The 144179-nt window shown below is 38.7% G+C and overlaps 2 protein-coding genes and 1 pseudogene across 2 annotated transcripts; 2 read left to right on the forward strand and 1 right to left on the reverse strand.

The window, feature by feature from the left end:
* Nucleotides 1-43002: 43002 nt before the first annotated feature.
* LOC101117065 (small ribosomal subunit protein uS17-like) lies at nucleotides 43003-43472 on the forward strand (annotated as a pseudogene).
* A 10084-nt stretch (nucleotides 43473-53556) lies between these two features.
* Nucleotides 53557-84251, forward strand: METAP2 (methionyl aminopeptidase 2). The gene is made up of 11 exons (XM_004006265.6): nucleotides 53557-53732; nucleotides 55564-55668; nucleotides 64299-64364; nucleotides 67816-67918; nucleotides 74414-74575; nucleotides 75307-75488; nucleotides 76245-76339; nucleotides 76589-76685; nucleotides 80763-80866; nucleotides 81366-81481; nucleotides 82153-84251. The coding sequence occupies exons 1-11, from the start codon at nucleotides 53582-53584 to the stop codon at nucleotides 82403-82405; spliced, it is 1434 nt and encodes a 477-aa protein (XP_004006314.1). The 5' UTR covers nucleotides 53557-53581; the 3' UTR covers nucleotides 82406-84251.
* Nucleotides 84252-84612: 361 nt separating this feature from the next.
* On the reverse strand, nucleotides 84613-110086 carry USP44 (ubiquitin specific peptidase 44). Its single transcript, XM_027967213.3, has 6 exons — nucleotides 110026-110086; nucleotides 95913-97401; nucleotides 93111-93306; nucleotides 90259-90367; nucleotides 87117-87322; nucleotides 84613-86314 (listed from the first exon to the last, which is right to left on the reverse strand). Exons 2-6 carry the CDS (start codon nucleotides 97329-97331, stop codon nucleotides 86115-86117), a joined length of 2130 nt encoding a protein of 709 aa, XP_027823014.1. The 5' UTR covers nucleotides 97332-97401; nucleotides 110026-110086; the 3' UTR covers nucleotides 84613-86114.
* Between the last annotated feature and the right edge of the window lie 34093 nt (nucleotides 110087-144179).

Here is a 144179-nt window from a genome sequence, read left to right on the forward strand (position 1 = left end):
CAGATCTACACAGGCAGAAGGTTTATTAATGGTTCCTAGGGTTGGAAGGAAGGGTAGGGAATGATGAGTGGCTGCTAAGATTTCTTTCTCATGTGATGAAAACATTCTAACATTAGATTATGGTGTTGGTTGAAAAACTCTGTAAATATACTAAAACCCACTGCATTGTACATTTTAAATAGGTAAATTTATGGAATGTAGTTTTTCTCAATAAAGCTATTTAAAACAAAAGAAACAGTCTCTCCTAGGAGTGACATTTAAATGGAGACCTGAGAGATAAGAGTAAACTAGTCAAGCAAAGAGCTAGGACAAGAAATTTCAGTCACAGAGAACAACAGTGTACAAATGCCGTGAAAAAGAGTCAATGTTTTCCTCTATCATGTGGACTTGGGAAAGATATCCATCTTCTTTGAACTTCAGTTTGGAATTATATCTAGTCACAGGGTTAGATAGCATCACCAACTCAGGCAACGCACACAAATCTGAGCAAACTCCGGGAGATGGTGAAGAACAAGGAAGCCTGGCATGCTGCAGTCCACAGGGTCACAAAGAGTCAGACACAACTTAGAGGCTGAACAACAACAGGGTTCCCAGGAAAATTAAACAACATGAGAAAGTGCTCTCGCAACTTAAAGTGATACATGTTTGCAATTAGTAGGGGGGAGATGTTTTAATCAAGTTTACCAGCAACAATTTCCAGACTCTAACTTGTACAATCCCTGGAAAATCTAACTGATTAAAATAGTTTCTTCTTCATGAAAGCAGTTTTAGTTTTCCACCCAGTCTGTAGTGTCACAGAATACGAAGTCCAATCAGAAGGCCATAAAATTACATGGTGTTTCCTAACTTTTCTTTTGAAACTGTGGAACTACTAGGGTTGGGAGAGGAAAGGACTTTTTGAAGGTATGTGCTTTCTCAGCCTTTGAAATGCTTCCAGATTCTGTCATCTTCTTTTCATCTCAACATCAAAGTTGGGAAAGGCTCTTCCACACTGAAGGCAGGTGTGTACATGCCACTCAGTAAGGTACTTTGCTGCCTCATTCATCTCTCTCTTTCTCTATTTGCATCTTGAGAATCAAACATTAGTCTTTTATTTCTTTTAGCTTTTAGCTGACCTGTACTTTATTTGCTGGCAAGCTGCTGACATATTTTGACAGGTGATTTGACTCATAAAAACAGCCAGGGAAGGGGAACAAGGAGAAGAGGCTTCACCAGAAGCTAATCAGCACATACGAAATGCTGAACATGGCAGGAACACACAAAAGCATATTTATGAAATGGCTTAAAAAAAGCAACCGTCAACTTCCATTGTCTTGAAATCAAGGGAACACAGGAAGCTCAGGTTGGTGCTCTGTGATGACCTAGAGGGGTGGGATGAGGGAAGTGGGAGGGAGGCTCAAGAGGGAAGGGATGTTCGTCACTCAATCATGTCCGACTCTGTGACTCCATGGACTGTAGCCTATCCTACTCTGTCCACAGAATTCTCCAGCCAAGAATACTGGAGTGGGTTGCATTTCCTTCTCCAGGGGATCCTCTTGACGCAGGGATTGAACCCAGGTCACCTGTGTTGCAGACAGATTCTTTACTGTCTGAGCCACCAGGGAAGCACATATAGCTGATTCATGTTGTACAGCAGAAACTAATACAACACCGTAAAGCAATTGCCCTCCAATTAAGACTTTTAAAAATATGGAGGCAGGAAAATATGGGATTGAGGATCATTCAAAAAATTGAAATTCAGCAAATATGAAAGCAATATGATATCTTAGTTCACTGAAAGGCTGCAGATCAACAAGCTACAATGTCAATCTATTTCTAAAGCTCCAGGGGCCAAAAAATGTTTTTCTCAGCCCACACTTCATGTTTTTTTTTTTTAATTTGCTGTATTTGTATATTTACCTTTGTGCAACATTTTCAACAAGATGCTTTAAAGTGGGTCACCAACTAAATTGAAATTGAGCACGTGGAAGAGGTGCAGGCAGAGGTGTGGGGTAAGTAATAAACCAAAGAACATCACATACAGGGGAAGAGTCATTACAGTGAGTTGCATAGTGTCTCCCCAAGTTTCACGTGCACCCTGTACCTCAGAATGTGACATTATTTACAAATAAACCAGGTAACATCAGGAATTGCCAGCAACCAACAGAAGCTGAGAGAGGCATGGAACAGAATCTGGAGAAGAAAATATGATATACTGGGCAACACTTAGGATGGATGAATCACTTTTCAGCACACATAGGTACATTTTACATTTCATATAAGTTATTTGTATCACTGTGCTATAAAGACCCAAAGCACCTGGCTACCCTTACAGAGGTGGGCCACAGCCCATCAGGTAGGAAAGAGTCAGGCACAACTGAGAGACTGAGCTTACACGCATGCACAGAGAGCACAGAGTCCTCAGGTGAGTGGTTTTTACGTGTGAAAATCAAGGAAAGGAGCAAATTCCCCAGTTAGCTCAAATCAGAGTCAAAATAAGATCATAGATGCAAGACACAGCGTGGAGAATACGATTCAGAGGAGGCAGGGTGTCAAAGCCAGAGGAGACCATGAGAACTCTGCAGAACTCTTGAGGAGGATGTGAGACTTTGCATGGGCATGGGATGGTAGTGCTGCCAGTGTTGTCTAGTCTATAAGAGGGTAGGGAGGCCCCGCTGATACCTGGCTTACCAAATAACCCAGTTTTGCTTCCCAGCCCGTGTTCCTGGGGCGTTGGCTTCATATAAGTCCCTATATGAAAAGGGGCTATAGTGTCTTCACATGGATGGCGGAGTTGGGTTCTCTGAGACCTACAGTCTTTTGGTCTGTTCTGATATGCAAGTCTGTACATGGAACAGCCATGAACACATGTATAGGTTTCATTTTCCTTATCTGCTTTCCCAAACTAGATTGCTGATTTCAAAGATTGTTTTCCTATCCTTTCCATTTCTGGGATTTAGCGCTTCCTCCATCTCTTACCTTACCCACACGTTCTAGTTTGTTTGGAATTTCATGTACCTCTTAGGAGAAGAAATGCTACCACATCCAAAAGGCGTGAAGGTTCCAAGGATAACTTGATTTGGCAAGTCACTAAATATGTTGGTATACATGCCACCCCAAGGGAGGGCAGAATAGCTTTGGCAGACAGCTAGGCGGCCAGAAGGATAGATAAGATCCAGGTTAAGGAACTGCTATTGATAAAAACAATAATAATGCTGATAACAACTCTCAGATAGAATTTGCTCTTTAGTAGAACCTATTCTTATAATAATTCTTAAGTAGAACTTTTCCTACCTAATTTTTAAAATCAGCTTATGTAGGCAACGAAGTCCAGAGAGTGTGACTTGCTTTCCCCTAGACACTGAGCGCAATAACGAGTCACAGGCCAGCACATCTGACTGTGACTTCCACTTGCATGATCTTTCCACGTGTGCACATTGCCTGAACCTCCACTTCAGCTGCAAATTCCTTAAAACCAATCTTGTGACTAGTAACAGGAAGGTCTGGTCAGACAGGTTCTGTTAATGAAAGAGTCACTGGAAGCCAAAGTTGCCCACTGCTACCCAGCATGGCCTCCTGAGGTCATTCCAGCACACAGCAAAATGATTGGGTGTCCCCAAAAATGTCGATGGACAGACCAGGCAAAGGAGGACTGAGGGACAATTATGAGTATGCAAACAATTTCACAAAACCTAGCTGTACGAAACTTTACAAAGCCATGATGAACCCTTGAAGTCTTTTTCATCTTGGATTTGTAAGAATTTATTACAAAAATCCCTATTCTCTCTAAGCTAAATCCCCAAATATCTCTCTAATCAGGAAAATGAACAACAATTCATTTTCTCAGGATCATGTGACACCTTAGGTGCTTCACAAAGTGTTGACTAAAACCAGAGACCCCATTAAGTAGAAGAAAGCTTTATAAACTGGAGAACTTGCCCTGACCTCTTTCTTGGATTGACTTCTCCCACCCCCAGAGTGAGGGAGTGTAGACCCTTGGGAGAAAGGGACTGAACAAATACAGGGGTCAGACCTCTTTTTTTAATGCTTCTGGGATTTTCTGCTGAAACAGAAACACTCCACCTGCTGCCCCTTTATCACTCCTGACCCATCCCATCCTTCTTCAACCATTGGCGTTTCACAAGGATATTAGGTCAGAGAGGAACCATCTGTCAGAGCATAATGGAACTTTTTCAAATTCTGGTCAGGCTTCTTGATTGTCGGCATATTAGTCCTCCTCCTCAGCAACTCTAGCCAGAAACACTGGGAATCTTCAGGGATGGTGTTCACCTCTTCCTCGTTATAGTGGCTCAGGATAAGCTGTTTGTTGAATCCTTCTTTCCTTAGCTTAGCTTCTTCCGTTTTTCTGTTCAAAAGAAAACAATTCAAGATCCAGCTAATTTCTTGTTCTTATTAAGGGCCGGGGGATGGCCAATGGGTGTTTAGGCCTCTGTGACCTCACCTTTGTTGTTGCTGCTGCTGTGTAGTTACTAAGTCATGTCAGACTCTTTTGGAATGCCCTGGCCTAAAGCTCACCAGGCTCCTTTGTCCATGGGACTTCCCAGGTAAGAATACTGGAGTGGGCTGCCATTTCCTTCTCCAGGGGATGATCATCCGGACCCAGGGATCAAACCCACATCTTCTGCATTGGCAGGCAGGTTCTCTACTGAGCCACCAGGGACGCCCGGCCTCACCTTTACCACCTATCTAATGGATTTCCTTTCAATCAGGAAAACTAGGCTTTGAAATCCTTAGCCAAGCATTTATTGAGTGCCTACTATTTTAAAAACAGTCACAGAGTGTCTACTGTGTCTGAAGCACAGAGGCTCAGCAAATGCAGGACTAGGCAGTAGCCCCCATGCCCACAGGGGCAGCACTACACAGCACAGGATTTGGATGAGAACTGAGGTGAACCTGGCACTGCCACTTGAGACTACAGAGAGTAGGCAAACTATTAACCTCCTCTGCACTTTGATTTCTTCGCCTATAAATGGAGACAACAATACCTCCTGGAAGTGCGGGAATCTCTGATTATAATGCACATAGACCTCTGGGCCAGACCCTAATGATTAGCATGTCATCTGTTAAAATGAATAATTGTTTTTGTTACAATTTAGTGGGGAACATATATATACATATTCATTAATAATATGATGATCAAGGAAAAGGGCAGGTGAATAGGAAACTACCTGGCTTCTAGGTTTCAGACAGAAACCTTCAAATTAACGTAGCCTGTTAGAACATTCATTTAACCATTCACAAATATTCACTAGGTGTCTTCTGCAGTCAAAACTCATACATTCTTATGAGAAATGTGCTATCTGTCCCCATTCTTATGAGAGTGACTGAGTTTTGCAGCTATATGGTAAAGCCTGGATGCAATGCCAAGGACTTCCCTGGCAGTCCAGTGGAAGGCCCCCTTCCAGCGTAGGGGGCATGGATTCAATCACTGGTTGGGGAATTAAGATCTCATGTGCTGTGTAGAACAACCGAAAACAAACAAACATAAAAAACAACCCCCCCCCCAAAAAAAAAGGCTGGATGCAATGCCATCCACATCAACTCCATACTCTGCTCTGTTCTCTTCGCTTCACAACACTGCCCTCTGCATTCCTAGTGTTGGGAGCTACAAGAGCTATGGGCATAGTATAAGTGTATTTTAAAAATGCAGATTAACCAAGGCTCTTTTTTTGAAAGTCAGCCGGTGAGGCAGACCTTCTTGCCACTAACACATGCAAAGGTATACACACATGAACACACACACATGCACATACACGCATACACACTCATGCACTCAAGTGTGCCAAGTAGGAGCTGCTGGCAACATGCCATAGACGAAGCCTCCAGAGTCAGGCTGGCAAAACAGAGTCATTAAAGAGATGTTCTAGCTGCCTTGGAGACCAACAGGACCTGTTTAATATCTCCATGGCCTGGCTGGCATGACTGACTTAGTCATGATCTGAGCTACCAAAGATGGGCTGCTGAGCTTTTGGGTTATTAAGACATAATACGAAGATGGAATTGGGCAGACTCATGATCAACATTTGAGAATAATCAGAAATGTCCAGATTCTAATTAGGGGAGGTAGGAGCTACTTTCTTAGAGAAAGAGTTAGCAGTTTGGGAGTTTCCAAGCACAGGGAAAGATTCAAAACAAACAAACCTCAGCAACAGCGTGAAAGAAGGTCTAAGACTGCCCTCAGCAAATCCCTTCAGATACACAGCAGTTTCAAACAGGAATCCTCAGTGTTTTTCATTTTAAGGTGCACTTGAAAACTCCTAAAACTGAGCTGGCATATCTCAAGGATACCCTTGGAATATTGGGAAGAATTGGTCCGTGTGTGTTTGAGTGTACACACCTATGCATTTGTTGGCTGAGGGAGGGAATTGGAATGTGGAAAGAGCTATGCTGAGAGGACTTTTAAAGGATAAAAATAACTAACTGGAAATAACACAGCTGATTAATGAAAGGAGAAGTATAATAGCCACCCTATTGCCAGTGTTGGTGGCAATCAGCAAAGGTCTCTGACCCCTCTCGGAGAAGCTGGAGGAGGTGCTCCTCAGAAGTCCTGTGAGCAAAGAATCAGATCCAGGAGGGTGGGCAAGAGCCAAATCTGCTAGAAAATGGAAATGCTTGATTAAAACAATTACTTTCTCTCCCCTACTTTTATCTCGTCTCTCACTTTCCTTCTCCTGCTGCTCCTTTTCTTTCTTGTGTTCTCATGAAAATGTGTCCCACTGCCAGAAATGAGGTGAGTGGGCAAAGTTTTGCACGGTGTGACAAAAGCGAAGCACTTCTAGATCTCTACTCTTCCCCACACCAGAACACACACATGCCACTCCATTCATAAGCATCAGAGGCTGGCAGGATTTCAGCTTAACACCACCCGTGTATAAGCCAACTGGAAACCCAAGTTTAATCATCATTCTCCAAGCCCATACCTCTGCCCTTTCAATCAACGCCTAGATGTGATTCTATTTTTCCGTGACTTTCCACAATGGACCATTTTGGATTATTCTTGAAAGAAAGGTAAGTATGCCTCTGAAGTGTAAACCCTATGCTACTACTGCTAAGCCACTTCAGTAGTGCCCCACTCTTTGCAACCCCTGGACCATAACCCACCAGTCTCCTCTGTGCATGGGATTCTCCAAGCAAGAATACTGGAATGGGTTGCCATTCTCTCCTCCAGGTAAACCCTATAAATCATTGGAAAAAAAAACACATAGTCTTCCTCCTTACCAATATGGCCAAAAATTAAGATACAAAAGCTATAGGGCAAAAAAACTCCAGTGCCAAGACTCCTATATTTATATAAATCCCACATTACTCAAGATAGGCAGCTAAAATTCAGTAAAGTTCTTCATTACAATTTTTAAAGCAGCACTTCCTTTTGTAATCCCTTTAACAGACTCCTAGATAAAGAGTCTTTTAGTCATTGTGTGACATCTAGTCAGCCTCCCATGCCAGTAAAGACTACTTCATCTCTGCCTTTTCTCAAATATTGCTAGTGATCTGCTCTCCTCTTGCCCAAGGCCCAGAAGTTGACCTCTGGATTCTCCAGCAGGCGATAATTATCACCAAATTGGTAAGTTCAACAAAAGTGTCTTTGGATTTCCCCGGTGGTCCAGTGGTTGAGAATCTACCTTGCCATGCAGAGGAGGACGCGGGTGGGATCCCTGATAGGGGAACTAAAATCCCAAGTGCCACAGAGCAACCGAGCCCACACGCCACAACTAGAGAGTCTGTGCTCCACAAAAGACCCTGTATGATGCAACGAAGATCCTGAGGGCTGCAAATAAGACCTGAAGCAACCAAACAAATAAATATTTTTTAAAAACAGAAAAGCCCTGATACTTACACAAAATGGTTTATTAGAATTTCAGGTGGCTGGTTATTCCCAGGAAAAGTTATTGTCAGGACTTAAGGAACAGTCATTGTCTAAGTCAGAAGCTACCCAATTATCTCAGACTTTTATTATCTAGACTACTCAAAGACAGAGGCTGAAATAGAAAGGGAACTACATGTCAAATCATCTTAAATCAAATTGGTCTATAAATCTAACAGTAAGTTAAATTCCACATGGTGGGGGCATTCATTGATTGTAAGAACTGAAGGATATCTGGAGAATATCTAATCTTGTTTTACAGATGAAGGAACCAAAGCATAGAAAAGGGATCCAAAATTGCTAAATAAGAGTTACTGTTCTACAGATTGTGCTTTTAGCTACATTATTCCATTTAATGCTTTGAACAACTCTATAAGGTAGATTCTAGTAGGATTTCCATTTCTTATGAGGAAAGTAAGGTCCGTCTAGTCAAGGCTATGGTTTTTCCTGTGGTGATGTATAGATGTGAGAGTTGGACTGTGAAGAAAGCTGAGCGCTGAAGAATTGATGCTTTTGAACTGTGGTGTTGGAGAAGACTCTTGAGAGTCCCTTAAGGAGATCCAACCAATCCATTCTAAAGGAGATCAGCCCTGGGTGTTCTTTGGAAGGAATGATGCTAAAGCTGAAACTCCAGTACTTTGGCCACCTCATGCAAAGAGTTGACTCATTGGAAAAGACCCTGATGCTGGGAGGGAATGGGGGCAGGAGGAGAAGGGGACGACAGAGGATGAGATGGCTGGATGGCATCACTGACTCGATGGACATGAGTTTGAGTGAACTCTGGGAGTTGGTGATGGACAGGGAGGCCTGGCGTGCTGCGATTCATGGGGTCACAAAGAGTCAGACATGACTGAGCGACTGAACTGAACTGAACTGAAGGCTTGAGAAACTAAGTGTCCCAAGTCCCATGGTTGGCAAATGGGAGCACGAAAGTTGTGTGGATTCCAAAGTTGGGCTCTAAACCTTAACAGATATTAGCCCCTGTACTCCAGGTCACACAGCAAATGAATGGGTAGAAGCAAGTCTGAAATTGGCAGACTAGTGTTTTTGCATCACCATACTCTAACAGTGAATAAGAGAGCTTCATTATTTATATCCCAGATTCAGGCCCAGAGAACAGCTCTAGGTAGACCTGGTCTAGAGAATGTGCTCTGCTGTGCGGAGTGTCCTGGGACCTGTCTGCTCTGGGACGAAAAGATTCAGACTATGTTTGTCAGACTAGACTTCCTGTGTAAATCCATAGTGTATCCTAGTGTGGATCTGCCAATGAAGTTAGAGACTTTTTTCTTTCTGCCTTCAATTTCTCTGGGCCTGACTTGATATTAAACTTCTATAATGTTAAGCAAGTGTGGTAGAAACTTGGTAGGGTAAAATGGCTGATATTTCTGATTTTCGTAAAATTGTACTTTGTTCAGCAAGCATTTATTTAATCTCCATGCTATTAATATCTCTCATCCTGGTAATCAGGGGATGTTAATATTTGGTCGCTTTTCTTACAGAAATGTTTTGTAATGCATAAACTGTAAAATTACATGTGCTTTTTAAAAAACTTGGATCCTGTATATGACAGATCCCTTAAGAAGGGATTCTACCAGTTCTACCAAGACAATTAGCAAGTCTCATCACTTTTGTCACTGATGTACTCATCAGTTACAAAATCACTCCCTTGATGCAGTTTATTACTGTGGGTCATGTATAAAAGCATCTTACTCATCCCTGTTGCTATGTTCCAGTAAAATTTGCCTGTTCCATCTACTCTGCCAAGCTATGCTGTCTTAGTTCTAAACCTATTTGTTACAAGCAACCACTTCTGATGGTATTGGGTTATTATTAAAGAGTGCTTTTTACTTGCTTAGTGCTTTAGTGTCTATAAAGAATGTTTATATATATTGTGTCACAACACGTTATGGTAAGCAGCAGAAGACATATTATTATCTCTAAATAGTTAAAGAAACAGAGGTTCAAGGAGTTCAGGGAATGACTTGCCCCAGATCTCATGCCCACTGATTAAAGAACCTGGGTGTTCTGACTCCAAGTTCTTTTTCTTTCAATTTTTAAAAAGATATTATTTTTTAGAGAGTTTTAGTTTCCACAGCAGAACTGAGTGGAAAGTACATAGAGTACAAAATGCCCCCTGCAAAGTTTAGTTTCCTTTTCATTAAAATATGCTACCTGCTCCATATCCTCTGAGGCCTTTTTAAACTTGAAAAACTAATTCTATAATTCACTGGGAAGAATGAGTTGGTGAAACTGATTAAGATGCTTTGAAGTAGAAAGAGTAGCCAGAGGATATTTGTTGTACCAGATACTAAGATAGTAATAATTAATATTTATTGAATGCCTATTTGTGCTAGGAATCTTTACAACAACTATAAAAGGCAGCTACTAAGACTATCCCTATTTTACAGATGAGGGAAATGAGGCAAAGGGCAATTAAGTGACTTTCCCAAGGTCACATGAATTGATGGAGCTGGGATTTTAACCCTATCAATTTGGCTTCAAGGATTTTTTCCTACCATCACAGCTGCCTGTCTCATACTTTATAATCTAACTAATTAAAATAGTTGACATAAACCCACATACCCATGGTCAATTAATCTTCAAAAAAGGAGGGAAGAATATAAAATGATGAAAAGACAGTCTCTTCAGCAAGTGGTGCTAGGTAAGTGGGACAGATGAATGTAAATCAGTGAAGTTAGAACACACCCTCACATCTTTCAAAAAAATAAACTCAAAGTGACTTAAAGACTTAAACATAAGACATTACACCACAAAGCTGCTAGAAGAGAGCACAGGCAAAACATTCTCTGACATAAATCATATCAATGTTTTCTCAGGTCAGTCAACTAAGGCAATAGAAAAACAAAAATAAACAAATGGGTCCTAATAAAACTTATAAGATTTTGCACAGCAAAAAGAAACCAGAAAAAAAAAAACCTGGGAAAAAAATCTATAGCATGGGAGAAAATATTTGCAAATGATGTGACAGACAAGGGCTTAATCTCCAAACTATACAAACAGCTCATTTAACTCAATGACAACAACAAAAAAACAAACCAAGAAATGAGCAGAAGACTTTAATGGACATTTCGCCAAAGAAGACAAACAGCTGGCCAGAAGGCGTATGAAAAGATGCTCTACATCACTAATTATTAGAGAAATGCAGATCAAAACTACAATGAGGTATTATCTTACACTGGTCAAAATGGCCATCATTAAAATGTCTACAAATAACAAATGCTAGAGAGGGTGTGGAGAAAAGGGAAGCCTCCTATACTGTTGGTGGGAATGCAAACTGGTCCAGCCACTATAGAGAGCAGTGTGGAGGTTCCTCAGAAAACTAAGAATTACCATATGATCCAGCAATCCCATTCCTGGGCACATTTGTTGTTCAGTTGCTAAGCTGTGTCTGATTCTGCAGCCTCATGGACTGCAGGACACCAGGCTCCTCTGTCCTCCACTATCTCCTAGAGTTTACTCCAATTGGTGTCTATTGAGTCAGTGATGCTATCTGACCATCTCATCTTTTACTGCCCCCTTCTCCTTTTGCCTTCAAAATTCCCAGCATGAGGGTCTTTTCCAAACAGTCGGTTCTTCCCATCAGCTGGCCAAAGTATTAGAGCTTCAGCATCAGTCCTTCCAATGAATATTCAGGACTCATTTCCTTTAGGATTGACTGGTTTGATCTTGCAGTTCAAGGGACACTCAAGGGTCTTCTCCAGCACTACAATTTGAAAGCATCAGTTTTTTGCTTCGTTATGGTCCTACTCTCACACCCATGCATGACTACTGGAAAAACCATAGCTTTGAATATACGGACCTTTGTCAGCAAAGTGATGGCTCTGCTTTCTATTAATAATATGTTGTCTAGGTTCATCATAGCTTTCCTTCCTGGGAGCAAGCATCTTTTAATTTCATGGCTGCAGTCACCATCCACAGTGATTTTGGAGCCTAAGAAAATAATATTTGTCACTGCTTCCACTTTTTCCCCTTCTACTTGCCATGAAGTGATGGGACCGGATGCCTGGGCACATACAAAACTATAATTTGAAAAGATTCATGAACCCCTATGTTCACAGCAGCACTATTCGCAATAGCTAAGACAAGGAAACAACCTAATGTCCACTGATAGATGAATGGCTAAAGATGTGGTACAGATACACAGTGGAATACTACTCAGCCATAAAAAAGAATGAAGCAATGCCATTTTCAACAACATGGATGGGGCGAGAGATTAACATACTAAGTAAAGTAAATCAGAAACAGAAAGATAAATAATATCATATGATGTCATTTATACGTGGAATCTAAAATCAAAAGTGGGCTTCCCATTGCCTCAGTGATAAAGAATCGACCTGCCATGCAGGGACCACAGGAGATGTGGGTTCACCCCTGGGGAGTGAAGATCCCCTGAAGAAGGGCATGGCAACCCACTCCAGTATTCTTGTCTGGAGAATCTCATGGACAGAGGAGCCTGGCAGGCTATAGTACACAGGATTGCAAAGAGTCGAACATAGCTGAAGTGACTTCGCATGCATGCACAAAATATAACATAAATGAACCTATCTACAAAACAGAAAAAGACTCACAGACACCAGAGAAGACTTGTGGTTGCCAAAGGGGAGAGGCATGGTGGAGGAAAGAACTGGCAGTTGGGGATTAGTGGATGTAAACTACTGTATAAAGGATGGATAAACAACAAAGTCCTACTGTATAGCACAGGGAACTATATTCAGTATCCTGTGATAAACCATAATGGAAAAGAATATTTTTTAAAAAATGTCTAAGTGTATATAACTGAGTCACTTTTTGTGCTCAATTGCTCAGTCGTGTCTGACTCTTCTGCAGTGCCATGGACTGTAGCCTGCCAGACTCCTCTCTCCATGGGATTTCCCAGGAAAGAATACTGGAGAGGGTTGCCATTTCCTTCTCCAGGGCATCTTCCCAACCTGGAGATCGAACGAGTCTTCTACCTCTCCTGCAGGCAGATTCTTTACCCACTAAGCCATCAGGGAAGCCCAAGTCACTTTACCGTACAGCAGAGATTGACACAACATTGTAAATCAACTATACTTCAATTAAGTTTACAAAATAGCTGAAATCTCAATAGGCAGGTCAATGAAATAGAATAGACAGCTCAAAAGCATACTAATGTATATGAAACGGAAGCTATGATTAGGTTGAGAACTCAAATTAGTGGATAATAAGAGGATGTCTTCAAGAAAAGGCTGCAAAGAGGTAATACAGTGTTATGGTTAACTGCACAGGTTTTGGTATCAGATAAACCTAAGCTTATATAGAAGCTTACCCATTTATTGGCTCTCTGACCTTGGTGTAAAAACAATGACTTACGAAGGCAGCGATCAATAAATTGCTTGATGTAGTACCCTATACAAAATGACCACTCAATATACCCTAACTATCATTATCAGCACTCAATAAATACTAGCTATCATTATCATTGGCGTGGGAGGAATAAAACTTGAATCTCATTACCTCACACCATACACAACAAAATTTCCAGCTAAACGTAGAAAAAAGAAATAAAAAAATAGGATCTATCTAACTAACTTGAAAGCAAGGAAAGGTTTTTCCCAGTTATAAAAACAATGGGAAAATTCTTAAAACAAAACATTGATAACTGAACAATAATAAGAGTTAAATACCATGTGTAGGTTTTTTAATGTAGTGTAAGTTTAAATACTAAATTTACCAATTTAAATTACATTAAAAATTTTAACCCTCATTTCAAGCTTTAGAAAATTTTACTGGAACTTACTCTTTATCAATTAAATCACCAGGAACTTTCAGAACAATATTTTTAATATCTTATTGCTTGCCAAGACCTAGACTCTGGTGCTTGCTCTGGCTCTCCTGTTCCTTAAAGGAGTCTGGTGGGAGAGACATCATTAACAGAGACCAGGTCAGATGGATGTAGGTCTTTCTTTCCCAGTTGTGCCGCACAAACTGCTCGATTCTTGTCCAGAGTAGGAAAGAGCCAGGATTTCAGAAAAATTAAAAAAACAAAAACAAAAACAAAAAAAAACCAATTTGACATTGTTGGGACTTCCCTGATGGCCCAGCAGTTAAAACTCGGTGCTTACACCCCAGAGGGTATGAGTTCAATTCCTGGTCAGGGAACTAAGATCCTGCATGCTGTGTGGTGTATGGCCAAAAAAATTTTTTAATTAAAAAAAGAAAAAAAAGAACTTGACATTGTATTATAAGATCTCTCTTAATTTAGATTTATCAAATGTCAAAACTTATTTGCTTCTCATCTAAACACTTTTCATTTTGCGACTTTTTTTTTACACGTACATAACTTTAAATACTTTAAATACTAAGCATAAATTGGGCTTCCCTGATAGCTCAGTTGGTAAAGAATCCACCTGCAATGCAGGACACCCCGGTTCCATTCCTGGGTGGGGAAGATCTGCTGGAGAAGGGATAGGCTACCCACTCCAGTATTCTTGGACTTCCCTTGTAGCTCAGCTGGTAAAGAATCCACCTGCAATGCAGAAGACCTCAGTTGGATCCCTGGGTTGGGAAGATCTCTTGGAGAAGGGATAACGCTACCCACTCCAGAGCTGGCCTAGAGAATTCTGTTTTAGTTCATGGGGTCTCAAAGAGTTGGACATGACTGTGCAACTTTCACTTTCAAGCATATATTATATTTAAAATACAATCCCCAAAGCGATAAGTGATGAGTTTCACACCAGCAGCCAGGTGAGGAGCTAGAGAAGAATGGCAGAGAGTGAGTGGACTTTGGAGTCAGATAGGGCTGGGTCTTACCCCTGCTCTGCCTTTTTCCAGCTATATGACTCAATGAATTGCTACATTTCCTGGCACATTAGTTTTCTCATCTATAACCTGGAAGTGATCATCAGACCTATTCTGCTGGGTCCTTGTAAGGAGTCTAGATAACACCTGTAAAGTGGCAGGTCCACTGTCCATCACAAAGTAGATGCTTTCCAGTGCTTGCTATTGTTATAACCTCCTCCCATTTGTTTCATTTGTCATTTATTGATCGTTAATTTGCTGAGATGTCTAGTTTCCCATTAGTTCCTTGAACACAGGGGCTGATTTTATGTTTCCTTAGAACAATGCTTTGCTTACAGCTGGCTTTTCTTTCCCTGATTTCTTCCCCTCTTCCTCCCCATCATCTTCACATGTGATCTTTTACAGCCTACCTAACAAGGTTGATTGACTGGTAAGTCTTGTACCACAGAGCGACTTTTCCATGAGTTACCAGGAAGAGAAGGGTTTGTGAGTATGTATATTTTTTTATAGTACAGATACAATAGGCAAAGTGATAAGGTAACTTGTCCAGAGTCCCATAGGCTCTCATCTGTTCTTGCCTACACCCTGGTGGCTCAGATGGTAAAGACTTTGCCTGCAATGCAGGAGACCTGGGTTCGATCCCTGAGTGAGAAAGATCCACTGGAGAAGGAAATGGCAACCCAAGCCAGTATTCTTGTCTGGAGAATTCCATGGACAGAGGTGCCTGGCAGGTTATAGTCCATGGGGCCGCAAACAGTCTGACACGACTGAGCAACTAACACCCACACATTGTATCAGCTACCTAATAAAAGTATAGAATTCTAAAGACTGCAAAGGGCTCCTACATTTGCATTATGGCTACTTGTAGTTTCTTCACAGCAGTATCAAGAATTGTCTTCAATTTTAGAATTTCCAATTTTGAGGAAGGATGCTGTAGGATCCAACCTTAAAAAAAAAAAGACACACATATTAACACAAAAGGGATTTCAAAATATATATTGAGTCAGTACTCACTGGGGAGACCCTATCCAGTCATCAGTCTATCAAAGTCTGCCTGGTTTAAAAAAAAAAAAAAAAACAAATCCATTTATATTAAAGCACAAATAATTATCAGCTTAAGAATTATTTTTCCTATAGGAGGATTTACACTGAAGGGATCATATCTTTAACCCCCTTGATGACATCTAAAGTATTAGAGGCCTTTCAGGAATGCCTTCACATCCTGTGATTTTAGCATCCTCAGGATAGAATCCCATCTATCAGAGAGAACATTTTATAGGCAGTCAATAGACTTGGGTTCAGTTCTTGATTCTCCTACTGACTAGTTTGGGTACTCACCACCTCTGGGCTTGAGTTTTTTCATCAGTAAAATGAGGGAGCTGAATGAGATGATTTCGAAGGCCTCTTAGCTCTATAGTTCTTCCTTTATAAAAACTCTACCCTGGTAATAAACATATGGAAGGATCCACCAACAGCTTCAAGGAACTTAAGGGAAGAGGAAAACCTGCTATTTCTTTATTCCAAGTCTAATGCATTAAATAAGCCAGTAAATTACATATAGAAGAAAACTGGGAAAATAAAGAGTGGCATGGGGAAGGACATGGTTATCTTACTCCACAAGCACTGTTACCATTTTGGTGTGGCTCCTTCCAGATTTTTTCCCCTATGCATTATTCCCCTATGCAAAATTATTAAAGCATTATTTTGTAATGAGAATGTCTACTGTTTACTCTGTCTCCAGATCTTTTGCCTTAGTCATGAGCTCTTCATTTTAGCCATAACTCCAGGTGAAACTTTGAATCAGGGCATTCTGGCTCCTTCCCACTTTGTTCACCTCTAATCCCCAGCTTAACAGGAGATTAAGGACAGGCTTAACCTTCTCTTCCCAAATTATGGAACTACTTGACTTCCCTTTCTTTGAGGCATCATGCCACCCCCATCCCATGCAGCTCAAGCTGGGCTGACAATTACAGCTCCTTAACACACATGAGCCAAAGACCCAGGTTTGATCAACAGTATTACTCCAATTCCGAGGCAACCATCATTGAGCCATAAGGTGGGTACCTAACTGAAGTAGAGCTCATCAGAGTCACTACTTTGACAAATTAGAGTCAATCCCAATATCTTGAGATTATGCGGACACTGGAGGAGAAGAAGCACTTTCTTCCTAGGCAGGGAACATGTGAATTTAGGGCTGGGGGTGACATCATCTTTACTGTATGAAATGAGTCTAACTGTAGAATTCAGCCAGAGTTGGAAGAAGAATCCCTGAAGCATGGAGTCCAACACCTTTGTTACCCAAGCTGATTTCTCAGAACCCTGAAGAAAAAGTTCCCAGGGTACTAGAGTAGAGAAACCAGAGGTGGCTGGATTAGAGGGGGATGCCTTTGAAAAGTTTGACTTGGAATCCATAAACTTAAATGTCTGACTCTTATTGGGGTTATACCAAGAGGATGGCTGGGAGAAAGTTTCCAAATTCAGGGAATGGAAGTGATTCTCGCTCTGGTTGCTCACTGGGTGGATAAAGGGATCTTACCATTTTCTAAACAAATCTTGGATGTCAGTGAGAAGTGGGTGACAACAGGTAGACTGCTATCCTGGGAGATCTGGGAACACTGCTTTTGGTCGAGAAGAGCTAGGAAAGAAGGAAGGAGGAATGTGAGCAGGGAGAGGGGAAGGAAGAGAAAAAGAAAGCATTTTGCCAGATCATCATCAACAGAAAATCCAGTTGTCAATATTTTAATATTCTTACCAGGGAATTAAAATTTTCCATAAGCACCCACAATTACCCATAAAATATTTTCATTAGTTCTGGAGTCAGTCTTTCAGACTGAAAATTCCAGACTTCCCTGGTGGTCCAGTGGTTAAGATTTGCCTGCCAATGAAGGGGACATGGGTTTGATCCCTGGCTGGGGAAGATCCCACATGCTGCAAAGCAACTAAGTCCATGCACCACAACTACCAAGTCCCTGCTACAACAAGAGAACCCCCTAACCACGGCAACTAGTGAAAGCCCACATGCAGCAACAAAGACCTCGCAGAGCCAAAACTAAATAAATAATCAATTAAACAATTTTAAATGAGTGTAGATTTAGTCTCAAAAAACAAAAATAGAAAATTCCTCTGCATAATTTCTCAATTTATTAGGGGACTGTGTTTATGCTTTCAAGAATTGCCTTTTCACATGAGTACTACTGAAAAAAGGTTCATGTTTTATTTTAATTTCTTCTTCTAGTAACTGGATAACGGCAGCCTGTTGTTGGCTTAAAAAAAAAAAAAAGGCATGCTCAACAATGGTAATTACTAGAGAAATGCAATCAAATCTAGTGAGGTACCACCTCACACTGGTCAGAATGACCATCATTAAAAAGTCCACAAACAGATGCTTAGAGAAGGTGTGGAGAAAAGGGAACTCTCCTACACTCTTGGTAGAAAAGTAAATTGGTGCACCCAATATGAAAGTTCCTTAAAAAAAAAAAAAGCCAAACCCTGAAAATAGAGTTGCCATATGAGACAGCAATTCCACTCCCAGGCATACATCCAGAGAAAACTCTAATTTGAAAAGATACATGCACCCCTATGTTCATAGTAGCAGTATTACGATAGCCAAACATTGATAAAACCTAAATGTCCATTGATAGATGAATGGATAAAGTAGATGTGTATACATACACAATGAAATACTACTCAGCCATAAAAAGAATGAAATGATGTCATCTACAGCAACATAGACGGACTGAGATTATCATACTAGGTGAAGTAAGTCAGAAACAGAAAGACAAATACCAAATGATATCACCTATATGTGGAATCTAAAATAGGACACAAATGAACTTATTATGAAACAGACTCACAGACACAGAAAACAAACTTATGGTTACTAAAAGGGGAAAGCGGGTGGCTGCTGCTGCTGCTGCTAAGTCACTTTAGTCGTGTCTAACTTTGTGCGACCCCGTAGACGGCAGTTTGGGATTAGCAGGTTCAAACTACTATATAAGTGATAGACCAATAAAAAGTACTGTCATACAGAATGGCACTTGGAACTATACTTAATATCCTGTAATAAACAATATTGGTGTGTATAACTGAATCATTCTGCCGTATACCAGAAACTAACACAACACTGTAAATCAACTAGACTTCAATTAAAAAAAAAAAAAGGCTACCAGGAAACAAAGCCTTTCAGTATCATTAAGTTTGAGGCTAAAATATAAATCTAAGACAATAAATTTATTAATCTATGAAGTGGAATGAATTCATCCCACAGAGAAAACATACACATTTTAAAAGCTGTCTAAATACAAAGTGCAGAAGAATTGATGCTTTTGAACTGTGGTGTCAGAGAAGACTCTTGAGAGTCTCTTGGACTGCAAGGAGATCCAACCAGTCCATCCTAAAGGAGATCAGTCCTGAATATTCATTGGAAGGACTGATGCTGAAACTGAAACTCCAATACTTTGACCACCTGATGCGAAGAGCTGACTCATTGGAAAAGACCCTGATGCTGGGAAAGATTGAAGGTGGGAGGAGAAGGGGATGACAGAGGATGAGATGGTTGGATGGCATCACTGACTCAATGGACATGAATTTGAGTAAAGTCTGGGAGTTGGTGATGGACAAGGAGACCTGGTGTGCTGCAGTCCATGGGGTTGCAAAGAGTCAGACACGACTGAGCAACTGAACTGAACTGAACTAAATACAAATTTTAGATATATTTTGAAAAGAAAGCAAAACTCATGGGAGCTTCTTAAATTTTATATGTAAATTTAGGAGGTCTGTATGTCCAGGATCCCATAACAAATAGGCTGTATCAGATGCAGAAATAAATAAGATGAGAAAATCACAATGATTTAAAAAAAAAAAAGCAAAAGAAATAAGGCTATAGGTAAGAAATTGCACAGTAACCATGAGTTACATCTGTTGAGAACTATGCTAAGTATATTAAAAGCATTATATTATTTAATTCTCTCAACAAAGTTATACCATTAATTCCTCTCCCTCTCTCATTTTATAATGAGGAAATCAAATAAGTCTAGGATAAGGCCTGAAACTTGGCTCTTCTAACAAGTCCCCAGTGACGTTGATGCTCTGGTGTAGGGACCGCACTTTGATAACCACTACTACAGGGCATCTCAACCCCTTTATTAAGAGCAATCACTTTTTCTTAAAAAGTAAAAATCCTATTGCTGGAATTATCTTGCCAAAGCAAATATATTGAGCCTCATGAATCATCAGGAATCAACAATAATACCTATATACTAAAGGTTATCATTAGGGTCATATAAAAGAAGGAGGATAATAATAATAAAATAGCAAAAAACAATATGTAGTGTCTGCTACATTTAGGTTCTTTTCCAAGTGTTTTAGTGATTATTTATTTAACATTCCCAACAACACTGGAAGGAGGTATAATTTGTAGTATCATGTTATAAATAACGAAGCTGAGGCAAAGAGAGGTTACAAAATGTGTTCAAGTTACGTACCTATGGAGTGAAAAGCCAGAAGTTGGACCCAGAAGCCTTTGACCATGTGGATTACAACAAACTGTATAAAATCCTTAAGAAGATGGGAGTGCCAGACCACCTACCTGTCTCCTGAGAAACTTGTATGTGGGTCAAGAAACAACAGTGAGAACTAGACATGGAACACTGATTGATTCCAAATTGAGAAAGGAGTATGACAAAGTTGTATATCGTCACCCTGATTATTTAATTTCTGTGCAGAGTACATCATGCAAAATGCCAGGCTGGATGAATCACAAGCTGGAATCAAGACTGCTGGGAGAAATATCAACAACTCAGATATGCAGATGATACCAGTCAAATGGCAGAAAGTAAAAAGGAACTAAAGATGAGGGTGAAAGAGGAGAGTGAAAAAGCTGGCTTCAAACTCAGCATTCAAAAACTAAGATCATGGCATCTGGTGCCATCACTTCATGGCAAATAGAGGAGGAAGAAGTGGAAGCCGTGACAGAAGTGATCTTGGGGAAAACCACTGCCGATGGTGACTGTAGGCACGAAATTAAAAGACACTTACTCCTTGGAAGGAAAGCTGAAACAAAACTAGACAGCAGATTCAAAAGCAGAGACACCACTTTGGCGACAAAGGCCCATACAGTCAAAGCTATGGTTTTTCCAGTAGTCATGTATAGATGTGAGAGTTGGACCATAAAGGAGACTGGGTGCTGAGGAACTGATCCTTTCAAATTGTGGTGCTGGAGAAGACTCTTGAGAGTCCTTTGGACTGCAAGGAGATCCAACCAGTCAATCTTAAAAGAAATCAACCCTGAATATTCATTGGAAGGACTATTGCTGAAGCTCCAATACTTTGAATACCTGATGGGAAAGAGCTGACTTACTGGAAAAGACCTTGATCCTGGAAAAGATTGAAGGCAAAAAGAGAAGAGGGTGGCAGAGGAAGAGATGGTTAGATAGCATCACTGACTCAACGGACATGAATTTGAGCAAACTCTGAGAAATAGTGGAGGACAGAGGAACCTCTGTCCATGTCCAGAGAAACTATGGCATGCTGAAGTCCATGAAGTTGCAAAGTCAGACATGACTTAGCAGCTGAACAATAATCCTAAGAGCAAATGTGTAACCTCTATAACTAGGTTACTTCTCTGTCTCAAAGGGGTTGTTGTAGGGAGAGCTACAACTACTATTTATTCTTATTGTCAAATCATTATCATTATTATGATAGTAGAATGGGAGTTAGGGCTAAAGCAGTATAAAGAACAATATACTGGGAGTCAGAAGACCAGGGTTGGGGGTCACAGATCTATCAGAAATTGTGTCACTCTGGGCAAGTTACTCAGCCCTTAGTGAAACAGAAACCCTATCAGCTATCCCACAGGAATATCAGGACAACTAAATTAGACAATGGTTAGAAAGTTCCCTATGATCTGTTGTTGTTGAGTCACTAAGTCATGTCTGGCTCTTTGCCATCCCATGGATTGCAGCATGCCAGGCTTCCCTGTCCTTCACTATCTCCTGGAGTTTGCTTAAACTCATATCCATTGAGTCAATGATGCCATCCAATCATCTCATCCTCTGTAGTCTCCTTCTTCTGCCCTCAATCTTTCCCGGCATCAGGGTCTTTTCCAATGAATCAGCTAGTCGCATCAGGGAGCTAAAGTATTGGAGCTTCAGCATCAGTCCTTCCAATGAATATTCAGGGTTGATTTTCTTTAGGATTAACTGGTTGGATCTCCTTGCAGTTCAAAGGACGCTCAAGAGTCTTCTCCAGCACTGCAATTTGAAAGCAGCAATTCTTTGGTGCACAGCCTTCTTTATGGTCCAACTTTTACATCTGTATGTGACTACTGGAAAAACCATAGCTTTGACTGTACAGACCTGTGTCAGCAAAGTAATGTCTTTGCTTTTTAATACGCTTTCTAGGTTCATCATAGCTTTTCTTCCAAGGAGCTAGCATCTTTTAATTTCATGGCTGCAGTCATCGTCCACTGTGATTTTGGAGCCCAAAATAGTAAAGTCTGTCACTGTTTCCTTTTCTTCCCCCATCTATTTGCCCTGAAGTGATGGGACTGGATGCCATGGTCTTCATTTTTCCAATGTTGAGTTTTAAGCCACCTTTTTCACTCTCCTCTTTCACCTTCATCAAGAGGCTCTTTAGTTCTTCTTCATTGGTGGTATCATCTGCGTATCTGAAGTTATTGATATTTTTTCTGGCAATTTTGATTCCAGCTTGAGCTTCATCTAGCCTGGCATTTCGCATGATGTAGTCTGCATATAAGTTAAATAAGCAGGGTGACACTATACAGCCTTGACATACTCCTTTCCCAATCTTGAATGAGTCTGTTGCTCCATGTCCAGTACTAATTGTTGCTTCTTGACCTGCATACAGGTTTCTCAAGAGGCAGGTAAGGTGGTCTGGTATTTCCATCTCTTTAAGAATTTTCCACAGTTTGTGGTGATCCACATGGTCAAAGGCTTTAGCATAGCCAATGAAGCAGAAGTAGATGTTTTTCTGGAATTCCCTTGCTTTTTCTATGATCCAACAGATATTGGCAATTTCTATGATCTGTAAAATGCTATAAACTAATATGATTTTTATTTTTTAAAAATAGCTCTTTTGCTACATCTGCTGCTGCTGCTGCTGCTGCTGCTGCTGCTGCTGCTGCTAAGTCGCTTCAGTGTCATGTCCGACTCTGTGTGACCCGAGAGACGGCAGCCCACCAGGCTCTGCCGTCCCTGGGATTCTCCAGGCAAGAACACTGGAGTGGGTTGCCATTTCCTTCTCCAATGCATGAAAGTGAAAAGTGCAAGTGAAGTCGCTCAGTCGTGTCCGACTCTTAGCGACCCCATGGACTGCAGTTTGCTACATCTAAATCCATTTATATATATTCAACACAATAGACAGTGAAATGGGAAACATTAAGGTTCTGAACATAAAGTTTCACTCTAGTAGGAGTCAGAACAGGGTCTACCAATACTCTTCTTCACTGTGCAGTGCTAATCTCTGATAAAGATGTTCATCCTTTTTGAATCGCATGACTATGCTAGTTACTCATATTTCCCTATCAAGTTTTCTGAAATTATTATCAGCAATGACTTCAGATCCCTAAGCTTCTTTTAAAAAACATTTCTAGGCTTGCAAATTTTCAGCATCTGAGAATAGCATCAATTTCTTGGAAATAAAATAGTAAACCTCATTTTAGCTGTGAAAACCATGGAGACTAAGAGTAAGTGATGGGATGAAGCAACGTTCTGAGAGAGGAGAGTGGTACCTCAGAAGTGAAGGAAGAAGGCAGCAGGACTGATCTCTCTGTTAGGCACACAACCCTTCCAGGAACCTAGAAAATGTGTTAATTTTAATTTCTTCTCAAACAGAAAGAACCCGAATATGACAACAATGGATATACAAGTCTAACTAAATTATATTTGTCTTCATAACAATACAGTCATAAGAAGTTACTTTTAGTAACTTTATGGAGGTAGGGACTCACGAAGGCAAAAGTGCCCAGAACCCACAAAAGTCATAATGTAGTCCAGGGAGTGAGGGAACACAAGCAGTTCTTCTTCAGTGGTGGGGAGAAATGTGCTGTGGAAGCAGCAATGATCCAAGTGCCTTTAAAATGGGCCAGTTTGCACTATTTCACATACAAATCACATTATCACAGGTTCCTAATTCTAGGCTTACAGACTCAAGTTTTTACTCCCCTCTCTGAAATTAATTAAATGCTCTTTATGACCTTGGATACACTCGTCCTTCCACTCAATTCCTTTTATCTACCCCCTTATAAAAAGTAAAGCTTAATTTTTCACATTGATTTGGTTATCCCTTTTTTCCATTGTGATAAAATATACATAACGAAATTACCATTTTTAACCAGTAAAATATTTTATTGTGGTTGAATATGCGTAACTTAAAATTGATCACTTTACCAGTTTTTAAGTGTACAGTTCTGTACTTAGACTACTCTAAGTACCTCATATTATGTTTGTTGTTTATAGAGTATACTATATTTGCTGTTTTGTTTCTAGATTAAAATGCCTTCAAGGTTCATCCATGCTGTACCATGTATCAGAATTTCACCCTTTTTCAAGGTTAAATGATATCCCACTGTATATACATACCACATTTTGTTTATCTTTTCATCTGTTGATGGACATTTGGGCTGTTTCCACATTTTGGTTATTATGAATAGTGCTGCTCTGAGCATTGGTTGTACAAAAATCTGTTTGAGTTCCCACTTACGATCACCTCCAGTTAAAGATAACCTTATCCTAGGCCTCAAATATTTTTAAAAACAATTTTTCAAATTACAATATCTGGCACAAAAAATAATCATATTCACAGGGAGTCAAGAAAACATGAATGAGAATCAGCAGAAACAAAAGCAGAACCCAGAAATAGATTTAAATACCTATGCCCATCCGACTTTTGACAAAGATGCAAAGGCAACTCAAAGGAGGAAAGACAGTATTTTCAACAAATAAGCTGAAGCAACGGGAGATCCATAACCCAAAAAATGAACCTCAAGTTAGTCTCAGATGTATGCAAAAGTTAACCTAAAATGGGTAATGGCTTTAAATATAAAATGTAAAGTTATAAAACTTTTAGGAAAAAAAAGAGAAAAACTTTAGGATCTAGGGCAAGGCAAAGAGTTCACAATCTTGATACCAAAGGCACTACTTATTTAAAAACTGATAAACTTTATTTCTTCAACATGTAAAACTTTTTCTCTGCAAAAAACCCAAGTAAAAGAATGAGGAGACACTGGGAAAAATATTTGTATAGCACATATATAACAAAGGACCAATATCTAGAATATATAAAGAATTTGCAAAACTCAACAGTAAAAAAAATATATTATCCAATTAGAAAATGAGTAAAGACATGAAAGACATTTCACTGAAGAAGACATACAGACGGCAAACATTCAGCATCATCAGCCGTGAGAGAAACGCAAATGAAAACCACAATGAGATGTCACTACACATCTCCAAGAATGGCTAAGATAAAACACAGTTACAACATCCAAATACTAGCGAGAATGTGGAGGAAGGAGACCACTCAACATTGCTGGTAGAAATGTATTATAAAATGGCACAGCCATCCTAGAAAACAATCTGGCAGTTCCATATAGAAGGAAACATGCAAATACCTCATAGTCCAGCAATTGTACTTCTGGGCACTTATCAAAGAGAAATCAAAACTTATATTTACACAAAAATCTGTACATAAATGTTTGAACAGCTTTCATAATATTCAAAAACTGGGGGAAAAAACCCCCACCTACTGAAAGAGGGAATGGTTAAACTGCGGGACATCATACCATGGAACGCACACTGCCGAGCAATAAAAAGGGACAAACTACTACATACAACATAGGTGAATCTCTAGAGAATTAAGTTGACTCAAGAAAGACAATCACCAAAAATTAAACATTGTAGGATTTCATTTATACAACATTCTTAAGATGACAAAAATACATAGGACTTCTCTGGTGGTACAGTGGAAAAGAATTCGCCTGCCGATGCAGAGGACGCGGGTTTGATCCATGGAGCTGGGAGATTCCATGTACCATGGAGCAACTAATTCTATGCACCTCAACTACTGAAGCCCACGTGCTTAGAGCCTGTGTTCAGCAGTGAGAGAAGCCACCGCAATGAGAAGCCTGCCTACCTAACCAGAGAGTAGTCCCACTCGCCACTAGAGAAAGCCTGCACGTAGTGACGAAGACCGGTGCAACAAATAAAAAAATTAACCAAAATACAGAAATGTAGAACACATTGGTGGTTGCCAGGGTTAAAGAGGGTGTGGGGACAGGAGGGATGTGGGTGGGATTATAGAAGGACAACATAAGTGATCCTTGCTGTGGTGGAATGTTTTGAAGTTTGACTGTGTTAATGTCCATATTCTGGTTGCAATGTTTTCCAAGATATTGTCATATGGAGAAAATAAGTAAACAGTATATGGGATCCCTTTATATTAATTCTTACACATGTGGGTCTATAATTTTCGTAAAACAAAAAGTATAATTTTAAAGATTACATATGTGGCTAGCATCCTATTTTTGCTGGACCAAGCTCCTGTACGAGAATCTGTAGGATCCCCTGAGGTGGAGACTTAATATCACATGAATATGAAGCATAATAGATGCTTTATTTAACTGAAAGCAATTTAAAATTTTGTATCTTATTCCTGATCTTCACTAATAATGTATTTAAATGGTTAATGCAAACCAAGTATCATTAATGTGTTTTCAATATCTTACTTGCCATTTTCATTTTTACTTTTAAAACTGGAGGATTATTTATAAATCTAACTAGTAACTTCTACTTACATGTTTTTACCATAGGTTTACTTGCTGCATCATGATGGTCTTCTTTTACTTTTACCAGGCAGTTCCTCTTATGATATTCTTCTCTTGAGCAGCTGTTGATTTCGTATCCCTTTAAGTCGATCATAGTCATGATACTGGTATCATCTTGGAAGGCACGATGTTTCTTCAACATAGGATTTTTGGTTGCATACTTATAAGCATCTGCAGTAAGATCATGCCAACTGTAATCCACAAGATTTACAATTCCCACAGGGAAAGTAATGTTATACACAGCATATTTCTGCAATATCTCCTCAAGTTCGTACAGTATTTCAGCAGCAGTGAGTTTGTATTCTTCAAATAGAGACTTTTGCATTTGTAGTTTGGAAAATTTAAAATTAGTAGATAACATAGAAACACTAGAAGTTTGTGAGACACTAGATGAGATGAACTCATCTTTCTCCCCAGATTCAGCTACTGTAGAAAATCTTGCTTTCTCTACTTCTTTAAATATACTCCTTGTAGGACTGTAAAAAACACATATGAACTTTAAAGATATTTTATAATTTTTAACCTAGTAATTTGACTTCTAGAAACCCATCTTAAGGTATAATAAAAAACGATAAAATCTATGCATAAAATTGCTAACTACAGCATTATTTTTGATATAGAAAAAAATGGAAAAGAATCGAAGGCCTTATAGAGATATAGTTAAGTAAATAATGCCATACTCATACAATAGGTCGGAGAAGGCAATAGCACCCCACTCCAGTAGTCTTGCCTGGAAAATCCCATGGCGGAGGAGCCTGGTAGGCTGTAGTCCATGGGGTCGCTAAGAGTCGGACATGACTGAGCGACTTCACTTTCACTTTTCACTTTCATGCATTGGAGAAGGAAATGGCAACCCACTCCAGTGTTCTTGCCTGGAGAATCCCAGGGACTGGGGAGCCTGGTGGGCTGCCGTCTATGGGATCACAGAGTCGGACACGACTGAAGCAACTTAGCAGTAGCAGCAGCATACAATAGGTAGCCATAAAAAATTGTTTGGAAAATTGCTCTTAATAACTTGGGGAAATTTTTATGTTATAATATATAAAAGTATACATAATTGCATGTGTAGAAAGATCTCAAATGTATTTTATATACATATATATATAAAACATATCTGGCATTAAAAGAACTAAGCAAATGCCGACCCAAAAGCAAACATTGTGAGATTATAGAAGTCAATTTTTATTTTCTCTTTTTATACTTTTCTACATGAACATTTATTATGTTTATACACAGAAGATAAAAACCAATATCTTTTCTATATGTGTTTATTCAATTGTTTAATTATAAGATGTCTTCCCTGGTGGCTCAGAGGTTAAAGCATCTGCCTCCAATGCAGGAGACCTGGGTTCGATCCCTGGGTCAGGAAGATCCCCTGGAGAAGGAAATGGTAACCCACTCCAGTATTCTTGCCTGGAGAATCCCATGGATGGAGAAACCTGGTAGGCTACAGTCCACGGGGTCAAAAAGAGTCGGACACGACTGAGTGACTTCACTCACTTACTCACTTACTTAATTATAAGATAAGACACAGATCACTTCTTCTAGAAACCCTTCCCTGAATTTCTTAGCGTACATTTTCTGTGTTCCTGTAGCCCACTCTACACACTCCTATTAGATGTTACTATCATGGAACAACAGAGTGGTTCCCAATAGGAAAAGGAGTACGCCAAGGCTGTATATTGTCACCCTGCTTATTTAACTTATATGCAGAGTACATCATGAGAAACGCTGGACTGGAAGAAGCACAAGCTGGAATCAAGATTGCCAGGAGAAATACCAATAACCTCAGATATGCAGATGACACCACCCTTACGGCAGAAAGTGAGGAGGAACTAAAAAGCTTCTTGATGAAAGTGACAAAGGAGAGTGAAAAAACTGGCTTAAAGCTCAACATTCAGAAAACGAAGATCATGGCATATGGTCCCATCACTTCATAGGAAATAGATGGGGAAACAGTGGAAACAGTGGCTGACTTTATTTTTTTTGGACTCCAAAATCACTGCAGATGGTGATTGCAGCCATGAAATTAAAAGACGCTTATTCCTTGGAAGAAAAGTTATGACCAAGCTAGATAGCATATTCAAAAGCAGAGACATTACTTTGCTAACTAAGGTCCGTCTAGTCAAGGCTATGGTTTTTCCAGTAGTCATGTATGGATGTGAGAGTTGGACTGTGAAGAAGGCTGAGTGCCGAAGAACTGATGCTTTTGAACTGTGGTGTTGGAATAGACTCTTGAGAGTCCCCTGGACTGCAAGGAGATCCAACCAGTCCATTCTGAAGGAGATCAGCCCTGGGATTTCTTTGGAAGGAATGATGCTAAAGCTGAAACTCCAGTACTTTGGCCACCTCATGCGAAGAGTTGACTCATTGGAAAATACTCTGATGCTGGGAGGGATTGGGGGTAGGAGGAGAAGGGGACGACAGAGGATGAGATGGCCGGATGGCATCACTGACTCAATGGACGTGAGTCTGAGTAAACTTCGGGAGTTGGTGATGGATAGGGAGGCTTGGCATGCTGCGATTCATGGGGTCGCAAAGAATCGGACACGACTGAGCGACTGAACTAAACTGATAGTAACGCTAAAATTCTAAAGCGGACAAGAAAAACAGACTCACAGAAGACTAGGTGTTTCAGATATTGGAATTTTATAAGCCACAGTTTATAAAACAGCTAGGCATACAATGTTTAAAACTTTCAAGTGGTCTTCCCCTTTTGGTAATAGCATCGGGGTAATCCAAAGTACCCCACCCTGACTTTGGAAGACAACTAGAGAAGCTGAACAGAATATTAAAAAAATTTCTCATTAAAGGCAACAGAGAACTAACAAGATAGTGAAGGGCTACTCTCAATACCCTAGAGAGATGGAAATCCAAAGAGGAATTTGAGAGGCTTAGAGACTGATCAGGGCTTTTTATAGTTTTGTGGAGGCTAAGGGTTTTGGAGTCCAGGCTTTCCAATGGGAGGCTGCATCCTAGGAGTCAGAGTTGTCCCAAAAGTAGACCTAGACCAGCACATTCAAAGACAGCTTCAAATCACTGCATTCTCTGAAACTGAATTAAGGTGACCCCTGGCTGTTTCCTCAAGCCTCTGACACAAACAAATGTTAAATTGCCTTCAGAACAAGATAACTTCATCTTGGTCCTCAAATTATTTTTACAAACAATTTTTTTTTTAAGAGAGCTGAGGTATTTATTTATTTGTTAAAAAACCTTTTTATTTTGTAATGGGGTATAACCAATTAACTATGTTGTGATAGTTTCAGGTGAACAGAAAGAGACTCAGTCATACACATGTATTTATCTATTCTTTCCCAAATTCCCTTCTCATCCAGGTTGCCACATAACATTGAGCAAAGTTCCATGTGCTATATTGTAGGTCCTCATTGGTTTCCATTTCAAATATAGTAGTGTGATATTTTGGTGACTCTTGCAATATTCAAAACTTTTTCATTATTATTATGTTTGTTATAGTGGTCTATGATCTTTAATGTTACTTTTGCAAAAAGATTAAAACTTGCTGAAGGCTCAGATGATGGTTAACATTTTTCAGCAATAAAGTATTTTTTAATTAAAGTGTGATGTGAACATTGGTTTTTAGACATGATGCCACTGTACACTTAAATAGACTACAATTTAGTTTGATACAACTTTTATATGTACAGAGAAACCAAAAAAAATTGTGTGACTCATTTTATTGTGATATTTGCTTTATTACTGTGGTTTGGAACCATGTAGTTTGGAATACCTGATGGAGTTTCACTTGAACACTGTCTTTATAAAATGGTCCGCAGTGCAAAGGAGCCAGTTGCATTTTCCTTCTTAATCGTGGTTCCATTAGCATAGTTTGAAAAAAATGACATAGGTTTTCTAGCTAAGTGTTTAACATGAGATCAAAGGGAACACTGTTTTAAGATCAAAGGTATTTGAGGTGGAAAAGAATTCTAAATGTGGGGAATTCCCTGGTGGTCCAGCGGTTAGGTCTTGGCACGTTCACTGTGGGAGCCTGGTTTAATCCCTGATTGGGGAACTAAGATCCCTCAAGCTGCATGGTATGGCCAAGAAAACAAACAATAAAAGAATTCTAAATGTGGATCTTAAATTTTTATCTCTGAGCACTGGTTATATTATTACATTGATATTTAAAAGCTGGAAAGCCCATTTTTGAAAACAGTAAATATATTTTCATAGTAATGATTCATTAAATTTCTATATTTTTAGAGCTTAAAAATCACTCTCATAAATATTATCTTAGCAATTTCTAATACTCACCCTATGAGTCAGCTAGTGTGTTATCTCTATTTTATGTTATTTTCTTTGTAAACCCTATATATAATGCATTAGTGGTAAATTTATCTATCGCTCAAATAAAATCATAGAGATTGGATAAAGACAAATGTCATATGATACTAGTTATATGGGGAATCTAAAAAATGATACAAACTAACTTATTTACAAAACAGAAATAGACTCACAGACTTAGAAAGCAAATTTATGGTTACCAAAGGGGAAGTGGGGTAGGAATAAACTAGGAGTTTGGGATTAAAATATATACACTACTATATACAAAATAAACAACAAAGACTCTACTATATAGCACAGGGAACTATATTCAACATCTTGTAACACTTTGCAATGGGAAAAAATCTGACAAAGGAAATACATATAACTGAATCACTTTGCTGTTTACCCTGAAACACTGTAAATCAAGTATACTCCAATTTAAAATAAATAAATAAAATGATAGAGACTGTACTTATTACAGTAATTATAGTAACACCTATCATTTATTAATTCCCTGGTGGTCCAGTAGCTAAGACTGTGCTCCCAATGCAGGGGGCCCAGGTTAATAATTTTATCACATGTAAAATGATGTCAATAATTATAGCTCCTTCATAGGGTTGTTAAGAAATTTAATGTACATTTGAAAAAAATAATCTTTATATGTTTGGTTTCCTTTTCAGACAACAGCTCAAATAATGGACTGTTGAGTTCAAAACCAGGTTAAACAATCCTTTGTTTTTCCTTTGATGTGGACTTCTTCAAAGTCTCCACTGAATTCACCACAATATCACCTCTGCTCCACGCCCTGGCCCCTAGGCCATGAGGCACGTGGGATCCCAGCTCCCTGACCAGGGATTTTTTTTTTTTTTTTCCTGACCAGGGATTGAACCCACACCCTCTGCACTGGAAGGCAAAGTCTCAACCACTGGACCACCAGGGAGGCCCCTGGATTTAATAATCTTGACAAGAGATAATCAACAATAAAGGGGTTGGGACCTGGCCCAATCTTAAAGTAGCCCCACTTCTCCAGGTACAGCACATGTGAAGAAACCATTCAGCAAAATTCAACAGGCGCAGTTCTAGGTGCTGAAAAGACATGGTGAAGAGGACTGACCTCTGACCTAATGGACCTTACATTCTAGTTGGAGAAGGAGAGGAAGGAAAGAATGAAGGAGGAAGAGAGGAAAGAGAAAGGAAATGACAGGTAGTGGTAACTAATGATAAAATTAAAACAGAGCAGTATAAAAGAGTGACGATGGGGTATGTGTGTTTGGCTCCTTTGAATTGGGAGGTCAGGGATATCTTTTCAGAGGAGGTGACATTCAGGTTGAGATTCAGACGATGATGAGGAAGAGTCAACCATAAAATTATATGGAAGAAAAACATCTGAAGCAGAGTGCATAGCAAATGTAGAGAACGTAAAGTAAGGGTGGCTTGATTGTCAAATGAATTCATAGCACATAACAGCTGGGGCATAGTAGGTGTCATGGAGTGGTCAGAGGACAAGTGTGAAAGGAAATCACAGAAAGGCCTGCAGTTCATGATAAGGAGTGTGGATTTCATTCTTGGTGCAATGGCTGCAGTAGGAAAGCCAATGGAAGAAAGAGGGTGTTACCAATCAGAGTTGACAGAAACAAAACTTGAGCCATGCCCTGAGGAAGACATCAAATGAGAAAGCTGGGCAGCCAATAAACCTCTGAAGCTTTATATAAATAGACGTACTTAATGCTCACATGACAATCTGGTTTCATCCACTGAGTGCCAATTATAAGACCAATTGCGGACGCAAACTGACCAAGTTATGCTGAATTCATTTAGGCAGAAAGAGTTGAAAATGAAGAGACAATGGACTTCTGAAAAGAGCAGCAACTTGCTGGGATCTTGAGAGAAGTTATAGCAGCCTCAAAAAACACCAGAGCAGATTAATATTTACTGGGGCTTTTCAACCCTGGCATTATTGACATCTTTGACCAGATGATTCTCTGTTGTTGGCTGTTTTGCGCATTGTAGGATATTTAGCAGCATCTAGTGGCACCCCACTCCAGTACTCTTGCCTGGAAAATCCCATGGACGGAGGAGCCTGGTAGGCTGCAGTCCATGGGGTCGCGAAGAGTTGGATACAACTGAGCGACTTCACCTTCACTTTTCACTTTCATGCATTGGAGAAGGAAATGGCAACCCACTCCAGTGTTCTTGCCTGGGGTCATGCAGAGTCGGACACGACTGAAGTGACTTAGCAGCAGCAGCAGCAGCAGCTACACGCCAGATTGACAATAGTGACACAGCTGCCTAGTTGTTAACAATCAAATACGTCTTTGAAAAGTGAAAGTGAAGGGAAAGTGAAAGTCAACTCTTTGCAACCCCATGGACTGTGTATAGTCCATGGAATTCTCCAGGCCAGAATACTGGAGTGGGTAGCCTTTCCCTTCTGCAGGGGATCTTCCCAAGCCAGGGATTGAACCCAGGTCTCCCACATTACAGGCAGATTCTTTACCAGCTGAGCCACAAGGGAGGTCCTTAGACATTGCCAAACATCCCTGGTTTGGAATGGGCTGGGGGAGCTCTGCCTGCTTAAGAACTCATAGGTTGGCAACTTCTAAGCTTTGTGATGTATGTTCTAAGACAGGTTGAGGTATTTTAATTTCCGCTTCGCAAATTAAGAAATTATCGTAATTAGAGGGTAAAAAGTGCTGTGGAATGACTAGTTTCATTATTTCATTCATCTTTGTAGGCTTGACACAATTTCATGGTTGTTAATCACAAATCTCTTATTAAGTACTTTCTATATGTCAAGCATTATCTTTGGGACTGGGGATAGAGAAGTGATAGAGAAGTGATTAAGTAAGTAAACTATCTTAACCTCTATAGACTTCATACTTTCATGAGGAGAGAGAGGGCAAACAAATAAATAGAAATATCATTTATAAAGTTAGAAAGTATTAAGAGTAGCAGAAATGTTAGGAAGGGGACTAAAGAATACCAAAATGTGCATAGGGTGGAAATTTGAAATAAGGCAAATAAGAAAAGCCTTACCACAAAGGTGATACTTAAATAAAGACTTAAAGGGAATAGAGTATACAATGCAGAAAGCTGAGAAGCAAACATCTAGAACAAAACGCCTAAGGCAAAAGTGGAGCTGGGTTTGTTGTGAAATAGCAAGGAAATCCGGATGACTGGTTGATTTGACCACTTTTGCTTAAGTCAACCAAGAATTTGGCCAAAATAAAGTTCTCCATTGACTTCATAATCAGCTTTGAAATGGCAATTCCTTGATGTGGTTTCTTGGGGGATGAGGAATAGGGGAGGACTGGTCCTGACCACCTTATAACCTTTTGAGAATGTAAAGTGACCCTATCAAATAGAGAATAAATTCCATATCTTTTACTTATAGTTAGCTCCTTCAGTGCATTCCAAAAGGGGGAAGTGGTCTTCACATTTTCTCTTTTCCCATATTTTCCTTTTTGGTTTTATCTAAAAGAAAAGAAAATTTTCTGATTAAAAAAGACAAAAAAATATCAGTCAAAAGTAAGTTACTTTTTAAAAAAGTAAACTATTATAATTTGTCAAAACTGAGCTATATTATTACCTGATCAAAAAAATAGATGGGTCCAGTGTCCAAAAATTTAATTTCAGTAAGGTCTTCCATTCTACCAGGAGACCTAAGAGGGAAAAGGGGAATTCTGAAGTTAGGTTATCATGTCTGTAGGTAATATTTCAAAGCACTTGATGGTTTTAAAGTTTAAACATTTTATTTTCAATGAAGTGTAAAAATTAAGGGGGGGCACAACCCTCCCTTTACCTCTACATTCATTTCATAGGCTATTGACTTGACATTGATGTAATCAGGATTTCATGCTCATGTCAATACTGAGTTTCTCAACCTTGATATTACTGACATTTTAGGCCAGATAATTCTTTGCTGTAAAGTGTTGCCTTGTGCTTTGTAGAATGTTTAGCAGCATCTCTGGCCTCTACCTACCAGACACCAGTAGCATAACTTCTTACTCGGACAACAAAAAAGTGTCTCCTGACACTGCCAAATGTCTCCTGGGAATTAAAATTGCCTCTTATTGGGAATGACTATGCTAGTGTAATAGCCAGGAGACAAAAATTTTGATAGGGAATGATCTGGTGCTTACGAAGATGAGTGATACTACTGATGGCAGGGTCATCAGAACAGTGCAACTCAAAATGTGGTCCCTGCACCCCTATGGGCACCCTATCTTTGACAAAGGAGGCAAGTATATACAATGGAGAAAAGATAGCCTGTTCGCTAAGTGGTGCTGGGAAAACTGGACAGCTATGTGTAAAAGAATGACAGAACACTTCCTAAAACCACACACAAAAATAAGCTCAAAATGGATTAAAGACTTAAATATAAGGCCAGAAACTATAAAGCTCTTAGAGGAAAACATAGGCAGTACAATCTTTGACAAATTGCAGTAAGATTCTCTCTGACCCACCTTCCAGCTTGACGGAAATAAAAACAAAAATAAGCAAATGGGACCTAATAAAACTTAAAAGCTTTTGCACAGCAAAGTAAACTATACAAGATGAAAAGACAACCCTCAGAATGGGAGAAAATAACTGCAAATGAAGCAACTGACAAAGGGTTAATCTCCAAAATATATAAGCAACTCATACAGCTCAATATCAGAAAAGCAAAAAACCCAATCAAAAAATGGGCAGAAGACCTAAAAGACATTTCTCCAAAGAAGATGTACAGATGACCAATAGACATATGAAAAGATGCTCAGCATTGCTCATTATTAGAGAAATGCAAATCAAAACTACAATGAGGTATCACCTCACACCAGTGAGAATGGCCATCATCAAAAAACCCACAAATAATAAATGCTGGAGAGGATATGGAGAAAAGGGAACCCTCCTGCACTGTTAGTGGGAATGTAAACTGATATAGCCATTACGGAAAACAGTATGAGATTCCTTAAAAAACTAGGATGAATCTACCATATGATCCAGCAATCCCATTACTGGGCATAAACCTTGAGAAAAACCACAATTCGAAAAGACACATGTACCCTAATGTTCACTGCAGCAATATTTACAACATCCAGGACATGGAAGCAACCCAGTTGTCCATCGACAGATGAATGGACAAAGAAGTTGTGGTACATATATACAATGGAATATACAGTCATAAAAGGGATGAATTTGAGTCAGTTGTAGTGATGTGGATGAACCTAGAGCCTCTTATATAGCATGAAGTAGGTCAGAAAGAGAAAAACAAGTATCCCATGTTAATGCATACATACGGACACTACAAAAATGGTCCTGATGAATTTAGCAGAGAACGGACTTGCGGACACAGCAGGGGACAAATTGAGATAGGAGCACTGACCTATATACACTATTACATGGGAAGTTGCTAAATAACACAGGGAGTCCAGCCTGGCACTCTGTGATGACGTAGAGGGGTGGGTTGGGAAAGGGGAGGCAGGCTCAGGAGGGAAGGGATATATAATTATACAGATATATGTATAATTATGACTGATTCATATTCTTGTAAAGCAGAAACCAACACAAAATTGAAACTCTATTTTCCACCAAATAAAAAATAAATAAAATTTTTAAAAAATGTGGTCCCTGGGCCAGCAACGTCAGCATCACCTGGGACCTTGTTAAATCGCCCTCATGGGTTTGCAATGAAGAAGATGAGTACACGATGGAAGACTGGGCAGCAGCAACAGCATCAAAGAACTGGGACATGCAGTAGACTGAGGATTGTTAGCTATTATTATTCATAAGAAAATTTTTCCGAGGCTCAGGCTTGACTCTTTCCAAGGCTGAGAATCTGTTTAAAACAAGACTTGAAGTACACTAAAAGCTCCTGTTTAATTAAACATCTCTAGCTCATTGTCTTGCCACTATGGCTAAACTTTCCATTTCGAATAAATTGTATCTCCAAAATCCCTGGTTAAAGTGTAAATACAGATATTTATGCTCTGATATATACATTTGTGAAAAACATCATGTTCTGTAAAATTATGCACTAAAAATAATTTGGTTTATGAGAAAAATAAGATTAGGATGCACTAGTTAAAATGTATGCCACTTTGGAACCAGAGCACAAAAGAAAAACAGTAATTGGCACCACACAAACAGCTTAAATAGTCTAAGCAGGCAGCTGAGGCCAGAAGATGCCTCAGGGGATATTTAAAATAAACAGAGTAGAAATGCAAATTTATGAGTACTGAAATAATGTGGATGAAGTAGACCTTGCCAATGGGATTGACTTTAAGTTGGGTACAGAAAGAAATTAAACCTGCCAGAATCTAAAAGCCCTAACTCTGGGGGTGTGCCCTTTTGGAAAATGATTCCTGAGTACTAGTACTCATTTTTAGCTTTTTTTATTTTTAAGGAGTTGAAAGAGCTCTTGCCTATGCAGCAGCTGAACCGAAGACTTTTCCCTGTCCAGTTGTTACTTCTGTGACCCCCACTTTACTAGAAAAATCAGGTATGGAAAATTAAGAATGACAATTTCTACTTACACTGAAATCATTCACTTATTTAACAATAATTGGCTAATTTGCATTATAGAAACAGAAATTGTGGTAAAGAGACAAAATGTTTTATTGGGAAGAGAGAAGAAATAGCTTACGCTAAAAATAAATATAGAGTGTTTCACATTAGGTCATTATCAGCTTGAAACAGAGAGCAGGCCTTGAAGAAATCAAGGAGGTAAGTATAGCAAAAAGAAGGCAGTAAAAGGATGATTCTGAGAACATCAAACATTAAAGAACTTCAAACAATTCTAGCACAGACACACAGCAAAAGGAAAGTTGGAGCTATCAAAAACTCAAGCACTAAGAATATCCTACATTCATCAAAAAAATAGAAAAAGAAAACCTTCCCTACTCAATCTACAAAGCAAACATTACCCTGATACAAAAACCAGGCATCACCAAAATAAAGCCACAGTTCAAAATGGTTGCACTATGGTTACATTTGGGGCTTTCTGCAACTATAAAGCAGTGGTTATGGAAACCATGGTCCTCAGTATCAATATTTAAAATGCAGCCATCACCTATTCCACATGTCTTCTCTTTAAGGATTTTTTCTTAATTTTTCTTAATCAATCTTGCTGTTATTGCTATTTCTTAGAAAAATTAGAAAAAACAAAACTGCAAACATTGAACATAGCATTTTAGAAATTAAGATATTTAAAACCTTCAATCTATAGGAAAGGGAAAACCACAATAGGAAAGGCAAATATATAGTAAGGATTTTAGGCCACTTAAATAAAACAGAATGTGGATTAAAAACAATTAAACTATAAAACAATTATAACTACAATTAACAGTAAAAGGATAAGCAGGAAGATGTAAAACAAGTCATCAAAATTGAAAAATGTGGGGAAGGGGAGTATAAAAATGTAGAATGTTCACATTTTAGCATGTGTGTGAACTTGTATATCTATTAGTTTAAAGCAAATTGTATAGTTATGGGTCAACATACTTGAACTACATATGAAGCACATGTCAAAAACATAACAATAGATTAAAAAAAAATAAAAAGAAAGGAACTCAAGCATACTACAAAAGAAAATCATCAAACCGTAAAAGGAGAAACAAAAAGTAGAAATAAACAAAAAAAGAACTATAGAAACAACTGGAAAGTAAGGATTAACATGGCAATAAGTACATATCTATCAATAATTACTTTAAGTGTCAATAGACTAAATGCTTCAATCAAAAGACACAGAGTGGCAACCTAGATTAAAAAACAAACAAACAAACATGATCTGTACTGTGCTGTCTATAAAAGACTCACTTCAGGGTGAAAGACGCACACAGACTGAAGGTAAGAGGAATGGAAAAAGATATTTCATGTAAACGGAGACAACAAGAAGGCAGAGGTAGTAACATTCATATCATAAAAAATAAAAGGCCACAAAGAGGGACAAAGACGGGCATTACACAATGATAAAGGGATCAACACAAGAAGAGGATATTATACTTGTTAACATATACGTACCCAATATAGGAGCACCTAAATATAGAGAGCGAATACTAAAAGACGTAAAGGGAGAAATCGACAATAATACAATAACAGTAGGAGACTTTAACACTTCACTGTAATCAATGCACAGTTCATCCAGACAGAAGATCGAAAAGGCAACAGAGGTCCTAAATGACACAACTGAGATACAATACACCTTTTGGATTTAATTGATATCTATAGGACACTATATCCAAAAAAAATACAGAATATACATTCTTTTCCAGAATGCACGGGGCATTCTCTAGGATAGACCACACATTAAGTCACAAAACTAGTCTCAACAAATTCAAGAGGATTGAAGTTACTTCAAGGATCTTTTCTGACCACAGTGGTATAGAACTAGAAATTACCGCAGAAAGAAACATTGGAAAATAACAAACAGATGGAGACTAAACAACATGCTACTAAAAAAAACCAGTGGGTCAAATTCTAAAACATTCAGCATGAAATCAAAGAAGAAATTAGAAAATGCCTTGAGGAAAAGAAAAATGAAAACACAACCTTACAAAATCTATAGTAAAAGTAGTTCTAAGAGGGAAGTTCATAACAATACAGGCCTTCCTCAGGAAAAAAAAAAAAGAAAAACAAGAAGAAAAAAATCTCAAATAAATGACCTAACTTAGAAAAAAGAACTAGCAAAAGAACAGACAAAACCCAAAGTCAGTAGAAAGAATGAAACAATAAAAATCAAAAATCAAATAAATAAATAAGAATTTTTAAAAATAGACAAAAAAAATCAATAAAACTAACAGTTGAATTTTTGATAAGATAAATCAACAAACCTCTAGCCTGGCTCACTAAGAAAAGAGAGAGAACACAAATAAACAAAATAAAAAATTAAAGAGGAGAAATAACAACTGATACCACAGAAATACCAAAAAAATCATAAGAGAATATATGAACAATGATATGACAACCAATAGGACAACTGAGAAGAAATGGACAAATTCTAAAACATTCAGCATACCAAAATTGAGTCAAGATGAAACATAATTTGGGCAGATCACTGTAAGTGACATACATAGAATCTGTAATTTTAAAAACTCCCTGCAACCAAAAGTCCAGGACAGGATTGCTTCACTGGAAAGTTCTACAAAACTTCAAAGAAGAATTTACACCTATCCTTCTCAAACTATTTCAAAAATTCAAGAGGAAGGAAAACTCAAACTCATTCTGTGAGGCTACATCACCTTAATACCAAAAAAAAAAAAAAATACAAAAAAGGAAAACTATAGGTCAATATATTTCATGAATATAGATGCAAAAACCCTCAACAAAATATTAGCAATCCAAATCCAATAATGCTTAAAAAGGATCATAAACTATGATCAAGTTGGACTCATTCCACAGTCACAAGAATGGTTTGACATATGCAAATCAATCAATGTGATACATCACATTAACAAAAGGAAAGACAAAAACCACATGGTCATCTCAAAAGATGTGGAGAAAAACATTTGACAAAATTCAACATTCATTTAGGATTAAAAGCTCTCACCAACATGAGTATAGAGAACTTAATATAATCAACAGTGAACAGCCGACTCATTGGAAAAGACCCTGATGCTGGGAAAGATTGAGGGAAGAAGAGGGAGTCAGAGGATGAGATAGCTGGATGTCATCACCAATGCAATGGACATGAACTTGGGCAAACTCTGGGAGATACTGAGGGACAGGGAGGCCTATTGTGCTACAGTACATGGGGTCTCAAACAGTCGGACATGACTGGGTGACTGAACAACTTAGGCCATTTACAACAAACCCACAGCCAATATAATACTCAATAGTGAAAAGCTGAAAGCCTTCCTACTAAATTCAGGAACAGAAGATGTCCACCCTACCTCTTCTATACAGCTTAGTGCTGGAAGTCTTAGCCACAACAATCAGACAAGAAAAGAAATAAAGGTATACAAATGGGAAGGGAAGAGGTAAAACTGTCATGTTTGCAGATGACACGATACTCTGTATAGAAAATCCTAAAGTTTCCACCAAAAACTGTTAAGAACAAATAAATGAAGTCAGCAAGGAGAGAGGATACAGGATTAATATACAGAAATATGTAGCATTTCTTTACATTAATGATGAAACATCATAAAGAGAAAAAAAAATCCTGCTTACAATCATGTCAAAAAAAAATACAATACCTAGGAATAAACTTAACCAAGGGGGTGAAAGACCTCTGCACTGAAAACTGTAAAGTGCTAATAAAGGAAACTAAAAATTATTCAAAAAAATGGGAAGCTATCCCGTGCTCTTGGATTAGAAGAATTAATATTGTTAAAATGGCTATACTATTCAAAGCAATCTATAGATTTAATGCAATCTCTATCAGAACACCCATGAAATCTTTCACAGAACTAAATAATCCTAAAATTTATATGAAACCACAAAAGACCCAGAATTGCCAAAGCAATGATTCACAATAGCCATAGAGTAGAAACAATCCAAATGTCTTTCAACTGATGAATGGAAAATGTTGTGTAATTAGATAGTGGTGGTAGTTGTACACTTACACTAACGACCATAGAACTGCACACTAAATGGTGAATGTCGTGGCATGTAAATTATTGAGATTTTTAAAAAGGGATACCCAAGAGCTTCAGCCAGTTCTTACTTTAACTCATTCCAACCTAGACATGTCAACTTCCAGAGATCAGGTCCTTGAAAATATGTGAATGCCTTAAAAAGTACCTACTTTCAGTCTCACCAGCTGCTGCCAGTTTTCAGACCCAAAGAATACTAGAGAGCTGTTGATTCTAACCCCAAAATAACTTAATAACAGTGTTCCATTCGGAACTTTAAGACCTGTTGATTCTGTTCAAGTCTTTCATCTCAGTAATCCTCAGTTACCAGAAATATAAGCTTGGAATATCTAGATCTAGAATGCCTAACTGAGTGTTAACTCCTTTACATTCTGAATTTGTACCCATTACAATGACTTTATAAGTACCAGGAATCTGTTTTAACAATATAGAGTTGTAACATCTTACATGTTTGGAGGAAGAGTGACTAGCATAGGGTTTTTCAAGTCAGAGGCTGAATAATACAGTCAAGGGCCAGCATCTTTCCATTCTTTTCCAGATTTCATCCCCAGGGATCATTTTCTCAGCCTTGAGAACATCTAAAAGAAGAAAGACTATGTTTTCTTTTCATTTTTTAAAAGATTTAAGGAACCTTTTCCAGAAGTTCTCAGTGGCTTTTCTTCCTGTCTCATTGATCAAAATTGCAACACATTTCTGTGCTTTAAGAATTCATAGGAAGAGGGACTGGAATTGTTGTGTTTTAGCTCAGCTCAATCAAGATGCATCTTTGAACTCAGGACAGACTCACCCAATTAGAACATGGTTAGGCAGAAAAGAGTAAATACCTGGACCTAAACAGGCCTATGTTAGCAAGAGAAAAACTAAAAAAGAATTCAGGATAGGTATCCAGAAGTGCCTATTATGGGGATACAACATCTATGGTCCACTTATCATGCATTCTCATTAAAGTAAAACTTTCCAGTTTGACAAAGCCCTGCCCATTGACACAAAAGTCACAGTCAGTTTTTACACTGCTGCATATAAAATTATGACTTGGCCAGCGATGCTCATCAGACATTTAGGGAAAATCTGAAACATGGAAATGAAAGATCATGATAAAGATTTCTAGTTTCAATCATGATATAATAACTGATATTGAACATAAGACCTTCCACAGTATAAATAACTGTTTTTAGACACTGGTCAATAGGAAACATAGAATTCTGATCCCTAATAAAAGGGAAACAAATGAACAAGCTTCATGATCACCACAGCTTTCTGTGTGTATGCACTTTTCAGACTATAGCACAGGGAAAAGCCAAACAAAGGATGGCGGTGTCACTGAGCTGAGGTGACACGGAACAGATACCATGGAGAAGAAAGCTGCACAAAGAATTGTGCACAGGAAAGGACTCCAGGAGACTAGGCGAAGAACAGCTGTTAGAGAACTTACAGGGAACCATGATCTGAACAACGACCAGAGATTGCAAAGGGATGGGAGATGTTAGTGTTTCAAGCAACCACAGCGTAGAGATCTCATAAACCATCCCAATAATTTAGCAGACACCCTAGAAAGGCTGAGTCTTAGTAGTAGGGAAAGTCTATCACTACAGCAGCATTATTCAAGAGAAATACAAGATATCACAGACATAAAATTTCTACCTTTTTTTCAAGTAACCAGGAACATGGTGGACTTTTAGACAAAGTGTGCCTACCAAAAGCAACCTACCAACTTTCAAAATAAGAAAAGGGTCCTGCTTGGAGAAAGCAGCAAGGAGAAGCTCCCATGATATTACCAGAATGTTGGTTTGGGCTCTGAGATACTGAAGGAGGCCATTGAAGGCACCTACATTGATAAGAAACGCCCTTTCACTGGTAATGTCTCCATCCAAGGGCAGATCCTGTCTGGGATGGTGATACAGGGGACCATTGTCATCTGGAGACTACCTTCACTGCACCCAAAAGTACAACTGCTTCCAGAAATGCCACTAGAACATGTCTCTGTACCTTTCCCTCTGCTTCAGGGACATCTGGATTGGGGACATTGTCACAGTGGGCAAGTGTGGGTCCCTTACACTTGCAAGGGACGGTGAGCTTCAATGTGCTCAAGGTCACCAAGGCTGCTGGCACTAAGAAACAGTTTCAGAAGTTCTGAGACTGGATCCCTACTCACTGCTCCAAACAAAATTATTTTCCCAGATAGGTAGATATACAAATAAAATTTCCTAGTAACCTCTTGAAAAAAGTAAAAATGAACAGATAAAATTGTTAATAAAATATTTTACTTAACCCAGCATATCCCAAATATTGTCATTTTAACATGTACCCAACATAGAATATGAGATATTCTATGTTTTTGTCATACTAGACCTTGAAATTCAGTGTTCATGTTTCATTTACAGCACACTTCCATTTAGACTAGTCACATTTCAAGGGCTTAACAGCTAAACATGGCTAGTGAATTTAATATAGGACAGTGGTGCCTTAGAGTAAAGGATATTCTAGTTCTGTATAAAAAAGAGCTTAAAAACAAACCTTGAAAGTACCACACTGAAATGCAAGTAAATTTACTGCCTGAACAACTATTAAAAAGTTAATTAAAGAATACCCTAATAAGAAAGACAACAAAAATTGCCCAAAGAAGAGTCTATGGCATCCAGCATAAGAAAAAAATTACTAGGCATTTTCTCTCTTGACCAGGAGAAAAAACTTATGAACTCAGAAATGAGAGAGATGATGGAAATAGGGGATACGATTTTTAAAGCAGCTATTATAAATGTGTTACTTAAAGGAAAATATAAATATAATAAGAGAATAAACAGAAAATCTTAATAGAGAAATGGAAACTATAAAAGGAACCAAATGGAAATTCTAGGACTGAAAAATATAGTGTCTTAAATCAATTAAGCAGATGGGCTTGGCAAGAGTTAGATACTATAGAATAAAAGTGAACTTAAAGGCAAAGCAACAGAAGCCATCCAAACTGAAGCAAGAGAGAAAAAAGCAAAAACAAAAAATAAACCCAGGGGCTTCCCTGGTGACTCAGTGATAAAGAGTCAGCCTGCCAATGCAGGAGACGCGCGTTGGATCCCTGGTCTGGGAGGGCCCACATGCCTAGCAGCAACTAGGCCTGCGCACCACGAGTGCTGGACCTGTGCTCTACAGCCTGGGAACTGGAACTACTGAGCCCACTGGCCACACCTGCATAGTAGTCCCCGCTCACAGCAGAGAGAGAAAAGCCCATGGAGGAACAAAGACTGAGCACCGACAAAAATAAACAAAATTCGTTTAAAAGTATGTCGTCTATGCTAAATTGTGTGTGTGTGTGTGTGTCAAATCTGTGGGTCCTCAATAAGTCTTCAAGTATAAAAAAGGTCCTGTGACCAAAAGTTTGAGAACCTCTGTCTAATCCTTTTCCGTATTAAAATCTTACCCACAGAATAATCCTAGTTCAACTCTACCTACCTCTGCCTTCAACACTAAAATAACCTTCAGTCTTTAATAAGGAGTGGATAGAGAGAACCGTGTAGGAAACTATCATTTGTCCTCCAGTATTTCATGGGGCTCTTATCTTCCTTTTGTGAACCCTAGATACTGACTCCCATGTAGCCCTGGTCAATGAACACTTGAAACTTCCATGTGGGCAATAATGCTCCTGATGTCTTGCCTATGGGAACATTGCTTAGAGCCATATACATCTTTCCCGAAGTTCAGCCTAAATACTTGGATGCTACATAGAAATTATGGGGAATGTAAAGTTCCATCATTAAGGATCTAACTATTCTCCAGGTATAAAAAGAGATAATAATATATTGTAATATAAAAGGAAACAAGATGTTGTTGGACAGAGCTAAAATAGGTAAAAGGTTACAGAAGAGAATGTGGCAAGAGAGTCACATTTAATTTCAAGAAAGGCACTCTTTAAGAGAACAAAAGAGGAGAGCGTTGCAAGATCGCTGACGAACTAGGTTTAAGATAAAAAGATCCTTTGCTCCATCAGCTAGTGTCTAGGATAATGCATCAAAATTTCTTGTGAGAATTATTTTTTTGATATGCTTTAATTACACTGATCTCATTAAAATCACCAATGGCTAAAATCAATGGTCTAATTTAAGACTTTGTATTCCTTGATCTTTATTCAGCAGTTTCATATGCCTGACCAAACTTTTGTAAAACTTTCTTCTCTTCTTATTTCCATGTGATTATTTCTAACGCATCTTCTCCTTGTTCTATCTTTCTTTTGTAGTTTCCTTTACAGAATTTCCGACCTTGTTTTTTATAACACCCTTGTTTGTTATAAACAAAACCACCAAATATTAGTGTCCCTCTGGGTTGTGGTTTTTTTTTTTTTAAATACTTTTCTCTCAACTACTTCATTCTTAGCCTCTACCACACCCAAGCCTAATAACTCTCATGTCTCTATCTCTAGATCCATATTTCTAACTTACTACTAGATATCTCTGCCTGGATGCCATGTAGGCATCTCAAACTTAAAATGCTCAAAGCTTATCTTCCCCTGCACCTCCTCCAAGGCCTCTTCCTCCTCCTTTATTTGCTATCTCAGGGAGTGGTACTACTATCAACCCAGAAACCCAAGCCAGAAAGCTGGCTTGGAGTGTCATTTTCAACTCCTCCCTCTTCACAGATACTGGACCATTGCATGTGTGCATCCTAAGTCGCTTCAGTCGTGTCCGACTCTTTGCAACCCTATGGACCATAGCCAGCCAGGCTCCTCTGTCCATGGGATTCTCCAGACAAGAATAGTAAAGTGGGTTGCCATGCCCTCCTCCAGGGGAATCTTCCGGACCAGAGGATTGAATCCATGTCTCCCTGTGGCTCCTGTATTGCACTGAGATTCTTAACCACTGAGCCACCAGGGAATCATAATGGACCATTAAGTTCTCTTAATTTTAAATTAGAAGTGTTTCTGCAATACAATCTCTTCTCTCTAGTCCCCCAAAAGCCGTCACATAAGTTCTCATCAATATTGTTATCAACAATAACATCTTAGCAAGTCTCCCCAACCAGCAGGCTCTGCCATTTCCAGTACTTTCTTTAGAATATAAGCCATCAGACTTAGAGATATCACTACTGATAAAAGTTTTAAAATGGTTTTAAGAACTGACATAGTCCAGGCCCCCTTAAAAAAATTTTTTTTTGTCTGGGCACAAGAAATCACTCTCCACTTTATTAGCTCATAATAATAATTTTAGAAGACCGTCAAACTTCAAAAACTAGAAAATACCATACTCTCAGTAAACAGTTCTTTAAATGTATTTGAATTTTTAAATAAAATGAAGGGACTTACTTGAAGGGAACCACTGCTCTAGAATCTAAACTGCCATCAGAGTGATCTTTTACAAATGACCATGTTTTCCTAGGTTGAAGACATCTGTAAGTATTACATAAACATATACATTTATCCACATCATCTATATGAATATCATTTTACTGGCTTTTAATGGCTATACAGTTTTAAAAATATATTTATTTGGGGGATGTATTGGGTCTTAGTTGTGGAGAAGGCAATGACAGCCCACTCTAGTATTCTTGCCTAGAGAATCCCGGGGACAGAGGAGTCTGCTGGGCTGCTGTCCATAGGGTCACACAGGGTTGGACACGACTGAAGCGACTTAGCATGCATGCATGCATGCACAGGTCTTAGCTGAGCTACACTGGACTTGTGGCGGGCATGTGGACTTCTTTCTAGTTGTGGCACGGGCTTAATTGCCCTGCCAAATGTGGGATCTTATTTCCCTGACCAGGGACTGAACCCGAGTCCCCTGCATTACAAGGAAGATTCTTAACCACCGGACCACCAGGCAGGTCCTGGCTACATAGTATTGTTCATTGTGTTTGCATGCTATGGACATGCCTGTGGTAGTTTATTTTAGGCATTTAAAAAATATCAATTTTAAACAGTCCCTGTCACATATCACCTTGAGGCCTTACAATAAAAGTGATACTCTTTAGGGTAGGGTAGAAAGCCATTTATAATATGGTCTCAATTTACCTACTCCTCAGCAAGAAGTTCCCCTACACATGCCACTGTCAACTGAAAAATAATGCACAACCTAAAAGCACAGAGTTATATTTTATTCAGCAGATATATTTAGGACTTCAAGCTTGGCAGACAGCCTCTCATATAAACACTGAGAAAACTGTTCCAAAGAGTAAGAGAGGGAAGCCAGGACATAGAGGGGTTTCTGCAGCACCACCACATAGTCGGAATAAAAGGCTACTATTAATACAAGAAAACTAGATATCCCAAGTTAAGGAATTGAGCACCTTTCTATGTATTAGATGATGTACAGTCTGGGATCACTGAAATCATTCCTTTGATATACACCTCAGCTTCCCTGGTGGCTCAGAGGGTAAAGCGTCTGCCTGCAATGCAGGAAACCCGGGTTTGATTCCTGGGTCGGGAAGATCTCCTGGAGAAGGAAATAGCAACCCACTCCAGTATTCTTGCCTGGAAAATCCCAGGGATGGAGAAGCCTGGTACGCTATAGTCCATGGGTCGCAGAGTCGGACACGACTGAGTGACTCCACTTCACTTCACTTCACTTCAGCTATCTGGGCTCAGTATCTTGTGTTTCCTCATCAGGAGTGTCCTTAGGCTGCACTGTTAGGGGTGACTGCAGTCTGCTGGCTTCTAGATGGCAGGAAGTCCTCAGAGCTCACCATCAGGGGTGGCTGCAATCACTGATACCTTTGACATCCTTTGTTTACTGCCTGTTTATGGCAGGAAATATTTTATTTCTCACCACATTCTTTCATGCCTTTATGCCAGTGGCTCTCAGTCAGGAGCAATTCCCTACCACCCATCCTCCTTCTTCAATATGGTCTGAATTATATTCCCTCCAATTCACATGTTGAAGCCCCACTCTCAAATGTGATTGAATTTATATCTGTATCTATACCATATTATCCATATATTTAAAAATTTATAAAGCACTTTTCATGAAGATATGAAAAAAAATCCTCAGTATTTCCCTTAATATCAAGCAAACAAACTTTACCATTTTTTCCTAATATATTTCTTATTAACCCATTGCCAAAGGTCACCTAATATGTGTGTGCCTGGAAATATTTAGGCCATCATGAATTCCATACAAATAGAAGAATTTCAAGACCATGGCTTATTAATAGCAACCTTGGCTAATACATATCACTGTTGTGTCAGACATTTTTATCATAAGTGCTTTCTATTTTGAGATTTAATTTCCATATCCTATGATGTGGCACTATTACTGCCCTCATTTTACAAATAAGGAAACTGAAATTTGGAGAGATCAAGTTATTTGTCTTAAGCCATATCATTAACAATGACTTCACAGAAAAGAAGGTGGGGGCTAATTATGTTGTCCATTTTGGAATAACGTTTTCTCACAAAAAATACATTTTCTGGACAAAATAATAAATATTATATTTCAATAAACTGATTTTACAGTAGGAAAAGTATCTCATAAGGGAAAAAATCTTATTTTTGCTTGCTTATCTAGTTAACTATCTGCGACAAAATGACTTCAAATAATGCTAAAAAAAATATACTAGTCTGTGCTGGTCTTGAGATCTACAGGAGTTTTGGTTTCTTCTCTTTTTTAAAGAAATTTTTTTTGATATGTACTATATTTAAAGTCTTTACTAAATTTGTTACAATATCACTTCTGTTTTATGTGTTGGTTTCTTGACTGCAAGGCATGTGGGACCTTAGCTTGCAGACCATGTATTAAACCCACATCCCCTACATTGGAAGGTGAAGTCAACCACTGGACTGCCAGGGAAGACCTACAAATGCTCTTAAGTTCTTTTTCATTTTTTAAGTTTTTGAAAGTGAAAGTTGCTCAGTTCTGTCTGATTCTTTGCGACCCCATGGGCAATACGGTCCATGGAATTCTCTAGGCCAGAATACTGGAGTGGATAGCCTTTCCCTTCTCCAGGGGAATCTTCCCAACCCAGGGATCGAACCCAGGTCTCCCACATTGCAGGCAGATTCTTTACCAGCTGAGCCACAAGGGAAGCCCAAGAATACTGTAGTGGGTAGCCTATCCCTTCTCCAGGGCAGCTTCCTGACCCAGGAATTTAACTGGGGTCTCCTGCATTGCAGGTGGATTTTTTTATCAACTGAGCTATCAGGAAATTGGAGGATAACTGCTTACAATGTTGTGTTGGTTTGTGTTATACATCATGAATCAGTCATATATATATATCTCCCCTCCCTTTTGAGCCTTCCTACCCAATCCCCCCAATCCTATCCTTCTAGGTCATCACAGAGCAGCAGGCTTGGCTCCCTGTGTTCAATCCCCTATAATCTTACTTAGGTTTTCCATATTTCTCATTCCTTTACCCCATTCAATTTCCTCTTGTAGAAAAAAAAACAAATGAAGAAAAATGGTGAAAATAAGGCATGCCACAGGTGGAAGACCTGGATTTGATCCCTGTATCAGGAAGATACCCTGAAGAAGGAAATGGTAACCCACTCCAGTACTCTTGCCTGACAGTATGGTAGTGAATATTTGCTGGATGCTAATTTTCCATGAAGTAATTTTACTATTACCTTAGAAGTTTTGTTTTCATGTCTCTTTTCAGAAAAGAAAAGGCGAAAAGTAGAGTAAATTCCTCTGCAGCAAAAAAACAGTATTTCATCAGTGTATTTTAACATCTTTTTTTTTTCACTGAAAAGATTTTATTTTGACATTGATAACTCTGTAGATCAACTTATACCTCAAGAAACCTTTTGTCAGAATTTACCTACTGACCCTATAGGTTCTGTCCCCCAGGATCCTGAGTCTCCTGCACTAGGACTGAGGTAGTAGCCATGGCCCAAGTGTTCCCTGAACTTGCGGAACTGGGAAGAGTCACAACAAAGCTAGAAGGCATTTTTGATATAGCATATCTTACTCATAAGTATGGTAAAAAGCTTCTGGCAGTAGCTTTGCACCTCAACAAGGGTGAGCTTTGATTTCTCCAGAGGTTGACAGTCACATCTTTGCCTCCAAACTGCATATCTTTTAGGTCCTTTTAAAATTCCTCACATTTATGACAGACTAACTTGGAATAGAAAATAATAAATGATGTAAGCAAAGTATTAGTATTCTTTTATCCTTATTTATATGTCTGACTCTACACATGGACATCACCAGATGGTCAATACCGAAATCAGATTGATTATATTCTTTGCAGTCAAAGATGGAGAAGCTCTATACAGTCAGCAAAAACAAGACTGGGAGCTGACTATGGCTCAGATCATGAATGCCTTATTACCAAATTCAGACTTACATTGAAGAAAGCAGGGAAAAACAATAGACCATTCAGGTATGACCTAAGTCAAACCCCTTACGATTATATGGTGGAAGTGACAAATAGATTCAAGGAATTAGATCTGATAGCGTGCCTGAAGAACTATGGACAGATGTTCGTGACATTATACAGGAGACAGGGATCAAGACCATCCCCAAGAAAAAGAAATGCAAAAAAGCAAAATGGCTGTCTGAGGAGAACTTACAAATAGCTGTGAAAAGAAGAGAAGTGAAAAGCAAAGGAGAAAAGGAAAGATATACCCATGTCAATGCAGAGTTCCAAAGAACAGCAAGGAGAGATATAAGAAAGCCTTCCTCAGTGATCAGTGCCAAGAAATAAAGGAAAACAACAGAATGCGAAAGACTAGAGATCTTTTCAACAAAATTAGAGATATCAAGGGAACATTTTATGCAAAGATGGTCTCAATAAAGGACAGAAATGGTATGGACATAACAGAAGCAGAAGATATTAAGAAGAGGTGACAAAACACAGAACTGTACAAAACAGATCTTCACGACCCAGATAATCATGATAGTATGATCACTCACCTAGAGCCAGACATCCTGAAATGCAAAATCAAGTGGGCTTTAGGAAGCATCACTACTAACAAAGCTAGTGGAGGTGATGGAATTCCAGTTGAGCTATTTCAAATCCTGAAAGATGATGTTGTGAAAGTGCTGCACACAATGTGCCAGAAAATTTGGAAAACTCAGCAGTGGCCACAGGACTGGAAAAGGTCAGTTTTCATTCCAATCCCAAAGAAAGGCAATGCCAAAAAAAGCTCAAACTACCACACAGCTGCACTCATCTCACATACTAGTAAAGTAATGCTCAAAATTCTCCAAGCCAGACTTCAACAGTACGTGAACCGTGAACTTCCAGATATTCAAGTTTGTTTTAGAAAAGGCAGAGGAACCAGGGATCAAATTGGCAACATTCGTTGGATTATTGAAAAAACAAGAGGTTTCCAGAAAAACATTTATTTCTGCTTTATTGACTATGCCAAAACCTTTGACTGTGTGGATCACAACAAACTGTGGAAAATTCTGAAAGAGATGGGAATACCAGAACACCTGACCTGCCTCTTGAGAAATCTATATGCAGGTCAGGAAGCAACAGTTAGACTTGGATATGGAACAATAGACTGGTTCCAGATAAAGAAAGGAGTATGTCAAGGCTGTATATTGTCACCATGCTTATTTAACTTCTATGCAGAGTACATCACAAGAAACCCTGGGCTGGATGAAGCACATGCTGGAATCAAGACTGGTGGGAGAAATATCAATAACCTCAGATATGCAGATGACACCACACTTACAGTAGAAAACGAAGATGAACCAAAGAGCCCCTTGATGAAAGTGAAAAAGGAGAGTGAAAAAGTGGGCTTAAAGCTCACCATTAAGAAAACTAAGATCATGGCATCTGGTCCCATCATTTCATGGCAAATAGATGGGGAAACAGTGAGACTTTATTTTGAGGGGCTCCAAAATCATTGCAGATGGTGACTGTTGACATGAAATTAAAAGACACATGCTCCTTGGAAGAAGTTATGACCAATCTAGACAGCATACTAGAAAGCAGAGACATTACTTTGCCAACAAAGGATGTCTAGTAAAGGCTATGGTTTTTCCTGTGGTCATGTATGGATGTGAGCGTTGGATTATAAAGAAAGCTGAGAGCCAAAGAATTGATGCTTTTGAACTGTGGTGTTGGAGAAGACTGTTGAGAGTCCCCTGGACTGCAAGGAGATCCAACCAGTCCATTCTGAAGGAGATCAGCCCTGGGATTTCTTTGGAAGGAATGACGCTAAAGCTGAAACTCCAGTACTTTGGCCACCTCATGCGAAGAGTTGACTCACTGGAAAAGACTCTGATGCTGGGAGTAATTGGGGGTAGGAGAAGGGGACGACAGAGGATGAGATGGCTGGATGGCATCACTGACTCGATGGACGTGAGTCTGAGTGAACTCCGGGAGTTGGTGATGGACAGGGAGGCCTGGCGTGCTGCGACTCATGCGGTCGCAAAGAGTCGGACACGACTGAGTGACTGAACTGAACTGAAGGTTACCAGTGGCTACCACGGCTACTATATACAACTGACATTTTTCACGCTCTTTCTTCTTAGCAGCACTCAACGCAGTTGGTCACTCCCTCCTTGAGACGCTATCTTCCTTTAGCTTCTCTATGAATAAACGTCTTCTTATCTTTGACTTCCCTGGTGGCTCAGAGGGTAAAGCGTCTTGCTTACAATGCCGGACACCTGGGTCCGATCCCTGGGTCGGGAAGATTCTCTGGAGAAGGAAATGACAACCTACTCCAGTACTCTTGCCTGGAAAATCCCATGGCCGAAGGAGCCGGGTAGGCTACAGTCTATGGGGTCGCAAAGAGTTGGACACGACTGAGCGCCTTAACTTTCTTTCTTTATCTCTGACTGCTTCAGTCAGGGCCTTTTTGTAGGTACATCTTCTTAACAGCTTGGACAGCCTCGCCGTGAGCTGTAATAGTAATAAAAACTCAATCCTTTCGAGTTATAAAAAAGAGGTGTATACAAGGTAAGGCATTTTTTTCGAACTTCTCGCTTCTGGTGCGCAGTATAAAACCACAAATCTAAAAGTTTTCTGTTTCAGTCGAGGGGCCTCTCTCCGGCGGGGGGGAACACCTGTCCACAAGTCAGGCGCCGGCTTTCAACCTGACCCTAAGCAGGCAAGTTTGCCCGAAGCGAGGGAAGAGGGAAAAGTCTGGTTTCGCCAGGTGTTTCACGTTCTCCTCGGCCGCGCTCCCGCAGGCTTGCCGTAAGCCCGGCCCCTCCCCGCGCGCCGCCCTTACAGTCGAGTCCTCCGTAGTCCCAACATTCCCCGCGCCTCTACCATCGAGAGCAACTTCCGGCGTCGCTGGTGTAGGTGGGTGAAGAAGGAGCGGGCCGTCGCTCTTCTGTTTCAGTGCCTCGCGCTCTCTTGGGCAACATGGCGGGTGTGGAGGAGGCACCGTCTTGCGGGAGCCACCTGAATGGCGACCTGGATCCAGACGACAGGGAGGAGGGAGCTGCTTCTACGGCTGAGGAGGCGGCCAAGAAAAAAAGACGGAAGAAGAAGAAGAGTAAAGGGGCTGCCACAGGTAAGGGGAGTTTTATGTTTTCCTAGTCCCTGCCGGGATGGCCGAACCGCTGGACTCGGGCTCGGCGTTGGTGACAGGGCCCGGGGACTGAGCACCCTGGACTGATTCCCCGGACTGAACGTGTGTCCCGGGAGAGCTACAGATTCCCAGTCCCGGGAAGAGGTGACTTCTTCCAGGCGTCTTTTGGGTGTGGGATGGCGGAGAAGAGGGTGCCTCGGTTTCTGTGCGGTTGCTGGGGCAGAGCCTCTAAATTGCCGGAACTTCGCTCCCACGCAGACGATGCGACGGACTTGAAGCTGTGCACGGGGCCCAGCCCTTCTACCTTGCGGGTTGGCCTCCTTGTTGAAAATCTGGTTCTGACCGCACTGCCGCCTCTGTGCTGGAAAGACGTGGGACATTTTTTCGTCGAGAGTGGGGGTGAAGTGGGCAAGTCTTAGTACTTGGACTGCACCAGCTCCTATCATCCTAGTTTACGGAGGGATTTTTTTGTGGCGCGCTGCACTTTGGGGTTGAGTGTGTGTGTGAATTTGGGGTGTGTGTGTGAGAGAATGCCCACGCGCTCTTGTCACTGTTTGCGTGGGTAGGTGTATGGGTGTGTGTGATTTTGTGGCGCGCTGCACTTTTGGGGTGTGTGTGTCTGAGAATGTGCTCTTGTCAGAGTAGTAAGAGCGGGATGTGTGGCTGCGGTGCGAATCCTCACCGCCTAGCTTTGGGGCTTTTAGGCCTGAATTATGATGCCACTTGTAGGCAGTCTGGGTAGAATATTCTTGAGTCCGAATGAAGCTACTCCAAATCCACTGGTAAGGCAAAGAAAACAGCTGAAAGTTTACAGTTAGATTATAAGTTAGAAACTTAAATATTTGAATATGAGAAGTCATTGTTGTTGATGCATCGAGGCCTTCGTTTTAGGAAAAATTATTTGTACTGTTAAAATCATCTGCAGAAAGAATGAGAGAAAAATGGAGAGGCCAGAAGTGATGAGGTGGAGTTGAGAGAGGTTGAAGAGGGTTAACCTGTATCTTTCTGAAATTTTGATTAATTGGGAGTTGAAGAGGGAGAGTTGTAGGTGCTGGGACACTTTCAAAGCAAAATTTAATTTCAGGACATGGTCTGGTGGCTGTTCTGGCTTTCAGATGAAATCCAAACTCTTCAGTTTGTCTTTTAAGGTGTTTAGCAGACCGACCCTAATATTTTTTTAACAGTTGTGTATCTCAGTATGAATTCTCTACGGTAGCTAGCATGTCACCTCATTATGTACTACCTGGTAATACTACCTCTTTTTACCTATTACTCCTATAGCTAGATTGTAATCCCTTCTAGAGCAGGGCCTGGTCTTGTGTTTAGCTGTTGGGGAATTTTGTTTTTTAGTAACGGAATAACTTTTCCTATATATTTTGATTTTACCCTGCTCAGCTTGACAGGTTCTTTTTATCTGAACCCCTGAAGCTTCCAGGATTTCCCACAGACATCTTCTTACTAAGGCCTTAAGCTTTTATTTCCCATCTTAAATTCCTGTTTGGTTAATAAAGTATTTGCTGTAGATTAATTGTTAAATACTTTAGAAAGTTAAGCTACTTAAGGGTAGGGACCAACTCACCATTTAGCTCCTAGCCGAGAATGCCTAAATGAGTATCTTGTTAAATGGGCTGTACCACTTAGATATGTAAGACTTTTCTGTTATTAAATAAATTCTATTCTCGTTACAATGTTTCTGTTTTCATTTCCTGAACCTTGTCAGGAAGAGTTACCCGTTTTTTAGGATCCTTAGAACATATTCTAGTGGGAAGATACCTTTGTCAGATTTGATTTAGTTGTTATATTTGATCAACAGGGCAACAGGAACCTGATAAAGAAGCAGGAGCCTCAGTTGATGAGGTGGCAAGACAATTGGAAAGACAAGCATTGGAAGAGAAAGAAAGAGATGATGACGATGAAGGTAAATGGTTAATTTTAATTTTATGGTTAGGAGGGCAAGAAAATATGACATTCTTTGACCAAAGCTGCTTATTTGTTGATATAATCCGATATTCTTGGATTATAGTGGATATTTTACTTAATTGATATTAAGTAAATATTGGATATTTTATTAATTGATGTTAAAGCCTCAATGTCACAGGTAAAAACAAAAAGGTATTTATTAGCAGCTCTTTGAAAAGTTGGATATGTTGAATGCTTAAGTAACGCAGATCTCAGCTTTTTAAAACATACTTGGTAGAAAGCCGAGTAGTAGATGAGTATTAATAAGATAAAATTGAATGAATGTTGATCTTGAACTTTTATTGAGCAACTAATATGTACTAGGCACTATCTTAGGTTACTTCTGTCCATTTTTATTTTACCCTCACAAAAACCTAGCAAACAGGAAATGATAGTTATGTGATTTGCCCAGTCTGACACAGCTAGTATGTATAAATAAAGTCAGTTTCAAATCTAGCACCTGTGCATGTTAAGTCACTTCAGTCATGTCTGACTCTTTGTGACCATATGGACCGTAATTTGCCAGTCTCCTCTGTCCATAGGATTCTCCAGGCAAGAATACTGGAGTGAGTTGCCATGCCCTCCTCCAGGGGATCTTCCTGATTCCAAGTCTGTTCCTTGTACTCTATCAAAGGTACTTTTATTTATTTTCAAAGGAGCACATTGGAGTGCTTCTAAAACCTATTATGAAGCCACTGGCCCCAAATCCTTGTATTTTGGAGCTTTTGCCAAAGGTTTCTATAAAGACAACATTTCTTGGAATTGTAGGAATTGATGCTATCAATAAGACAGTGGAGGGAGTGATTAGTTGGGAGAACTATTATTCTATAGCCTCTTTAGGCAGAAGAGGAGATGGGGCTTCCTGTTCTTAATTATATACTGCTGTGAGCTGTTGTTCCTCAAGAACTGCCAGCTAGAGCTTATGCCTTCCAATCTTTAGCAACAAATACCTGCTGTACTCTTTTTCATGTTAGGATAATGCAAAGCACTTATGCTTCCTTTAGGAAGATAAGTTCTGTAAGCCTTCAAGGAGATTATGGTCAAATTTAGTAAAAAAAAAAAAAAAAAAAAAAAAAGGCCAAGAATTGATACCGAACATGGACACTGGGTTGTAGCAAAGGAAAGTACAGTGCTTAATTGAAAGATGCCAAGCAGGGAGAATGGGCATCTCATGCTCAAAAGCCCTGAAGGCTTTTTGTTGTTCAGTCATTCAGTCATGTCTGACTCCTTGCGACCACATGGCTTGCTGCACTCCAGGCTTCCCTTTCCTTCACTGTGTCCTGCCATTTGCTCAAACTCATGTTCATTGAGTCAGTGATGCCATCCAACCATCTCATCCTCTGTCGCCCCCTTTCCCTCCTGCCTCAGTCTTTCCTAGCATCAGTCTTTTCCAATGAGTCAGCTCTTCCTATCAGGTGGCCAAAGTATTGATGCTTCAGTGTCAGCATCAGTCCTTCCAGTGTAATAATCAGGAATGATTTCCTTTAGGATTGACTGGTTTGGTTTCCTTTCTGTTCATGGGACCCTTAAGAGTCTTCTCCAGAACCACAATTCAAAAGCATCAATTCTTTGGCATACAGCCTTCTTTATGGCTGTGCATGACTACTGGAAAAATCATAACTTTGACTGTACGGACCTTTGTCGTCAAAATGGTGTTTTTGCTTTTCTAAAGAGCAAGCATCTTTTAATTTCATGGCTGCAGTCACCATCTGCAGTGATTTTGGAGCCCAAGTAAATAAAGTCTGTCACTGTTGCCATTTTTTTCCCCATCTATTTGCCATGAAGTGATGGGACTGGGTGCCATGATGTTGGTTTTTTGAATGCTAAGTTTTAAGCCAGCTTTTTCACTCTCTTCTTTCACCTTCATCAAGAAGCTTTTTAGTTCCGATTTCTGCCATTAGGGTGGTGTCATCTGTGTAGCTGAGGTTATTGATATTTCTCCCAGCAGTCTTGATTTCCAGTCTGTGCTTCATCCAGCCTGGCATTTCACATGATGTACTCTGCATATAAGTTAAATAAGCAGGGTCACAGTATACAGCCTTGACATTCTCCTTTCCCAGTTTGAAACCAGTTTGTTGTTCTATGTCCAGTTCTAACTGTTGCTTCTTGACCTGCATACAGGTTTCTCAGGCAGGTAAGGTGATCAGGTATTCCCATCTCTTAAAGAATTTTCCACAGTTTGTTGTGATCTACACAGTCAAAGGCTTTAGTGTAGTCAGTGAAGCAGAAGTAAGTGTTTTTCTGGAATTCCCTTGCTTTTTCTATGATCCAGCGGGTGTTGGCAATTTGATCTCTGGTTCCTCTGCATTTTCTAATCCAGCTTGTACATCTAGAAGTTCTCGGTTCACATACTCCTGAAGCCTAGCTTGAAGGATTTTGAATATTACTTCACTAGCATGTGAAATGAGTGTAATTGTATTGTAGTTTGAACATTTTTTGGCGTTGCCCTTCTTTGGGATTGAAATGAAAACCCCTTTTCCAGTCCTGTGCCACTGCTGGGTTTTCCAAATTTGCTCGCATATTGAATGCAGCACTTTCACAGCATCATTTAGGATTTGAAATAGCTCGGCTGGAATTCCATCACCTCCACTAGCTTTGTTCGTAGTGATGCTTCCTAACACCCACTTGACTTTACATTCCAGGATGTATGGCTCTAGGTGAGTGGTGACACCATGGTGGTTATCTGGGTCATTAAGATCTTTTTTGTACAGTTCTTCTGTGTATTCTTGCCACCTCTTCTTAATATCTTCTGCTTCTGTTAGGTCAGTACCATTTCTGTCCTTTATTGTGTCTGTCTCTGCATGAAATGTTCCTTTGGTATCTAATTTTCCTGAAGAGATCGCTAGTCTTTCCCATTCTATTGTTTTCCTTTTCATTGTTCTCTTAAGAAGGTTTTCTTTTTTCCTTGCTATTCTTTGGAACTTCTTAAACAAGGCTTTTAGGGAAGGATTTTAAAAGGCAGCATTAGAAGTGAGGGTTGCCATGTGTCTGATCAGCTTGTGGACATCTTCTGATTGGTTGGTTGTGCACTATCAGGGTGACTTTTTGGGAGTCTCAGTTATCAGTTTTCTGGCTTCAGCTTATCTGGAGTCAGCCTATAGTCTGGTGGTCAGCATATAGCTAACTTATCTGCAAACCAGCTCAAGAATGTGGCTCAGTATTATCTATAGCTCTTGAGGAGAAACTACAGGTCCTTTACTCTGTATGGCTAAACTATTATGATTTTGTGTTGTTGGACTGTTTTCCTTTGTTTCTGGGTTTTTCTCATGTCTCTAATTAAATTTGTTCTTTGGAACTCAGGGAAAACCCAAGAGTTTAAAGCTCTTTTACCACCAAGAGGCAGGATCTATCCCACAGGGTCCTGCTTGGTTTCAGACTCAGTGAAAAGGAAAATAGTTAGATTTTTGTTTTCTTTAAGCAGACCTCTTGTCCATTCTGCCTTGGTTTATACTTCAGATTATGAGCATATTTTGAATTCTTCACAAGAACAGTAATTATAAATTCCAGGTTGCTGTTGACTCACTATGTGTAGAGTATCCGCTGATTTGAAGATAATGCCTTGTTTCATTGCACTTCTGCAGAGTTATGTGAATCTCTAGACATTGAAGAAGGAAACTTTGCTTTTCAGAATGGAAATCTTCAGTGTATTGAAGATTTTAGGAATATTAGTAGTTTTCTCCAGTTTGGTTCACCGTATTCCTAATTCATTTTGATAATGAGGATCAGCCAATACTGTTTAATTGTTGTGAGAAGTCTTTGAGTGGATGGAAAGCTAGTAGTTCAGTATCTGTTCTTAAGGAAAATTGATCATTGTGGAGGACAACATAGAGGTGGTAAGGTATACTGGTACCTGCCGTAAAAGTTATTGAAATTTGGAGGTGGAATTGTGAGCTGAATGCTGAAGGAAAGCTCATTTGAAGGAATGGAACTTAAATAAAAGCCAAGCAAATGGGACCATTTTGGGGCAGGACAATGCTGAGAAAGTATTCAAAGTGTAGTAAACAGTGCATACTGGCCTCATTATGAGGTGATTCATTGAGGGAGTCTTTGAGCAGTTCCTTTTTCCCATTTTTCATTTGTTCATTCTTTTTTCCTCTCAGTTTACAATTGGCATATAGTTCTGTGTATGATTAAGGTATATAGCACAATGATTTGACTTACGTACATCATAAAATGATTACCACGTAAGCTTAGTGAATATCCGTCATCTCATATAGATACAAAATAAAAGAAAAAAATTTTTTTCTTGTGAGAACTCTTAAGATATACTATTTTAAGAATTTTCATATATAACATAAAGCAATATTAATTATGTTAATCATGTACCTTACATCTCTCGAAGACAGAGATTCGCTCAGTTGTGTCTGACTCTTTGCAACCCCACAGACTGTAGGCTGCCAGGCTCTCCATGGAATTCTCCAGGCAGGAATACTGGAGTTGGTTGCCATTCCCTTCTCCAGGGATCAAACCTGGGTCTCCCGCATTGCAGGCAAGTTCTTTACCATCTGAGCCACCAGGGAAGCCCTCGTAGTAATTTATCTTCTAACTGGAAGTTGTACCTTTTGACCACCTTCATCTGCCCACCCCGTCTCTGGTAACCTCAAATCTGATCTCTCTTTCTATGAGTTTGAGCATTCTTAAAAGAAAAATGTTATGAAAAGATAATATAGACTTCATGTACATGCAGGATTGTTAGAAATGAGGAAATAGAGGCATGGAGATCATTTTGGAGGCCAGTTGACAATAGCCTCAAGCATGTGGTAATGAGAATGGAAAGGAAGGGTCCAATGGAACAGCGATCCTGGAAGCAAAATTCAAAGGATTTAGAGGCTTTCAGTCTGGATAGAGGGCTTTCCATGGGGTCATGAAAGAGTCAACACAACCTAATGACTAAACAGCAACAAAATCTGGAGAGGAGAGAGGAGAAACTAGCAGACTCTAGGGGTCTAGGTTTCGAATTTGGGTGACAGGATGTTGGTACCATTGATTGAAATGGTGAGGTAAAGAGGGAAAGTTGGTTAAGAGATTAGAAGGGGGTGCTGCAGGCCAAAAGGTTACGCTGAGTTTAATTTTAGATTTGTTTATTTGTAAACGGGGGTATTGATGTGGAAAGTTAATCCTGTGGGTGTTTGGTGATGTGCTGACCCTGGTGGCTCAGGCCATAAAGAATCTGCCTGCAATGCAGGAGACTAGGGTTTGACCCCTGGGTCAGGAAGATCCACTCCAGTATTCTTGCCTGGGAAACTCCATGGAGAGAGGAGCCTGGCAGCCTACAGTCTGTCGGGTCTCAAAGAGTCTGACACAGCTGAGCACCATACCCAACATATAGGCCTGTCCAGTTAACCTTTTCATCCCACAAAGGATGCTCCCTTTGCCCTTTTGTACTCGGTTCTCTTGCTCTGTTTGCTGACTCCCGGTAACTTTTGATGTATTTTCTGTTGGTGACTTTTGATATATTTTCTGTTCCTATAGTTTTTTCTACAATACTGTATGAATGGAATTTTTATAGTATGTAGCTATTTTGGTGTTTGACTTGTTTCACTTAGAATAATATTTTTGAGAGTTGTCCAGTTGCCTATGTATCAGTAATTCATCATTTTTTTATTGCTCAGGAATATTCCAAATTTGTTTGTCCATTTACTAGTTAATGACTATTTAGATTATTTCCAGATTTTGTCTCTTACGGATAAAGTTACTGTGATCATTTACATACGTGTAGGCTTATGTTTTCATTTCTTCTGAGTAAATACCTAAGAGTACAGTTGCTGGTAATGTGCTAAGTGTATGTTTAACCTCCTAAGAAACTTATCAAACTGTTTTGCATTCCTGTCAGGAGTGTTTGAAAGTTCCGGTCCCTTTGTATCCTCATAAGCACTGGCACTGTTTATTTTAATTTTAGCTCAGTAGGTGTATAGTGGCATGTCATCTGTTCATATTTTTATTTGTCTTTCATTTATCTTTGAAGTATATGTTCAATACCATTTGTCTGTTTTTCAGTTGGGTTATTTGTTGTCTTACTGAGGTGTAAGTAGTTCTTTATCCAAGTTCTTCATCAGTTACATATTTTACAGCTCTTTTCCCCCATGCTTGTATTGTTTGTAGCCGAAAAGATTTTAATTTTGATGAAGTCCAGCTTATCAACTTTTTTCCTTTCTGGGTCATATTTTTTGTGTCCTGTCCAAAAGTTAAATAATTGATGTCTTTAAAGTCATGAAGATTTTTCTCTTGTATTCTTCTCAGTAAGTTCTGTATGTGTCATAAATGTTAAAAGGAAGAACTGCTTTATATATATAATAAATGTTTTATATGCTTTGGTCTATGTCCATTTAGAATTAATTTTTATATATAGTGCAAGGTAAGGATTGAGATTTTTTTTTTTAGCATACAGATGTCCAGTTGTCATATCAAGTATTAATTGATTTGAGCATAGTGCTAATGCAGAAAAGAACGGTCTCTGTCTACTTAGAGTATCCTGAGATGCTCTGAAAGACAGACATGTAAAAATATAAATTGTAGCATGATATGATAGGTGAAAGTATGAGCCTATGGTATTAAAATTTAGATCCTGGCTCTACCATCATTTTAGCACAAGTGGCCATTTTTCTGTGCTGAATAGCAACCTTGGACGTTGATAAAATGATTAACCTTAGGATGATCAAGTATCTGAGGAGTGTCATCTTACCCATTTTAAAGATGAAGATACCATGGTGGTGGAGGCTAATTAACTTGCCCAAGGTCACAGCACTGGCAGGATTTTGAATGTGTTTGAAACTGGTTATACATCATGGAGCATTTGTTTCAGGCTCAGTCTAAGGTAAATTGCAGTGTGCTACATTGAATATTTGTCCAGAACAGAGACTGTCTTGTTTACTGTTCTGTTCCTATTGCCTGCCGCTGAAGAACTCAGCAAACATTTACTGGATGAATGAAGAAGGCTGCTGTTAAAACTGTAAAGCACGATATGCGAATTAGATTATATGATACATGAGGATGTTGAAAGTTGTGTTTTCCAAAATTTTTAGTGTTGTTTTTGTTAAAGCTTTGACTTGAGAAACCACTAATGAGTAAATCAGTAGTATTTGTTTTCTCTACTGTGTTTCTGTTGCTGCTGGAAGATTGAATATAAGAAACATAATTTTGTTGGTCAAAAATTGCCAAATAATTGTAGTTTCCTATCACTCAGCCCGTTAAAGCCTTAGATTATTTTACCTCCCTCTTTGCTAAGCTGCTGTTTCCTATATCTCAATTGGATGAAAATAAATATAAACAGGATAAACTAAAAGAACACTCGTTTATTGAATAGATTGAATATTTATCACGCGCTTGGCACTGTGCTTAATGGTGTCTAATCTTTAAGGAGCTCACAGACAAGTAGAGGTCAGTATAAATCAGTGATTGAGTGATAATTAGAATATATCGTGAGTGTGGTGAGATTTCTTTTATGGCTTGTATCAGTCCAGCAGTAAAAAGGGAGCACTTCGAACAGAAAATGTAAGCACTCATTTGACATTTTTTGATGAAGGTGGATTTTACTAAAATTATTAATGCTAAAGAACCATGAGTTGCTACCACTAGGTGAAACATTTTAAAAAAATACTATATGCTAGTCATACTATTAAACTATCAACTTCTAATTATCAGGAACAGTGTCCGATTCATCCCTTTTTCATAGTTATGTTATTTGTGAATAGAATAGCATACTTCAGAAATAATTGTTAAGATGTATTGAGCAGCATTTTTAGAAATTCAGACACTTAGGTCTATTTTTCATACCTTTATTTAAAATAGTTTAACCCCCTATTTAATCTTGGTCATAATTATTTTTTTTTTCTAAGTTTATGGGCATTGGGTTGCATAGAAAGTTGTCATAAAAACTGACAAGCAGATTGTGGCTGTTTTGGATAGTCTTTTGCTAACTGTTTTGGAAATAGTTCTCAGTTTTGGTCATCAGGTTCTTTTGAGAATCTGAGAACCTAGGAAAAGTAAGATTTTTTTTTTAATACAATTTGACACATAAAGAGAACTCTTTCTTTGATAACAACTAGGTGGGAAAAGGTATTTTAAAATATGAGACCCCAATTACCTCTCACTGGATTAGGAATCAAGTGATATTCTTGGTCCAGTTCTACTATTTACTTATTAGGATTATCTTGGGCATGTCCCTTAAACATTTCTTGTTCAAGATTGTTTTGAGAATCACATGAGGTCATGAAATACAAGTGTTTAACTGCAAAGCATATATCAACTGTAACTAGTATCCTTTAAGATGAAGTTATATAGTCATTATTATACTGGTATTTAAGTAACACTAGTTATTTTTCTTAGCTTTAAAAAAATGTTATTTAATACATTGTTTATTAAAATGTCTTATTCAGCAATTCTTATATTTATAATAAATCAAAGTAAAGTTTATTAGTGCCTTTGATTGCACAAGTCAAATTCTGATACTTGAAGCTAAACAACATACAAAATTCTAGAGTATTGGGTCAACTTTGTCGTATGCTATTTAAGATGCACTCTGTGTACTTGTGTGCTTGTTTTGTCCCTCTGCTTATGAGGTTTAAATGAATTTGACATGTCTTCTCTTAGATGGAGATGGTGATGGAGATGGAGCAACTGGAAAGAAGAAGAAAAAGAAGAAGAAGAAGAGAGGACGTTAGTGTCTTTAGTTGATCCTACTTGCCAAATTACAAGTGGTTATTAATCAGCAGGCTTGAAGAGTAGGTTTGAAGTTGCCTAAGATCCTGGTATATGTTAGGGAAATAAATGATGGCCTAATAGAGTTAGAATTTAGTGAAACTTACTAGTATTATTTTCTTCAGTTATTATTTAGTCAAAGGATAATAATAAGTTTGTTGCATTTTACTGCAAGTTAGGGATGAATTCTTAAAGAACTTTATAATTTAAAATTTGAATAATTCAGATAATTTTGTCAGTGATGACTTAAATAATGCCACCATGTGGTAATAGAATAAACAGTTTGCAGTTCACCTACCAGTTTTGATATTAAAGAGATTCTTGACATAGTTAATGAGGAATCCCATTATTTAAAATTTGTGAATATGGTGAATTTTTATTAGTAATATTTGTATTGTGCTATTTCACATTCACTTAAAATATGATCCTACTTGTATTTTGTTTCTGTAAATAATACAGCCAAACATCTTAAGGGACCTGAAACTCTTAGGGAGAATAAGGGGTGACTGTGGTATTGGGGAACAAACATTGGGTTGGGAATCAGAATGAGTTGTAATCTTGGATGCCCTTTGGCATCAGGGACCATTGATTGTCTGGCTAAATCTTTAGGATAAAATTTTATGAATGAGAATATTGAGGGTTTGACTTTCATTTTTATCTCTGTGTTGAAAATACTCAAATTATGTTTTTTGAAAAGCTGTTAGCTCTGCTAGATATTTCCCTGATAAATCTCAGGTGTAGATGGCATTGCTTTCTTTCTAGTCAGGCATCTATTCTGGTTAGATCCTTCTACTCAGGACATCATTTCTGCCTCTAGCATAATCTGTATTTAATGAGCATAGGTTATTTGCTTTCTAGGAATCTTCTAGGAATTATAATGTCATATTCCTTCCATTCAAAAATTGTTCATAGAGTGCTTTTAAGACATAATGTTACCTGAAAATGGCTTGAGAAAGATCTATTTCCCCAGATACTCTAAAATTGCTTCCTAATGAAGATAGGTAAGCAGGAAGGAGTGTTAAGAGGCTGCTTTGTATTTGCCCTTGGTAGACTCTTCCACTGAGGGCATTTTAGTGTGATACCATCCGCGTTTATTGTACCTCCTCTAAGGAGGTTGTTGAACTTGCTGTTCATTATATTTCTTTATGAACACTCTTGAAAGACCTCTTTTTGTCTGATCTTAGTATCAAGAATAATTGTGCTTTTCGTGAGTAGTTAAAGTGTTTTGTTGTAGAAATATGAAGTATGCAAATAATCTAAACCCCCCCAACCCCTTTTTGTTTTTTATTGACTGCTAGAGGATTTAGAGCCAAATCTAGTTTTGTATTGGCCTTATTTTAGGTTCTTTCTGTGTTTTGATTTTTTTGCTTTCTAATTTGCTTTGAATGTGTCTTATTTGTGTCATAAATCACTTCTGAAATAATCCAAATAATGTAATCAGGAGCAGTTTACATTTTCCTCATCTATAAAGTGAGAGAATCGTAAGTGATAGTTAATAATTAAGTGCAATACAGATACTTAAAATTGTCATAGTTTTAGATAATAACTTGGACATAGTAGATTATAATCATCAAAGGTTATCCAAGATTTCATCTAGTTCTTCGTTTTGTAGATGAGGAAACTGAGGCTTAGCACATTTAGCCATTTGTCCAAGTCACAGCTAATAAGTGGTAAAGGCTAGGCTTCAACTTATTTTGATTACAAATTATTTGAGTTTTCTCTGATGATCTTTTTGAGTCCTTTATCTTGTCTTAGTAATTTGTGGACAATATAAAAAGCATCTTTATTAGATTTGTAGATGAAATAAATTTCAGGATTATGAGATAATCCTTTGATTGACAAAAAAACAAGATTTCAAAAGAAAACTGAATTAACAATCTGAAATTTAAATAGACGTATAAAATTAGTATAAGGTGATAGGTAGGATCCTAAGGATTTTGGATGCTTGTACAATGTGAAGGAAAATGCTAGGAATCCAGAACTTTAAGTAGCAGCAGGATTTTTAGAATCAACAGGGTAGTCTTATAATTATACCTTATTTGAACTATTAGTAGAAGTCAAATCTAGTACCAAATTAAACACTTAGAAGGCTGGTGAGTATGAGTGAAAGTGTTAAGAACCATATCCCTTAAAGTGGCTTCTTGTCACAGAGAGGAAGGAAGCAGTAGAAAAGAAGAGTAAAATTTTTTTAACTGCAAAGACTAAAGTAGAGCTAACAGATGAAAGTAATGGGGATATTACTTTATAGCAGCTATAGTTCTCCCAGAATGAATGGATTTTAGCTGGGGAGATAATGACTGCCTTCATTGTCAGGCATGTAGTGCCTTCTGTCAGGGATGTTAGAGGATTCCTGGACTTGAATGTGAAGCTTAAGTAGGTGACATCTAAGGTCATTTTTATTTCAAAATTCTAAATGTTCCCTCTCAGGAGGAACCTAAAATGGTGTTTCCCAAGTTTACTTGCCCATAGAACAATTCTAAACATTACACAAAAAGAGGAAAATAGTGTTCGTGAAATACTGAGTATTCCATTAAAAGAAGGAACCAAAAAGTGGTTTGTAGTTAAATGATTTGGCTCAGTTGTCATAAAATATGTATTAAAATTTCAGATAAAAAACCTGTAACATAAGACAGGTTATAATCAAAAGATAACCACACACTTCAACTTGGTAGTTGGTAAATGCTGCAGGTATACATTGAAAGCAATGTATTGTATAAATTATGTAACTTTCTGACATTCCTTGGATACAGCATTGTTCTTTATAGAGTAAGAAGTATATAACTAGGTCTTATGCAGACTTTTAGAAGACACATCTCTAAACATTTTTAAAAAGCATTTTGGAACAGTGGTGTCTTAGAATATAGTTTGGGAAATAATGTGTCCTTAAAAAATATGCCAAGTACTGAAACTTTCCAAGTATTTGGAAATTTGTATGTGGTTCCTAAAGTCTTTCAGCACTGAGAATGTATATTTAACTTTTATACATAATATACCCTTCTAATAATTTTTTTACCTGTTTTATTAATACATAATGGCTTTTTATTTTATTGCTGTAGGATTTCTTATTTTCTTGTCGCTGCTTTGATTTTTATTTGTGAAAGCTGCTTCTATATGCTATTCCATTTCCAGTATAGTAAGTGAAGACAAAAACATTAGAAGTGTTCTTTGTGCCAAAGCATATACTATTTAAATACATAATGGAATTATGAGGAGTTGAATATTTTTATTCCCAAATAAGAGAAGGTGGCCACTGTGGTGAAATATCTTCTGTTTTTGACTGTAAAAGTGATAACAAGGAGGTTCCTTAGTCAGGACATGTAATAACAATTAGGAACTGAGAAAAACTGTAATGATAACTGCTAATTTTGTTTTTAACTACAGAAGTTAATGCTTTATTTGTATCTCACAGCAAAAGTTCAAACAGACCCTCCCTCAGTTCCAATATGTGACCTGTATCCTAATGGTGTATTTCCCAAAGGACAAGAATGCGAATACCCACCCACACAAGATGGGTAAGGATCACAAAATAACTTCCAGTTTGACGTTCAAAAATTGTAGCTTAGCAATAAAGTGGATTTGATTTTTCTTGAAACTTTGCTCTACTACCTAAATAAAAAAACTTATGAATTTGTTTCAGAGGAAATACAGTAGAAGCCCTCTTATCCAAAGTGATTGGGACCAGTAGTTGGTTAATCGTTACTGATAAGAGTTAACTTAAAGCAGGCATTTGTTTTTCATCATTGTTGATCCTTAAGTGTAGATTGCATTGGACTCCACTTTTTTTTCCTGTGAGCTATATCCATAATGCACTGAGTCCGTTTCATTTTGAGTTTCAGTGAACAGCAAGAACTAAGTAATCTGAGGGCTGATGGCTGTATCTTTACATCTTTTTTCTGAAATCATTTCCATTTGACAGAAGTGTTTTTTGAAAACTTCTCTAGAGTAGTCAATTTAGTTTTCATAGAAACAATTGTTTTTAGTAATGTATAATTAAATTACATCATTGCAGTAGCAAGTACAGATGATTTATACTGGTTTGGGCACAGATCACTTGATTTTTGGAAGTGTTCTGAAAGAGTACGTTTTTTTCTGGTTAGCAGACAAGCTAAGAGTCTGGATGCTGGGACCAAACTATCTACATTTGAATCCCAGTTCTAACACTTACTAGCTTTGTGACTTGGGCAAGTAATTTATCATGTTTGTGCTTTCATATCCTAATCCATAACATGGGCACTTCATAGCATTGTTGAGAGGAATAATATTTAGTATTTAGTAGAGTGATAGACACATAGTAAGCATTAAGTAAGTGTTAGCTACTGTTAGAACAGGATCCCAATCACTAATATTCAGAATACAGTGGGCATTGGTCCATATAATTTACAGGGATAATCAGGAGCATTGGTTGCAATAGTTGCAATAATCCAGTGGTTGCAATAGTTGGTTAAGAAAGCTTCTACTGTCCCATTGTTTCCTTGACCTACATAAAGACATCATTGTTTTTCTTTAAACTTAGAAAGGAACATGATGTTATGTTTTATTGCATGGGCATTTTTTCTTTGAATTTGAATACATCAGTCACTATCCCTATCTTAAGCATTTTAGAATATCATAAACATGGAGTTTTGTATTAATTACCTAAATTTTCATGGTACATACAATGTGATCACACTTATTTTTTAATGTGATCTTATTTATTTATTTATTTAGCTTGCTTGTTTCCTCTTTCTTCCAGACCCATGTAACCACCTAGCAGGTAGCCTTCCATATTTTCCTATGGTGACGTATGTGTACATCTGTCTCTACTTGTGTAAGGAGAGTGTTTTCGTCATTGTCTGGTGTACAAAAGTAGGATTGTAGGTACACTTTTTTCTCCTCCGTGCTTTTCTCATCAGGGCTGCATCTTGGAAGTCCCTCCAAGTCAATCAAAATATTGATCGATTATTAAGCTCTGTTATTCTTTTGAATGGCTGCATAATATTCTGTGGTGTGATCATACAGTGCTTTATTCCACCATTTTAATTGATGAGCATTCACTTTGCCTCCAGTTTTGGTGTTTTTTTTGCCATTATAAACCATTTGCAATAAGGCATGTACATATATTTATGCATATATATGTATATATACATATATGTATTTGGATAGACACATATATCTCCATATATGCCAGCAGTTTTATTATGTGATAGTTCTTCAGGAGTGGAATTGCCAAATTAATATATTAATATTTTATGATTCCCACATTGCTAGTGATTTTGAGCCTCTTTTGATTATTGGTTTTATTCTTTTGCTCTTACGGAAATTTAAAGATTTTAAATAACAGTATGTATTCATATTTTGTACTTTTGTGTTCTTAGAAATCTCTTATTTTCTTAAAACTTTTTTTTTTGTTTTATCACATCTTGAATTGGTCTGGAATTTTTGGTGTAAGGTCGGGAGTGCTAATTTTATTTTGTTTTAAATGGGTAGTCAGTTTGTGTTACAGTTGTTTGTTTAGTAGTTTTGTTCTATTTAATTGAATGACCACCTTTGCCATATACTGCTCTCATGCAATGGAACTCTCTTCTCTTGCATAATGGAACCAATTTCTGTATTATTTATTCTGTTCACTCATCTCTTTGTCTATTTCTGTACTATTTATTTTGATAATCTGATGAGTCAGTGTGCTTCTCTGCCATACAGCCCAACCAAACATAATTCTTACAGTTTTTTTAGGTACTTTTGGTCATATTTTTAGTTTTAACACACATATGCACAGAAAAATGCCCTTCTTACTGGAATCCCATCATAATTATGTATTTGTTTCAGAAAAGTGACAGTTGTATCATAGTATCCAATGTCATTATATATTTTCCAACCCATTCTGATTTTTTTTAACATACATCCTCTTTTTTTTTGGTTATATTTGTTTGTAAACATTTTATTCTATTACTGATGTGAACGAGATATTTTTATTTCCATTTCTGTTTTCTAATTGCTGAAGGGCCAGAAAGCCATTGATTTCCTATACTTGTCAATACACTGTTAATAGGAAACTGGAAGTAATGTTTAATACAAGGAGAAAACTGAAATTTTGTGTATCTTAGAAACTACCCTTTCCTTTTTGGTGTCATTTTCTGATGCAGATTAAACATTGTGTAAGTAAAGTAGCTTCTGCTTTTGAAACAATACAGGAAGATGTTACATATTATTATATCTCTTGGAGAAATAATGCGTGTACTGGTTTTCTGAAGTATTTGAGAGGTGTTCATTTTTGGGTGGGCTACCAGAGAAGTAGATGTTGTGTCCTTTCCATGGCTGCCACATATGCAGGCTCCTGATGTCAGTTTCTTTCACTTAGGTAAGATGATATTCAGATTCTTTTGGTGTATCATTATTATTTTCCCTCTTGTAATTGGTAATTTTGGGGAAGTTACTTTGAGAATGTAAACATCTCATTCCTTAGGAACATCTTCCTTACATGTAGAAATTCATGATTTTGGGAATCAGTTTTTACTAGGATGGTTGTTGCTCTTAAATTTTTTTTAACATTTTATGTGCATTTTCTGTGTTACTAAAGTTTTTTGAAACCAATTTTTAATGGCTATAATGCTGTTCTGTCTGTATCTAGCCTAATTTTATTAATTATTTCCCTATTTTCAAATATTAATACTATTTTCAGTTTTTTACCACTAGAAAAATTTCTGTGGTGAACATCTTGGTATGTTAATTGAATCTGATTTTTCTCATTTCGGATCACTAGAAATGGAACAAAGAATTATTTGAAATTCTTGATTTATATTTCTAAATTGAGTAGGCAGTTTTTTGGGACATTTGTTAATTTTCCAAGCAGTACATATTCATTGTCATACAATTAGGAAATATAGATAAGCAAAAGAGAAAATTAAAAATTTCCATAAATCTGCCTGTGAATTAAAATCAGTTTACTGTCTACTATGAGTTTTACCTTATTTGATCACTTGGTTAATGTGGTTATAGCCAGCTGTTTCTTATTTAAAATTCTTTTTGCAGTTTCCAAGTAATCTATAGGGTACTGTTAGAATATTCTTTTTTTTTTTTAAGTCTTAATTATTTTAATATCTGTTGATGATCCTTGCTTTGTCAGTTATTTTATGAGGACTTCAGAATGCTGAATATCTAATTCTGACATTTTTTCTACAGTTGTTTTTTTTTTTTAATTTATTTAAATTGGAGGTTAATTACTTTACAATACACTTATTTGTTAACATTATTCTAGAAGAATTTTCCTTTACCAGCTATAGTTGGGAACCAACTGTACTGTCTTCTCATAGACAGTGTAAACACACTTTTTTTTTTCCCGCCAAGCTGTATGGCTTGTGGAATCTTAGTTCCCTGACCAGGGAATGAACCCAGGCCCTTGGCAGTGGAGAGTGGAGAATTCTAAAGGCTGGACTACCGGGGAATTCCCTCTTTTTCTCTTTAAATACCACTTTTCACAGGAAGGAGTTGATGTCAGCATGTGTACTTAATTTTTTCTGGGCTAATGACATGTGTTTTTTTAAGATACACATTTTTAAATGGTTTTGGTAAGTGTGACATGTAGTACCTTAAAATGCAAATAGTGGCTCAGATGGTTAAGAATCTGTCTGCAATGCGGGAGACCTGAGTTCAGTCCCTGGGTCAGGAAGATCCCTGGAGAAGGGAATGGCAACCCACTCCAGTATTCTTGCCTGGAGGATCCCATGGATAGAGGAGCCTTTCAGATACCTTTGTGTCTTTTGGTCTTCTATTTTTTCTGCTTTTAACACATCCAGTAATAAAAATGATGAAATATTTAAGATTCAGAAATCAAAGAGGTGTGAAGAATTTACATATTCTATAAACATTTCCTGTAAAGATTCTGTTGAAAGCAACTGTTTTGATAGTTCTGTTTTGACATAATTTTGTAAAAAAGCATATGTCACCTGTCAGTTTAATTAATTCCTTTCTAAAATATTTATGACTTACAATGGTTTTTAAATTTTTGTCTATCTTAATTATTTTAATATCTGTTGATGATCCTTGCTTTGTCAATTATTTTATGAGGACTTCAGAATGCTGAATATCTAATTCTGACATTTTTTCTACAGTTGTTTTTTTTTTAATTTATTTAAATTAAAAATCAAACTTAGGAAAAGGGAGACTCCTTCATATTTTCTCTCTCACTTGGACCTTGAATTAAAATTATAGACCCTGACAGTAGGTTCTCCAGTATCTCTAATGACTTTCATCTTAAATTCAAGACTTAGCAAAATAATTTATTTAAATTCAGTTTTTGATCAGTAGTTCTTTACTGGCAGTGCAGAACATTACATAACCTTGTGAAGAATCCACTGCTTCAAGAGGCAGCTATGCAACCTTCAGAAGTGTAAGATAGTCATGAGATCTGTTGACTTCAATATTGGGGATCTTATTGTATCATGTTCTGATTGTAAAATGTCAAATAGCATTTGACATTTAATTAAACTTATGTTTTAACCTATAAGAAATCACTTTGAAGAATCTTAACAGTTGGATTGAGAAGAAATTGGGAATTCATAATGACCAATTCTCTTTTCGTTGCCTGAATACATGATATCCATCAGTTCCCTGTGGACATAGCCTTTTGTCTTACCACTCTATCAAACATTAGTTGATACTTTTGCTTTCCACAAAATCTTTGGCTTTTGAAGCAAAAGATGCTTCAGCCTTTGCTGCCAGGTATGGCTATAGCTATATGTGCCAGAATTATCTGAAAATAAAGCCAGTACTCTTGTGCCTAAGAATGATTTATTCTTAGAACATTTGGGTTCCTGGTTTTCTGGGAAGAGATTTGGACTTGTGGGAGAGAAAAGGCTAGACTGATAAGTGTGTAATGGGTTTAAAACTGACCTTAAACTGGTGGTACTGTAATATTTCAGTTTTCTGAAAATATCAGTAGATAGATCCAAAATATATTTCCAAACAGTAAACAGCTAAAGAAGCCTCTGTGATTCTTAAATACTCCAAGTTTCACATAGGACAGCTCCTTCGGGCCTGTGTAGCAAATCAGAGGTGGTAGATGTTGGCACAGGTAGCTGCTGCTGCAATAGGAAGTAATCATAGTGAACTTGATGATGACACACAGAAAAACTCAAAGCATTTTGAGTCACTATTTTAGCAGGCTGCAGCTTAAAGCAGTTGGGTAAACTCTTATAGAGACTCAGATTGTAAATATTTTAGGTCTTGAGTATTAATTCATTGCTGTTGAGCGTGAAAGTAGCTATGGATGATATGTAAATAAATGGGCATAGCTATGTCACAGAATGGTTTTATTTACAAAATAGGTGCCAGGCTGGATTTGCCTGCAGGCTGTAGTTTGCTGACCGCCAACTTTGAGGCAAATAAAAATTATTTCTTGAAGGCATCACTCTTACACTAAGTATAATTTTTACTTCAGTGATCACTGACTTGTGAATTTTATATTCAGTATTGCTTAAGAATCTGTGAAAACTATAAGAACAAAAGACTTTCATTTGAAAAGTTACTGTTTTTGAAATGTACTGCTTAAAAAGGGAGTCAGTAGATCTCTTCATTCCCAAATACTGAATATAAAAATCAGTTACCCTAGCAGCTTTAGAATATGAGCCATCTCCTTCAAGGAAGATGTTTTATATATGTGTGTGTGTGTGTGTGTGTGTGTGTGTGTGTGTGTGTGTGTGTATAAAATTAGAAAAATCCTACAAAAGCACATAATTTATGTTTTTGGGTTTAGTACTTGCCCTATTGGTGAAGTTAAATGCTAATATTTGGTTTACCTTTAAAATTTATATTACCTGGAGTGAAAGAATGACTCTTTTTCTAAGAGTCTTATGAAAGGTTTAACTTGATTTGGCTTGGTTGTAACTGTATTTCAGAAACTTTGCTGACTTTTAATAAAAATCTGAGTATGTAATTTTTTGCCTGGAATATCTTAGTGTATTTTATCTCAGCTATTATGCTTATTTTGCTGTTTCTTAAATAACTAATGCTATACTGTGCATACTATAAAGGCGAACAGCTGCTTGGAGAACTACAAGTGAAGAAAAGAAAGCATTAGATCAAGCTAGTGAAGAGATTTGGAATGATTTTCGAGAAGCTGCAGAAGCACATCGACAAGTTAGAAAATATGTTATGAGCTGGATCAAGCCTGGGATGACAATGATAGAAATCTGGTAAAAGGAACATGTTTCTGTAAGAATGTGATAAAAAAGTGTTTTTAGCTCTGACTCTTCAGGTTTATAATGTTTGTCTTTGATAACTGCCTTGTCAAAGATCTTTAAATGAAGGCTCTAGAAATACCTTCTGTAATCCTCATAGTGTTGATGTAACGAGGAAACCGTAAGAGGGTGTTTGCGTCTCATCCATCCTGTTCTGTGCTCGTGTTCGCATACGTACAGGTGCACGCATCCCTGGCTCTTATTTTCTGTTTGGAAACCTGTTATTTTGCTAGCCAACAAGTAATATTAAATTAAAATTCTGGGACACAAAACATTTAGAATGCAATGAAGAAAGTGATTATTTCTCCAGTTTTCCCCTTGAGAAATAATTAGCTGTAGGGCAACTTAATTCTCTGATTCTAAGAATTTTTAAAACTTGCAACATTGAGAAAAATGTAATCAGCCTTTAGTCTAAGTCAAGAATCTTATTTCCTGATAAGCTGAAAGTGGATCATGTTTTTCTAGTGGATTTCTAGTGGGTTAAATTCTCTTTATATTTTTAGAGATGAACTGTTTTCATAGTAGTTATTTAGTCGGAGAACTGTTACTTAGTCACATCCAGATGGTGCTCAGATCACTCCCAGAAAGTAATTTAAGAGTTTCAGTCAACTTTCTGAACTTGATGAGCTGTAAGGTACATCAAGGGTAAGAATGTAAAAGTAAAGAAGTTCTTTCTCTTTTTTTAGTGAGAAGTTGGAAGACTGTTCACGAAAGTTAATAAAAGAGAATGGATTAAACGCAGGCCTGGCATTTCCTACCGGGTGTTCTCTGAATAACTGTGCTGCCCATTATACTCCCAATGCTGGTGACACAACAGTATTACAGTATGATGACATCTGTAAGATAGACTTTGGAACACATATAAGTGGTGAGTTCTTAGAAATAATTCCTTGGGTAGGGCTGTAGATGTTGAACTCTTTGAACATTTTCCCTTTTTGATGTCTCACTTTTCAGTAGAGCTATTAATATGTTGAGGCAGATTTTGAGATTTATGTTAAAGCATCCTACTTAATGGAATTCAGTGAAAACTGTTGGGTAATTGAGGTTTGTTACCTCTTACAGCAAGGACTGAAAAATAGAATCTTACATTTTCATTCAGGTCATTGTTTCAGGCTTTTTTATTCATATAACAACAGTAAACATTTACTCAGAACCTTTGAGTTTACCAACCTTTGTATATAATTGTTAGCTTTTCTCAGTTCTTTCCTACACCCTGTTAGGTAAGTACCTTTTACTTTCACTTAACAGGTGAGAAAGCAAAGCTCAGATTTAAACACTTGAGGTCTTACTAACTGGAGAAGCTAGTTGATGGTTAGTGCCCTGTGCACCTGTACATTTTCTCTGCCCGCTTGTGCTACTTAGTTCTCCAGGCTTTCTCAGTTTGATTTGTTCCTATTTTTGTATAACTGCCTGGTGAGTACTGAATTGGCGCTTTCTTGAAGTAACCCTGGAATTAACTTTTGTCATTTTGAAACAGTGATTATGAATGCCGTTTAGGGACTTGAAGTTCTGCCTTCATTAGAGCCCATCATTTTGTTTTTCTGTTAATTAGCAAGGTTAATTTAGATGCTATAAAGTAGGTAATTTGACTAACTGATAATTAAACACAAATTTTATCTTTCAGGTAGGATTATCGATTGTGCTTTTACTGTCACTTTTAATCCCAAATATGATACATTATTAAAAGCTGTAAAAGATGCCACTAACACTGGAATAAAGGTATGTGAACTGTAAGCACCATCTCATTTAATATATTTTGAGCACTTTATAGCCTGTTTAAGGACTTTGGGTTATGTAAGACTGGTCTACCACCCTTAGGGTTTTAAGTGAGTTATTGTAGTACAGTGTATGGAAGGCTTTTATAGGTGAGGTTATTTCTGATTGTCCCTTATTTTAAGATATTAAAAACTTAAGTTCCTGTAAAATTCTGTACCTTGAGTAACAGAGTATACGTGATTCTATTCTTAGTGTGCCGGAATTGATGTTCGTCTCTGTGATGTTGGTGAGGCTATCCAAGAAGTTATGGAATCCTATGAAGTTGAAATAGATGGGAAGACATACCAAGGTATGTTATCTAAAAATGCATCTTATTTTGAAATGTCTTAACTTGGCATAAATAATTTTGCAAGATGGTGTTGAGTGCTTTCTTTGGGTCAGCTGCTGTATCTTTCTCTCTCGGAAACTGAGAATATAAAAAGGGGAAACAAGGGAAATGACCTGTTCATGGTAGGAATTCTGTGGTAGCTAGTTGACCTGTTCATGGTAGGAATTCTGTGGTAGCTAGTTGCTGGGAACTGTTAGTCTTCTCTGGTCGCTGTTAAGACATGGGAGGATTTATCCCAGGGTGACCAGATGTAGGCTAGATTTTCTGTGACTAGTTACAAGGCTCAGGCAGAAGTAAGAGGCCCTTTCCATTGATAACTCCTCCCCTCTATTTTTATGTTGAATTCAGAATTTAGAGACCAGTTAATTCCTTGTGGTAATCCCTTCCTGTAATGTTTATCCCCTTTACTGCCTAGTCTTTCACAGCCATTGCCAATCTACACAATCCCAGAGTCACCTGTATGTTCTGGCGTTGTCAGTCCAGCCTTTCTCCACTTTCCAGGGTCTGTCCGACCACTTTCCAGCCACCATTCTCCTTCCTAATCTATGCTCATTGCTCTCTCTGTCTCTTGTCTTAAAAACTTCCCTATGGAATATTTCCTACATTTTCTTTAACCAAATCGAGGAAGCATGGAGACGCTCATGCTCCTTGCCCCTCAGGAAACTCACATCGTTCAGTGGTCCTTGCATTCCCCTGCTGATACTTTTGGACTTGGTGTCTCTCCCAACTGCACAGTGTTTCTTTCCTGTAAGACTTGATGGTGCTTGTTGCTCTCTTGCAGATCCTTAAACCTGTGAACATCTGTACAAATAACAAATTCTTTAAAAAAATTTTTTTTACTTTTTATTAATTTTTACTTGGTGTTTTTTTTTTTTTTTTTTTTTTGTTGCAGTGAGTTTTCGTTGCTGCCTGCAGGCTTTATTGCCATATACGGGCTTCTCATTGTGGTGGCTTCTCTTGTTATGCAGCACAGGCTCTAGGCGCGCAGGCTTCAGTATTGCGACTCTCCGGGCTTGACTGCTCCATGGCATGTGGAATCTTCCTGGCCCAGGGATAGAACGCGTGTCCCTTGCATTTGCAGGAGGATTCTTATCCACTGCACTACCAGGGAGGTCCCACATAAAAAATTCTTAAGGCTTCTCACACATGGATGGGAGGTGTTAACGGCTAATGAAGAAAACTTGCTTTGGAGTTAGGCAAGTCTATCTTTGAGCTTAGATAACTTCTTTTTATTTTTTGGTTTTAATTTTTTTTAATGTGTTTATTTTTAATTGAGGGATTAATTACTTTACAGTATTGTGTTGATTTCTACCAAACATCAACATGAATCAGCCATAGATTTACCCATTTCCCCTCCTACTTGAACATCCCTCCTACCCTTCTCACCCTACCCTTCTAGGTTGTTATCTAGCCCTGATTTGAGTTCCCTGACTCATACAGCAAGTTCCCATTGGCTGGCTGTTTTACATACAATAATATATGTTTCCATGTTACTCTCTTCATCCATCTCACCCTCTCCTTCCTCCCCCTTGCAGCTGTGTCCATAAGTGTTCTCTATGTCTGTGTCTCCATTGCTGCTCTGCAGTTAGGCTCATCAGTACCATCTTTAGATAACATCTATAACTCTGACTGTAATGGGATTCATGATACCATGTTTTTTGTTTTGTTTTTGAGAAATGTAAATTTTATGACATGCCTGGAATTTATTAGTATTCAAAAAATATTTGTTGTTTCCCACCCCCAGTTTTGGGATTGGTCCCGCAACAAATAATACTTAAGTTTCTCTCAGATTCTCTTTCCCTTCCATTTTCTCCTTATTCTACAACCTTGGTTGGAATGTGGTCTGTCTTTCAAGGCACAGTAGGTGACAGTTTGACTTAAGGTTTAGTCACCACATAACAGTTTCTTGCATGAAATGTTGAAATCCTTAATATCTACATTCTTACCTCTTCCATTAAGCCGATGCAGCATTTTAGGTTCTATTCTTTCAGCATCTGCTTTTTTCTTTTTTGTCAGTTATTGTATTGATCAGGGTTCTTAGTTGCTGCTACTGCTGCTAAGTTGCTTCAGTCGTGTCCGACTCTGTGCGACCCCATAGACGGCACCTCACCAGGCTCCCCGTCCCTGGGATTCTCCAGGCAAGAACACTGGAGTGGGTTGCCATTTCCTTCTCCAGTGTGTGAAAGTGAAGTCGCTCAGTCTTTTCCGATTCTTAGTGACCCCATGGACTGCAGCCCACCAGGCTCCTCTGCCCATGGGATTTTCCAGGCAAGGGTACTGGAGTGGGGGGTACCATTGCCTTCTCTGGTTCTTAGTTGAGGGTAGCAGAATTCATTTTTACTAATTTAAGCAGAAAGAGTATAGACAGATCATGACATTTAGAAGATGAAGAAATGGACTACAGGCTGAACTTTAAGAAGCAATTTCCCTAAACCACGTAACAGAACCAGGCTAGGCTATCAAGGGAGTGGAAGCTATAGAATTAGAAAATAACCATGATAGCTGTTGGTTCCAGAATCAGCCTGCCACTGTCCACAGCCTGTGTACCTTGAGCCCTGCTTCTTCTATGTAACTTGGTTATATGTGTTAGGTTGGGATAGCTAAGAAATGTTTTTAAGTGTATTTTTGGTTGGTCTAGGGGGTCAGTTTGTTGGGTCTTGGAGGAGTAGTAATGCTTGCTGAATTTTAAAGCAAATTTAGCTTGTCATTTATATAAGAAGGAAGACTTTTTTAAAAAGCTAACTGAGAATCTTATTTTTCTGCACCACCCCTAAATTTGTAATATGCTTGTCATTGCTAAATATTTGGGGGAAAAATAACAAACCCTTGCTACCTAATTCTGCCTTAGAAGAAAGGTAACTCACATTGGATTCTATAGAGAATTCTAATACTGTAGAACTAGATTTTTTCTTTAAGCTTCTATTGTGGAATATAACAGAAACTGAAAATACACACAACTTAAAAACTTGAACTAAACAATTGTAAAAGTTATGTAACTTCACCCCTTGAGAAATAGAATATTGCCAGCAATACAGAAGCCCCCCCAGCTTTATATACCCCTTCTCGGTTACAGAAGGCTTCTTCAAATAAGCCGTTGTCTAAAGATTTGCATTTCCTTTTATCTTTACCTAATTATGCATCCCTAAACATTTAGTATATTTTGCTTAATTTTGAATTGTATGTGTACGTGTATATATATAGGATTTCATCATATCTATATCATTGTGCCTTTTGCTCATTTGGTTGTATCTCAGGTCAGTATATCCCTAGCTTTTCATTTTTATTGTTGAGTAAGTGTTCCACTGTGTAAACATACTCACAGTTTGTTTATTCCGTCATTGATTCTAGGACTTTGGGGTTGTTTCGATTTTCTTTTTTACCACTTTAAATGTTGATGTAATAATAAAATTTAGGGTTTCTTAATACTGTCGTTTTGACACAATCCTTATTTTCAAATTACCTTTTGGTTCATAACCATAATACATATTTTTCTTGTTTGTAATGCTTATATACATGGTATTTTATGCCTAGATGGACCATAGATGGTCCATAGATAGACCCCCATTATGTCCTCATCACATAATTTATTCTTTTTTCATTATTTTCCCTACTCCTGGTTTTTAATCTGTAACATTACAATAAATAACTTTATATCCCTCTAGTTTTCCAGTTTGTATTTAACTATCTTAATGTGGAGTTGGGCTTTTCTGGTAGCTCAGCTGGTAAAGAATCTACCTGCAACGCAGGAGACCCAGGTTTGATCCCTGAGTTGGGAAGATCGCCTAGAGAAGGATATGGCAACCCACTCCCAGTATTCTTGCTTGGGAAATCCCATGGACAGAGGAGCCTGGTAGGCTATAGTCCATGGAGTCACAAGAGTTGGACACAACTTAGCGACTAAACCACCAGACGACTAATGCGGGGTTATTTAATAGCACCAAACCTGATTTTTAAGTAAATGCTTGAACTCTGTACCAAAGGCCAAGATATCTGTTTGTGCCTTGAAACCCTGAATAAGTTGTTTTTCTATTACGCCAGTGAAACCAATCCGTAATCTAAATGGACATTCAATTGGGCCATATAGAATACATGCTGGGAAAACAGTGCCCATTGTGAAAGGAGGAGAGGCAACAAGAATGGAGGTATGTATGCCATTAGCACTATTCTTCTGTGAAGCATTTTGACTTCTTTTTTCTTCCGAACTATGAAGCTAGTAGTAGTTGAGTATATAGTGTGTTGAGCAAAATTAACTTGCCACTCATACTAACCCCAACAGGAATTGGGCTCTCTGAGTGTGCAGATTGTGTCTGGTCACACTGGGGCCCAATTGGCTGTGCAAGTGAAGCATGTCAGAGGTTTAGTCGATACTTATTTATTGAGCATCGCATTGGTGCCAGTCTCTAGTAGGCACTGAAATGTATAATAGTAGTGAGCAAAATTTCCTGCTCATGTAAAGTCTGAGTTCTAATAGACGACACAGAGATCAAAAGTGCTAAGGAGGTAAATCGGGAAAAGGCAGATAAGGACTGCCAGGTGTGTGATTTCTTACACTAAATGGGGAATACCTCAGCCTGAGGTTAAGATGGGAATTTTAATTCATTCTCAGTTTTTCTTCGTTTCCCTTTACTCATATATTTCTAGGAAGGAGAAGTATATGCCATTGAAACCTTTGGTAGCACAGGAAAAGGTGTGGTTCATGATGATATGGAATGTTCACATTACATGAAAAATTTTGATGTTGGACATGTGCCAATAAGGTGAGAGGCTATTCTTTTTCTAAGATTGATGAGTTTCTCTTCCCAGTTAACAGCATTTTAAAATGTGTGATGGACATCCACAGTGGTACATTCATAAAATGCACAGTTCTATAGCCTAACAATAAGGTCTGTAAATTTCTATAATTCAGCAAAAAAAAAGCCCTATTAGAAATGTTAACTGAGATGAAATGATCTAAGTATTCTCTTCATATCCTGTTTCCAATAATTGTAATAATTACAGATTATTACTTTGCTGGCATTCTTAGGTTTTTGTTACTATTTTCCCATTGGTAAACTTTGTATTTTTATTTACTTTTTAAAAACTTTTTGGATATGATTGAAGCATCTTCTTTATGATCAGATCTTTTTCAGTTTGATGCTGAAATTTCCCCCAAAAGGGGAATTCCCACCTTACTATTATTGATGTTTGTACTTGAAATTTAACACTGCATGCATAGACATATAAATATATAACCTTCATCTGGTCTCCTCTCCATCTGCCATCTGTAATTGAGTATTATACAGTCTGGTTTTTGGAAGTTGAAAGAGGCAGCAAAGAGTGTTTTTTGAACTTTAATTACTAAGTAAAGTCATAATTTTGAGTTTTCCTTAATGGGGGAAATGAGTTGGTAACTTTTTAGCCAACTATTAATCTTTCACTTTTCTCTTAGGCTTCCAAGAACAAAACACTTATTAAATGTCATCAATGAAAACTTTGGCACTCTTGCCTTCTGCCGCAGATGGCTGGATCGTTTGGGAGAAAGTAAATACTTGATGGCTCTGAAGAATCTGTGTGACTTGGGCATTGTAGACCCATATCCACCATTATGTGACATTAAAGGATCATATACAGCACAGTTTGAACATACCATACTTTTGCGTCCAACATGTAAAGAAGTTGTCAGCCGAGGAGACGACTATTAAACTTAGTCCAAAGCCACCGCAACACCTTTTATTTTCTAAGCTTTGTTGGAATACATTATACCAGATTTAATTTGCAACATGTTGTCTTAACAGTGGACTTATGTAATACTTTTATCCATGTTTAAAAAGGAAGGAATTTGATCAAAGGCAAACCATTTAATGTCATTAACCAAGGAAAAAGCTTCCAGGACTTTGAAATGTTAACCATTTTCTGTCTGTAAAGCTCCAAATAGTTAGGAATGACTTATACATTTTGTTTCAAACACCTAAGAGATGCTTTTCAGATATTTATATTGCCATATTCTCAATTGAATGCTTTGAATGACTACATCCAGTTCTGCGCCTATATACCCTCTGGTATTGCTTTTTAACCTTCCTGGAATCCATTTTCTAAAAAATAAAGACATTTTCAGATCTGAGAGCTATATTTCAATGTCTGTGGTTGTAATTCTGTATAGGAAATAGTTTAGCATAGCATAACATAGGAAAATGTAGAGCTTTTTGTCTGCATTGTAGACCCCCACACTGAAACTTTCCTTCTGAGTGGCTAAAACAAGAACTATACATACATAAAGTGGGAGGCGAATTTTCTAAGTTAATATACAGCTCTAGGAATATTTTGCCTTTTTTTAGGACAGTATTAATGCTTGTCTTTCATTTAACCCCTTGATATTAGAAAGATATAATTAAAACATAACTTAGTAGGAACATTGTGCCAACTTAAAACCCTGATTTACTAACATCTCAACATTTAGATCCTTTGTCCAGTGGTAGTAGTTAATGAAAACTGTATTTAGCTTACTCAGTAAGCCAAAGGGGCACTTAAAACCACACAAAGAAAAACAGTACTTTCCATGTTTAGATCTCATTCTAGTTATTTCAGTTATGCTTTTTCATTATGAACCAAATTCTCTAGCACCCTGCCCCTAGACTGGCTTGAATTAATAACATCCTGGGTGGTATTTCACTTTCAGGAAGTGAAGTTACAGTGACACTCATAGCAGCTAAGTATGTAAGTTGAATGTAAGATGCCAAATATTTGAACTGAACCCCACAGTTCTTAAACAGATTGCTTGAATTCTGTGTAAATGATTTGTTGGGAATGTTCCCACATAATTTCAAAATTGTGTACCAGGGTAAAGCCTTAATTTGTATATGCTTTAGCACAGATTGCCTCGGGGATGCTGTTTAGTTTGTGTTGTGTTTTAACGTTTTTCTCATAGGAGAAACCTGACTTCTGTACTAAATCATTTACTATACATTAAAAAGCTGCTCTTTCATATTTGAGCTACAAATGAATGTTACCTTGTGGGATACACAGCCTAGGTTTTAGCTGTATGAGCCATGTTTATTATGGTGCTAATGTTCAGTAGCTACCTTTGAATAATTTCTCCATTTCCTGTGACGGTGTGCAAGTGGCAGAGCTTACCAGTTCACGCCTGGATGTGTTACAGGGCTTGGACTCTCCAGCTAGCTCTTTTGGGGCTTTGGTGGGAGGTATAAAGTATTTTTATTTCTAAACCCAAGAACTTTAGAACTGAGTCAAGCATTTGGAGCTTTGTAAGATCTCTAGCAGTAGTGACCCTCTAACTAATTGTAAGCTCCAAGCTACCTTCCCAAGTTGGGAGCAATGGCTTTACTGCATACCCCTGAAATGGCTGGAAGGGATATGATCTTGTAAATAGGAAAGCTGTTACTTAAAAAAAAAATTTGTATTGTTTACCTGGTAGCAATGTATCTCTTGAAAATCATTTTGTCATGTTTACAATGATGTACCTTATTGGTAACAAATTATTAGTTTGATGTTTAACAATAGTGCCTTTAGTAAATTATTTTACAACCAAAATACGTTGTTTTTTTGTTAGATAAATTTAACAGAATGTAGAAATCCACATTGAGATATACTGTAAGAAACCTTGACTTGGTTTTAGTTTTGTTAAATAGCCTTAATTTTTTTTTTAGAGCAGTTTTAGGTTCATAGCATAACTGAGCATGAAGTACAGAGTTCCCATAGTCCCCTTTCCTTGACTTCACACACAAGCCTCCCCCATCGGTTTTAGTTTGAAGGGTTTAAAAAGTAAAGGGCTAGCAACTGTACCACTATAAACATAGCTTCCAGAGTTGTCTTTAAACTGTTGCACTAAAATTAGGTACACTAAAAGGTATAGTTTAATCCTTGATGTTAAAAAAGGCTAGACTCAAGTATCTTGACCACAATAAATCTTTAATGAGGTATAATTACATTAACAGTTGAGGTAACAACTTGCATAGGTATTTAATAGATGAATACTTTTAAACCTTAGCCATTTAAACTCAAGCTGTAGTTTCGGCATGAATGATTTATCTGTGAAGTGATAAATTCTCATTGCACTTCATGATCAGCTGCCCCTGAGGATTTCACCTGCAAGCAGACCTACCTGAGAAAAAAGATAAATGATTTTCCAGTGGTTAACAGTGAGCTAAGATCTGAACATGTCTATAGAGGTTAGTGGATGGTCTTCCTTCCGAATAAAGTTAGCAGCAGCAGGACTTTAAAAATACCTAATAAGGTTGTTAGGGAAGAGCAATGAGTATTTCATACTATATTTTTAATAAAATGCAAGTGTAATTTTAATCTCAAAAAGGGCCCAATATTTGAATATCTGAAAGGGTTTTAGTAGTCACATAATACTAGCAAGGGCGATTTAATCCAGCTTTAGTTACTTATTCTAAGTGAGATGCTGAACATTTTGCTCAGATGCCGATTTTGAACCGTTCTGTGTCCTATGCAGTTTTTTTTCTCTTCAAGACTGATTTCTATCCCTTTAAACCAAAAATCTCAAGATACAATAGTACAAAACTAGATCTAATGTTAAATATATAAAATGAACTCATATCCAAGTTGAACTGAACTTGTATTACACCATAATATACTGTTTGCTACATTCATTTTTTTTTTAATGACTGCTTTATTAGAATCTGGACAAACGTTTGCTGCCAGACAAATCACTATTATATAAGTCTCAGCCATCATTATTTTCATGTCCATAGTACTGAAGCCATTTAAACATGCTATTTATAAAGCTGTCATCTCCATTTGTATAATAGTTTGACTATGCCAAGTAAAGAATAATTTTTACAACAAACTTGAAAAAAGGAAGTTCTGTTTACGAAAGTAAAGTCTATTCTGAGTCCTGTCAAACACAAAGCCTCGGGGGTATTGAATGATAATGAGTAAGTAATATTTCACTTTGTAGTAGTTGAACTTCCTTTGCAGGCATTTGATACAAATCTGAAAAAAATGCCCCTTTTCTGGTAAGACTTAGTGAAGCAAGTTTAATCTGTCTGATAAGAATTTGTATAGAAAATAACTATAAAAAATAAATGTATAAAATGATGCCACCTGAACTTCAGTAGAAGATTGCACAAATTCATGATCTGAGCCAATTAAGACATCAAAACACAAGAAAGGTAACACCAGTCTGAGGTAAACACTAAAAATTTAAAACTCCCAAGTATTTAACAAAAAATTACCTGCTGACATTGATACACATATACTTAAGCTAACTTCATCTCTGTAAAAAGATCTGTTGCAGTCAGATACAAAATGTGTAAACACTGTGCACTGATTAGTAAGTAAAAATAAAAACAGGGAAGCCCAAAATTGTTAAGTCAGCCCTTTTAAAAAGTATATATACAAATCACAAGAAGAAGACTCCCTGTCTTTGGATCAGCTAAGGATTTCATTAGAAGAGGTATCAGCTTCTTCACTGGGATGCTGGCTACCAGACAGGAATTCTGGAGGCAGGAGTTTAGAATGTCCATTCTCAGTAACTCGCTGGGTATAAAACAAGATATAAGCTTGGGCCTTGCATACTTCATCCATAGTGCACATGCTTAGCTTGGAATCATTGCAGTGTACCCAGAACCCTAGAGTGAAGCACAAAAATATATCTTAATGTTTACAAAGGAACTTTAGAAATTTCTAGTATAAATGAAAACGGATTTAAAGAGTTTCAGTGAGAGTTGAGGGGGTTTTTTTTTGAAGGAAAAATAATTGTCTAGCCAATTTAGTTCTTTAAATTAGAAATACAGCTTGGGCAGTACGTTACTCGAATCATTTACCTTTGTCCTAGAAGTAATTTGAAGTTATAGGATCTGATTTGTTCACTTGACACTACCTTTAATTCCTGGTATAATCTTAGCAGTTAATGCTTTTGCTGGTAATTGTAAAGCAAATTGTGTACAACTCATGGTGATGTTAATTGCCTTCCTGGGTTATATGGACTTTTTGTCCATACCTCTTTTTTTAAGGTTCATGGAAGCAGTAAGTGAAAGTTTCAAGTTAGAACTTGAAATCAAAGTTGTTCCAAATATCTGTGATTCCCCAGTTCTTTAGGTGTTCTGTTCTTTAATAAAATTAACTGAATTCAACCAGAAAACAGAGGATCTACTCTTGGAAGTGTGCCTTTCGCACTTTCTGACTTGTAACTAATGAGACCATCCTTACTATTTTATCCCTTCAGCCCTTACAAGACAAAACTACCCCAGTCCTGCATCATAGAATACCCTATTTTCTGCACAAACCCCCAATTTTTTTTTTCTCCTTGAAAGAAAACAAATCAAGTGGCTTTTCTTAAGATTACTTAGTGTCTAGTTTAGAAATCTGTGCAGACTCAACCCCGGCTTCCAAAAGCCTACCCCAAGGTAAAATACTTTTTTTCATCTATACCTCCTTCAGAATTGTAACAGTAGGCAGTGTAGTGTCCTGAGCCGAATCCTTTCCCGTGGTGCATTACCACAGCAGATAAGTCATACAGAAAACATTCTGGTCTGAGGGACTTCAGGGATTCCCTGCAGCAATAGGGCTCCATGTTTAAGATTTCTTCAAAGCCAACATGAACACCAATCTTCTCTCGGTTATTACGTCCTGACCACCTGCAAACAAATTAGGGTAAAATTATCAACAAAGTCAAGGGACCATAACCACGTACCTGGTCCAAACTCATAGGAAACCTCAGACAGCATAGAGTACAATCCTATATAACAAGTGTAAATAGTAAATCCTTTCAATACTGAAGTTGGCTACAATAGAGGAATTTAGGCTTATTTAACAAGTACAGTGAGGTTCTAAAATAAATTATTTGGCTTCTGTAGTTAGAGGATAGTATAGGAAGAAAATTAACTTTCAGAAAAAATACAGCCTTATGGCGTTTTCCCCCTTTGAAGTGAGAAATTCGAGGCACCAAAGGGTTTTTAATTCTTTACTGTCTTGTCAATACTTTGAGGAGGATATCCCAGGACCTAGAATTTGTTCCTGGGAGACATAATCTGGATCTTTCATGGCCAGGTGTGGGGAAAAAAACAAACCCAAACAAAACAGGCATCTCTAATTCCTCAGAACACTTCAAAAGCTCTTCATACTTAAAAAAGAAACTGTGACCCTTCCTGTGTGTAAATCAGTATAATACCCATTAGTGACAAAACTCAGATATCGTCCCTATACTGTCAACTTCTCAATCTGTTGGTCATGCTTCCCAGTACTGGATCTATGCATGTAAAGCAATGCTTTTATCATCAAATAGTATGAATTGGTGCTACAGGGGAAAAATAATGTAATAAATGGTAGTTCTTTCAAGAGATTATAATCCAGCTTGGAGTGCTACAGTACAATAATAAAAAACAGCTGAAAATATAGTATCAATGTATTAAAACATGCAGTTAAGACAGTGGCAGGTAAAGGAGGGAGAAAGGCAAATAGGTTTTATGAAGAAAAAAAAATGTGAAATGCTTAATTAGTATGATGTAAAATTGTATGGAACTAAAGGTGAGACTTGCAAATTACATCACCTGCCACACTAGAAGTCATGTCCCAGTCTTTCCCTACTAAGTGTATAAAGAGTCCTGTATCCAGTGCACCTTAATCTTAGTACCAAGCATGTAAAATAATGGAACTTGCTTACCCTAAGCTGTCATTCTCACTTTCTCTCTCTTTTATTATACCATAAAATTCAAATCTTAACTTACTGAATTATGCTAAATACTTGTCAGTTGTCTAATTAGAAAATAATTTATTTCCATTGATGAGCAGGATATCCCTTTTTGTCTGCTGATAAAGATACAGTACAATGATAAAAGAACAAGATAACACTGTACCAAAAAGTCATGATTTATTTCTGAGAGAGGGACTAGGACTAGGAGGCACACATGGGGAGCTTGTAAAGTACTAGAAATGTTCTGTTTCCTATGTTTCTTCTAAGACTCTTGTGTGCCCCTCCCCAATCCCACTCTCCCTTTTATATGCCCTATATATTTTATATACTGGCAAATGTAATAGTACATCTTTAATAGATGAAGAGAAAGGAAAAAGATAAATGTGGTGGAAAAGGCAGCATAAAAATGGTCCCTGAATCAGAAATATGGCATGGAAGCATCACAAGTATTTTCTGCAGAAGATGGGAGGCAAATAGATTTAAATTAAGGTGTCAAATGGCAGATTAAAGAGGCGATTATGAAGAACAGAAAGTTCTTCAATGATTTATAGTAGCCAACTGAGTACCAGAAATTTAAACCCTTTTAATTCTATCTATATAATCTCATATATGGTCTGACCTCTCCATGCTCCCTGGCCTTGCTACCTGGCCCTGGACAATACTGTGTGTGCTAAGTCACTTCAGTTGTGTCCAGCTCCTTGCGACCCTATGAACTGTATGTAGCCCACCAGGCTCCTCTGTCCATGGGATTCTCCAGGCTAGAATACTGGAGTGGGTTGCCATGCCCTCCTCCAAGGGGATCTTCCCGACCCAGGGATCGAACCTGTGTCTCATGTCTCCTGCATTGGCAGGCAGGTTCTTTACCTCTAGCATAACCTGGGAAACCCCCTGGACAATATTAACGCATAACAATTTTCTTGTTTTCATTCCACTTGATTTCACACACCCTGGCAGGTCTCACACACCCTGGCAGGTCTCACCCGGACTCTTCACTAAACCTTTTGTTGTGTACCCTTTCCTGATCCTTCATACCTTTGCTCACGTTGCTCTCAGGCTAAAGTGTTCCTCCTCCTGCATACACCCAATTCATTCATTAGTATCTGGGGGCATCTATGTACTGAGCTCAGTTCTGGGTTTTGGAATACAGGAATGAAATGACCACTGTCATTACTGAATTTCTGTTTAGGGGGACAGAAACAGGTATTAATAAGTCAACTATTGCAGATATTGGTTTTTGCCAAGAAGCAAAAATAGGGTAGGTAATGTGACATGTAAGAGTTGGTGGTGCTACTTTTAAATAGGATGGTCAGGAAAGTCCTGAGATGACATATGAACTGAGATTTAAATTACATGACGTCCTCTGTGCCATTAGGGAGGCTTTGGGAATGTTTAGATATCAGCTAATGCCTTCTTCCAGGGCTCTGATAAATTCATTTGTATGTAGTTTGTGGTACTTAGTATTTCTACTTCATCATTATTTCTGGGAATGCTTGACTATAATCTTCAGGAAAAAAATTCTACCTTATATTCCCCAAAGAATATGGAACAACATCAGGCATTTTCCAAGCATGAAGCAACTAGGTCAAATATTCTCAAGCAATAGATTTTAATTTAAAAATTTTGAACCTAAAACATGCTGAATATTAAACACTATAAGCAGAGATGAGGAGAATATTATACTGTGCAAACCAAAATGCAAGGAGTCTGCTATCAGCAACGTATTCTACAAGGGAAGATAATAGTATCAGAACAATAGTTACTGAACATGTTGTCTACGATTAGGGCTAGAGATAATGACAGAATTTTTTCTCCTTAAAAAAAAAAAAAAGCAAAAGTAGATAAGTCCCCCAGTCAAGTATTAAACTTTTTTCTACTACTAACCTGAATCGTTTGAGATGGAGTCTGAGAACCTGAGGTAGGTGGCAAATCATAAGCTGTTTTTGTGCTTCTGTGAGTAGAACTGGTTTTGAGGAAAACCTCCTACGTTTTGCTATGATATCAAAGACAGAATAAGATGCAAATTTAAGGATACAATGAAATGTTTGAGTAAACTCAAAATAATCCAAGCTTGTATTATCAATTAGACATCTACTGAGTTATAGGCATTATACAGGGCTAAAGATAAAGGGCATGGCCTTGCTCTCAAGACCCTCACAATCATGTAAAAGAAAGTGAAAGTGAAGTCACTTGGTCATATCCAACTCTTTGTAACCCCATGGACTGTAGCCCCCATGGACAGCGCCTCTGTCCATGGGATTCTCCAGGCAAGAATACTGGAGTGGGTTGCCATTTCCTTCTCCAGGGGATCTTCCCCACCCAGGGATCGAACTCAGGTCTCCCACGCTACAGGCAGACTCTTTACCGTCTGAAATACCGGGGAATTCCACAATCATGTAAACCACACCCACAAAACTTATGAGCTAGTCAAGGCAGACAGGTAACAAGTAAATACAGTTGACCCTTGAACAACAAAAGCTTGGACTACATGGGTCCACTAACATGCAGATTTTTATTTTTTTGAATCACAGTTGACTGTACGTTTCACACACACAGATTCAACGAACCATGGATTGAAATTTACATCCACGGTTGGTTGAATCTGTAGATGTGAAATCTTGAGGGATGGTTTGGCAGACTGGCAGATTTTAGTATAACCGGGTGTGTCTAGAACCAATCCCCCACATACACTGTACATGATTTAATGTAGTCCTGACGTAAGGCAACAGAAAGATATAGTGCTATAATATTTTTAAATGGATTTGGTTATGCCAACTAAAAGGAAGAATTACTCCCTAAACACATACTTTAATATACTCTTACCAAAGTCTAATCAATCATGGTCAGTTTACTTCTTGGGGCTAATCAGGATCCCATGGGCATGGAACCTTCCTGCCCAGAGCACCCCTCCCTGCTTCCTGGAGATCCAACCCAGCACCGCCTGAGAAAGCAAGCCTTCATTAGCTCTGTATCTGAGGTCTCCCTCGGTGTCTTGCTATTTTAGTACCAGATCTCAAACAAGGGGAACTGAGGGTTCTTTTTACCCTCTACTATCTCTAGAGGTCCACCTAGGGACCTTGTGCTGCAGCTTCTCTCTAGGCCATTCATTGGCTACCAAAGTTTGCTCCTGATGTCCAGGAGTTATCCTTCAGCTTGTACATCAACCGCAACTCCAGCCACAGGAGAAGCTGCTTCTTACAGGAAGTGGAATCAGTCCACCATGAGGCTGTCCTCTAACCCAACTCCTCTTTCCACCAGAAGTCTTTCCTCCAGGTCTATGCTCTGGAGATCCAGGTATCAGACTGCTGCAGGATCTTAGGGGCTTAACTTTGGATTGTCTCCCAGAATATATGGTACAAATGTAGCTAGACAAAGCATGTTAACTCCTTGAATTATAGTTTTAAACATTTGCCATTATAGATTAAATTCAAGCAGCTCTTTTAGGCCTTTATTTGGTGGACCCAGCAGATATAAACATGTTATAATTTTCTGCATTTATTTTCATATCTTTCTACTCCCAGATTTGAAGAAAACATCTAGGACCATTCACATTTATGTTCAAGAAAATAAACACTATATACTATCAATAAAGGTTTATTTTCTTCTTCTCTTAGAAATATTAGGCTCCTCTTTACAACAGATTTCATATTGAGGCAGCACTCAGAAAACAATGTTGGTATAAGTTGTTTTGGAACACCATCAACTTATATGCCATTCTTTCAATGCTGGAACAGCATTTTATATTACCTTAGGAGTTTATTATCTAATGCCCTAGAGTCATTTTTTTTCAGACATGGAGATTAAGGAGAATATCCGCAAATATATAGTATAAACATTTAAAATGCCATGTACTACACATTGATAGGGAGAAAGAAACCGGATGAAGACGTAGCAGATCTGATGTGGTTTTACCTACCATTTCTCTGGAGGAGGATGCTTCTGTTTAATTGAAATGGCTGTTTCATCCCCCAGTGCTGGGTTCCTATGCTCACTTACATTAGAGAGCTAATCACAGTAGGTAGACCTTGTCTGTCTGTTTTCTCCACTAGGTATGTGAGCATCTTCAAAGTGTCTTTCCTCTTTCCACAATGACTAGAACAATGACTAATTATAGAAGAGACAGCCAATGGATGGTTTTTTAATAAATCTTTGTTTTTATGAAGCCAGTGTCCATCGCAGCAGTCCAGCAATGTATATTATTTCCTATTTTATAAGTATGTATACACACACATATACATATGTTATCTATATATCAGTGTTTTGATGTGCACCAGAAAGCAATCATTTCATTCAGTACTAAATACCTTTTACCATTCCCCTTCACTACTTTATTCTGCTGCTGCTGCTAAGTTGCTTCAGTCGTGTCCAATTCTTCACGACCCCATGGACTGCAGCCTACCAGGCTCCTCCATCCATGGGATTTTCCAGGCAAGAGTACTGTAGTGGGGTGCCATCACCTTCTCCGACTTTATTCTACTCACATATTAAATTTTATTTTATGAATCCTTTCTACAACTTACTATAGGATCAAAAATATTTTAATGTCATCAATAAGGCAAAACAAACATGTAGTTCACAAACATCAATTAAAAAGCAGAAATATGTAGCCCAAGTTTCTTTTGATAAACTATTTATTTCTATACCTGCTACTTAAGGAATTTCTTCCAGTTTCCCCTCATTTGTGTTTCTCTTTGCTAACCTTAGAAAAACAAAGAGAATATACAGCCTCTACTTACAATTACACTGGTCACACACGTAGATTTTTCCTTCTAAAGCTTCGGTTTCTGTGAACTTAGCCAACATTTCAGTAACCAGACATGGCTGGGAAGCACTATCTTTTCCAATGCACTGGTATCTTTCTGGGAATTCCAGTGACAAGTCCCAGAAAGGTTCTATGGTATTTGATTTGTTGTCACATGCAAGACATGTAACCTGCAAATAAAAATATTAGTTTCTCAGATTACAATCCTTCTGTCAAAATATTTACTCCTTTCACTAGAAGTCACTACCTGTAAATAAGCTTTTCTTCTGAAAATGTACTATCAGAATTCTGAATGATCTGCTTTATATTATTTTCAGGGAATAATATTTTTCTTCCATAAACCCACTATGCATTGATGGGCTTTAACTATGAGGCATTTAAAAAGCTCTAAGGGCTTTTTCTTTTACTAAGTTCGGTCAAGTCTGAATTTAGTGAAAAAAAAAAAACAACAAAAAACAAACTCTGGGCTCACTTAATTAGATATACACTGTGTGTATATATATGTGTGTGTATGCGTGTCTATATATATTTATATACATTTAACGTGCTTAGATTAATTAGACTTGAGTTTCTTTGCCCTTTTTCCTTTCTCATCTTTCACTGATGGGTTTTCTCTTCCCAAATCCCCGTAACTTCTTAACCATAATGCAAGAAAAATGCTATTAGTATATTTTTATATGCAAATTTTAAAATATAGCATACTTTTATATTAGTACATTAGTATATACAGATTTTGAAGCCCTACCAACTAATACTTTCAAAAGATAGTATATATAAAATACATACAAATACTTCCACTTAAAGCAAACAGTACTACATTAAAATCCTGATCAAAATATAGGAACCTCAAAAGAACAGCAGGCCTTTCTAACAACTTACATAGGAAATATAGTAACTGAAAAAGGAAAGAATAACTTCAGTAAAGCATTCAGCAGGATTTAATGCCAACACTGCCCATAACTGAAGACAGACTTTAAAGATCTAATAATCCACATGATATGAAATATTACTAAACTCTTTCACAAAAGCTATATTCCTGGAACACACAACAAAATAAAGAAGCCAATTGTAATTTACAGTTTAAATTAAATACACTGACACAAAGAAAAGAAGAATACCCCTAGTGTTAATAGTTTGGGGACTCACTAGGACCAAGGTTTGCCCTTTTGAGAACAGTTTCTTGAATACAGCAGGGTAAAAAGCCATTCCAGCAACCAACTTCTGAATCTCCGGAAGTGACCGATTCTCCAAGTATTTATTACACATTAGAAAGGGAGAGAGCAAAGTGCTGGCACAACAACTTTCATTAAATTCAAAATTCATCCATAAAGGAAAAAAAACAAGGACATACACTCTCACATTATGCAAAACATGAAATGGTAACTTTCTGGAAAGGAATCTGCAACCACATATCAAAAGTACTACCCTTTGACCAAGTAATTCCTCTGTCTTAAGGAAATCACTAGAAAAACTGTAGTAACTGATCGTGACATTATAATAACGGAAAAATTGGAAATAGTTCACAAGTCAACAATAGGGGAATGGTTAAAAAAATATGGTATATACATATGCTGGACACTGAAATGTGAAAAAAATGACCAAATATTTTAATGACTATGAAAAATCCTTAATTATTAAATAAAGTGGAAAAAGAAGCAGGTAAATTCAACATGACCATACAATTAGGGCACAAATATATATAAATATTCAGAAAAAACTAGAAGGACATGTACCAAAATATTCATAGTTTTATGTGTGGGTTGTGTGGAGTTCTGGGACTAATGTATGATTTTCTTCTTTTCTTCTACACAGATTTACTGTGCTATATAGGCTTTCCATATGGTATATATCACTTTTATTTATAATTGTGTATTTTAAACTTTTGCATAAAAGTTAAAAATGACAGAGAAAGATGATAGAAAAATAATATTGCATGCAACCCCCAAAACCACAACTCGTATTTGCTAAGTCACACAATGTAGAATCTAGACAATTCTGAAACATGAAGTGAAATAAACTTCATAGAAATGTTTAAACTATTCAACTGGATATGTGTCTAGTGACTCAACTGCCTCAGTTAAAAAATAACAACACATACATTTTTTTCAAAGTTCTATGCTCTAGAAAAGTAGAGAGCTGACGTCTAGTAGTAGTCTACCCAAGAGTCTACTCATTCTAGAGGATCATTAATTAGATGGAAGATTCTGGTTCTGTGACTGTCACAAAGGGAAATTTTTACAGCTGTAATTAAAACAGAGGAAAACCACTTAGGATCTTTCTAAATAAAAATCACATCTGTTTACCTTAAAACTTCCCTATCTACCTGTTTAAGTTTTCAGTCCTTGCTCCCTTTGGTTTTATAGGAAATCCTCCAGGGCTACTTTCTTGGTTCCTGAAACGACTCAAGTGTGCACCAAAACCATTCCTGGTACAAAGGTTATCTTCAAATCTGTTCCTTGTGTAATTAAACTCCTCGTCTCAATCCCTCAGAGAATGAATGCAGTATTATTAACCTAAGAAGCTCTGTTTCCTAATTCCCGCCCCACCCCCATCATAACTTTAATACCATGGACATGAAACTACTTCCAATGATTCACGGAGGTGAAAGAACTGTTGGAGCGAACGGACGTCCTCATACACACTTGTAAAAGTGATCTAATGTGACCTGAGAACAGTGCTAGCACTAACACACTAGTTATACAGAGCATATGCACTTTTTAGGCTTCCCTTTATGAATTCCCCAAGATGACAGTACGATTTTTTTAACAATCCATACCTGACTAAGAAGCTGTCCGTGAAATATGTTATTCACAACATTCAGAACCTGCTTGATGAGTTTCCTTTGAGAAGTAGGGATAAGAGCTGGTAACCTGGTACCAGTGGTCTCTAGTTCATGTTGTATTTTATCCAAAAGCTCACAAAGAAATTCCTGAGCATCTTGTTGGCCATAACCACGAAAAGCAGGAATCAATCTCCATACTGAGTGTAGCATAGCAAACGGTGAGACCAAGGCCCACTTTCCAGACCACATGACTTGGAACAAAGTATGCAATTCATGACAAAGAGAAATGTACTGTGAACTTGGCTCCCTTGGCTGAATAAGTTCCATCTTTCTACTCTGCGGTGCTCCGCCACTTAGTCCTGATGATAAACTTGGATGTCTGAAGCGCACAGAGTATGGCTCTTTTTCTTGACATTCATTCATTTGATATACTGTATCTGTAACTGGAGGATGCTTATAAGATGATCTGGTTTTATCACTAGCAGTCACAGCCAGCCATCGGTTCAGATCAAGTTTTAAAAAACATTGTCGAAAAATAAGCAAATGACTCAATACTTGGAGAACAGAATTCATATAGCAAGTATTTCCCAAATTTCTCAATCCTGTTACACCAGGAGTTACTGTTGGCCTTCGTTTAACAGAGGAGTCACTAGCTTTTTTCAGTCTTACATCTTCTGAGGTAGATACTACTTTATCTTTTGCTGGCAATGCTGAGGTTTGCAGCGGTACAGGAACTATTTCTACTGTGGTGGACTGAGCTAGACCTTGTAAACGTAAACTCTTTCTGGGAGGCATACTTTCTAATTCTGCATTAGCCTGATGCTCTAATAGTTCTTGTCGTCTTTTCTTCACCTCTCTTTTTGCTAATTTCTCCTGAAATTGTTCTTGCCTTTTTCTTCCAATGGGTGACTGCTCAAACCAAGTTCGAAAGATTTTACCCATGAGTATCCTTCTCCTGTGCCAAAGAGCAGTATACATTTGATCTTCATTTTGAAGCAGAGATTGGGTGCCATCATGTAAGAAATAGGAATCATCACTTGTAGCCATAGACCGTAAAACCTTTCCACTACGAGTGGTACAGTGATAATTTTGATTTTTGATTGCACTTAATGTACTTCGTAGTAACTTTAGGTCTCCAGTTGCATTATCATTAAGAACATAATCATCACAAAGGTAACAAAAAACATACATCTCATTCACCTCCAATGCAACAGGATGACTACTTTCTTGAAAGTGCCCGAGTGCGTGTTCTTCAATAGATCTTCCACAGGCAACATGAGAACAGCTAAGGCAAGCCCAAATCGACTCAGTCGTATTGCAGTCCACACAACGCCACTTCTGCGGGTTGAGGATGGAATGGTCTTGAGCAAGCCGCAACTGCCCAATGTGTTGGCACTTATCCATTGTTAGCATTTATTGAGTCTAGCTGAGGAACACATAATCCAAACAACTCTCTGTGGGCAACACTTGAAGCATCTGAAAACTAAGAACAATGTCAATTTTTAATAAAAGAAAAACAAAAAGCCAACATTTTTTCTTTTTACAAGGTATTTTTCCAGGAATTATTTTCTTTTTCCAGGAATAATTTTGTTAATTTGCTCTCACTGGTCCTAATATCTGGGCTGCCTGTCATAATACCAAAGGCAATTCTCACTTTTAATTTACACTAGACTTCACTAATCTCTCATCCGTCTTGCTCTGAAAGAACACACACATTACTTGCTCTGACGGTTCCCTTTCAAACACATTGTTTTCAATTTGATGCTACCATCTACTGGTAAAGAATGGGTAGTGACCACTTTTCACATTCCATTTACCAATTGCCATTCCTTTTTCTTAAAAATTGGGACTGGCAAGACCTAAATACATCTTACTAATATCTCCATTTCAAGAGCCCTAAGTGGAGTTACTAAAATATAATCATAGTTGTAAGCATGGGGTCTGAAGTAGAAAAACTTACGTTTGAATGTTACCTCTGCCACATACTGCTTTATATCTGACTTGAGCAAACATTTTAACTTCTCTAAACTTCATCTGTGAAACAGGGAAAATCATACCACCTTCACTGAATTGTTAAAGGCCTGAGATAACCAAATATCTGGCACAGAGCAAATGTTCAGTAAACAATAAATATTTGACACACATCTATAGTGAATAAATCAATATTACACTCTATTTATTTAAATAATATTAAATATTCTAATTTTAAGTACTATTTAAAATTCGGCTTTCCAGTAGTATACCCATAATGACCTTTATTTAATTCATGGCTCTGCAACATACTCTGATTTGATAGACTTGACTTAAGTAAAGAGAAAAAAGACTTAAGAAAAGAGAAAGTATTCTCCCCTTCTGTCTTTTGTGTTTGACTACACTCTGAGGAATGTGCAAGGATGTATAAGCAAATAGCAGGAAAAAAAGGAAAAATAAGAAATCAGTGGCAATATAATGATTTTACATTCTTGCATGCCTAAACATTACATGAAATTAGAGGCTTACTCCAAAAAACAAACCCATAATCCCAAAACCCCAATATAATAAAATAAATCTGATCTTGATCAAACTTTTCCTTTATCAATTAAAGGAACACATCTGCTACCTGTACCTAAAAACAATAAAACAAAATCTAGTTAAAAAGTAGGACATCATGAAATGTTTTCTTCACTGATTTAAACATACATTGAACACAAACTTTGGGCTGAAGTTGGGGATCTAGATGGACTGGTTGGATCTCCTTGCAGTCCAAGGGACTCTCAAGAGTCTTCTCCAACACCACAGTTCAAAAGCATCCATTCTTCGGCACTCAGCCTTATTCACAGTCCAACTCTCACATCCATACATGACCACAGGAAAAACCATAGCCTTGACTAGATGGACCTTTGTTGGCAAAGTAATGTCTCTGCTTTTGAATATGCTATCTAGGTTGGTCATAACTTTTCTTCCAAAGAGTAAGCGTCTTTTAATTTCATGGCTGCAGTCACCATCTGCAGTGATTTTGGAGCCCCCAAAAATAAAGTCTGACACTGTGTCTACTGTTTCCCCATCTATTTCCCATGAAGTGACGCGACCAGATGCCATGATCTTCGTTTTCTGAATGTCGAGCTTTAAGCCAACTTTTTCGCTCTCCTCTTTCACTTCCAAGAGTCCCTTGGACTGCAAGGACATCCAACCAGTCCATTCTGAAGGAGATCAACCCTGGGATTTCTTTGGAAGGAATGATGCTAAAGCTCCAGTACTTTGGCCACCTCATGTGAAGAGTTGACTCATTGGAAAAGACTCTGATGCTGGGAGGGATTGAGGGGGCAGGAGGAGAAGGGGACGACCGAGGATGAGATGGCTGGATGGCATCACGGACTCAATGGACATGAGTCTGAGTGAACTCTGGGAGATGGTGAGGCCTGCTGTGTTGGAATTCATGGGGTCACAAAGAGTCGGACATGACTGAGCGACTGAACTGAACTGAACTGGGGATCTAGATATAGAAGACTCAGAACATTATGTGCAGCATGATCAATGCTTTGAATTTTTTAGGACAGCAACATGAATTTCAACAGTACTTGCAGATGCCACCTCCAGGTCCTAAGAAAACTGCAAAGGTAAAGCTGACTTTTGGTTTCTTTCTACCTCTTTGCTTGTAAAATGTCTTAGCAATCAGATATTCCTGCCTACCACAATTTCTTCACTTTTAGATACAGGGTATGTCAAGTATAGATTTAAAATTACCAACCCCAGACCTCACATGTACACTCCTCTTCCCTCAAGATTTCCTGAGGTCCAAAATCTGTTCAAATATAGTATTTTATTTGAGTAAGCAAACAACAATAGTTGCTAATGGCAAAAGTAAGACATCAGTGATTAATATGCTCCATCATCCTAAATCCTTCTAGGTCCTGAGGTTAATAATCCTGAGATCATACTTGTCTCCAATCTCTCTCTCTCCCCACACAGCAATCCTTGAATAAAAATCTTTGGTTCTACTGTCAAAATATATCTAGAATCTGAGTACTTATTATCTCTACTGTTTCACCCTGAATCCTTATACAGTCGGCACAGCTTAGATCATCAGCTCCTTACTGCAAAATCCAGGCTTAAATTGAAGAAAGGGAAAACCACTAGGCCATTCAGGTATGACCTAAATCAAACCACTTACGATTATACAGTGGAGGTGACAAATAGATTCAAGGGATTAGATCTGGTAGAGAGATCTGAAGAATTATGGATGGAGGTTTATAACATTGTACAGGAGGTGGTGATCAAAACCATCCCCAAGAAAAATATGCAAGAAGGCAAAGTAGTTGCTTGAGGAGGCTATACAAATGGCTGAGGAAGGAAGAAAAGTGAAAGGCAAGGGATAAAGGGAGAGATATACCCAAATGAATGCAGAGTTCCAGAGAACAGCAAGGAGAGATAAGAAAGCCTTCTTAAAGAAAAAATGTGAAGAAATAGAGGAAAACAACAGAATGGGAAAGACTAGAGATTTCTTTACAAAAAGTGGAGATACCAAGGGAACACTTCATGCAAGGATGGGCAAGATAAACGACATAAATCATCAAGGACCTAACAGAAGCAGAAGAGATTAAGAAGAGGTGGTAAGAATACACAGAAGAACTATACAGAACAGGTCTTAATGACCTGGAAAACCACAATGGTGTGGTCACTCACCTAGAGCCAGACATCCTGGAATGCGAGGTCAAGAGGTCAAGTGGGCCTTAGAGAGTATTACTATGAACAAAGCTAGTGGAAGTGATGGAATTCTATCTGAGTTATTTAAAATCCTAAAAGATGATGCTATTAAAGTGCTGCACTCAATATGTCAGTAAATTTGGAAAACTCAGCAGTGGCCACAGGACTGAAAAAGGTCAGTTTTCATTTCAATCTCAAAGAAGGGCAAGGTCAAACAATGTTCAAATTACCATATGATTGCTTTCATTTCACATGCTGGCAAGGTAATGTTCAAAATCCTTCAAGCTAAGCTTCAGCAGTACATGAACTGAGAAATTCCAGATGTATAAGCTGGGTTTTGAAGAGATAGAGAAACCAGAGATCAAACTGCCAACATTCATGGGATCATGGAGAAAGCAAGAGAGTTCCAGAAAAACATCTGCTTCATTAACTATGCTAAAGCTTCTGACTGTGGATCATAACAAATTGTGGAAAATTCTTAAAGAGATGGGAATACCAGACCACCTTACCTGTCTTCAGACAAACTTGTATGTGGGTCAAGAAGCATCAGTTAGAACCATACATGAAACAAGTGATTGGTTCAAAATTGAGAAAAGAGTATGACAAGGCTGTACATTGTCACCCTGTTAAACATACATGCAGAGTACAACATGTACAACGCCAGTCTGGATGAATCACAAGCCGGAATCAAGATGGCTGGGAGAAATATCAACAACTTCTGATATGCAGATGACATGAAGACTCTAACAGCAGAAAGTGAAAATTTCGGAACTAAAGAGCTTCTTGATGAAGAGGGGAGTGAAAAAGCTGGCTTAAAACTCAACATTCAAAAAACTAGGATCATGGCATCCAGTCCCAATATTTCAAGGCAAATCAAAGGGGAAATCAAAGTGGGAGCAGTGACAGACTTTAGTTTTGGGGGCTCTGAAATCACTATGGACAGTGACTGCAGCCATGAAATTAAAAGATGCTTGCTCCTTGGAAGGAAAGCTATGACAAACCCAGACAGCATATTAAACAGCAAAGACATCACTTTGCCAACAAAAGTCCATATAGTCAAAGCTACGGTTTTTCCAGTAGTCATGTATGCATATGAACTCTTTTGATACTCTTGAGAGTCCTCTGGACTGCAAGGAGATCAACCAGTCACTCAGAAAGGAAATAAATCCTGAATATTCACTGGAAGAACTGATGCTCAAACTCCAATACTTTGGCCATCTGGTACAAAGAGCCAACTCAGCTTTTCCACCTGGAGAAAACCCTGATGCTGGGAAAGATGGGAGGCAAAGGAGAATGGGGCAGCAGAGGACGAGATGGTTAGATAGCATCACTGACTCAACAGACAGGAATCTGAGCAAACTCCAGGAGACAGTGGAGGACAGAAGAGTCTGGCATGCTGTAGTCCATGGGGTCTCAAAGAATTAGATACAACTTAGAGAAGGAAATGGCAACCCACTCCAGTGTTCTTGCCTGGAGAATCCCAGGGACAGGGGAGCCTGGTGTGCTGCCATCTATGGGGTCGCATAGAGTCGGACACGACTGAAGCAACTTAGCAGCAGCAGCCCCAGAGACTGAACACCACCACCACCGCTACCACCTTGGACAAAGCCAAAGTCAAGTGGACTACTTACTGCAGTTAGGCTCCTAGTGGTCTCCCATTTTTGAAACTTGCTGCCACTGAAAGTTTACTCTCCACAGAGCAGCAGCACACTTTATCTTTAGACCCAAACAATGGGGGCCCATGACCTTTTAGGGGGCTCTCCTGACTGTTCCTCATTATGCGCAGTCAGCAGAGTAAAGAGGATGTGGCCACCTGGAACAAGAATACCTTCCAAACTTCCCTTTTAACTGCTACTTGGGACCTGGAGAATTCTCTGCCTGAATCATTCCCAAAGCCTGCTTCCATGGTCTACAAGGGGCGATAAGAAGCCACTCTAGAATTCTATAAAGAACAATGACACCATCAGATAAGGACAGAGGGACAGAGGGATCTGAATGGCAGATCCAGAGGAAGGATGAGCACGATGAAAGGAGACTTCTATTCCAGATGTCACAAGGGAATTAAAGATGCAGCACCGCTGAAGCCAAGATGGGAGCAGTGGCGGGTCAGCGCAGATCAGACATTGGTTGAAACAGCTGACTCGATATGGAGGTCAAGGGAAGAACCTAGGTTATTTTTTATTTGAAAGGGATCACAAAAAGAACACAGAGAAAATTTTGTTAAACACATTTCTGGCAAGTCCCAGACAATAATTGTCAGTTCAACTCCTTGCAGAGATGAAGTGGGAAATGCTGTTTACACTCAAAGAAAATTATTTCATTCTTAAACTATTACTTTACATATTTATTTTTTATTTTGCCACACATGCGGCATATAGGATCTTAACTCCCTGACCAGGGATTGAACCCATGTCCCCTGAATTGGAAGTGTGGAGTCTTAACCTCTGGACCACCAGGGAAGTCCCTCATTCTGAAATTTTAAAGAGGTGGTATGAGTTGACATCTTGCAGAACATTCAGAAAATAAGGCTCAGAAAAAAAAAAGCCTAGAGAAGAAAATATATGTATATATACACACATATGCTCATTCATTCACTTTTGGGTTATCTCAGACCCTGAGATAAATTACTATAAATTATTTTATTAATCCATATTTTAAATTCCTCAAAATAATGAGTGTTACTTGTGTAAGTTTTAAGTAGGAAAGATAGTCTCTTTACTAACTAGTCTCTTTACTTCCCTCTCCTCTATATCTTGCAAATACATTCTCTTAGTTACAAGAAATTTGTCAATTTCATTACAGTTGTTACTAAAAAATCTATTTAGATGATGGCAAGGCCCCTGACCTTCAACAGGAAGTTGCCAATAATCAAACAGCATGATTGCATTTGATGCAAAATTGTCAAAATGGTGAAATGTTTATCAGATGCCACCTCTCTGAGAGGCTATATAGCAGGGAAGGTCTCACAGCAAAACAGAGAGCCCTAAGAAATCCAAATGCCTGAGTTTAACACAAGCATTTACGTTCCACATACCTGTTTTCTTATCTGTAAAATAACAGTGGTAATAACAGCAACAGGTTGATGAGGGAAATAGGGAAATTTATATTTGTAAAGCACTTACAACAATTCTTGGCTGCTAATAATTTGGCTCTTAGTACATCTTACCTCCCAATAATAATAATATTACTACTACTACTACTACTACTACTACTATTATAAATGCTAGCTTCCCACTAGTTTTATCACTTTTAGCCAGGGTTCTTCTCAGGCAAACGTGCACTAAGGTGAATTTAGGTGCTAACTGACAATTGAGATGTTAGCTGAGGACTAAGGTCTGACCTCTCCCAGGGGTATTTGCATTTTAAAAGGGGATCTTTCAGAAAAAAATCTTTTTAAAAATCCAAAGAAGTGAAATCAGAATAGTGGAATGACAGACCACGAGATTAATATTTTAGAGTAGGGGGCCCATTCACCCAGTCTATTTATGAAAGAAACCAGTAGGGGGTGGACAACCAAGGCAAGGGCAGGGAAGAAAGCAGGAACTGGAGAGCCAGGCTGCAGCCTCCAGGGATCTCCAGTTTGCTCTGCTGCCCGGAGCCACAGCTCAGAGACAGTTACTAGGGTATCCCCAGAGGAGCCTCATCACACAAAGATCTAAAAGCTCGGAAGAGAAGAAAGGGGGGTGGGAGTATTTCTTGACACTTATCTTCTTCTCCTGGGTTCAGAGCACTTCTTTTCATTTGCTAATCCACTGCTGAGAGGCTGTGTATTAACTGGCTCCAGCAGATAGCATAAGTAATTTTGGGCAGTATATTCATCTCACAAAGAATTAACAAAACATTTTTGCATTCCCCATATGGATTCTGGTAAAATATTACCTGTATCTATATATAACAGCAACATACAAATAGTCAAGATATTCTGAATGAAATCTGTATGTAAAGATTAAAACCATCTATATCATTTTCTCATACATTTAAAAAAAAGTTTCACACTTGAAATTCCAAATAACAGCTGTGAAAAAGCTTTTTTTAAACCAAATATGCTATCTTTATTTTAACCACAGATGGATTTATAAATATTCTGAAAGCTTCTCTGTCATTCTTCACTGCTTAAAGACAACACAAATTTTAATTTGTTAAAAGAAAACCAAGCTATTCAAACTTTTAATACCATATCAATGAACAAGCACCTTTATTTTTAAAATCTCCTTCAGCAAATCTCTAAAGTTTACAAAATAATTTGACTTGTTGAAAGCTAATTATTTTAGAGTTAGCCTGGAGAATCCCAGGGACGGGGGAGCCTGGTGGGCTGCCATCTATGGGGTCGCAGAGAGTCGGACACAACTGAAGCGACTTAGCAGCAGCAGCATACCATTAAAGCAATTATAAAATAGAAAGCTAAAATGACTAGAAGAGAAATAAAACAAAATTTTATTAATGGTATTTTTAGTCAAGGGTTTAACTCATGCACACATCAGATTATAGGTAAAATATTAAACTTGTTATGGTTCAACAGCACAAAGTTGCTTATTCCTACCACCCAGAACTATGGACAGAGGTTTGTGACATTTTATAGGAGGCAGTGATCAAGACCATCCCCAAGAAAAAGAAATGCAAAAAAGGCAAAAACGGTTGTCTCAAGAGGCCTTACAAATAGCTGAGAAAGGAAGAGAAACAAAAGGCAAAAGAGAAAAGCAAAGATATACCCATATGATAAATCTAAACTCCTTTAACACGACCTGTAAGAGTTTTTAAATTGTGGCACAATATGTACCTTTCTACTCAGATCTATGATTAACTATTTCACACACACCTTTTGTTAAAATATTTTTATATACAAATGACCACATGTGAATAAGCTTAATTTTTTAAACTTTCATAACTGGGATATGAACTATTGTTTTGTAGGAAATGGGTATGTGCATTTTATATAAATTCTATTCTTACTAAAGAAAAAAAATGTATCACTGGGAGTAAAGTAGAATATTTAAATAAAATTGTCACAGTAATCATCTTTATCTCATTAAAAAAAATTCTCCTGAGACTTCCCAAGAGAGACGGTTATTAAAGAATAGCATCTGCTGAGTATTTAGCCAATAATTTTTGTAACAAGACTGATTTTTCTTTTAAAAGTACGAAATACCCTAAACAGATCCTCTAAAAGCTCTTAAGAGTAGGAAGATTTGTTATTTTCCATAATAAAAGATATGAGGAAATGGGAATTTCAGTAAGAATTCAGTCTTAGGAGTTACTAACCACCACAATCTTTGCATGTATTTGGATAAGAATGAAAATAGTGATACACAGTATTGCTTCCCTGGTGGTTTAAATTCCCGCCTGCAATGTGGGAAACCTGGGTTTGATCCCTGGGTTGGGAAGATCCCCTGGAGAAGGGCATGGCAACCCATTCCAGTATTCTTGCGTGGAGAATCCCCATGCACAGAGGAGCCTGGCAGGCTACAGTCATGGGGTTACAAAAAGTCAGACACAACTGAGCGACTAATCACAGCAAGGCACATCCACCGTGTTAGAGTAAAGCCTGTCCACTCCTTATAGGCAGTTTTCAACTTTCCATTTATTTCACTGCCATATTACCCTCTCCTCTCAAGAGATGTTTATAAAATGCACAGGGTCAAACACAGTGCCTGGTACATAGAAAGGGATTCAATATTTCTGAATGAACAAATTACTGAATGAATAAATACAATGGGCTCTCAAACTCTCCCTGCTCCGTCTTAGGTAAGCTATTATGCCTATTTTGTATTTTGGCATGTCTCCTTGTCAATCATGACGTATTTCCTTTCCTTTTTCCTTAGGAAGGCTCTGGTTATTCTTTCTTCCCCTAGAGATCTAGAGTCTGTAATTACCCTGATCTCGCTTGAAACTCCTTATTAAACAATAAAGGAGACTCTTTCCCTGGACCTTTTCTAGTCTCTAGCACGCCTCTCCTGAGGCACAGAGACTGGAGCTAGTGGATGACACACGAAAAAACTCCTGAAAAGCAAGTTCTGCAGCCAGATTATCTGATTTCCTCACCCACCACAACTTACAAGTATTTCCTTCACAGGCAATTTTGTTCCAAAATATTTATCATTATACCAACCTACTGCAGCTAACTTCGCAACAATAGGGGAAACATTCATCAAAAAGACTGAGCATTCTACTATGGGTCATAAATTGAGTTCAAATACTTTGTGTAAAATGCCAGACTATTATTTTAGCACATCTATGATCTAGTCTAACACATATTTTCTTGGACTATAAATTAGTTTTCTATGGCACATAAAACTCCATGTAAAATGAATTCTTTATAATAAAGATTTTATGATGTCTGAAAGTGCTATGAAAAATCAGTTATACTTCTTACAGTAATCTTTGCCAGAAGTCAATATTGGTAGAATCCTTTTATATTTTAACCTAGTCATAGCTCAGTTAGTAAAGAATCTGCCTGCAGTGCAGGAGACCCGGGTTCAATTCCTGGGTTGGGAAGATCCCCTGGAGAAGGAAATGGCAACCCACTCCAGTATTCTTGCCTGGAAAATCCCATGGATAGAGGAGCCTGGGTTGGGCCTAATTGCAAAACTGTCCCCATTACTGAATCCAGAAAATGACTGAACATACATTTCCTATCTTGATTAGACTCCTAAGCCCGTGCTCCAGCCTCTCTTCTCCCTCAACCAGAAAACTCCATTAGGACAGAGCAATGTGTCTTCTGGCTAACATTGTAGAAAGGAGAAAAACTTCAAAGCACATTCCCACCCCCCCCCCCCCCCCCACCCCCACCCCCGCTTTCTTGGTAATGCCAACATGTTGCCTTCTGTACTTCTACCAAGCAAAAGCCCAATTCAGCAACATTTACAGAGGTTTTTTTATCTTCATGTTAAAGCAGTTAAGTCAGGTGCTATGGATACAAATAAAATATAATCAGAGACTGCCTTCAAGCAATCCAACAAGCAGGAAATCCTCTTGTGAACCACAAATGCTATCAATAGCATTGATATTATCAATAATACTCAGTAAGATTCAAGGGTGTAAAGTTTGGTAGAAGGTATATATAATACCTTATTCCTTTTTATAACTAAAAAAAAAAAATCTGTGAAAAAGAGGGGTAAAGACAATTTGGTAAGAACAATATACTTCAAACATTTAACCCAAATCATCAATGGATTTCCCATTTTAAATATTCCAAATGTTTTATTATTGTGTTCTGATACTGTTGTAGCCACGCCTTTCGGGAAACAAACTCACTCAGGACAATGCAGATAGTGGAGTGCAGTTTATTACACCGGTGGGCCCAAGGCAGACTCTCCTCTTAGCCAAGGGCCCCGACCAACTTTTGTGAAAATCTTAAATACCTTAAGTGTACTGCTCAAGCCCACATCCCCAAATTCCTTAAACCTAGCCTGGGAAGTGTTAAAGGGAGATACAATCAGGTTACAGCCATGATTCATAATCAGAAGGGTCAGCTGGTTATACATTGTAGCCTACACCAGTGGGTGCCATAAAGATTACAGAGGTGATTGACTACATAGGGGATTATTACATTCTTTTTGGCCAGGGGAAATCTTGGTATGGAATCTGGTGTTTATCAGTCCAGGAGGCCAGTTTGGGGTAGGTATGTTAACCCCATGGCTACCAGGCACATGGTCCAAAGATCACTGAAAGTGCAAGATGGAGTTTCCTTCTTTTTCAAGATGGAGTTAGCTTGGCCTGTTCCTTTCCTCCCTCGATGCTAAATACAGATTCACCAATCATTAAAAAGTTTTTAAGCTAAAAAACTTGGGACAATCAATATTTTGAATGAAAATAAGGCATGCACAACCAAATCAGCCCCAAAACATTTTAACTTTCTGCAATATATGTATTGAACTACTTGTTCAATATCAGACTGTCTTTACATTTCAACACGAATAGTCTACAATGATAAATGCTGGATTGAAAAATCTGCTATCCATTGCAAAAATAATAGCTAGTACACAAAAAGCTAGAAAGACTGCAGTGTGGGGGAGAGAGGCTAAATGAACCAAAATGTATTAAGCCTTTTTTCAAACGTCCTAAGACACTAAATTCAGGATAAAAAGATTAGGGTTCCAAGAATACAAAGTGTTCAGCTCTTTCAAGACAATTGAGTATTGAATCTCATGGTGATAATGAAAAAGTCTATAAACAGGTGCTTAACTTATGCCGGGAACAGCCAATTCTTTTTCCTTGTTTACACCTAAAGCTGGTTTTAAAGACAACTCAAAGTGGAATTCTAGGCCCAACGTTACCACCCCCCTACTTTTACCCCACAGGCAGCTACTTAAGAGATAATAAGGAATTCAAGTGCACGGCCTGAAAGTCGTATTTCTATGCTAATTTTACAAGCCCCTAACTCGAAGGACTTGACAATTAAGGCTTAAAAATGGGGAACGGGGCTAGAGGATGAAGAGGCTCTTTCAAGACTTGCTTATTTTAACTTCCAAAATTAAAACTGCAAAAAATTATCCAGTTACCAGCATTTACAACAATTCAAATTTGCAGTTTAAACAATTACAATGTTTCACTTTTTTTATTGCGGAGGTGGAGGGAGAGGGCGAGTCCCATCTCTTAAACTTCAGTAGCTTTTTCTGCTTATGTATGTATGTATGACATGTTTCTTTACGCGCCCCAAGGAAGTTTAGCCTATTAGCAGCTAGCGGGAATGGTTTAGGAAGCTGGTATTCAAAAGTCTAAGTGTCTCTAAGTGGCAGCAGGTGCTGGCAGTGCCGGGACCCGATCAATGGGGTAAGGCAAGACATTTCTTATAGAGGGAAGATTAGAATCAACCGCCCTTCCAAAGCATCCCAGAGGCGCTTAGAGCATCACTTGGCGGCAATCAGAGCCAGGAGCTATGTCGACAGCGCCAGCTCCGCAGAGCGCCCCGGCCCGCATCAGAGACGCGATCATTTGCGATTACATCTCCAGGCTCCGCAACGCGGATCAAGGCACTACTCCCCGTCTGCATCCCCAAGTCTCCCAGTTTCGCCCTTTCTCCCAACTCGCCCTCCGCCCCCAGCAAAGCACAGAGTGGCTACGCGGCATCCCTGGCCACCGGGGACGCGGCTCCTAGCAGCGTCTCCGAGCACTCCTGAAGTGGTCGGCACCGGCCTGGGCATCGCTCGACCCACCTTAACTTTCCAGAGGCGCCAATTCTAAATTCGCCGGACCTGCCGCCGCTGCTGCCGCCACCTCCTTCTCCACGCGCCCCTCGGCTCGCTCCCCTGAGTCTGTCCGCAACCCTGGCTCCCTCCCTCCCTTAGGAACTCCACTGCGACCGGCGTGGCGGGAAAACGCTGCCAGGTGCCTCCCGGCCTGGGGGGCTCCCGTCGGATCTCCGCTCCCGCAGGGAGCCTCAGTCCGCCAACCGCCGCAGCCGCGCGCGCCCCTCACGCACACTCACCAGCCCCAGCCGGAGCGGCCATCTTAGCGCTGGTCTCCCGCGGCCCCGCTCCCAGCTCCCCGCTCCCCGGTGCAGCGGCGGCAGCGGCGGCGGCCCGGTGGGGCGGCTACGTCAGTGGTGACGCCGCGGCCGACCCCGCCCCCAACCCCCTCCCGGCCTCGGCTCGGCGACTGCGGACCCGCGGGTTGGCAGCCTGAGGTGTGCGGGAACCCGGCGCCTAGGCGCCAACGGGGCATCCCGGAATAGACGTTCCCCTGCGCGACCTGTGGCTCAGCTCGGAAGGCAGAAGCTCCTCCCGGGCGGGCTTCGCACCTGTCGTAGCCGTCGGGCCCTGGGAGAAGGCAACTCCAAGCTGCAACCCCAAGCTAGTGAGATGCAAAATATTCCCGGGACGTTTACCCCTTCATAGACTTTCTGCCACTCAGCGTCGAATTTGGTTGACAGAAACGCGCGGCCATCTCGTTTTCTTTGGCATCTGCCCACGTTGACTGGCTTAGAAAGTTTGCAAGAAAACGTTTCCTTCCCGAGGAGGCAGCCGGGTGTGAGAGCTCAGCGGGCAGTGGCTGCTTTGAATTTGGCTTCCTCAGACGGCAATTGGGCAAATAAGTTTCCAGAATTGGAAGTAAGATGTAAGGGACGCGGAAGTTGCCTCTGTCCAAAATTACTTTACCTGAAATTGCCGATTGAAGGTAATGAAGTAGTTTCCGAAAAAAACGAAGCGAAGAGCCTGAGGGAGAAAAATCAAGCCGACAGGTACGGGAAGATTAATCCAGTAGTATTTATTGAGATTTTATTATACTTTGCGCTGGGCTCTCAGCCGTTTGTGCTTCGCTACCTCGTGGAAAGGATGGAAAATGGAAAGACGCGAGAACCAGGGATACAAACGTGCAAAGTTAATAATATCTTAGTGGAGCGCAGTATCTTGCAGTATATAAGCAAGCAATCATGTTGTTCATACCTTTTAATCAACAGTTCCACTTTGGGAAATATCTTTCAATGGTATGACTTTTTAAAAATGAGCACACAAAGGTATTCATAGGGTATTATCCAAAACTATCCCAACAACAAAGATTTGAAGGGAAAAAAATTCTAACCCAAGGGAAAAGTCTAACATCTAGGATACTGGCCTCGGGAATTCTGCAGATCACAAAATGGTAATAGCTTTATCAATTAATAGTTGAAAGATACGAAATATGTACAGAAAGGTTCAACTGCATAAAATGTAATATTCACTAAAGGCTAAAGATAAGGAATGAATTTGTATAGCTTAATATGCCTTTCATTCCTTTTTCTATATACTTAAGTGCATAATCTTTCCAATTCAAGTCTGTCCCCCCAGTGTATTCCTCCCACTCAAAACACACACTACTGTCTTGTAATCTTCCCTATCATCTTCATTTGTAAAATGCACTGAATTCATTATGTGAGAGCATCTCTTAAAAGCAAACATTTCCTATAAGTATTTCTAGCATATGGTATAGATTTCCCTGTGGTTCCTAGTAACCAAACTATAACAAGTTAAAAATCCTTGCTCCTATTTTAAAGTCACAAAACTCTTTCTGAAAGTTCATTTGACAGACTCTATCAAGATCGCCACCTCTGTAGTAATTCAGCTTTCAGAAATCTAAAAAGTTTTTACCTGAGATTCAGGCAACTTAGAAGGCTACTCACCTCACTGTTATTTACAATAGTCAAGATCAAAGACATGTTAACTGTTCATCATTGTTGGAACAGTTAGGTACATCTGGAATATTCACAGGACAGAATATTATATAGTCATCAAAAATCTTATTTTCAGAAAGTAAGAAATGAAGGGATATAGATCAAGACCGCTGTGTCTGCCATTCCCATTCCTCTAAGAGGTTCCTTCATAAATTCTCTTCTGGTGTGACATGATCTCTTCTCCCTCTTTGCAGCAGTCTGTGGATTGGGATGGACACTAGACCCAAGGGCAGTAGTTCTGTAGGAAGCTTGTTGAAGCTCTCCACAAACACTGTGCAAGGAGAAAGAGGGACTGAGGTGGATTGAATGATGGTTTAAAGGTGCATTGAGTAGGCAAGCGGTGGATGCCAGGCAGCAAGAACCACAAGGGAGCAAAAGTTATGAATAATCAGAGGATACAGGGAGTAGAGACTGAATTATAGGGAGAGAGCAGTAGCAGGGGTCTTAGCAAAATTCTGAGCAGAACTGCTTGAATTCTAGGAGCCTCCAAAATAACCGTATGAAAGTAAAAACTAAAAGCGAGATGCAAAGAGGTACTGAGAGGGAGGGGACATGTGTATACCTATGGCTGATTCATGTTATGTATGATAGAAACCAACACAACAGTATAAAGCAATTATCCTCCCATTAAAAAGAAATTAAAAGATATAGACTGCATTTTAAAATATGTGAAAATTATTCACATTTAACATTTGGAAGGAATGAATCATTTCAGTAATGGTGGTGAGATTACAAGTAATTCTGTTTTTACAACGATCATTTTAAAAGAGAATGAGTACCATCAGTAATCAAAAATTCTAATTTTGAAAATAAGTCCTATGTTGTTGTTATGTGGTCCAAGTCCCTAGCAGCCAGAATTTCAGAGACTTTTCTGAGATCATAAATGCCTTTAAGGTCTTGTAAGGACTAAAATAATTTGATGATTTGACTAAATGAACAACAGGAGGTGAAATGGGAAGATGATGAAGCAAAGGCAAGCTGAGTAAGGCATAGGTGGAGAGTACTGAAAAGGATGTCCTGAATAAAATCTCTTTGATACAAAGGTGTAAACTAGGGAGAGGGGGACTGGAGATAAATTATCTGGAAATCATTGTTAATTGAGTTAATAATTAAAGAATAGTAATGGGATAGTTTATAACATAGCCTTTTCCTTATTACTACTATCTATTCAACTTTGAAATTTCTTCAGCTACCATTTTCTTTCAGGTCTTACCAACCTAGGCCTAAAATATGGTATATCTAGCTTGTTTCTTGCGGAGAAGGCAATGACACCCCACTCCAGTACTCTTGCCTGGAAAATCCCATGGATGGAGGAGCCTGGTAGGCTGCAGTCCATGGAGTGGCTAGGAGTCAGACACGACTGAGCGACTTCACTTTCACTTTTCACTTTCATCCATTGGAAAGGGAAATGGCAACCCACTCCAGTGTTCTTGCCTGGAGAATCCCAGGGACAGGGGAGCCTGGTGGGCTGCCATCTCTGGGGTCGCACAGAGTCGGACACGACTGAAACGACTTAGCAGCAGCAGCTTGTTTCCTGAGCATCAGGACCTCTCTATTGCAATCTCATTGTTACATAGCTATCATAAAAATCATTCTTCTCATGTAATTTCTTTATTGTTTACCTAGCACATCAAATCTAAGCTTTTAATAACAACCACAACAAAAATCTCTGTCCCTTCCCATCTTTATCAACTGACTTCCCCAAACTTATCAGCTGTATTCTCAAATCCTTTCCCAAATCCGCCTTTTGACTGCTAGGAAGTCAATCTCCTTAAGTCTCCCACACTTCAGGCTCTTCCCACATTTAAATCAGGGCAGATGTTTATCTCCCAAGTAGAAAGCCTTTTAACTTTCACTCCTGCAGATCATTAAAATCAACCTCTTTCAGACTGGGCCTAAAAGCTCTCACCTCCTGGAAACCACTTTCCTAGTAACAACTGGACTTCCAGATTCCCCATCCCCCATCCCACACTAGTATATTATTATGCAGTCACAGCTTTTGTTCCGAGTTCCGCGCCTGGTTCTCTCTCTTTGCATTGTAACTTCTTTAGGGGCAAGGACTGTACACTTGACTCCCTTCATATACCTCACTCAGTACAGTACAAACCAAAAATACTCTTAAAATGTTTAATGAATTAACAAAATCAGAAGTTCTCTAGCATAATATGAAATTGTGGGAAAAATGTGGAGGGGTTTCCCTTGTCTCCACAGTCTCCATATGGGGAAAAAATGGCAACTTGCCCTTTTCCCAAGATAAGCCGACAGTTTCTTAAACTCTTAATACTCAATTCTGAGGCCATATACATCTTCTTCTGAAGTGGGTGCAACACAAACGTTTCTATATCCTGAGAAGAGGATATGAATGAATTCAAGGAAGACAAAATAGACTGCAAAATTTGCAAACATTAGAGTTGCTTTTTATGCTTTGATTTGTAGAAGTTTCTAGTCCAGTCTTCCATGAATGAATTTATGAGCTTGTTAACTTTGAGGAAACTACTTCCAAGGATTTCCAGAGTTTTATATACTGAATGTTCCTATCTAAAGTTATATAAAGTTATTAATTAAAGTTATGACATATTTTTTGAGTACCTAGGAGCCTGGTACCATGCTAGGCACTGAAATGTCCGTAGCCTTCATTTAAATGTTACAAGGAGATGAAGGATTAAATGGAGGAAGTGGGCAAGAATACTGAAGAACTCAAACCTAAAGTTTGATTAACTTGCAGCAACAAGTTCTTTTAACATCCTCACTGCCTCTACCCTGTTCAGTTTCTTACAAATCCTCAGGCTGCTTGTGCCCAGGGCTTTACCTCAGTCTATCAAGACCTTTCTGTCTTTCCTCCCATCAAACTTTTCCCATTTTGTTCTAGGACAAAAAGTAATCCCAACCTTCCATTTTTCTAAGGACCCCAATTACCATGTACTAAACTGACCCACTTGTAATAGCATCCAGTAATCTTTTTTGCGTTTCTCTCTATTTAGGCCTATGCTCTAATGGAACGTCTTGTAGATACTTGTAGAGTATGGACTTGCTGGGGCTTCCCAGGTGGCGCAGAGGTAAAGAATCTGCCTGCCACTGCAAGAGATGCAAGAGACACAGGTTCAATCCCTGGGTTGGGAAGACTTCCTGGAGGAGGAAATGGCAGGGGGTGGGAAGATTTCCTGAAGGAAGAAATGGCAACCTACTCCAGTGTTTTTGCCTGGGAAATTCCATAGACAGAGAAGCCTGGTGGGCTTTTGTCCATGGGGTCGCAAAGAGCTGGACGTGAGTGAGCACACACGCACACACGCACACATATGGACTTTCTAAAATGAAATTTTAAGCATTATAGCAGATTAAATATATGTGATTAAATACGTGATAAATATTTTCTTAAGCCAAAACACATTTCCAGGGTGATAAGCTGTGTGCGTGTGTGTGTGTGTGTGTGTGTGTGTGTATACAGTTGACCCTTGAAAAAACATGGGGTTTAGGAGTGGCAACCCCTCCTCCAAATCAGAAATCCAAGTAAATCTTTACAGTCAGTGTTCCATATCCTGCAGTTCCTCTGCATCCTCAGATTTAACCAACCGTAGTTCCTATGGTACAATATTATTTATTGATTGATAAAAATCTGTGTGTAAGTGGACCTGTGTGGCTCAAAGTTGTGTTGTTCAAAGGTCAACACATAGATAACTATAACATGTTTATTTAGTTATAATCACAACATAAGTTTATCTAGTTATTTTTATGGCTTTAAATATGTTGCATGTTTTTTCTCTATCTCCTCTGTAATGTTGGGAAAATAGTGTTTGTCCTGTCTTCCTTACAAGGATATTTTAAAGTATCAGATGAAGTTTTGCATGTGTAACCCTTCCTTAAGTGTAAAGAGAAAAGCAAATGTATTTATCATTATTATTAATATTTCTTTTAGGATTATTACTACCCTATAAAGTTCCTTGAGGTCAAGAACTGAGTTTTGTTCATATTTATAATTCTCTAAATTGAGTTTTGCTTCTGTACTAAAGTGACAGTTGGAGGATAAATACTATGAGGTTTCAAAATCATGACAGTATTCTGAGAAACATGCAGGCAATGTTTTAGTCCCCCTTTCTCACAGAAAGCGGTGAAGAGGGTCTGGAAAAGGAGAGTGAGAGAGAAACGAAAGGAAAAATGTTAGGGGGTGGAAATTTTACCTTTTAAAGTTTTAGTAAACCGTGCCAAAAGATACTAGTAATTGTTCTTGAGGGAAGATTATTGAGGAACTTCAGTTTTATTTTATATCCTATACATGCCTTTAGGTTCACATCTGTTTAAAAAAAGTAGAATAAGAAAAGCATCGTTGGTTAACCTTCGTTGTTTGTATTATTATTTACATCTTCCCAAACCATTTGGAAATTGAAATCCTTCAGTGTTGCTCCTGAGTTGTTAAAAACAAAAAAGCTGAATAGAAAACAGCAGTCAAGGCAGTGGGTAACTTCATCATATAAAGGAAACCATGTACTATAGATTCAGGATATATGTATGCAGTTAAAAAAACAAACAGTTCTTCACCTGCAAGAACTAGGATGATCACCCTGCTTTTCTCTGCCATCTCAAGATTGCTTCCTTTCAGGTCAGAGTTCCTCTTGGTAATAACCACTGGTTCAGCCATCTATAAGCAGCGTCTATAAGCCTCCCTTCCCTCAGCTAACCAGAGATTAATGAAGTCTTAGAAAACCACATTTCCACAGTACATTTAAGGCGCAAGGAGATTGTATGTGAAGTGGATAGCCCCATCTACCTCATTTTATCTTTGATCCTGGAACTAGTACTTACAGAACTAAGCAGAATGACGCTTGAAACAGATTGTTTAATTTTCAAAACTAAATATGTGGCTCCTGATCTTTAGAAAAAATAATGGTGGATGAGTCAATCAGAAAAAGAGAAAAGTGACATGAATGGTTTTGGGGTTTTTTTTTAATATATATAAAGTTTTCTTTTTTTGTCTATTTGTATGAAAACTTTAAAATACCTCAGAAATGATCATAGGAAATTTGTATAAATTCACCGTTCAACTCTTATGAAATTATCTCTTCTTAAAAATCAGAAGTGAAGCGAAGTGGAAGTTGCTCAGTTGTGCCCAACTCTTTGCAACCCCATGGACTATACAGTCCACGGAATTTTCCAGGCCATAATACTGGATTGGGTAGCCGTTCCCTTCTCCAGGGAATCTTCCCAACCCAGGGATTGAACCCAGGTTTCCTGCGTTGTGGGCAGATTCTTTACCAGCTAAGCCACCATGGAAGCCCAAGAATACTGGAGTGGATAGCTTATCCCTTTTCCAGGGGATCTTCCCATCCCAGGAATGGAACTGGGGCCTCCTGCATTGCAGGCGGATTCTTTACCAGCTGAGCTACCAGGAAAGCCCTTTAAAAATCAATGATAGTCATAGTATTAAAGGATGACCTACACATATAACTTACTTGCTTATGCCCATAACATTTTTATTGAATTAAGATGAAATCTGGTTTTAACATTATCACTGTGGGGCTTCCCTGGTGGCTCAGATGGTAAAGAATCTGCCTGCAATGCAGGAGACCTAGGTTCAATCCCTGGGTCAGTCATTAGCCAATCACAAAGTTAAATTGTACAAAAGAATTATAATGTTAACTAGTCTTACTGTGAATATTTTCCCCATATTATTTTGTTTAATATAACCTACATGAAATAAGAGGCTTCCCAGATGGCTCTGTGGTAAAGAATCTGCCTGCCAGTACAGGAAACACAGGAGATGACCGTTTGATCCCTGGGTCGGGAAGATCATGGAGTAGGAAATTGCAAGCCACTCCAGTATTTTTGCCTAGAAAATTCCATGGACAGAGGAGCCTGGCAGGCTGCAGTCCATGGGGTCGCAAGAGTCAGACATGACTGAGCGACTAAGTACGCATGCACGCACATGAAATAAAGGTTAGGATTATTCCTACAAAAAGGACTATGAAGGATGCTTTTGCTGTGTTGATTGGTGGGATGCCAGAAAAGACCAAGCTTCTTTGACTTGGTTCTCAGAGTCAGAAATGCCCACATTATTAAACAGTTTAAGAAGCCTCAGGTTAAAATGCAAATCTGGGAGGAAGTAATTTGTTAAACTGTTATTAGTTCTGATATATTAGTGTAAATTAATGAATTAAAGAAGTTAAGATTGTTCTGAAAATAATGAGAAATAAGTTGTTAAATTTGAGGAATAAGGAGGGAAAATGAGAACTGTGCATGGATATTATGTTGCCTCTGGGAGGCCTGATCAAAAGTGGAGCAGCCTCAGGGCCCAGGTCTTTGGGGAAACAGAAAGAGGGAATCTGAACGCATGTTAAACTTTTTGTGGAAGACTAAGTGCTAGTCATGAAGTCCAACCCCTGAAAAACCTACCCAAACCCCAAAAATTCTCTAGGAAAAATAACTTCATAATCAACTTTATACTTAAGAAAAATTAAAAAAAAAACCTCCTTTGCAAGTCATTTACCCTTCATGCCTTCAGTCTCTCTACCTGAAAATAAGAATTACAAAACTAATCACAGATTCATTTTGTTTTAGGAGAATTATGTGAAAGCTTTTGTAAGCTATGAATCTACATGAATTCAAGGTAAATTCTGCGTCTGAAAGGAGGATAAATAATGTTTCTACTTAATTTATAATTTATATTGACACCAATAAAAATCAGATGTAAATTGTATTATAACAATTTTTAAATGATAATAGTTCATTTGTTCATTTTTAAATGATAATAGATATCATTTTAAAATGATAATTTAAAAATGATAAATGTAACAGTTTTTAAATGATAATAGTTCCCAACAGATGTTAGGTGCTAATATTATTAAATCTTATCCTAATATGTGAGGGGGATGTGTGTGTGTTCAGTCATGTCTAGCTCTTTGCGGTTACATGGACTGTAGCCTGCCAGGCTCCTCTGTCAATGGAAACTTCAGGCAAGAAGAATACTGGAGTGGGTTGTGGGTTGCCATTTGCTACTCCAGGGGATCTTCCTGACCCATGGATCAAACCCTGACTCTCCTGCATTGGCAAGTGGATTTTTTTTTGTTCACCACTGAGCCACCGGGGAAGCCCCAATATGTGAGGTACTTTGTTACTAAGCTTTTCTTGCTCTGTATCTTCCGTTCTCTTCCCTTTCCCTTGATCTTTACCATCTGCCTTAAAACATGCAGTTTTTTACAGCTTGAAAGAAATTGCCTGTGCTATTGCTTCTTGTCTCAGCCGCTTTGTTTCTCTTCTTTACATCATCAATGAGAAGTTTTTATCAGTAGATCTCAATGGCATAGAAATAATCTAGTTGGCATGAGACTACATTTAATTACAATCACTAAAAATTCATTCTCCATATTTACTTAGAGATATGGCCCACCTTCCCATGACCACTTTACTTAACAATTTTTAATTCGTCACCAAAGTGCTCTGTAGAAATCATAATAGCTTTATGTATTGTCAAGCCCTAATGGAACATTTTTCATGTCTGTGAGTTAGAACCCATGGAACAAGACAGTCTCAGTCATATTATTTTTCTCAATCCTGCCATCTCCATTTTTATTTGTTTTTGTTAGCCACTTATAATCAGGCTTCCCACCTTTCTGCTTTGAAAATGTTCCCTTAAAACAGGGTATTTCTTGTCAAATTCAAAAGCCTTCACCACTGGCTAAAGTTGATCACCCTTTGCTTGGTAAAGCTCTCTTAGTTTTTATTCTGAAGACCTATGTAGGCATCAGGACAGAGTGAGAACCGTGGCTGCTGCTATTCCTGCTACTGCTGCTTTTACTTAGTAGTTAGCTTGTATTCACTATTTTTCTCTCATTTTAAATTTTAGATTTATTTTTTACTGAGGTAATTTTCCTTATAACATTATGTAAGTTTGATGTGTACCACATATTTCTGCTTCTAGTCTCTAAACCCTACACAGTGTGCTCACCCCCGAAACTGTAGTTTACATCTATCAGTACACAGATGTAGTCCCTGTTTACTGTGATTCTCATAACTTTCCTATGGAGATCAGTTATTATCTCCGTTTTACAGTTGAGGAAACAAGCTCAGAATTTAATCAACTTGCTCAGATTCACACATCAGAACAAGATCTGCTCTGGGAAGTATTAGGTTTAGCAATAGAGAACAAAGCCTTCTCCTAACTGGATCACTGCATGCTGTTTCTATATTTAGATTAAGTAGAACTTCTTCCGGAGAAGGCAATGGCACCCCACTCCAGTACTCTTGCCTGGAAAATCCCATGGATGGAGGAGCCTGGAAGGCTGCAGTCCATGGAGTGGCTAGGAGTCAGACACAACTGAGCGACTTCACTTTCACTTTTCACTTTCATGCATTGGAGAGGGAAATGGCAACCCACTCCAGTGTTCTTGCCTGGAGAATCCCAGGGACGGGGGAGCCTGGTGGGCTGCTGTCTACGGGGTCTCACAGAGTGGAACACGACTGAAGTGACTTAGCAGCAGCAGCAGAACTTTCATTTCTTTTCCTATTTATCTATAGTTTGGAGCATTACTGTACTTCATTTGCAAAGATGGCTTTTCAAGTAGTTTTTTTGCCCAAGTTATCCATACACAATTTATCTTAGTCCATTTTTTTTCTTCTTTTTCAAGTTAACTGACTCCTGTAGGAATAGAAACGGAACCTCGGATTCATTTAGGCTAGACAGTGCTCTAACTACACTAAATCGAAAAGTATAGCTAGCAGAAGTCAGTGAATGACAACATAGATTTTAAATTGAGCTTTATAGTATAATTTACTCAACTTTTGACTGTCTGGGTGTGTTTTATCGAAACCACTGTAGAGGTACGGTAGGATTTAGTTCCATACACATTTTGTTTTCTCAAGTGAGTGCATAACAACAGTGTGATCTAGCTACAAAAGATTTCCTTAAGGTTTTTGTTGGCATGTCAGTGTTAACAATTGGAGCTTGAGTGTTTTAGATTTCATCTGAAATTAGTGGTTCAAATACAACAACAAATAGTTTTCATGGTTGTCGGCTCTGATTAATGTAACATTAAACCTCTCAAGTATATTACACCACTACTTTTGTTTTTAACTGACAAATTCGAAAAATAAAAACACAGTATCTGTCTTATGAACACATTAAATGTAGATCTTTGCTTTTTTCATTTAATGTACCCTTACGTTTTTCAGAGGCATTTGGCTTTATTTCTTTAGCAGGTTTTTTCACTAAATCTTTTACCTATCTTACCAAAATGCCTTCCATCATTTAACAAATCTGGTGGACGGAAGAATTATGAGTTATCCGAAAGATATATTAAAGACATTTCAACATTAATAGAATGAGGAACAGAATTATGCATTAGTAATCTTTCATTGCAGAACAATTTATACCTCTCAAAGGATTTTCATTTACATTCTCCTTCTTCATACTAAGTAGTATAGCTGAAGAAATTAAGGTAATAAAGGACTTATCTGAAGCCACGTAGCAACTTGCCCTAGGATTAGAAAACAAGTCTTCTTATGACCAGCCATTTCTCTTTATTGTGTACCTTATACATACCATAGAGATGATTTGAGTAATAGTTACTAAAACTTTTTCCCCTCTCAACTTGTGAAAAAAAAAAAAAAGGATTTAAATCTCATTGCCTGTATCAAACAGACTAGTGTTTTGGAACCTCCGAAAAGATGTTTTTAATTGAAAAATGTTAAATTATGATTTATTTTCCTCTGATTTAGCACAGTGATTCTTTCAGTTTCAAAGTTGTACCTCCATCCCTTAGCTCAGTTCTTCAAAGTTACATCAAAGGGACAATAATTTTTCTTCAGAACACATTCTCAAATGTTATACAGACCATAAGACATCTTATTTTCTTGTACTTTATTAATTTATCAAACTCATTTTTAATCTATTCTCATTTTTCTGAATAGAACTTTAGGAATGTGCCCTATTCTCTTAAGAAAAATGTTATCTAAATTGTGGAAAACTTATGTTTAAGACTCAGTGTCTTTTCTTAGATTTGTTATTTCATAGTGAATTGATATGTACAGTTTCCATGTCCAAACAGAATTTGTATAGTACAATCAGAAAACACAGTTTAGAGAATTTAACCTGCAGCTTATCTTCTGTTAGATGGCTGCCTTGCCAAGCTAATTTCACATACATTTCAAGGTGTCCAAATCGATTTAAAAGTCATTCTATTATAATTTATAAAAGCTCTTCTATCATAATGTATTCACCCAGAGGTAAACTTACGACCTTTGAAAGAGTAAACAGAAAAACGGATAAGAGAGGTCTCAAAGCAGAAACAGAAATGCATGTGTTCTCTGTGTTACTCATTAAAAGGGTGAGTATGAGGATCAGCTGATTCATACACAAAGTTTACCTCCTCTTCCTGATCTGAGTTATATCCTCATTTACTCATCTACGTTTGGTTGGGAAATGTACTGACGGTCACAAATCAATTTCTTCTGATACACTCAGGGATATAGGAAGTGTCCTAGTAAGCACCAGCATCCAAACAGAAAAGATAAAGCCTTTGGTCTGAATTTTGCAGATGAGACAGCTGAAGTTGGGGGTGAAATGACTGGTCCAAAGTCATACAATGGGATACTTAAGCTTCTGGGATTCCAAAGCAAAGTTATTGCCTCTCAAACTTAGTGACTCCATAACCAGGTCCTCTTGCTATTATAAAATTCTTTCTTGGAGCAAATCAAAATTTGCTTGTAACATTTATTCTGTGATCCTATTTCTGCCCTTTAGGGCCTCACTGAACGAACTGTTTTCTCCATACCCTCTACTCCTACCCCAGTCTCTTCTATGTCTTGCACAGTTTAGGGTCAGAAGTGGCCTTGTTTCCTAAAGAAATATTTCCAACCAAGAATTTTTAATATCTTAGATCTTTCCCCCTCTCTTTTTAATGCCCACTTGTTACTTGCAAAGGCTTTAACGTCTTAAATATCTTTGTCCTTCCCTTCCTCCCAGTCCCCAATCTCCTCTTTTGTTCTTTTACTTCCTATTATTTATTTATTTTTACTTCCTATTTTTTAGAATCATAATCTAATCAACCATTTATTTTCAATAACTTAGAATTATCTTTGAATCCCCCCATACAAACCCACCTGTTTCTGATCTGGGTTGCAGATGAAGCACCTGAGTTCAGAAATTTTAAATAATATCCCTAATGCATGTGTGCATGCTAAGTTGCATCTGATTCTTTGCGACCCCGTGGACAGTAGCCCACCAGACTCCTTTGTCCATGGAATTTTCCAGGCAAGAATACTGGAGTGTGTTGCCATTTGCTCCTCCAGGGGATCTTCCTGACCCAGGGATCAAACCCACGACTCCTACATCTCCTGCACTGGCAGGCAGGTTCTTTACCACTGCATCACCTGGGCTAGGATTTAAACTTAGATGTGTTTGATTCTGAAGCTCAGGGTTGTTACAGTATTTCACTAAAGCAGAGGAACCAGAGATCAAATTGCCAACATCTGTTGGATCATCGAAAAGCAAGGGAGTTCCAGAAAAACATCGATTTCTGTTTTATTGACTATGCCAAAGCCTTTGACTATGTGGATCACAACAAACTGTGGAAAATTCTGAAAGAGATGGCAATACCAGACCACTTGACCTGCCTCTTGAGAAATCTGTATGCAGGTCAGGAAGCAACAGTTAGAACTGGACATGGAACAACAGACTGGTTCCAAATAAGAAAAAGAGTACGTCAAGGCTGTATATTGTCACCTCACTTATTTAACTTATATTCAGAGTATATCATGAGAAATGCTGGCCTGGAGGAAGCACAAGCTGGAATCAGGATTACTGGGAGAAATATCAATAACCTCAGACTTGCAGATGACACCGCCCAAAAGCGAAGAAGAACTAAAGAGCCTCTTGATGAAAGTGAAAGAAGAGAGTGAAAAAGTTGGTTTAAAGCCCAACATTCAGAAAACTAAGATTATGGCATTCAGTCCCATCACTTCATGGCAAATAGATGGGGAAACCGTGGAAACAGTGTCTGACTTTATTTTGGGGGGCTCCAAAATCACAGCAGATGGTGACTGCAGCCATGAAATTAAAAGACACTTACTCCTTGGAAAAAAAACTATGACCAACCTAGACAGCATATTAAAAAGCAGAGACATTACTTTGCCAATAAAGCTCTGTCTAGTCAAGGCTATAGTTTTTCCAGTGGTCATGTATGGATGTGAGAGTTGGACTATAAAGAAAGCTGAGTGCCAAAGAATTGATGCTTTTGAACTGTGGTGTTGGAGAAGACTCTTGAGAGTCCCTTGCACTGTAAGGAGATCCAACCAGTCCATCATAAAGGAGATCAGTCCTGGGAGTTCATTGGAAGGACTGATGTTGAAGCTGAAACTCCAATACTTTGGCCACCTGATGTGAAGAACTAACTCATTTGGAAAGGCCCTGATTCTGGGAAAGATTGAAAGCAGGAGGAGAAGGGAATGACAGAGGATAAGATGGTTGGATGGCATCACCAACTCAATGAAGACGGTTTGAGTAAACTCTGGGAGTTACTGATGGACAGGGAGGCCTGACATGCTGCAGTCCATGGGGTCACAGAGTCGGACACGACTGAGTGACTGAACTGAACTGCATTTGATTCTGAAGCTCAGAATCAATAGCTATTTCACTAAAGTATACTCAGATGTCTTTGAATGTCTGGAAATTAGAGAAGTCATGTTAAAGGGTTTGCAAGTCCACATGTCTAATTTTGAGGTTATTTCTATGGCACCATGAGCAATATTAGCTTCATCATTATAATCAAGGGATAGATTAGAGATAGATAAAACATCATTACTGTCTTCAAGGAACTAGATGTGATGAGGAAGACTGACAATACAATGTGGTCAGTGTTATAATAATGAAAAAAGGTCAGGGGCTTAGTTGAGGCTCAAACTCCTATTGCTCTATAGCCTTGCTACAGACAAAAACTAGTGTAGACAAGTCATTTAACTAATACAAGTTTTAGTTTCCCGGTCTGTAAAATGAAGGGGGTATGACTAAATTAGTGAACCTCTTAGTTATTAAAACTCATTGTTCACTTTCCCCCAACCTTTAGTTCTATTTTTGCTTTTCCATTCATTTCATTCATTCACTGACTCATTCATCATTGCTTCACTCCATCAATATTTATTGAATACCTTCCATGTTCCAGATACTATGTAGTATACTGGGAACACAAAGAAAAAATACAGTAACTCTCTTCCCTCAAGAAGCTCACAGACTTGGAATACAGATAAATTAAAGGAAGTAAATTGGAGACAATAAATTCAATGTAGTTTCACAATAGAGCTGTTTACAAAATGCTAGGAGGAGTGCATATGGGAATTCCAGGCCGAGGGAATAGATCGTGGTTTCTTATATCTGCCTGCTCCTAATGTTTTTCTTCATCAAAATATTAACTCATCTCTGGTTATCATCACAGTTGCTGCATATGCAGTACATTGATGATTTGGTTTCTTATAAAAGAACACCCTAGGTAAGGAATTCCTTGGAAGTCCAGTGGTTAGGACTCCATTGTTTGACTGCTGAAGGCACAGGTTCAACCCCTGGTCAGGCAACTATGATCCCACAAGCCTTCTGTGGCTTAAAAAAAAAGAATACCCTAGATAGAAGAGGATGCCTTTTTTCATGCAAATGTTCTTAGTTATTAGATAGAAAGAAAAAGATACTTAAGACCACAAATTTTTGTTCTCTGTAAGCCCATAGGACTTCTAAATGAGGAGTTTATACCTGTTTTAATAAAAAGAATCGACAAGGTTATTATAATAACCTGAAGAAATCACACACATACACATATAAGGTATTTTGCTAAGGGATTGAACTCATGTTTTTATAGTCAGAAAGCGTTATTCTTCTGAAATATTTAACGTATATGTTGAGAGAATTGAAGAAGTTTGAGTATTTTCTGTAATATAAGCTATCTCCGTATTGTGAAACCCTGTAATAGTTTCACTATTGAGCTTAATAAGTGTGAATTGTCTTTCATTCTACAAAAGGTGGGGTTGAAATAAAGATATAAAATAGGTTCACGTTGGTGGTTTCATTACTTTTACCTTATCGTATATGCTTTTAGGCTTGTGATTTATTTTTTATTCCCAGATCCAGTTGGAATAATTTTCTACCAGTGAGAAAGAACTTGTGATTCATCTACATACCCTAAAGAATAGCTCTTGTCATTGCTGGAGAGGGCAGACTTAGAAGCAAATTGGGGAGGTGTTGCCTAGAGGTAGAATGTGCCTCAGTGTAAGGGAATACTTTCATCATTAGAACTGTGCATCAGTACACGAATTTATTTTGTCTTGTCTTGGTGATTTGTTTAAGGTTCACCAGATTGTAAATTTCCTCAGAGAAAGTGTGTCATTCACCTTTATATTCTTTCCTTGTTCCCCATCAACCTAGTGCCTGACACACGTTAAACATTCAATATATTGAAGTGAACTATTTATTAAATCATATGCTCTGAAATAATGTTATTAGGCAGAGGTTGATGACCATTTGCCAAGCATATTATAGTAGATGACATAGGCCTCCTCCATTATGGTATATTAGAGAATGTTGAGTACGGGGCTTGGGTTCATATCCAGGCTCTTATCATTTATTGGTTGTATAATCATGAATACATCACTTTTCTGTGTCTTTGTTTGTGAATGAGATTGCATATCCACTCTGTTCAAGTACATTGTAATCCTTCCCCTTTCTTCTACATGATCAATTTTCTTCCTTGATGGATTATTGCTAATACCATAGAAACATGCCATTATTTCTCCCATTTTAAAAATACCATCTCTTCACTAACCATTCCTCTGTTGTCTTAATAGCAAAGGTCCTTTCTTCCCATTATCTTTTAAACTCATCCCAATCAGGCTCTCATCTCCGTCATTCCATAGAAGCAACTCTGTTGAGCTTCGGATAATGGCAGCTTCCACATTGTTAAATACAGTGGTCAGTTAATTTTCATCATTAGGGCCATCAGTACAATTGATCACTTATTCTTCCTAGAAATACTGTCTTCATTTTGCCTCCCAAGAATTCCACACCCTCCTGGTTTTTCTCCTCCCTCACTGGTTGTTCCTGTTTAGGCTCCTTTGCCGAATCCTTCTCTTTTCCCCACCTTTTACACTGGAGAGCACCATTCCTTGGTCTTTACCTCTTTCTCACTTGGTGATTCCATCTATGCTTGTGATGTTAAATGTCGTCTATGAAAGTGAAAGTTGCTCAGTCATATCTGACACTTTGCGCCCATGGAATTCTGTATGGTCAATGGAATTCTCCAGGCCGTAATACTGGAGTTGGTAGCCTTTCCCTTCTCCAGGGATATGTCAACTAAATGAAGACAATTCCCATATTTTCCAACCCAGACTTCTCCTGTTAACTTCTAACCCTATACATCTATCTGAATTCAACATCCTAGTGGAGAGGTTGAATAGATAGCAAAACTTGACATTTGCAAAACTGAATTCAAAGTCTTCAAATCTGCTCTGCTGTTGTTCGGTCACCAAGTCATGTCTGAGTCTTTGCATCCCAATGGACTGCAGCACACTAGACCTCTCTGTCCTCCACTATCTCCCAGAGTTTGCTCAAATTCATGTCCATTGAGTCAGTGATGCCATCCAACCATCTTATCCTCTGTTCCCTCTTCTCCTCCTGCCCTCAGTCTTTCCTAGCATCAGGGTCTTTCCCACATCAGGTGGCCAAAGTATTAGAGCTTCGGCTGCAGTGAATATTCAGGGTTGACTGGTTGATCTCCTTGCAGTCCAAGGGACTCTCAAGAGTCTTCTCCAGCAGCACGATTTGAATGCATCAATTAATTCTTCAGTGTTCAGCCTTCTTTATGGTCCAACTCTCACATCAAGACAGGACTACTGGAGAAACCATAGCTTTGACTAGACAGACCTTTGTCAGCAAAGTGATGGTTTGCTTCTTAATACACTGTCTAGGTTTGTCATAGCTTTTCTTCCAAGGAGCAAGCATCTTTTAATTTCATGGCTACAGTCACCATCCACAGTGATTTTGCCTCTGTTTCCACTTTTTCTCCATCTATTTGGCATGAAGTGGTGGGACCAGATGCCATGATCTTAGTTTTTTGAATGTTGAGTTTCAAGCCAGCTTTTTCACTCTCCTCTTTCACCCTCATCAAGAGGCTCTTTAGTTCTTCTTCACTTTTTGCCATTAGAGTGGTATTATCTGCATATCTGAGGTTGTTAATATTTCTCCTGGCAGTCTTGATTCCAGTTTGTGATTCATCCAGCCTGGTATTTCATATGATGTACTCTGTATAGAAGTTAAATAACCAAGGTAAGAATATACAGCCTTGTTATACTCTTTTCCCAATTTTGAACCCTCAGTTGTTCCATGTCTGCTTCTAACTGTTGCTTCTTGGACCTGCATACAGGTTTCTCAGAAGACAGGTAAGGTGGTCTGGTATTCCCATCTCTTGAAGAATTTTCCACAGTTCATTGTGATCCATACAGTCAAAGGCTTTAGCCTAGTCAATGAAGCAGAAATAGATGTTTTTCTGGAATTCCCTTGCTTTCTCTGTGATCCAACAAATGTTGGTAATTTGGTCTCTGGTTCCTCTGTCTTTTCTAAACCCAACTTGTACATCTGGAAGTTCTTGGTTCATGTACTGCTGAAGCCTAGCTTGAAGGATTTTGAGCATAGCCTTGCCAGCATGTGAAATGAGCTCAATTGTACGGTAGTTTAAACATTCTTTGTCATTGCCCTTCTTTGGGATTGAAATGAAAACGTATTCAGTCCTGTGGCCACTGGCAGGTTTTCCAGATTTGCTGATTTATTGAGTGCTGCACTTGAACAGCATCATCAAATCTGCTCCATTTTCCCTCATTTCAATAAGTAGCATTTCTGTCCTTTCAGCTGCACAGACCAAAAATGTTAGCAGCTTCCTTGGCACCATGTATCTTTGCTACCCACATTCTTCATCAAGAGATCCCTACTACTTTCAAATTGCATACAGAATCCATTTCTCACTAGCTCCACTGCTATAACCATGGACCAAGCTACAGTCATCTCTTGCTTGGGTTATTATAAAAGCATTCTAGATAGTCTCCCTGCTTCTGCTCTTGTTGCCCTGTAGTCTTTTCTCATCAAAGCAGCCAAAACGGCTTCACATTGCTCTTAGAGTAAAAGCTAAAGATCTTTAAGGTCCTAAAGGGTCTGGCTCCGCCCCTTCTCCACTGTGTTTTCATCTCTTTATCATTTTCCTTATCACAGTGGTCTTTTTGTTGCAGTTTAGGACAGATCCTCTGGAGAAGGAAATAGCAGCCCACTCCAGTATTCTTGCCTGGAAAATTCCCTGGACTGAGGAGCCTGGTAGCCTACAATCCATGCGGTTGCAGAGAGTTGGACACGACTGAGCGACCTCACTTTCAGGCAAGCTCCTGCCCCTGGACTTTTACAGACTGTTCTCCTCCCAGATATACTCTTTCATATAACACCTGTCTTGACACTGCTGTTTAAAATTGCAGTCCTCCCCCTAGCACTTCCCAATATCTTTATTTATTTTTCCATAGTATTTTACACTTTTTAAATTACTTCATCATTCTAATATTATATTCTAAATGATTTATTATATATATAAGCAAATTGTACATTGTCTCTCTCCTACTAGAACATAAATTATAATGAGAACAGCAACTCTTTTATCTGTCTTGTTCACTGCTGAATTTTCAGTACCTCAGAAACAATTTGGTACATGTTAGGCATTATATGTTTTATGGAAGAAAGGAAGGAAGGAATTGAATATAAACAAAAACAATGTCTTTGGTTTTACCTTCCTAAACTATGGTCAGGATCTAATGAAAGAATGGCTGACAGCCCTTGGTAAATCATGGAGCAACAATCAAATTAAGATATTAACATCAATAGTATGCCTTGAAGCCTTTTTGAACTTTTTCTATATGTGGTCATTAAATAAGGACTGGTCTTATGAAATCATACCTCCATTCAGTCAAACTCTCAAGATTAAATTTTCCTACATAAGTTCATTTGATTATTGATGTTCATTTATGTTTCTTTTCAACTCTTAATACAGCTCTTATGCTCTAGCATAGTCCTACTTAAATTGTGTGGTTTCTGCATATCCTTTGTGTATGTGTGATGCTAGCCATCTGTTGTGTCCATGTGTGTACACATGCATGAAGTACATATGTATGCTACATGTGCTCTTCAACTTGACTCTCTCTGCGCCATCATTAGTCAGATCAGTAATGATGAAGTTTCTTTTATGAGGAATCAGCCAGAGGGTTTCCCAAGTTGCTCAGTGGTAAAGAATCCGCCTGCAATGCAGCAGATACAGGTTTGATCCCTGGGTTGAGAAGATCCCCTGGAAAAGGAGATAGTAACCCACTCCAGTATTGTTGCCTGGAGAATTCCATGGACAGGGGAGCCTGGTAGGCTACAGTTCATGGGATCGCAGAAGAGTCAGACATGACTTAACTAAACAACAGCTATAGCAAAGACCAGCCGGAAGCTCCAGACAAGCCAGTTAATGAGGGTGAATGTAGGGCAGGGCCAGCCATAGATATTGTAGACGGGATGACAGGCATTACATTTGGGGCTTGTTCTCTGTTCATTTTGAGAGGCTTGAAAATTGAAGCACAGTGGCAGCTTGTTCTTCCTGGGTCCCTTGCTACTCTCACTGCCATTGGCCAGGTAAAGGACCTGGTAAATGTCACAGAGAGGCAGGGAAATGGATTAAAAGGCATCTTTTTCCAGAGCATTTTGGAAAATCGAGCTTTTATTTTTAGTCCTCAGAAGAAAATACAGATTATACTGTTTCTACAGGTTATGGGGTTTCGACTGAAAGATAATTCGCCAAGTGATAGAATAATTGTCATAGAAGAAAGATATAACCTTAGAACCTCTCTTCTATCAGCCAAAGAGCAGAAGTACTTGATGACGTGACACTGCACTGTCTTGCTCTCTCTCCAGGGGATTTGGTTACCTGCATATGTTAGTACCAGCCTGCTTTTGTGAGGCTGTGCTTATGCTGGAAGTGATCGCTGCCTCCAAGATAGATTTAGTCAATTTGGCTGGTTGGACAGGCATCTTCTCTGGGTCTCCCCACTTCATGTGTTTTCCTACAGAAACCATGCTCTTTCAAAGAGAACTGCCTTCCCAGACACAGGGGTACGTGTGTGTGTGTGTGTGTTTTAATGTCTTTCTCTCTCAGCTCTCATATTCCTGCATAAATCCAAAAGATTTTTTTAGAGTATCGTGAAACACCATTGGGCTCAAGCTCCAGAATTAGGAGTGGTTCAGAGAAGGTTTTCAAAGTATTAATTAGAATAAAATTTCAGTGGATTTGGATTTAAAACAGACCTTGATTCGAATTTTTCTTCACCTACAAAATGTGATCTCATAGATTGTTTTGAGTATTGAGTGAGGTAATATATTGTTTTGAGTACTGAGTAAGGTAATATATGTAAAAAATAATAGATATACTATTCAGGCCTATGATAAATGGAAGGTTGTTGCTGATGGTAGGGATAGTACCTTATGATTATGGTGACATTTTATTGCTGAAAATTGCAGCAGCTACAATCAGAGGGAACTAGAGTTTAAAGTGCTAAATTGGGGGCTTCCCTGGTGGCTCAGTGGTAAAGAATATGCCTGCTAATGCAGGAGGCATGGGTGTGATCTCTGATCCAGGAAGATCCCATGCGCCACAGAGCAACTAAGCCTGTGCACCACAACTATTGAGCCTGTGCTCAAGAGCCCAGAAGCTGCAACCACTGAAGCCCACGAACTCTAGAGCCTGTGCTTGGCAACAAGACAAAGCCACTGAAATGAGAAGCCTGTGCACTGCAACTGGAGAGTAGTCCCTGGTCTCTGCAAGTAGAGAAAATTCTGTGCAGCGACAACCAAAAAGAAATACATGAACAAAATGTTTTTTTTTTTTTTAATGCTGGATTAGATGGTAGCAGCTGATGATCCCTGACTGCCGACCACTGTGCCTTATTACAGAGTGGGGAACAATGAATTATCTTGACTATCTAGGTTAAAGCTATGTTTGTCATACATCTAATACAAGGATAAAGGGGTAATTACATCTATGAAGTTTTATGTAATTTGTATATTTAAGCATGTTGAAGGAAATTGTGGGAAGATGCTCTATCTCTATCATCCTCCACAGCAATGGGGGTGGGGAACGGGGAGAAATTCTGCAGGGCCAGGCTTTGAGCTTTGCTGAGTCTGGAGTTTGGGTATTGAGGAGAAAGGGGAAAGAAAAGTTGTAAATTAAATAAGGAGAGGGTCTCCAGAGAGTCTTCAGGAAAGAGATATACATTTGAAAGTGAGAAATTTACATTAAGCCAAGGATCACAGGACTATGTCCTTACTAGTGAAGTCAAAGTCACTCAATCATGTCCGACTCTTTGTGACCCCATGGATTATACAGTCCATGGAATTCTCCAGGCCAGAATACTGGAGTGGGTAGCCTTTCCCTTCTCCAGGGGATCTTCCCAACCCAGGGATCAAACCCAGGTCTCCCGCATTGCAGGCAGATTCTTTACCAGCTGAGCCTCAAGGGAAGCCCATGTTCTTACTAGGTAAGGTAGATAGCAAATTCCTGGAGAAAAAGAATAGGAAAAGAAAAATAGCGTTTTCAAGGTGATGTCTCTGGGAGTAGCTTACCTCTGACACTGAAGAAGGAAGTGCAACATAATTTCTTTTTTCTTTTTTTAGTGTTAAAAAACTAAATATTTATTGGGCTTCCTGATAGCTCAGTTGGTAAAGAATCCACCTGCAATGCAAGAGACCCTGGTTTGATTCCTGGGCTAGGAAGATCCGCTGGAGAAGGGATAGGCTACCCACTCTAGTATTCTTGGGCTTCCCTTGTGGCTCAGCTGGTAAAGAATCTGCTGGCAATGCAGGAGGCCTGGGTTTGATCCCTGGGTTGGGAAGATCCCTTGGAGAAGGTCAAGACTACCCACTCCAGTAGTCTGGCCTGGAGAATTCCATTCACTGTATAGTCCATGGGGTTGCAAAGAGTCGGACACGGCTGAGCAACTTTCAGTTCACTTCACTTCAAACATGTATTGGCTTTACACAATGGCAGTTTTATAGGCAGTGAGTTGGGTTTTTAAAATTTATTTTAATTGGAGGATAATTACAATTCTGTGATGGTTTTTGCCATACATCTACCTGAATCAGCCATGTGTATACATGTGTCCCCCCATTTTGAACCCCTCTCCCACCTCCCTCCTCACCCTATCCCTCTGGGTTGTTCCAGGGCAGGGGCCTTAGGTGCCCTGCTGCATGCATCAAATTTGGAAGTGCAACATAATTTCACAGTCCAGTTCCAAACCCTAGTCTTCATTCTGTCAAACTGTGTACATATGATCACCAACTAGGAAAAAGTTGCAAGGAAAAACAGAAGACATACACCAAATGTTAAATAACCTCTTCTCTAATTGGTAGAATCAGGGGGATTTTAATGTTCTTTTAAAATTCTTTGTAGTCATCTCTACATTTTACATTAAATGTGTTATCTCTATAATAAAATTTTCATTTTTTAAATATTTCAGAAGGTCTGTTTTCACTCATCCATCCAGATGGAGCCACTGTGTTAATAGTTGCTATTATTTTATAAGCACTCACTTACATGCCTGTGGTTTGCACAAGCAGTTTTATCAGTATTTTGTCATTTAATTCTCTCAATAAGTCCATGAAGTAGAGTGTTATTCCAATTTAAAAGACGATATCACTGGGATACAGAGAGATCAAATAACTTATTTTAGGGCATGTAGCTAGCAGATGGTGGTACCAGAAAGTGAATCTAGGAAGTTTGACAGCAGAGATTCCTACGCATATTTCTACTGTGTTACAGTGTCCTGGTCTCTACACACCCTCAGACAAAGGAGGTGCTCTGTCTTGGGTCTACTTTAAGGTGTATCACACACAAGTTCTGTTTGGTGGCTTCTAGACTATTTTTTAAAAACAATGTAAATAGGCATTCAGATACTGTTATAAGAAATTTTTGTTGTTGTTGTTTTTCTTAAAATTCTTATGAAAAGGCAACTCTTTTATTAAGAAGATAAACTGGAGAATTGAATTCAAATATACACATAAAGATTTGTTTTTGACAAATGTGAGTAATACTGCAAAATCTTGTGTTATGTCACTAATGTAGCTCTTTTGCTTTTTAAACCTCTGTCTCATGGAGCTAGGTTTTTAGTCCCTATGCTTGGGTGTTTTTAGAAATACTTGCAAAGTAGTAGGAAATGACATTTTTTTCTTTAGTGCAAAAGCGTGTAGGAAAGATACTGATTGGGAATCAAGCAAGTGGTTGGTTTAGTCGCTAAGTCGTGTCCGACTCTTATGACCCCATGGACTGTATAGCCCACCAGGCTCCTCTGTACGATTTTCCAGGTGAGAATACTGGAATGGGTTGCCATTTCCTTTTCCAGGGGATCTTCCTGACCTGGGGATAGAACCCTGGTCTGCACTGTAGGCAGATTCTTTACGGACTGAGCTACCAGGGAAGCCTCTGTCAAGAGCATCACTTTCATGTAGAATTTCCTTCCGTAATTTCTCTAGCGAAGAGAAATTTTTAGGTTTGAAAAATGCCTCATACAGTACAGGCCAGTAGATGATGTGGATGTCCTTGAGTCCCTTGCTCATTCCCCTCTGATCTTATTCCCCTTCCTAAGGTCCTGCTACTAGTAACAAAGAACTCACAGTCTCCAGAAGCAGCCAGTTTTAGGACCACTGTTGTTAACTTTTCCTGATGTTGCATGGGAATTAGTCTTCTGGTGGCTTCTTGTTTATCCTACAAGTGATTGAAAGAGCCACTTCAATAGACAGAAACAAGTCTTAATCTACTTCCGTTGTGTGTGATGGCAGAAGTATGCCCTCGGTAATCCTTACATTATTGAGGGTACTACTTTATGTAGTACTTTCATTTTTAAAAAGTGCTTTCTGTGTACTACATTGTATTTTGTCTTTCCCTCTTATCTGAGAGGGAGATAGTTTACACACTCACACACACATGCAAAACCTTTGTTATTCCCATTTTACAGACAAAAAAACTTAGGTTAAATAACTTCAAAATCATCCAACTAGAAAGTGACTGCATTGGCATTTAGAACTCAAGTTTCCAAAGGATAAATGTCTGGGCTTTAGATCTTTGCTCTTTTTCACTGTATTACGCTGACTGTCGGGTCAAATGGATTATCTGTGGTAAAGAGTAGATAAAGTTACAGAACTTGTTTTGGAGCTGGAATCAGTCTTGCAGGCTTTGGTTTTGTTTCTGGTTGCTTTTTGTGGTCTACCAGATGTCACTAGCTTGAAAGGATAAATTTGACTCGTTTTCCCCAAAAGGCTTGCAGACAGTGATGCCCAATTGATCCTTTAATTTAAAAAGAACTGGTTGGTATCTTTATGAGTATATGGATGAAATACTGCTCCACACTACTATGCCTCTAGTTGGAGATGATTCCACTCTAGGGATTCTAGTTTACCTGCTTTTAAGACGTAGTATAAAACCCAGTTCTTTCCTTTGCCTGGCCAGTTCTGATGGAGCTTGGTGCTGAAACAAGAGAATATGGTCTTTTCCTCAAAGGATTAGGGAGAGTAGCTAGGTTTAAGGATACATAATCCTGTCTTCAAATAGACAGGATTTTTGCTCAGTTTAGTTCAGTCACTCAGTCATGGCAAACTCTTTTTGAACCCATGGACTGCTGCACGCCAGGCTTCCCTGTCCATCACCAACTCTCAGAGCTTACACAAACTCATGTCCGTAGAGTCGGTAATGCCATCCAGCCATCTCATCCTCTGTTGTCCCCTTAGCCTCCTGCCCTCAATCTTTCCCAGCATCAGGGTCTTTTCCAATGAGTCAGTTCTTTGCATCAGGTGGCCAAAGTATTGGAGTTTAAGCTTCAGCATCAGTCCTTCCAATGAATATTCAGGACTGATTTCCTTTAGGATTGACTGGTTTGATCTCCTTGCAGTCCAAGAGACTCTCAAAGTCTTCTCCAACACCATAGTTCAAAAGCATCAATTCTTCGGTGCTCAGCTTTCTTTATAGTCCAACTCTCACATCCATACATGACCAGTGGAAAAACCATACTTTGACTAGATGGACCTTTGTTGGCAAAGTAATGTCTCTGCTTTTTAATATATTATCTAGGTTGGTCATTGCTTTTCTTCCAAGGAGCTAGCGTCTTTTAATTTCATGGCTCCAGTCACCATCTGCAGTGGTCTTCGAGGCCAAGAAAATAAAGTCTGCCACTGTCTCCATTGTTTCCCCGTCTATTTCCCATGAAGTGGTGGGACTGGATGCCATGATCTTAGTTTTCTGAATGTTGAGTTTTAAGCCAACTTTTTCACTCTCTTCTTTCACTTTCATCAAGAGGCTTTTCAGTTCCTCTTCACTTTCTGCCCTAAGGGTGATGCCATCTGTGTATCTGAGGTTATTGGTATTTCTCCTGGCAATCTTGATTCCAGCTTATGCTTCATCCAGCCTAGCATTTCACAAGGAGTACGTCAAGGCTGTATATTGTCACCCTGCTTATTTAACTTTTATGCAGAGTACATCATGAGAAACACTGGGCTGGAAGAAGCACAAGCTGGAATCAGGATTGCCAGAAGAAATATCAATAACCTCAGATATGCAGATGACACCACCCTTATGGCAGAAAGTGAAGAAGAACTAAAGAGCCTCTTGATGAAAGTGAAAGAGAATGAAAAAGTTGGGGTAAAGCTCAACATTCAGAAAACTAAGGTAATGGCATCCAATCCCATCACTTCATGGCAAATAGATAGGGAAACAGTGGCTGACTTTGTTTTTGGGCTCCAAAATCACTGCAGATGGTGACTGCAGCCATGAAATTAAAAGACACTCCTTGGAAGGAAAGTTACGACCAACCTAGATAGCATATTAAAAAGCAGAGACATTACTTTGCCAACAAAGGTCCATCTAGTCAAGGCTATGGTTTTTCCAGTGGTTATGTATGGATGTGAGAGTTGGACTATAAAGAAAGCTGAGCACTGAAGAATTGATGCTTTTGACCTGTGGTGTTGGAGAAGACTCTTGAGAATCCCTTGGACTGCAAGGAGATCCAACCAGTCCATCCTAAAAGAGATCAGTCCCGAGTGTTCATTGGAAGGACTGATGTTGAACCTGAAACTCCAATACTTTGGCCACCTGATGTGAAGAGCTGACTTATTTGAAAAGACCCTGATGCTGGGAAAGATTGAGGGCGGGAGGAGAAGGGGACGACAGAGGATGAGATGGTTGGATGGCATCACTGACTCAATGGACATGAATTTAGTAAACTCCTGGAGTTGGTGATGGACAGGGAGGCCTGGGGTACTACGGTTCATGGGGTCGCAAAGAGTCAGATACAACTGAGTGACTGAACTGAACTGAACTGAACTCTGCATTTAAGTTAAATAAGGAGGGTGACAATATACAGCCTTGATGTACTCCTTTCCCAATTTGGAGCCAGTCTGTTGTTCCATGTCTAGTTCTAACTGTTGCTTCTTGACCTTCATACAGATTTTTCAGGAGGCAGGTGAGGTGGTCTGTTATTCCCATCTCTTTAAAAATTTTCCACAGTTTGTTGTGATATACACATTCAAAGGCTTTGGTGTAGTCAATAAAGCAACAGTAGATGTTTTTCTGGAATTTTCTTGCGTTTTTGATGATCCACTGGATGTTGGCAGTTTGAACTCTGGTTCCTCTGCCTTTTCTGAATCCAGCTTGAAGATCTGGAAATTCACAGTTCACGTACTGTTGCAGCCTGGCTAGGAGAATTTTGGCTGAATTCTTATTTTGCTAGCATGTGAGATGAGTGCAGTTGTGCGGTACTTTGAACATTCTTTGGCATTGTCCTTCTTTTGGGATTGGAATGAAAACTGACCTTTTCCAGTCCTCTGGCCATTGCTGAGTTTTCCAAATTTGCCAGCATATTGAGTGCAGCACTTTCACAGCATCATCTTTTAGGATTTGAAATAGCTCAACTGGCATTCCATCACCTCCACTAGCTTTGTTTGCAGTGATGCTTCCTGAGGCCCACTTGACTTCGCATTCCAGGGTGTCTGGTGCTAGACGAGTGATCACACCATCATGGTTATCTGGGTCATGAAGATATTTTTTTGTATAGTTCTTCTGTGTATGCTGGCCACTTTTTGCTAGATATTGTTAATAAGTCAAATTTAGCTGATAGATGGAAAAGGTCAAGAAAAACCAAAGGCCTTTATTTTTTAATACATCCTAAACTCCAAATGCCACAAATACAGTTTAAGTAAACATCAAGGCCCAAAACTTCAATCCCTAAAGGAACAGAAATAAATCAGAGTTCCCTGAATTCTCTTTCCCATCAGCCTTACCTGTCCACACTTCAGAGCCTTCTGAATTCTCAGACTTCACGCTAATAGCTGACTCCGGTTACACTCATCCAAAGCTTTCCATTTTCATCTGTTTAAATCCCTATAAGGCAACTGCCATCAGAAGGCTAGGTATTGTGAGCTCACAAGGTCTGTGGGGGAGGGAGGAGCTGGCCTATGGGGACTCTCTAGGAGCTGGGCACTCAGCTTCAAACAAATCTGCATCACACTGGGGATTTCCACCCCTTTTTCTATGTCAGTGATCACCATTTGTCCCCAGGGCCTGGGGTTACAGGTCCTGGTGAGCCATTCTCATTTATCTTCTTTTTGTTTTTGATCTGCATTCTGCCTTAACCATCGACAATTATCATTTATTCTGTACCTTTTAGTTTGGTGGTGAATGCTGAGGCTTTGCTAGCCTTTCAGTTCTGTCATTCAGGCTTTTTCTAAAGAAGAGGATCTCAAACATCAATTCCGTGATCTATCTCTGGCTAAAGTAGTTAGAGCTGGAGGGGGTCTCTGAGTCCAGATGTCTCCTTGAATTTTTTTTGGTGTCAGGAAAGAGTGGGAAAAGCATAATTTTCCAGTGGTTTTGAATCTCTCCCTCTCATCTCTTAAACCTCTTTGAGGATCTGTCCTCAGAAAAATGCAGTTTTAGAGATTTACAGACTTCCTGATGCCCATGAATGTACCACCTTCAAGTTAGGAACCCTGTCTGCACCGGTGTCCTTCTAGAGTCTTACATGTTCTGATCTAACATGAAGGAATAAGTAGTGAATATGGCTTTTGAGAAGCAGTAAGCTGATTTCCTCTCACTTTCCCATTATTTCCATGAGCATTTTTAACTTCATTTTTGAAATTCTGGGAGCTCTTTGTACTCTGGCATTTTTTAGTGTAGTGTTTAGTCTCAGTCCTGTTTGACTCTTTGTGACCCCATGTACTATAGCCTCCCAGGCTCCTCTGTCCATGGAATTTTCCAGGCAAGCATACTGGAGAGGGTAGCCATTCTCTTCTCCAGGTAATCTTCCTGACCCAGGGATTGAACCCAGGTCTCCTGAATTGCAGGCAGATTTTTTCACCCTTTATCTGAACCGCTATGGGAGAGAGAATTGATTTCCAATTTGTTATTGTATATTTTTAAGAACTTCAATACCAACACTGTTTCATAACCTTTTTAGGGGAAATGAAGCTCTGAAATTTCTCCATCCTTTGCACGTGGCAGTAAGGTGACCTCTAGTAGACTTCTGTGGTAGTTTCTGGGACATCCTGGAATAAGGGGCCATCATTGTTCCCGGAGGGACAGACCACTGAAATTAGAGCAACTATTGAGCTACCTAGTGCTTGAAGTTCAGTTGGATGTACAGTCATCTTCAAGGCCAAGGCTGGGGCAGGTGAGGGAGGTACATTTGAATGAACCAAGTTTCATCACTGGTTAAAAGGGACTTCAAGAGACCTTGAGTCCCTTGGAAGAAACATTTCTCTAAAGGACCAAAGATTAGGTTATGACCAACCCACTGGATTGATTTTAGAAGGCAAAAAAAAGCTTTCTCTTTGAAATAATAAACAGGGAGAGGGATTTAAAGTCATAATGGGCTTTGTAGACAAACAGAGGGAGTAAGTATTCCACATGTTATGTTCTATTTTGAGTGGTGGGACATGTTGGTAGGAGGAAGAGAAGGAAACAAACATTTTAAAAGTTCCAACTCAAGGCTAAATAGTTTCTCAGTTTCCCAGTCTCTGTCTCTCTCACCCTCAGTCTGTACCTTTCATCCATCCTTACTCAACCACCGCAATGAGGCCCACTTTGTTCACAGTCAGTGCCCAGGGTCCAGTCTGGCCCCTTTAGGGTCATGCTTTAGATCATGTTGCCTGCCCACTGGACCTGCTTGACCCTGATTATCTGCTTTGCTTTTTGAAACTCCTTAAGAGTATCTACTGGACAGACTTCTCAAGATATGCTCACTTTAGCTTGCTCTGGGGAGGTTATGCTGCCTCAGCTCTGTTCACAAGGACCCAAACCCTGGCAGCAGCTGACCCATTCACAGTGGGGAACAGCTGGTCTGGACATTTGGTTTGAGCCTTCTGTCTATTAATAATCTCCCCTGCCTTTGCCGCATCTAACCTGGTGTTTAGTCTTGAACCTGTGAGCCTGTTTCTCAAGCCGCAGTCTCCTGGGCTTAGTCCCGTGTTAAACACCTAGATCTCATCTAACTCGGCAGGGCTCAGGCTTCTTTAGCTAGGGCTGACCTTATGGAGCCCTGTATAGTGGGGTATATATTGTGTCTCCAGTCTGAAATGATCGTAGGTGTGCATGTGTGGTCAGTTGCTCAGTCATGTCTGACTCTTTGCGACCCCATGGATTGGAGCCTGTCAGGCTCCTCTGTCCATGGGATTTTTCAGGCAAGAATACTGGAGTAGGTTGCCAGTTCCTCCTCCTGGAATCTTCCTAACCCAGGGATTGAACCTGCCTGTCCTGCATTGCAGGTGGATTTTTTTTTTTTTTTAACCACTGAGCCACCTGGAATACAAAAACTTAATATATACTAAGTTTAGATTGTCTTGATTAGCATTTTAAAATACTATTAAACCAAACTCTTAATCATATGTTTAAATCTGAATGCCTTTTTCTAATGTTTAACATAAAAACCATAGAGATTTATTCCTAACATATGGAACATTTGAAAAGTCTAAATAATGGGTTAAAAATAACAAGAGATAAAAGTTACATGTGAATTTCCTGTCGTGCTAAATTATTACAAACATTTGCCTGTTTGGTTCAGAATTATTAATTCATCTCTTATGTTTCCAGCTGCAGCAAGAACCTTCCAGAGAACTACGTTTATAGCTGTAGTCATTCATGATCTTAACAATAAGGATCAATGATCCTGTTCAGTAAATGACAGGTCAGAGGGTATTAATAAATGGGCTCTGAAGCTGGCATCCAAGAGGAGTTCAGAGATTAGTGGGTATGAATGGTTTAATGAAAGTCGACATATCACAGAATACTTCAAGTCCAGCTGGTGGTATAAGAATCCATCTAGGAGTTAAGCTCATCAGGTTTGCCATGATTGAATGAATCTATAAAGTATAGGATTCTGTGTTCTTCTAGCATGAAAAAAATTAATTTTCGAAACAGTGTATGAACCTACTTATAAGGTAAACTGAGACTATTTTTTTGAGTGCCAAGGCGATTTCTAATTTCCCATCGAAAAAGGGGAAAAGTCATAAGAGTGGAAAAGCAGTATCTACCTCTTTATATTGAAGATTTGAAGCCCTTGACTTTTCCCATGGAAGTCCTTTCCTTAGTGCAGTTAGCCATAAGGGGGTGCTCTGGGATAATACTGTTCAGCAAAGCCTCGTCTTTTCTACTTGGTGACCTGAAAAAAAGTGAATGTGTAGGTTTGTGAGAAAGCATTAGCGAGATCTAGATTCACTAGCCTTTGAAAGGTGTCAGTTTAAATTAGAACAGTGAAAAGATAGTAAAAACTGTTTAAGATAACCAGTGTCCCTTTGTGTGTACCCTTGCTTCTTTTTTAAAGAAATAACAATCGCAGTAAGCCAAAATTGCACTCAAATTCTGCTGGCTTGGGAACTAAAGCCTGATCTTGAGAACTAGTCTTTCCTCTTTTCTTTTGGTTCTTTTTTGTGGCATTATTTTCACTATGTCTCTGGCCAGTGCTGTGGGGACGCAATATAGTTGAAACTACTTTCTTCTGAAGTTCTGTCAGTGTTTCTGTAACCTCTTATGTTAACTTCTGCAACATTTATTGACCAGCTCTGAGGTTCTGTTCTTGCCTTCCTGAGTGTGGGAGGTGACACAGTGAGGAGGAAACTTGACTCTGTTCTTATAGCCTGGAAGGGAAAATGAGAGGCAATCATAGTAGCTCTTCCAAGCACAGAATGCTGTGAAGGACAACTTACTAGTCAGGGTCACTAGCAGGACCCTCAGGATGATGGCTACAACATCTGATGGCCAGAACAGGGGATCTTCATTGTTTTGGTCAAAAGAACTCATTAGGTTCTACCACAGGATGTCTGAAGGTGCTGGCTCCTTATGGCCTGGGTGGCAAATAGCCCTGGGATATAACAGAGGGATAGAGAGAAATGTTATACCTTTGCTTATAAAAGAGTAATTCTCTCTATATATTCCCTAAACCCATCTCCTCAGGCGTAGCTTGGTAAGGCTTCTTTAGTCATCTCTGTATAGAAGAGGGAAATGTATATAGAGGCTGAGGGTTTATCTAGTATACTTTGGGAAGCTTTTTTAAATTGGAGAGTAATTACTTTACAATGTATAGTTTCTGCTGTACAGCCAAATGAATCAGCCACATGTATGCGTATATTCCCTCTTCCTTGGATTTCTTTCCCACTTAGGTCACCACAGAACATTGAGTAGAGTTCCTTATGCTGTATAGTCAGTTCTCATTAGTTATCTATTTTATACATAGTGATGTGTATATGCCAACCCAACTTGGGGACTTTTTAGAATAATATCTATTCATCACTTTTTAGTGTCCTCTTTGAGCATGGCATTCATTAAAGAAAAAGATATGTCAGTATCAACATCTACATTTTAAAAATACATTTTTCTTAAATATATGTTGGGTTCCACTTCCAAGATTTGGTTACCTTTATGCTTTTTCTTTTTCCTAGAGGTGATATAGAGAATGAGAGAAAGAAAGAGTTCTAGGTAAAGGGAGATGGATATAAACTTTTTTTCTTCCTTAATTTTAAAAATTTAAAATAGTATTTTCCTTGTTCTTTCCACTTGTGGGAAAAAAAAATCCTAACTGTTTTTAGATTCTTGATTGTAATAGAAAATCCTAAGGAAAAGGCTTTCTTTAAGAGTCTAGTATTAGAAATCCTAAGAGGCTATCAAATGTCAAAGAACTAAAACAAACAGAGAAAATGTTCTCTAAGTGTTTTTTCTAGCTGCTTTGCCATGTATTTACAATGGGAAATTATGCATTTTAAGATTTTAGAGTAAGCCATAGACTCCACGTGGCTGATAGTTTCCTCATACATTTTGTAGGCTGATCAAGCATCAAAAGGAGATGTGCAGTCACTAAACTGACTCCTGACCTGCACATACACTTTTTTTCCCATCAATCATTCTGCACAGGACAGATGCTCTGGGGACAGCTTTAGACCAAAAGAATGTCCAAGATGTGTGGGTGTGGATTTGGCCAAAGGTTTAGTTACTTGAATGTGGAGCTCAGATACCAGCTTGGTAACAGGCCACATTTTAATGAAAAATGCACATTCAGCATGGCATTGTGTTTTTCAAAGACGTAATTCCCAGCTATGGAGAACACAAGGGAGAAATCGGGGAATCATGTGGAGCTGCTTTAAAACAGAGTTCTTGTGTATTCTGGATTGTGGGGCAGGGCTTACTAGTAGCCCTTGGAAAATTAGATGATGGAATTTTACTAAGCATAATTGAGTTTTTTTGATCATCAGTCATAATTCTCCAAAAAGAAAAAACCCTGTATGATTGAATAAAGGAAAGACTTCAAAATTATAGTTGGCTGTGCTAGAAAAGGCGATCGGAGAAGGCGATGGCACCCCACTCCAGTACTCTTGCCTGGAAAATCCCATGGACCAAGGAGCCTGGTGGGCTGCAGTCCATGGGGTCACGAAGAGTCGGACACAACTGAGCAACTTCACTTTCACTTTTCACACTTCCATGCATTGGAGAAGGAAATGGCAATCCACTCCACTGTTCTTGCCTGGAGAATCCCAGGGACGGGGGAGCCTGGTGGGCTGCCATCTATAGCTTTGCACAGAGTCGGACACAACTGAAGTGACTTAGGAACAGCAGCAGCAGCAGCAGTGCTAGAAAAAAACTTTCTCAGAGGGGTATTCACATGCTAGGGACTGTGAATAAGCAGAGAAACAAAATTGTCCTTGTTCTATTTTTTTTTAAAAAGAAAAAAATAGTGAAGAAAATAGTGACCAAAAAATCTTTACTTTTATATAAAGAGTGAGATATAGAAGTCTCTTGGAAAGAGTTCTGTTGCCTCTCAAGAAGTGTGTATATGTTTTAAACCATTTGTGATCATCTAAGTACATAAGTAGCTTCCCAGAT

This window comes from Ovis aries, chromosome 3, assembly GCF_016772045.2.
Source record: "Ovis aries strain OAR_USU_Benz2616 breed Rambouillet chromosome 3, ARS-UI_Ramb_v3.0, whole genome shotgun sequence".
NCBI classification, from domain to species: Eukaryota; Metazoa; Chordata; class Mammalia; order Artiodactyla; family Bovidae; genus Ovis; species Ovis aries.

What these genes read in the sequence shown, in the direction of transcription:
- USP44 (XM_027967213.3), bottom strand. Translation starts at nt 97,331, where the DNA reads ATGCTAACAATGGATAAGTGCCAACACATTGGGCAGTTGCGGCTTGCT. An exon ending in ACGGACAGCTTCTTAGTCAG is followed by an intron (nt 93,307 to 95,912) that starts GTATGGATTGTT and finishes TTTTATTTGCAG; the next exon opens with GTTACATGTCTTGCATGTGA. An exon ending in CGTGTGTGACCAGTGTAATT is followed by an intron (nt 90,368 to 93,110) that starts GTAAGTAGAGGC and finishes TTGATATCATAG; the next exon opens with CAAAACGTAGGAGGTTTTCC.
- METAP2 (XM_004006265.6), top strand. Translation starts at nt 53,582, where the DNA reads ATGGCGGGTGTGGAGGAGGCACCGTCTTGCGGGAGCCACCTGAATGGC. An exon ending in GAAGAAGAAGAAGAGAGGAC is followed by an intron (nt 64,365 to 67,815) that starts GTTAGTGTCTTT and finishes TGTATCTCACAG; the next exon opens with CAAAAGTTCAAACAGACCCT. An exon ending in AGATGGGAAGACATACCAAG is followed by an intron (nt 76,686 to 80,762) that starts GTATGTTATCTA and finishes CTATTACGCCAG; the next exon opens with TGAAACCAATCCGTAATCTA.